The sequence below is a fragment of the Pholis gunnellus genome (assembly GCF_910591455.1).
Source record: "Pholis gunnellus genome assembly, chromosome: 23".
NCBI lineage: Eukaryota > Metazoa > Chordata > Actinopteri > Perciformes > Pholidae > Pholis > Pholis gunnellus.
Window position 1 is genome coordinate 14,489,945 of NC_136550.1, and position 108,090 is coordinate 14,598,034.

Below are 108,090 nucleotides of genomic sequence, written 5' to 3' on the forward strand. Positions count from 1 at the left end.
ATAGACATCTTACAGCTTCAGAAAACAGTCACTTTTTTGGCAGTTCAGAGATTATACCACGCAATTTCAATGCGATTTGTTATTGTATATGATAAAATGTTATGTTTTTACAACAACCTTTCCTTGCTAAAAAGGTATACAGGCAAATATGTTGGTGTTTCCCGTGTCTAATTTAGCGGTCATGAAACATGATTGATACATTGTTTGGAATGGAGGACAGTAGTATGTGGAGGACAGTATATAGGGAGGACAGTGGTATGTGGAGGACAGTAGTATGTGGAGGACAGTGGTATGTGGAGGACAGTGGTATGTGGAGGACAGTGGTATGTGGAGGACAGTGGTATGTGGAGGACAGTAGTATGTGGAGGACAGTAGTATGTGGAGGACAGTGGTATGTGGAGGACAGTGGTATGTGGAGGACAGTAGTATGTGGAGGACAGTGGTATGTGGAGGACAGTAGTATGTGGAGGACAGTAGTATGTGGAGGACAGTAGTATGTGGAGGACAGTAGTATGTGGAGGACAGTGGTATGTGGAGGTCAGTAGTATGTGGAGGACAGTGGTATGTGGAGGACAGTAGTATGTGGAGGACAGTAGTATGTGGAGGACAGTATATAGGGAGGACAGTGGTTGTTAGATTGACTGGGAGGGACTGTCATTTTACTGGTTCATTAAAGGTTGTGGCCACCAGGGGGCATCTATCAGAATGCACTCCAGACAAGATGTTCCTTTGAGAGGTTTATTGACAGTATTCAACCAAGTGAGTGTGTGGTTCTGAAACAGATATACATGAAATAATTAGTAAAACCTCTATATAGAGTAACAGGTTGTTATACCATACAAGTCTACAATGCAACTTTACATGTCAGCATAGATGTAGGCTATAGTAGATGCCTGATATGAATAAATACAAACCAGAAATAAGAGAGTAACTGAGGCATCATTTCTAAATCTTTGTACAAACATTGCTTTGTAAGTAACAAACTTGCAATGATAAGACATCTTGCTGAATAAGCTGTAAATGATAGACATTTCTAAGCAGAATCCCTCTTCCTTCCTTAGGGTGAATGAACTAGCAAACGCCCGTTTCTGTACTTTATTCATCCATAAATATTGGCAATCTTACACAGATTTAAACTTTGCTAACATTGTGCAGAGAACAAAGAAAAAGTGAACTCCGAACACCAACATTAACACTTTACTCTATACGGACACGGAAGTCCTTTCGCGCCGCCACTCTCTTCAAAGCCTTTTCACCAACTCAATACCGGTCGTCTTAGTCCGCGAACAGATGACTGCCGTCCTCTTCCGCAAGTAGAGGGGCGTAGTGCGGTTCCTGCTTGGCTGTAATTTGGAGTTTAAAATCCCTTCTACTTCAATTAGTACCGTCCTTAGGACCTCTTCCAGGACAGCTTGGGTCTGACACCGCAGCTTTCACGGATCTCACTTCTTTAACCCAGACACTTTACGAAGTGTGGTGCACCTGGGGGGGTTGAACTAAAAACTTCATCTGGTGAGCCTGGAGTGTGGGGTGCATGGTTTTGAACAGTGGCGGCTGTTGGAAAATGTTCTAGGTAGGGCTGTGCCACATCCAATCAATTTCAGCAAACATCCCAGAATATATATATAACAGAACATGTTTATTTATTGAGATGCCCCTATGGACCTTGTTATAGGAGGTAAAGATCAGGAGAAGTAAACATGAAGTGCAATTAGGAATAATGGTGTTAAATTAAGCTATGATGAGTTTTCACTGTTAATTTACCATCTCAATTAAATGTTGATGCCTCCATGACCAAGTTAAGCAAACCAGACTGAGGACAACTATGTACAAGAAAAGATGGAAAAAGCATATATTTTACACATATTACTGTGAATTCCATATTTCAAAAACACAAATATTGACAATTTGTATAATATTTTATGGCTCAAGGGGGGGGGGGGGCGCCCTAGCGCCCTCTATTGACCAGCCGCCTCCTCGAGTTCTCCCTCTCCTCCTTTGAAATTAGTTTTCTGATCAGCCTCTTCATGCAATAAAGCGGCGGAGAGCCATCAATAAGGAGTCACTGTCTAGGCTAGACAAAACATCTCAGCCTGGACTCGGAGAGGGCACAACTGGAGTGGCTCTCCACCTCTGGCAGTCCGGTCAGGAGTGCTGATGGTGTTTCACAGCCATGCAGAATCCAGTATTTGCGGCGCAGCTCTGCAAAGAGGCGCTCTGATCCTGAAGGATGGAGGCCCTTGTCTAAGTCCTGAATGATGATCTGGGTCACTTTATGCCGAGAGTCCAGTACCACTGGATGGATGGCATCTGGCTCTAGCTGGTCGCTGCGGCGGAGCCTTACACCAACCCGGATGAGACCCACAGCCTCATCATACTCCGGGGCTAGAGAGAGCAGCCTACTGGTGGCAGATACTGGCTTAGAGGAACTCCTCAGGGAAATCTTCAGCAGGAAGACTGTCTTGACCTCTTGATGTCTTCCCTCGCGTGAGGTCATCATGAGTTGTTGACAGAGTCCATGTACCTCCAGGCCCGGACGTTAGTTAGCTCCTGGATCTCAGCCACACTTGTTCCTATTAACACTTTGTATCAACATGAGTCTGATTGGAGCAAAGTGAGGACTGCTGTGGAATCTATCCAGAAGACGACTACGCGGATGTTCACCGTCAGCTCTTTTTTCAGTAGTGTGGCCAATCGGGCAGCTGGCAGTGCAGCACAGAGCTCTAGTCTCGGCACTGATTCCTGTTTCTTTGGAGCCACCCTAGAGCTGGCAGTTAGGAAAGACACTTCCACACGGCCATGTGAGTTCTCTGCACGCAGGTAGGCGACTGAGACGTAAGCCCTCTCTGAAGGATCAGCAAAGATGTTCAGGACTCGCTGGAGGTTTGAAGTGTCCATCTCAGGGCCCAACAAAGCAACGAAGCAGTGAAATCTGAGACAGATGCTGAAACACCTCCTTCCACATTAGCCATGACTTCAGCACATCATCAGGCAGTGACGGGTCGTCCCAATCTCTTTGCTTTCCCCATAAGTGCTGCACAAGGATCTTAGCCCGCATCGTCAAGGGGACAATAAAGCCCAGTAGGTCGTAAAGGCGTGCCAAGACTTAGTTTACATATTATGTTTCATCACATCTTTAACAGTTTTCTAGAAGAATATCTAACTTTCAATATGAGAAATATTAAAAAAGGAGCAGCAGCACATGCTTTCTGTTCATAAACGCATCTTCATATTGCACCTTGAAGTTCTCACACACTTCCTACATGAGGGAGAAACAAACAGTGACTCACCAGCATCACCAAGGTTTTGTCGAGTCGATCAGTCGAGTTGGTTTGATTTGTCGAGAGGTTGGTTTCGTTAGGAGATCAATATGTCTTCTTTGTCCACTCGTTAGCAATAAAATGAAAACAACTGACAAGCAGCAGCAGAACTTGTGTGACATCTAGAACGTCAGGATGATGCGATGCGTTCGGTCTGTGTGCCAATAAACATGGTTCTGAATATGCAAATGAGGTACTCAACATGGGAGAAAACTGTATTCAATGTAAACAAGTCCATTTTGATTTATTTTATATGTTTATCAACATTTTTACTGAGGGAATAAATCAAGTGAGAAGTAGTCATTTTCTCATAGACTCCTATACAATCAGACTTTTTGAAAGCAGAGGAGTGGCCCCCTGATGGATGAAAGTTTAATGTTCATATTGTGTTTTATTGTCTTGCTGCAGATTTCAGCCTGATAGTAGGGGCCGCCTACAGCTGTGGTTGGTCCAAGTGTGTAGAGAAGAGAGACAGATCCCACCTCTACAAACACTGTCTATTGTGTGTGTAATATTATGTGACACAGTGCTCTTTAAAGTCAACTTTAAAAAGCCCTCACTGAGGCTATTAGAGTAAAAAGCTGAAATGTAATGTCAAAATGATGGTTGAAAAACAATTCACACCGATGGATCCAGAGCATGACATTTCTCCTTTTGTTAAGTGTTGAACTCATTTGTAAAATAAATAAGCGTAGATAGCATGAAATGGTAAAATAAAATAAATTGGTTTATTAGCAACTACACAAGTTAGCATTGTAACTCTTTACTCAAAAATGTGTAATTGAGATCAAATGGAGGTCAGGTTCGAGGATGGGTGCGGTCTGAGCGAGGCACCGGAAGTAGGGGGGATAGGAAGTGGGGTTGGGCCATTGCTCCCCTCCCCCATACTTCATGCCCCTTGTTCAATTTTGCATCTCAGCTGATGATCTCTAGTGTTATTTCGCAGCCTTATGCTAAAATTGTGTAATTGTATTTCCTCAACAATCGCAATCCCTCAATACCCCATAATGACATCACATAAAAAAGGACTTGAGAAATGTTTGACAGTACAGGACTGTCTCAGAAAATTAGAATATTGTGATAAAGTTCTTTATTTTGTGTAATGCAATTAAAAAAACTAAAATGTCATGCATTCTGGATTCATTACAAATCAACTGAAATATTGCAAGCCTTTTATTCTTTTAATATTGCTGATTATGGCTTACAGCTTAAGAAAACTCAAATATCCTATCTCTAAATATTAGAATATCATGAAAAAGTATACTAGTAGGGTATTCAACTAATCACTTGAATCGTCTAATTAACTGGAAACACCTGCAAGGGTTTCCTGAGCCTTGAAAAACACTCAGCTTGGTTCAGTAAACTAAATCACACGTATGGGGATTATCACAATATTCTAATTTTCTGAGACAGTCCTGTATATTAAAAAGAAAAGTATTCATACCCATCACTTAGTTATTAGTTGAAGCACCATGGCAGCGGGGTATGATGCAAGGAGCTATGCATACCTGGAGTTTGGGCTTGTCTGCCTGTCTCTGCAGGTCCTCTCAAGCTCTGTCAGGTTGGGTGGAAGGGACGGCCATTTTAAGGTCTCTCCAGAGATGTTTGATCGGGTTCCAGTCCGGGCTGTGGCCTGGCCACTCAAGGACATTCAGACTTGCCCCTAAGCCACTCCTGTGTTGTCTTGGTTGTGAGCTTTGGGTCATTGTCCTGTTGGAAGATGAATCTTCGGCCCAATGTAAAGTCCTGAGTTTACTGGACCAGAGATGTCTGTGCTTCGCTCTATTCAGCTTTCCCTCAACCCTGATCAGGCCCTCAGTCCCTGCAGCTGAAAAACACCCCTCCATATTGTCCATTTAAGGATAGGTTTTGTCTGGCCACTCTGCCATGAAGCCCTGATCGATGGAGTGTCGTAGTGATGGCTGACCTTCTGGAGAACCACCACTCAGGATTTCATGCGCTCAGCCAGAGTGACCATCAGCACCAAACTTCTTCCATTTAAGAATCACGGTCACCACTGTGCTCTTGGGAACCTTAAACTGAGCAGAAATGTTGGAGCATTTCTCACATCGTGCCTCGACGCGATGCGGCCTCTGAGCTCTGCCAGCAGTTTCTTCCCCCTCACAGCTTGTTTTTTCTCTGATATGCATTGTCAGCCGTGAGGCCTTCTATAGACGGACAGCCGTGTTACATTTTGATCTGAGGTAAAATTACATAATCAATGTGTGAAAAAATATCGAAAAAATAAAAAATAAGCCCAAAGGTAGAAAAGGTTTATTACTGAAAAGGCATTGAAACATTCCCTTTGAACTGGTAAACAAGTCATCAAGTCAGAATTACATTCTCAGAAGGTAGCATAGCTTGGTGGCTTCCAGCTATTTACACCATGTTGCAGCTGTGCAGGCAGTCTTCTATACAGCTTTGTGCTCAAACAGAACAGAATTTTATCATTTTACTCTGAATGAAAATGGTACAAAAACATGGGAATGTATATCATAAGTGATACACAACTGTTCATCCTTTTACTAACTCATGCAGGAAAGCCTTGGACTCTCAATACTCACAAATGAGAAACTTCTCTAACATGGAGCTCTCTACAGATATGAATAATGCATCAACAATATTATCACTATAAAAGAGGAGATTCAATAAATAATGAATACCATTGCTCCAAATATTGTGAAACCGCCTGGTCTCATACATCTCACAACCACTTTAGTATTTTGTGTATTTACAGTGAAGAGGGTTGGTTAGATGTTGTATGTCACACGGTGAAGCTGATATGAACTGCAGGAGATTTGTACACATTTGAGAAAGTTGTAAAAAAGTTGTCTGGATACAAAAAGTTGTCATGGAGGAACATATGTAAGCTTCGGGGTTTGAAGAACAGTTCTGGACACCCACGCAACAATCCAACAACTAACGAGGGTCTAGAACAGCCTTGGACCTGAACGCAAGCCTGCCAGTATAGCAGAGGAAACCTTCATACAAAACTGAGAGCAACTGTTTAGCTCTTGTGCTGCGTGTGTCACACTGTTTCTTTTCTCACAGCTATAATCTAAATTGACTGTTTAATGAATTGTAACTATTTCATATTAATGTGTCAGTGTTGTTCAGCTCTGATGTGATGTCTTTTTTACCCATTGTATCTGTTAGTTGATGAGCTCCTTACCCTATCTCTAAGGCTGAGCCCGGCCACCCTACGGAGGAAACTCATTTCGGCTGCTTGTAATCGCGACCTTGTCCTTTCGGTCACGACCCAGAATTCGTGACCACTGGATTGAATTAAATATTTCCCAAACTGCACCGGCCACGGCTTCATCCTACAGTAAGTAGCGTAGTGAGGAAGAGGAGTTGAGCAAAGCGGCACAGTCAGGGGAAATATAGGATGTAATTATGAGTTCAGCAATGAGAAACATTTCAACTAGTGTGGGTAGATATTACATGTGGGGTCACGCACACTGAAACACTGACTGCTTGTAGTTGTCGAGGATTAAAATGGCTTAAAGGTAAAATTGATTTTAGAAAGTAGAGCAGTAATATAAAATTATTTCAATATAGGTTTTTCTCTGTGTTCATAGGTCCAGGATGATTTTAGCCTAGCTTAGTACAAAGACTATTTACCAGAATGTTGGAGTTCTTTAAATATCAAAAGAATCTTAGTCATCATAGCTTGGATATAAAAAATGTCCACACTGACTGTCATAAACCCACATTACAAACCTGGTAGGAAATGAGGTAAAGCTGCTCGTTGGGATGAATGTTCCCAATACAGCATTTTCTTTCAAGGTGACTCTCTATGAAGGTAAACACTTTGATACAATTATAATAAATAAATAAGACAAAGTGTGGGCGTTTTCTCCTGGTCTGTGGTCCTCAGGTGTCTCCTGCAGTCCTCTGCTCTGCTCTTCAGTTCCTGTGTGCTTCTGCAAAACAAGTCCAATAGGTTTGGCAAATGACAAAACAGCAGCATACTGGTGTTCTGCTCCACAGACTAAAGCCAAGTTCACCCGACTCAACTTGCTGTCCTGTAATCGGGAGTCTTGAAGTCGTTGTGGTTTGGCTGACTGGAGATAGGGGGTCACACACTACAACATCTGTCATTCGGAGGAATCTGTGACGAGTATGTCTGGTCTCCAAACTACGTATTATCCCAATCACACACCGCGATAAGTGACACGGGAAATTACGTAATACCATGCAGATTTTTGGGTTCCAAAAATAGAAACAAATGCTCCAAGTTGTTTGTGCTTCTCTTCTAGTCATGCTTGTTGATGTTGCGTTCTGGCTCAATTGCAATCTGGCCCCTTCACCCTAAATACAGCGGCAAGCTTGGAGACACGCGTCTTGTCTGCAGTCATACTGTACCTTCCAGGGCCCCGCTGTGCTGCTGGAGCTGGCTGGTGAAGAAGCGTTCCCTCTGGGACACCTGCTCGTCCCAGGCCTCCAGTATTTGCCGTTGCTCCCTGGGCTCCAGGGCTAGGGTGTCCGGGTGGGCCTCGTCGATGTGGGCCCTCACTCCCTCCAGGCTGTGGGAGTATTGCAGCTCCCCACACACCATGCACACCAGCAGCTGGTTGAGTGGATCGTAGTCCATGAGGTAGCGGTTCCTCCACACGGCGTCTGAGACGGGATCTTCCTCGCCGTTATTATTCTCATAGTCGGTGAACAGAAGCTCTGAATCATCTGAAGGGACAGTTGAAAGAGAAACGGTTTTGTGCCAATTTGTCCGTTTTGAACCATTTAGGCGATTCAAAGTGACATAGTTAATACTTCACCTTCGACTGGTGCTGTGTAACCTGAGAATGAAAACAATCCCGGGTCGGTGTCCTCTGAATTGCTGAAAAAGAGAGCAGTAGTTATATTCATTATTATCCCACATTGAGCCTGCAGCAAACTGGTTTGATGTCAGTAATACTAATTTCCCACCTCACTCGATGTTCGGAGTCCTCAGAGGAACTCACCCACTGACCAGAATCCTACAGTCAGAGAGAAAAGGGTTGTGGTTTGAGAAAACATAAAGATTGCGATAAACAAACTTCATGCTTGAATGAAAACGTACATGATTTGTGAACAGACATCTCATCCCGCAAACATACGATTATCTTCCACTTCAGCACAAATGTAACCTGAGTGGTGTTTTGTTTTGACTAATGTCTGTTCTTCATCATTTAATACGACCATAATAAATAGACAGTTTTTATATACAGTATACCTGTGTTTGTGGGTCCTGGGCAGGCAGAATGGGCTTCAAGTTGTTGGAGGTTCTCCTTGGGCTGACTCCCTTGTCCCGAATGGCCTTCCTGGCTCTCTGTTCCTTCTTTTTTATCCTCCAGTACTCCCTCTTCCTCCTCAGAAAGTCCTCCTCAGACTCCCCTGGGATGGGCTTTGGTGGAACCATGGAGGTTATAGATGCCAACTTGGTGGGAGTATGTATCATATGTGTGGGACTCTGCAGCGGAGAACAAGGGATCTTTATTGGACTGAGGGGGGAATTTGGAGTTAGAGGGGGTTCAATGGGTTGAAAGTTGATGCTGGACAGTGGGTTGTCTGGGGGCTTCAGAGTAGGGAGCGAGGGGGCCAAGTCCAGGTCTGTGCTTCTGGACATCCACTTTCGTGAACTTGGCATGGCTTGTTGCAAATTCTCATGAGCTCCTTGACAGTCGGACACGATCTGTGAAGGTCCAATGTTCACATGGCTCCGCTCACTTCTGGGTGAACAGGAGACACTGGTGACGGGCAATTTGAACTGGAGTGTGTCAGGTGACTGTTCAGCATTGCATGTCGTTGGGCTAACGAGCAGGACAGAGGGGATAGTGGTCACTGCAGTCAGAGAAGCTAGGGAGGGCTTGGGCTGGAGGGCTGGTTTCCCTGGAGGATTTACACCTTTAACAGTGTTCATAGTAACAACACCTGAAGCCTGAAACAACAATATGAACAGGAAAAAAATCATTTATCTCAGTTTTTCACAGGCAAGCACAATTAAATACAGCAACCAGACAATAATCTTTCTGAAATATGTGTGTTTGCCCCTAGCTAAACTAGGCCCCTCTCCGTCACACTCCTCTCTATTTTTGCTGTTCAAGTGTCAAATGCCAGACAGAGGTTTGTGGTGTAATGACTCAGGTTTCAGCTGGAGAGGGCACGGGCCATGTCGACAAACTTTGCACTCTTTGTGTTCACCAACAAGCCTCAAGGCAGGCACTGGTATCTTAAGCTGCAAATTCAGTAGAATCAGGGTTCATCATCTATTAAGGGTCGCCCCTGACAGTGCTGCCCAGCAAATAGCTTCTTGGTGCTCCTGAGCTATTTGCACAAATTTAAATTAGGTGATATGAAGACATTTGGCGTAAAATTGTGGATGTGCAAATTAGCCTAATTGCAAAAGCAAAGCTAATAGTCACATGCACTTTAGAGAGTTGGTGGTAACTGAAGCGCATTCATAAGGTGTGTCTCACACAGACTTTCCAGTGATCATGGATGAACTTAATGTTCTTGCTCGTAGCAATTTATAGAGAGCCAAAATTGCCGTTAGCCGCTGTTTCACAAATTTCTATAAATCAATAGTTGCTCATTGCTAAAACAAATCCACTGCCCGGGTAACAACTACTGTAGCGGTTCACAATTGAATACGTGGTATTTCAACAAAGGCTGATTAGCATACTGTTAGCTTTCATGAAAGGAGTAGACAACAAAAGTAATTATTAAGAGTTAAAAGTAACTTCCATGGGCTCAAACTGTTTTAAAAACACACTCCAATTCCAAGGTGCTCAGAGATCAGAGATTGTGGAAAAAGTCAACCTACAAAGTTCAGTGGGTCTGGTAGAGTGAAACAGTGTGAAAACTTCACATTGTGATTGTGTACCCAACATTATCGTGGTTATTAGTATGATCAGGATACTGCTAAAATGTGCTGAAAATGTTCAAAAAGTACAGTTATACATATACTGAAGTCACCCTTTGAGGCTTATCAAAATGTACAAAAAAAGTACAAACGCACATGCTATTGTAACAGAAGCTAGCTAGCAAAGGGAGCAGGACTTCAGCTCTGTAGTGATTGATTGTTGCTTCTTCTAAACTTTGCCCCCCCTGACTCCTTCACTTCATCTCAGTTCAATATTAGCTACTTGTTACAACATTGACACAATGTTTGAGCATCTACGTGTTGCGGAAGGTACAAAATGATCATTATTCCCATGTGTCACATCACCTGAATGTTTTTCTGGGAGAGACGACTGCTGCATTCTCCCTGTCTGTCCCGCTGCCTGGCCCTTAACCTGGCCCTTTGCTGCCTCTTCATCAGCTTCCAGTACTCCCTCTTCCTCTGCAGGCTGAACAAACCGCTGCGCTCGGTCACCACACTGAGATATCCTTGTTCTGGTCGCGAGTTGCTGTTTCGGCATTCTTCCTGTGCCTGACACTGTTGTTCACACTGTGGTTGCTGTGGTTGTGCTTGATCCATGGGTAGGTGATGTAGCTTTGGCGGCTCTGGGGAACAGCAGCTTTGATGGTCTGCTTTCTTGGTGCAAAGCCTCTGGGTTCTGCGTGGCAAAGAGGCTTCCACGTTGGGGTTTACTATAAAGTTTGAATGGGTTTGGGATGAGTGCTCGCAGGTGGGAGGCAGGACTACCTCGCTGGAGGTGGGAAGAGGTGGGAGTGTCTCGCTACTTTGGGATGAGTCCTTGAGATCAGGGCTTGGTGAACATGCCTGTACCAAGGCATCGGAATCCGGCGGCCAGCTTTTTATCTCCAAAGCCAAGTCAGCAGCAATAGGAGCCAACTCATTCTGAGGTAAATTTGGCTCCATCTCTTGCACTGAGGCCTCTTCCGCTGACTCCGTTTTAATGGCAGTCTGCTCACTGCTACACTCTGTCACTGTACTAAGCGATTCTTCCAGGAGTTTCTTCATAGAGGCTACGGCTAGCAGAGTGGTGGCTTGGCTGTCTGCATTTAGAGCTGGGTCAGGCTCCGCATGAGGCGCTGGAGGTGGTGGTGGTGGGGAGGTTGGGGCTTTGATATCTGGACAGATGGCTTGTTCTTGTTGAGAATTTAGGTCAACTTCTGGCATAGACTCACTCTCTTGTTTTATCTCATTTGCATGTGGCGTTACCGGCACACTGTTGTTGGGGAGAGCTTGTGCATTTCCTGTCTGGTTAGGTAGACTTCTGCCTGGTGGTGTGGTGGTTATTGCTACTTGCTTCTGGGCCCTCCTCCTCTGTAAGGTCGCACTGGCCCTGGCCTGTAAGACGCCCTGCTTCAATCGAGCAGCACGAGCTGCTCGCTGCTCTCGCTTCTTTATCCTCCAGTACTCCCTTTTCTTTGCCATCCTCTCCTCCTCTGTCAACTCTGGATCCAGAGAGAGCGCCAACAGTGATGTCGCATTACTTGAGATGGCCATCTTCATGACACAGCCCCCGATGTTGGACCCCGCTGTTGATCCTCCAGAAACAGCATTTTGACGGGTTTGAGGATGAGTGAGTGTGAGCTGACTAACAGTTTGGATTGCTAACTTGTGTGGATTAGGAACCGCTGTGCTTTCAAATTGAGTCCTTTGTCTGATTGGGAATAGTTTTGGAGGCTTGTTGACTGACTGCCCAGCAAGAGGAAAAGAGACTTTCACCTGAGCTGGGCAGAGGGGAGGAGGGGGCTGGTTTACACGAATGGGTGTTATAACTCTTCGTTTCGTATTAGGTTGGTGCTGAGGTTTTGTGACGGGGGTGTTATTAGGAACTACATGACACTCTGTGTTGTGATCTGAAGGAACCTGGGGAATGTTAATGGTCACTGTGCCGTCCTCCTTAATGAACCCTCCAATGGTCTCAGAGGCGTGGGTAAGGCCGCTTCCTGCTGACTGGGCCAGTGCTCTGGCCCTCCTCATCTCCTCCAGGATTGACTGGTAACGTTTCACTCTTCGCATCAGAGAGTCCCTCTCCTTCAACCGAGACTTCACTTCCATCGACAGCTTAGCTCGCTGTTCGCGCTTTTTAAGCCGCCAGTACTCTCGCCGTTTGGCTATTATCTGCTCAGGCGTGTCGTTGGGGTCGATTTGGGGGAAATTTCTGGAACCAAAGACTGAAGCAAGTAACGGGGATTTACATCTTATATTTCTTTGAATCATGAAATTCTTCTGGGCATCGATGAACCTCTGCCTAGGTGTTTTACATCGTGCTATCCCTCGAGCAACATTAGAAAGATGCATATAACCTGGAAACTTTCTCATTGACTCCCCTGGCTTTCTTAAAGAAATAGAGTCACATGTGATGGCTGTCTGTGTTGTCCTGTTCCCATGTGGATTTTTTACCTTAATCCGATCTGCTTGCAGGTTAACTGTAGCTAAACTTCCTACCCCACTTTGCAGTTCATCATTTTCTCTTTTGGCAGATGTAAATGAAGTTTTGACCTGAGTAGGACACTGTATCAGGGCAGCTCCTCTCAAAAACGACTGAGATGGAAGATGCTGAAGAATCTTGCCTCCCACAAGTCCTGTTTTTTGTCCCGTTTGCCTCCGAAATGTCACCTCTGCGCTCTGCGTCCTTTCTCTGGCTTTAGCTATCTGAGCTGCCAGCTTTGCCCTCTGCTCTCGCTTCTTGATCCGCCATTGCTCTCTGCGCCTGGCTGCTCTCTCCTCCTCTGGCTCTGGGGAAGAATGGGAGTTGCTAACACCTTTAACCCTCTGCAAGGTGACCAAGGCACTCTTTGTTCCACTTTGAGGTGTTGCGTTCGCTGTTCTGCCCTCTGTCTTAATAGAGTCTTGGACACATGGTGAAGACATAAGAATCATGCCTGTGGTCACATTGGTGGGTAAGAGTTTGGGCTGAATGCGCAACGCAACTTGTGCCTTATGTTGTGTTTTGGGGACTGATGCGTCCTGAATAGACACACATGACTGAGGCGTTGTTTCAGCGGAGCTGCCATTGGTAGTTCTGGTGACTATGAATGGAGGCACTGAGGAACGGGTGTTCAACTGGGTTCCACTGGGTGTGGGTGAGGTAACGGCTCCGCTCACAGCACGCCTCGCTGTGGCTGTGCCCCTAGCAGCTTTGGCTGAGATGGAACATGATGCTGGCAACCGAGGTGAGGCCCTGTCAAGTTTCATTGTATGGAGCCACTTCTCCTTTTGGTTTTGAGTGGCTTTAACTGAGCGGCCCCCGACTGTATTTCCACTCTGTGACGCAGAAGAGACGGCAACTGTTTTGCATGAGTCATTACTCTGCAAAGGAGAAGAGAAAGCAACAAAAGGGTTGGATAAAGTAGAATTGACCACTGCAGGGGCATGCAGGTGTAGGAGCTTTCCGCCTTGCATTCCCTTTCCTCTGCGCTCCGTAAGTCGGGCCCTCTGCTCTCGTTTCTTGGTTCTCCAGTATTGTCTCTTTTGGGTGAGGGTGGCATCATCGTATTCTGAGGCCGGCCGGTAGCGGTGGGACGTTAAACCACCCTTATCTTTTGCAGTTGGCATCGCCAGCTTGGACGGCCCATCAGTTCTCATCCAACAGTGCTGGTTGTCTCTTCCCTTGTCGCGCTGATTCAATTCATCCCGTCAGTCTAGAATCCTCGCTGGCATCAACTTACATGGTGTCCTTCTACATGATGTTTTGCTCTGCTGAGCAGCTGCCAAATCTCACGGACATCACATCGGTATGCGGGTGTCCTGACGAATAGAAAGAAAGTGTTACTTGCATGTTACTTTGTAATAAACTTGGTAACAGTGGAGCGACCTGAAGCAAGAATCTATCAAACAGGTTGTAGCGAAAACATTTCATGTCATGTGTCTTTAAAAAGGAGATCCCGGCCTTCTGAGGACAAAGTGGACACACTGATAAGATGTAATAATCCCAGTGGCCATTTTATTAGGTACACCTGTTCAATCAATTCAATCCAACAACTGAGCCCTAAATTCAATCCTAATATTATAATGCTTAGGATATTGTTTGCCATTTGAATATAATGCTGTCCAGCTACAACCTCAATAATAAACATGTAGTTGAATTAGCACTTCTCGGGACATTAATATCTTTGTAGAGAGAATATGGGGCAGAGCTGTGTTACTGGATCACATTAGATATCTCATTAAGTGAAGATCAAACCATTAATATGCAAAAAAAAGTTAACATTACTTTTTCACATGTAACATTTACATGTTAAAGGCACAAGTGACAACTATTTGATGTGAAAAATATACAAACATCAATCTAACATGTAATATCACATGTGAATATTTCAGATGTGATGAAGTCATACTTGAGCACATGGGGTTGTGAAGAATTCACATCATAATGGCTGACATGATGTCACAGTTGAAATGTAAGACACATATGAAAACACCAATTTGTGATTTTATGTCACATGCAAATCACATTTCAGATGTGACGAATTCACATTACAGCCCACTGTGGTTTTATCACGTGAAACATTGTAAATTCAATACGTTCACATTATGTGGTTAAAGCAATTTGTGATAACACTCAGTTTATTTTACTCTTAATTTTTCTTCTACTCTTTTACTAAAACAATATCACATTTGAGCTCATGCAAGTGTTCCTATTTCCAGAGATCCTTGTTCAAATGGATTACATGCTAATCAAAAGACAATGCTACTGAGACCAAGACACCCATCTCCTCTCTCACAACACGATTTCCACGTGAGGCAGAGTACAGCTTATAGTTGGATACATCTTATAATGCCGCATTTTAACATATGAATATTAAATACCCCGTCCAACGGCATCTTTGGTGATATAAACACGTCGCGTATATGTAGAAATGTGTAGCCTCACGTTGAGCTACAGGAACCAGGAAGGAAGCAGAGTGACACTGTCCCTTTAAACCTGTCCCTTTCTATCACAAATTATATCTGTCGAGAGCCATTTTTATTCTTTATTCTGCGACTATTTGATTTTAAACGCGGCGAAGCGACCGAGCTAAAGCGCAATTAGCACAACACACCGAAACGCTGTGGGAAAAATGCGACATTTAGGGCGTAAATCGTGCCTAAACCGCTGTCTCTCTCTCAACGGCACAATGGACAAGCTCTTCCCCCTGTTGTCCACACGGACGGGCGCCTGTCTGAGTCTGCTGCCTGCCTGAAAAGAAGCGAGAAGCCCCGCACATTGTTGTCGTAAAAGCACGACGGTCGGAAACGTGTGGAAGAAAAACATGCATACCCGATACCTTTTAGTTACACCTAACTTTCCGGGACAGTTTTTGTGAACGTTTTTTTTGGACAGATACGTTGCCAGGACACTGCAGCTACTTTCCGCCAGCCAGCCGTGCTCTCTGAGGCTGCCTTGACAACGCTGTAAAGTACCAGGATGTGGGACCTCGATGCCTGCTCTGCGCGCGCTGTGTGTGTGTGTGTGTGTGTGTGTGTGTGTGTGTGCGTTCACTCCGTGGCGTGGACACGCAGAGACAGTACAGCACAACGCCCCCCTCCGTTTCAAAACCATTAAGTGGCGTTTATGAGAAATAATTTCACTAAATTGTGGCTACGAGCTAATAGGCGACACGTCCACCTGGTCTGCTGCTAATTAGGCCTCACCTCACTTGTCCTTTCAAGATTTAGTGAAACCTTAATTTGGGACAGGACACACATTCAATAACCAACCAAGAGGACGTTCGGTGACAATGCACAGAGATTACATAAAGCTCGCAATAACATATAACCGTTTACCAATTTGGCGCAGCTGGACAAAGGTCGATTGATTTATTGGCTCTTTCTAGAGATGACCTCATTTCATGTGCAGAACCACCACAGATTGGCCCCGATGCGATTTGTGGGTTTGAATAATAAGCACAACGATCAAATGGGTATCATTAATTAATAGGCACGTTTGATGAAAGAAATGTGTTGTAGTGGCGGGAGTTGGCTTGTAATACAGGAAGTAACCTATAGTAGGCTGATGAAAGTCTCTTCAGAAATCTTTTTCAAATTATATTTCAAGAAGCGTGAGAGGGGCTCCAATGTCTCATAGAATTACATTTTTTAAATTTGAGTAAATAACATCAATTTATAATTAAAGCGGGCCCATTAATCTCTACCAACACAAGTACAGTCTGGACACATTTGTCTCCATAAATCATCTCTAGGGGAACACATCAACAAACTAATGATATTTTTGATTTCTACAACCATACCACAACAAAAAATAACACCTGATAAGATAATGTATGATTAGAGCGTAAGTGCTTAAACGTTGTTGTAAAAACAATTTATATGCAAAAGTGCCACAAATGTTTTCCTGTGGTAGCAAACTGAATATATGGGGGGGGGGGGGGGGGGGGGGGGTCCATTGTTCAGACAAAGCAAGCATTTTGAATATGTCAATTGGGCTCCTGACCAAAAGGTGGACTGTTTATTAAAGCAAATACTGGGGAAATCAATCAATAATGAAGTTCCCTATGTATAATAGCGCAGGTTGTTGTCTGAATATAGCGTGTTAAAAAGGACTACACATGATGTGTTTTTAGAATAAAGTAGCCTCCGACCCCCCTGGATCCCCAGCACAAAATATTATGAGCTCGAGCTCATGGGGCCCTGATTTCCAATGGACCCGCCTCGTTTTTTTAACCGATGCTTTGCCGAACCAACCCGCCTCTACCCTCGCATGATTTTGTGAGAACAACAGCATTAGTATTAGCGGCTTATCAGTATTAGCGCCCGCTGCTCTGTTTGCTCCCCCCCCGGGGTGGGTGTGCATTGTCGACGCTGCTACTGTCTCTTTAAATTTACCCAGGAGCCCCTTAAGGAGCCCCAGGGGCCCCTAGTCGGCTCCCCACCCTGAAGACAAGCAAGAGCCTTAAAATACATTACTGGAGGCCTGCGCCGAGGCGCTTCTGCTCAGCGCCGGACGGAGGAACGGGCTCTAATCGCCGGCGGAATACATGATAGTGTGATTATATGAAAAGTTAACTTGGCTCCCGTGCGGGGCGCGCGTGGGGGGGGGACATCGTAGAGGGCTCCTCAGCGATGGGCTCGCGATAGAGCGCCTGCCAGATGCGTGTCGAACGGCGCCCGAGCGGTGCGAAACATGTCACTGTTGTAACGTGTTGTCGTTAGTGTGACATGTCCCGCTTCAGCGCCGCGGTACGGTGAAGGAAGGAGGACCACTATCCACGAGTAGAGCAGCGGCCGGGCCAGTGATGGAAGAGAAAGAACCGGGGGGAAGCGAGCCCGTGGACCTCCGGTGTGCCGAGCAGGCTGAGCTGCTCTCATTAATAATAAGCGGAGAGGAGGAAGCAACGCAAGAGGAGAGTGACTTGGGAGGTAAAAAAAAAGAAGAAGAAGAAAAAAAAAAAAAGAGTGTTATTATTTATTGTGTTTCTCACCGCAAAGTGGGACTGCGTGGCTGTCAGAGCCACGGCCATTGTCAGACAGCCAGTTAATCCGTGTCGGGGACAATGCCGTGGAGCAGCATGGCCCCTCCGTCTCTGTGGCTCCTATAAACAAAGGCTCAACAGCACGCAGGCAGGCGGACCCGAGAGACACGCAGCTGCCATCTAGTGGACAGCGGCGGCACAGGCCAACGAATAAACAATAATAATGACTTATTGGAATAAATAACACGTATTAAATAACACGTAACGTGATATGAACGAAGAATGCTTGGAACAGTAGACCAGGTAAGTTTCATAAGGAGTAGGCCCTAATAGTGCTAAAAATCAAACAGGGGAATATGTGAGCCATCAAAGACAGCTTACAATATTACATTTTGAGAAAACATCATTCATCCAGAACATGTTACTTTCTGTGATTCTCATGATGCATTTTATATCAAGGGAGACCCACCTGTGTACAACCCGTGTGTGAAAGCATAGACAGTACATTTATGGAAACAACACGTAGTCAGCACACAGAGATTGTAGTCCGACCAATACTCATATCTGTGGCCAACACCAAAGTTATATATAAAATACAATATATACTAACAAGGACATTTTTACGGTGTAGTAAACAGGGTTGATCTGGTTCCTCTCTTGTTCCAGATGAGGACAGTCTTGCCAATGGCCACGGTGAGGAGGAATCAGAGGCCGGCATGGCCACACCGGTCACATCTCCAGGCACCAGCTACTGGAACATCACAGACGGACCAGACCAACCGTTCCTCCTCTCCCCGGCCCCAGGGCCCTCCGGACGTAAACCCAGGGTCCAGAGGGCCTCGCGTCCGGGCCTGAGCCGGATCCCGGGACGGGACCACCGCCGCTACTACCACGAGTACTGGCGCTGCGAGTACCTGATGGACTTCGACCCCCAGCGGCACGGGATGATCTGCATGGTGTGCGGCAGCTCGCTGGCCACACTGAAGCTGAGCACCATCAAGAGGCACATCCGGCAGAAGCACCCCGACTCCCTGCTGTGGAGCGCCGCCGACAAGGAGGTCATCCGCTCGGGGTGGGAGAGCCACCTGAGCCTGGGGGGAGTTCAAAGGTCGTACAGCTCTGCCGCCGCACCGTCGCCTCAGGAGAAAGAGGAGCAGCCGGACTCGGACCAACACACTGCCGGTGGGTAGGACCCTCGGCTTTAGTTCTCTAAAGCTCACACTTGGGGGCAGTATGGGTTTAGGTCTTGGTATGGTGGAGGAGAGGATGATGTAATGATTCAGTGATGTTGGAGCTGGAGAGGAAAGGACTGTGCCAGGACATAACTGAGCTCAGGTGGCTTATGTTTACATATTTCAGACAACAGAGAACACATTTAATATTTAAATGCTAGATTACCCTTCTTCACAATGCAAGGCAAATAAAGCAAACTCTATAGCTTCAATTACAAAAAACAACAAAATATGATGAAATAGTTATTGTTCATGTGCCTTTGGGGAAATCTGACATCTGAGATTTAAATTTAAATTCAACTAAAAACCCAGGATACAAATGCACAACAAAAGCAGACATGATGAAAAACATGGTCTGTAAAATGATCCCATTCAAACAATGACATACACATGTTCATCTGTTAGCTTTAGAGGTGTTGGTCGGCATTCAATTAACAAACCCAGGCTGGCGGATTACTGCTTCCAGTCTTTATGCTAAGCTAGGCTAACCACATGTACTCAACATATGGGTATGAGATTGAGAAAATGGATCAAATAAAGTGTATTTCTAAAATACTAAACTATGCATTTAACCTAAGTAGCATAGCATTAGCCTTCTGCCACATTTACTTTCCGTACAGTCGGCCTGGAAGTTAAAGGTATCCTGTGGATCGTTAGACCGCTAGTAGTGCTACGGACCAATGTACGCACAAAGGCAGTGAAGAAGAAGACAGCCAGCTAGCAAACATTAAAAATGGGCTCTTGTAAGACAGGAAATGCTCCGGCACATTTAGGCTCTAAGGATACTCACATTGTGGTTTGCTGAGTAATGCTGAATGTAAACATCACTTTGTTTACAAGACAATTCCACCTTAAATCTTGTTAACTTATCTGAGCTGTAAACAGAAGAGGTGCTTCAGGTATGACACATGGTTGATTTTTCAGTTTTATTGATATTAATATCATTCAGCATGCAGTGACAAAATGTCTGTTATATACACTGATATCTGTAAACGTTTGCTGATATTTGCTAACATTAGCCACGATAAACCGCTGGTCAAACCTGGGCCCCGTTCCTCGTACGTGGCTAACTGAGTTAGCCGGATAATTTTCAGGATGAGATTACATAAGTCAGGCTTTTCGGTTCCACGAAGCAAGTTTGGCAAAATCACGATAGCAACACATCCATAAACTTGAACCTGCTCCAGCGCAGGCTAACTTAAGTTTAGCTGCCACTCCCCATGAAAAAAGTGTCAGCTCCCTTCCTCAGAGATCCCATTGATGAAGGAGGATATTAGTTAGATTAGCGTTTTATAGGGAGAGAGTTCTTCGAGATCGCCAAGATCCGTTATCACATCATGACTTATTTACAAGACCTTCTCGAGCCAGACATTGAACACCACACGGCGCAGCCGAGCATCGACTGTCTCACAGACTGGATGCAGCCTCGCACTTTTTTGCGAGTGGTTCATGTTTGTACAGTGTCGGTGATGCAGAGAACATCGGGAAAGCCGCTGCATGCCGTGCTGTTCGTAAAGTTTATTTGGCGATTAAGAAACTTATGGATGTGTTCATTACATCACCATGGCACATGTTGTATTGATCACCATTCTGAATAATGTTTGTGTGCTTAGTGTTTACTTGCTCCCGTGTCCTCTTGATGGCTGGTTGAACTACATGATGGTTGAAAGCACTCATAATGATATGACAGTATTATTAGTACACCATAGATATCATTGTTGTAGAACATGATGAAGGTGGACTCATGATAAGAATAGAGAGAATCACACAATTTATTTTCACTGCTTATTATGAATAATACATACACACCACCCATACACAGATTCACACACACATATTCAAACTCCTAGTTCTATATGATAATCTACACATACATGTATATACACATATATATACAGGACTGTCTCAGAAAATTAGAATATTGTGATAATCCCCATACGTGTGATTTAGTTTACTGAACCAAGCTGAGTGTTTTTCAAGGCTCAGGAAACCCTTGCAGGTGTTTCGAGTTAATTAGACGATTCAAGTGATTAGTTGAATACCCTACTAGTATACTTTTTCATGATATTCTAATATTTAGAGATAGGATATTTGAGTTTTCTTAAGCTGTAAGCCATAATCAGCAATATTAAAAGAATAAAAGGCTTGCAATATTTCAGTTGATTTGTAATGAATCCAGAATGCATGACATTTTTTTTTTTTTAATTGCATTACACAAAATAAAGAACTTTATCACAATATTCTAATTTTCTGAGACAGTCCTGTATATATATATAGAACATGATACATAAGTGCATACAGTACATATATCCTCATAAGTATCTATTAATTCGTATCAGTTAGATACTCTTTGGGCTTGTTTTTATCTACTTATTCTGAAAGAGTTGAGATAATTATTTTCGCTATAGATCTCATTAGATGATGCATTCCATTAAGCCTACTGCCAGCAGGTACATTTAAAGAAATATCATCTGATTGATTGGGGTGATGAGGCACTTAAAATTAGCCGATACATTTTCCCAACACTTACGCATTTAACTTGTCTGCGATATGTTGCCATGCTTCTTGTTTAGCCCTCGCAGCGGTGGCGGTGTTAGATTTCGCCATGATTATGGTCTTGAATTCCTCATATGCGTTCATGATCATCTCCTGCTCATCAGTGGAGAAAAAAAGAGGCTCTTTCTTTGAGTTTATTTGCCGTTGTACTGTTAGAAAATCATGGTTTCGGTGATCGACGCTTCCCCCTTTTGAAGTAGGACGGGCACGCGCAATTATCCGGCTTACTGAAGTCTGGTTCGAATTAACGAGATTGTTTGAGCGCGGATCAGCCTTTGAGGAACCGAGATAGCCTGACTTCAATCATCGGGTTAATTTAAGCTGGATAATAGGACATTTGATCGACTTAGTTGAACCACGTACGAGGAACGGGGCCCAGACCAAGTAAGAGAGCAAAACAATAACGAGTTCAAGAGAACAAGTGTGCTCTCTCCTCTTTGGCGGGTCACATCGTTTCACCAACTACATGCAAATTCAGCCCCATCAAAGACCTACTCGTGATAACTTTGTGTATTAAAATGTGGCCATTCAAATTATGAGTTTGATAATAAAACTCAAAGAGTTATTATTGCATTCAAGTTGAGTTCTGATATCTTTAAACAGAAGCGCTGTTTTATTGGAGATACTTTCCTACACATCTGTCTCATCATAAAGTAAAGACTTCATGCATCATCACAAAGGACGTTATGGATCATTGTTTTATTTCCTCTGTGTTAAAACAGACGCTCGTACACTCGGGCCCATAGATAATCATTTAAAAAAGATAGTTTTAAAGCCGTTTGGCAGCAGTATCTGAAAACTTCCCCCTGCAGTGGAAGCATCAACAAATGACACAGTGGCCAACAGCCGTGATAAAAGCTCTATATTTTCTAAATACAGCTGAACCCCCGGAGCCGGTGACACCCCAGGAGCAGCCACAACAGCCCCCCAGTCTGCCCCCCGGCTCCGAGGAGGGTGAAGCCTCCCAGCCCCAGGAGGAGGAGGAGGAGCAGGACCTCGTGGGGCCGTCGGCCCGGACCCTGGAGCGCTACCTGAACGACTCGCTGCACGCCTGGTTCCGCCAGGAGTTCCTGATGGAGTACGAGGCTGAGGCCGGCCGGCTGCTGTGCATGGTGTGCGGGGGGGAGCTGCCCTCGCTTCACCTGGACCACATCAAGAGCCATGTGCTGGACACCCACCCCAACTCCTTGGTCTACAGCTCCGTGGAGAAGCACTGCATCCTGCAGGCCTGGGCTCAGGCTCACGGTAGGAATAGGAGATGCAGCAACAATACCATCAATACTGATGATTTGTTTTGTTTTTTTATCATTGAACAACCTGTAGCTGTTAAATGCCAAAGAAGTAAGCTCAGTTTATTGTTTAATCTTTCATATGTAATTTGTCGTGTGATTCTCTGACCCATAACAGATCAGTCAGAAAACTCAATCAAATCAGAGCCCGACACCAAAGAAGGCGGGTTGGACCTCTTTGCTCAGGAAGTGAAGGCCACGCAGATCAACTCAGACTTGTACCCAGAAGGCGGCGGCACTTTAACTCAGGATGCTTACTTCATCGCTGAGAATGGAGGCGTCGGAGCTCCACAGCGGGGACCCGGGCCCCTCCGGCAGCCCAGGAAGAGGCGGCTGCACGAGGGCGACCCGTGGCGGCTCCGCCTCGACTACCTGGTGGCCCACGGGCCTCAGGGCCGCGGCGCCTTCTGCATGGTGTGTTCTCAGGTCCTGCATGAGATCAAGGTCAGCAGCTTCCGCCGCCACATTCAGGAGTGTCACCCCGAGACGACGACCCTGAGCCGGCAAGAAAGGGAAGCCATGGCTGCTGCCTGGACCAAAGATTCTTCTAGTGAAGGGACGCAAGTTCAAGATGGTGAGAAGCATTTACTGCTACTGCTACGGTTACTGCTACTGCTACGGTTATTGCTATTGTTACTGCTACTGCTACGGTTAATGTTACTGCTACTGCTACTGTTACTGCTACTGCTACGGTTAATGTTACTGCTACTGCTACAGTTACTGCTACTGCTACTGCTACTACTACTGCTACTGCTACTGCTACAGTTACTGCTACTGCTACTGTTACTGCTACTGCTACAGTTACTGCTACTGCTACTGCTACTGCTACAGTTACTGCTACAGTTACTGCTACTGCTACTGTTACTGCTACTGCTACAGTTACTGCTACTGCTACTGCTACTGCTACTGCTACAGTTACTACTACTGCTACTGCTACTGCTACTGCTACAGTTACTGCTACTGCTACTGCTACTGCTACTGCTACAGTTACTGCTACTGCTACTGTTACTGCTACTGCTACTGTTACTGCTACTGCTACTGCTACTGCTACTGTTACTGTTACTGCTACAGTTACTGCTACTGCTACAGTTACTGCTACTGCTACAGTTACTGCTACTGCTACAGCTACTGCTACTGTTACTGCTACTGCTACAGTTACTGCTACTGCTACTGCTACTGCTACAGTTACTGCTACTGCTACAGCTACTGCTACTGTTACTGCTACTGCTACAGTTACTGCTACTGCTACTGCTACTGTTACTGCTACTGCTACAGTTACTGCTACTGCTACAGTTACTGCTACTGCTACTGCTACTGTTACTGCTACTGCTACTGTTACTGCTACTGCTACAGTTACTGCTACTGCTACGGTTACTGCTACTCTTACTGCTACTGTTACGGTCACTGCTACTGCTACTGCTACAGTTAATGTTACTGCGGTGTAGAAATAGGTTTGTTTATTGAGGTAAGCTGCAGATGACAGGGCTTTATTACTTATTCTCCATGATTAGAAGTATAGTTTATGCTGTTTTTATTCACCTATTGTTCTCAATAGATTCAACTTTGCCTTTTATTTTACCGATGTTAAGCCACTGTCAATACAACTCGCCACTTCCTGCACAAATGTTTCACATTAAAAGCTTTTGACTTACATTTCCACTTAAATTAATTTGGCAGACATTTTTGTCCCAAAAAGAAAGTACTGGTTTTTAAAGAATTTTATTGTGAAACAGTTGCAGTTAGCATTGCATTTGCAGTGAACACGTTATTGGAAATAATGAGTGAATAAAACTCAATTTTTTATTAAAAAACAAACTAATTTACAGCCTATAATAACTGAATTCCTTGAGAAAATGTAGTGAGTGTTTGATTTGACAAAACAGGATGAATCTCCTGATGGGGATATTATGTTCTTTCTTTTCGACTCATTTGGTGATTTAGTTTGATGAGACAGATTTTCTTACATCCCAATCTTGACACATTGCACTTTTAAGATTTAAATTATGACATAGCAGCTTGTGACGAGCGCAAGGCTTTTTTGTTTGTTAGCAGTCAAAGTAAAATGTTTCATTCAGTCTAACTACAGCAGCACCCTCCCTGCTGTGTTCAGCAGAAATCAACCTGGGCGAAGCCGATGTCCTAAATACCACGGCAGAGACGGACGAGGACGCCTCCCCCGATGTGATGGCGCACGGCAAAGCTGTGAAGAAGGAGGAGGGTGTGAGCGGCGGGAAGGGTAAAGCAAGGGACGACGGCTCCACGGCCTCCCGTCACGGCCATTACCCCGGGAAGGACCAGCGGAGGAACTACCAGGTGCGCTGGCGGATGGAGTACCTGATGGATTACGACTGTCGCCGACACGGACTCATCTGCATGGTGTGCGGCGCCACTCTGGCCACGCTGAAGGTCAGCACCATCAAGAGGCACGTCCAGCAGGTGCACCCCCACTCCCTGGACTACAGCCCGGAGGAGAAGCAGCAGGCACTGCTGAGCTACAACCAGGCCGCCCTGCACTTCATCCACTCCGACGACTGCTTCTCCTCCCAGGACCATGGACACACCGAGCTGGCTCCCGCTCCAGCACACTTTGGCACTTAGAAAGGGCTTCCGTCCCCCCCCCTTTCAGAAGCAGCCCTCCACCTTCTCTCTTAAAGGGAAATTCAAGTATTTGCCAAACAGGGTCTTATTCTCGCTCCTTTGCCCCCCTCTGACTTTGTTCCAAATTTCCCAAAGTCTCTACATTGCAGCTGCAGAGGAAAACGTTAACATGACGGACAAACATCTGAGAATTTTGTTGGCAAATACATTTCCTTCTTAAATCCGAATCTGAGAGTAAGCAGGTAGCAACTATCACAAAGGAAATGTCACAACCAGAAAAAATGTCATGCTAGAAAAAATGAAAGTCCAGCCCGCTCATTTGAAACTAAAGACAACAGTTGACCTCTGAACCGATTACAAATCATGAGGTCCTCAGATGAGGTTCGGATCAGACCAGCATTGTGGCTGGCTAACACTAGCATGTCCATGGGGGGGTCATCCCTATGTTCATAGGGTCCTCATTGTAGGAGATTGGTTAAAGGTCTGTTCAAATGGATAAATAATGAAGGGAGATGAGCATATCTAATGCCGTTTGAATGATAGAAATTCAGCCACTGTGGAGATATTGACATCTCAAGTCAAGAACTTTGATTCAAAGAGTCTAACATCAGTTCATCATTACACTATAAGCTGTAGCTGGCTAATTCCTACATATTGACCAGGGAAACATCCGCTGAACATTTGACCTCAGAAGAAAAGCTTCCTCTAATGGTCCATTGAGAGGATGTTGAGCAGGGGATCATGGGAACCCAGGGACATGGATGCACCTCCCGTCTCTGGCTAGCTAGCATGTTAGCAGTTAACGCCAACTAGCCCTGCGAGTAGTCACTACCCAACCAATCAACCCATCAATCAGTAGTCCCTGATACCGAAACAGGGCTTTAGATTTTTCTCTTGCATGAGTGTCTGGACTTTTATTTTTTTCAACTCCAAATTGGCATAATTGTATGCAATTTCATGACTCCAATTTCATATTATTTTGTATTTATTTCAGGCCCAGGAGGGGTCCAAGAAGGGGTCCAGGGCTTGTTTCTGGTCGGGGCCTGAATCTTCTGCTCTCAGGAAGTTAGAGTCTTCGTTGAGGCCGAGGTGAATTAGTTTTACGATAATGTGTCTGAAGACAACACAGCACTTTGTCCCCCAAAAAAGTACTAGACCCGAGCTTTCCTTCTGTACAGCCAATTGAATGAGACTGTGTTTGATGTAATTGCTGAAGACAATGAATGCCAGAGTGCAGTCCCCTTTCTCTCGTCTATTTAATTCCTTGTTTACAGTGGAGGAGAAGTTCACCCATTATAATGAGATATGTTATCTCTCTGTCAGTCTGCTTCCTTTCCATCATCTACATCCTAGCTAAAACTGCACAAAAAATAGAAAATGTAAATATATGAAAAAATAGAATTATTTTTCCTTTATACAAGCACTTTTATGCACCCGAGTTTCTACAAAGCGTGTTTGTATTTATGTCCAGTTTTTCTACTTCATTCAAGATTTCAATGACATTGTTCTTTAACGGCGGGACGAACGCTCGTTGGACTTTTGCTTTGAAGAGTTTGCTCCAGCTTCGTTTTTTTTTCATTCACTGTACAAAATGTGCGCAACAGGAGACGTTGAAGAAAAGCTTTCAGCTATCAGAGAAAGAAACATCTGCCATGAAATGTCACGTCTTCACCTGGAAAATGTAACTCAGGGATTCTGTTCTCATCCACAAACGTCTCATCAGTCGTCTTTAAGTCCCGTCTGAAGATACTGGATACTAGTGTCAGCATTGGTTGTATGAATACAACAGTGTGGAGGCGACCGCAAAACAAAAACAAATAAACTGAGATTCCAGTGTATTTTGAGAAAAAAATAATTTCAGAATAAAGTCAGAATTTAGAAAAAGAAAAAACGAATGTGAGAAAAAGTCATATTTTAAGAATCTAATATAAGAAAAAATATATTTGGAGCATAGAGTCGGAATAAAGTGGACATTTTGAGGTAAAAAAGGTATGATCAACAAAAAAAACACGTTTGAAGAAAATAGTCAGAGTGTAAGAATTACATTTTAAACATGTCTTATATTAATATTTTGAGGGAAAAGTCGGAACGTTTGGATAATAAAGTCGCAAAACAACCAAAAACAAGCCTGTAATAATTTAAGAATAAAGTCCTAATATTTCAAGTTGTAATTTTCCAAAATATGCATCGGACCGTCAGGTTCAAATCCCTACCAGTGCCCCTGTTACTCTGTTGTACATTGACAGAATTTACTCAGGTGAAGCTTTGATACAAAGTGTAAAAATGAAGGACTCCACTCTGACAGCAGAGAAACGCTCATATTCCCATTTCAGTGGCCCCCACGTCACCCTACAAGACTTCTGAGATAGACAGCACTTAATTATTCAAAATGAAGTAAGTTACAGTGAAATGAATGATGGAGCATGTGTGTGTGTGTGTGTTTATACTGTGTATGTGTATGCTGGTGTGGAGAGACCTCATTTTTCTTCAATCTCACCTCGTCTGCTCACCTTTCATTTGTACATGGCCGACGTGTGACACATGAATTCTCTCCTCCATGATGTTTGAATAAATACTCAACACTGCGAGGCTTCCTGCTGTGGACATTTACTTCTCGTTTTGTTTCCTCTGAATGCTACATGTGTGTATGTATGTATGTATATATATATATATATATATGAGAGCTGGAATGTTCTGGTGTCCATAAACTTTTATGCCATACAGTAAACCCCAAACATGAAGTGTTTTTTTAGATATAGATGACTTCTGTCGTCATGGGAACCAGCTGCAAAAAATATAATAATGATCACAATCTATTTTTACATTAAAGAGTCAAATCAATCAAGCAACAGAAATGAATTAAGCTCAAAGGTCCTGATTGTGATCTAATTATCAGATGCAGAAAACATGGTAGCTGTTTTTTAAAATGTATTTTATCACTGAAATGTATGAAATATTGCATCATATGTATGAACAAATTTGGGTTGCCAGGTTGTGGAAAAATGATTTTGGCTGGTGTTTATCCTCCAGAATGGCTTACTTCTCATTGGCTGGCTCTTTAATGGAGGCAAAGTCCCGCCCCTTCCGATGAACCACCACAGGACCTTTAGTAGAATTAATAAATATAGAAGTAATAATATGCAATCTATACCAGTGGTGGGCCAGCAAGGCCTCTCTGCTGGCCTAGACAGAATCACAAAGTTATAGCTATTTTATAATTGAATTATTTTTCATAAATACACTACAAGTATTCTAAATATTTTTTTCCCATTAGCTTATTATCTCATTGCACAGTTTCTGTCTTCCTCTGTTGCTCTGCTTCCAGCCTGCAGCGCTGCTTCCAGTGCAGCTTGTTTTAAGTAGAGCTTTGATCCAATCAGATTTCACCCCTATGCTGTCTCTCAGTAAAAAAATCTGCCCGGAGGTCTTTAGAATTACAAGTGAAACCCTTTGCAGTTTAAGTGAATGGGGACAATATTGTGGATTGTCATAGTCTCCAACCAATCAGATCTTTAGTTTCACATGTTGGACGTATTCTTTGACGTATCAGAGCTTCTAGCTGGCCTACAAGTACGTGATCATTAACGTGCGGCTTGATTGGTCAGTGGGCTAGTGTGACTGTTGTGAAACTAGCTAGCAGAACTTTGTAGTAGTAAGAGTTAAAGTTTAAAGATATGTTTGGCGGTGACAATACCAATATCTGCTGCCTCTGTCGAGCGGACATTTTCAGCCCTCAAACGCATTAAAATGTATTCAAGAAATACAACTGGGGAGACTCGACTGTCTTCACTGGCGTCCATGAATCGAGGAGGACCTCTGGCTGGAACTGAACCGCACCGATGTTCTGTACAACCGTGTCATTAAACTCTTCATTAACAAAGAAAGGAGGATGGACTTTGTCTTTAAGTCTACAGCAGCTTTGGTAAGTGAGCTGCTTTTGCTTTTACATCTGCAGTAGCGTTACTACTGTGTTAATTTGTCTATGGTGTCGTTTCTATGATATGGTTAATATTGTTCCCTCTGATGTGAATATTTGAATGGCGTGTGCGGCGGAATACGTGTTTTAGCACTGCAGTGTTGCTGGAATGTGCAGAGGCCTGTTGAATCATGTTATTTGGGTTTTATGTTATTCTACCTGCTTTATTGTCATATAAATGTGACTGGTTCTTGTGAGTTTGTTCTTGTCATTGTGTTAATTACATTGAGTTTGACTATATGCATTGTCCGTTAATGACGAAGCATCCCGTCATGCTGGCGTCATAATGAGGTTATTAGGAGGAGATTCAACTGTAGTAGGACAGCACTGAAGGCCCAGGTATAACACGGCCGCCACTGATCTTTACTAACCTAACGTTTTGAATTATGCCAGGAATTATACATCTCATGTGACAAGAAAGTCAGCTTGTCATGATTTTAGCTAAAACTGTCCATTTTCAGACAACTACACTTTTGCAAGGATTTGTCGCCTTGACAACAGCTCTAAGTAAATTTCAAGCCTAATTTTTCTAATCAGATCACCCAAACTCAAATCAGTTTTTATCCACTGCACCAGACTGCCATCCTGTTCATCTGTAACATTCATTCACTATTTAGGACTTTGTCTCTATTATGTAATACCACATAGGCTTTAAATGGGATGTTGAGTCTGCATGTGACTGTTAACATTAATGGTTTTAATATGCCGGTCTGGTCTAAAATTAGAAACTATAATCCTCTCTGCCCAAACACCATAACAGACAGCAGCTTCAAGTCAAAGCTTCTTATTTTAGATATTTCATCTGGGTGTTTTTTCCATATCGGCAGGCATGCTGGGAAAATATCTCTCGTTTCTTCATGTCAGAGCCTTTACCCAGTCAGAAGAAAACACATCCACCCAGCCTCAGTCCTTTGACGTGTTTTTATTAATTTCACTTTGACATCAGTACAGAGACCACACACTTTTTTATTTTTTGACAGTTTTTCTACTTTTTTTCCTGCAACATCTTTCCCAAAGCTTCAAAAATCAGAACCAAAGTCATAGCTAATACAAAACAGAGCTGATGTTAGTGAACAACGTCTAGACACCAGTAAAGAGTCCGAAGCTAAACAAGACTCTCCAGAGACAAAAGAAAAAGAAAAAAAGAAAAAAAAAGAAGTCAAACACACTCCTGCCACACACACACACACACGCTGCCATACCCGATGAAAACACAGGGACGAACAGGAAAAGGAGAAAAGCAACATGCTGTGAGGGAACAGGTTTAATTCATTTTATATATTACACTCTAAAGAAATAAGCTAGCTCTGAATCTGAGGAGTAGTGATCCGTTTAGCCGTGGCGCTGTAGCAAGCCAACGCGGCCTCTCCTGAACTACAGTTAAAGGAGGTGCTACATATGGGGAAGCTAGTTCACGTTCATAGCGCCACGCTGGTTCAGCCTGAGGGTAGCTGGGTGAACATTAAAGGGTCAGTTCAACCAAAAATATATGTGCAGATTAAATCAGCGTCTCAGATTCCCACCTCCACCACAACACAATGGAATGCTCATTGTGAACAGTTTTCCTTGGAACTATGTTTTAAAGAAGAAAGAGTCCCAGACTCATAATTCAATGCTGTGAGCACCACAAATGACACCCCATTAGAAATTAAAAAATAAAACTACAGTTCTAAATGTAACATTAGTTCTCCGAATTCTGGATGACGGGCAGAGACGTAGGCCTACGTTCTTTTGTAATTTGGTTGAACTGGCCCTTTAAATCAACTGAACAAACGTAAACCAAAACAAATGAGCTCCATTAGTGAAGTTTAGCTTTTAGATGACAACATAAAGCTATAATATCCAACTTCTCCACATTCAAATAAACAGGATGCATAAAACATTAGCAGTGTCAGTATTCAGGCCTAACCCCACCTTCCTCACACTTGAAGTCTGCTTCTTTAGCGCCTTTACAGATGCTGCTAACCTCAGGCTAGCCGACAGCTCATCAACACCTGCCCATTTGAGGTGGCGGCTAACAGCTAGCATCTCCCACAGAAACGTTGCATATTTTGGCTTTAACGCCAGAGTCTGAATGAGACCGCATGCTAGAAGGATCAACCGAGACACAAGTGAGGCGACCACACAGCGGAGGGCATGCATGGGGAGGAATGTTCCAGAGAAAACATCCAGTACACAGGCAGACGTAGTAGTAGTAGTAGTAGTAATGGGTAGTTACTGCATTTAGAGGCTGTTCAGTATTCAGGGGACTCCGTGCAAACTTAATTTGGGGCGCAGCGAGCTGGACAGCAACACGAACATACTCTTCCTTCTATTTTCATCCCTTAAAACAATATGGAGACGTAGCAGTGGCTAACATATGACTATGGTTTACCGAGTTCAAAAACACCATTGAAACAGTCACAAGTAATAATCATATTAAACAAAAGTCAGGGTAGAGAATATGATACAGCCTATATAAAGGGCGGGAATCTGTTTCCAGCTTACACTATGACATGCGCTTCATGGCAGTCAAAGAAAAGGAGCAGAGCTCTATAATAACCACTCCAAAACAAAACCGCTTCCATATCCCCGGCTACACTCTTTATTCAACATCTCACCCTCCTAATCTTATTTTACTTTCTCTCAGGTCACTGCTGAGGTTGGTATGGAGTCTAAAAAGAGCCAAAAGAATAGCTAGACTTCGAATTAAAAATACATTGTAAAAGCAATTACAAACTCTTAATCTTTTTAAATGTATCCATTTAATTTAGTTTAATTGATTATAAGTAAATTGGGAGTGAAAGTTCATTCTTCACCCAAAAACAAAAACAACAAAAAAGGACAAACACATTTGAACTTTATCATTATTATTTTCCAGAGCAGTCAGCCATATCTCTCTGTGCTCAAAGCTCCAGAGAACGTTAGAAAGTAGACTTTTTAATGAATCACGTTGAAAGTCGATATTTATTCTGGTTGCACATTCTATACTCCACAGCTTTGGAAATCAAAAACCGCTCACCAGTAGATTTTCCAACTCACCAATTGTGAGCTGGGAAGCAGTTTTGAGATTTAAGGGCGAGAGAAAACAGAGAGAATCTCTTTAACTTAACGAACAATCAGGAATTATTTCTGGAGAGGGCTCTGAAACACCTCCAGTTTAAAACGACGCTCATAAACACTTAACAGAACTCTTACAACGCCGTCGTCAAGCTACTAGGGAGTCAAAGCAGCGATCCTATAATTAATATCAATAATAGTAATAAGCAGTGAGAAGAAGAATAAAAATGTACACGTGAATGTGATACCTCAACACTGTGGTTTGAACAGGTGCGACAAAAGCAGTGCTGCTGTGAGGGAACTTTTCCTTTGATATAAAAAGCGAGGCTAACGTGTTCCGTACAGCAGAGAGAGCCTGTAGTCGTCTTCAGGTGGATATTTACATACAGAGAACTGTTCAAAAAAATGCATCTGATCAAGAGGGTGAACTAGACCAAATTATCACAGCTGGCTCAGTGTTCCAACGCTTCTATTTAAACCTGCTCGTGGGTTTGAAAAAATAAAAGTTCAGTGCATTGCAGAAACATACAGAAGTGCATGTGAGGCTAATAGAGGCTAACTCGCTAACAGGCCGATCAGTAACAGCAAACCCGTTACCAGCCTCTAAAATTAACTCATTAACAGCTGTAGAGCAAGAGAGCAGGATAAGACTAGCCACAATTACACCCAAAACATTTGTTTTATTACGCTTTTTTTATTTATTTTTGGACACTTTTCCTTTTCTTTACTTTTCCATCTCATAAGATCTGTTTGCCTTCAGGCAAATGTGTGGTTTTAAGTACAGACGTTTGCTTTTTTTGTGACGTAGACAGCCATCATCCACCCCCTGCTCGCTCTACACGACGAAACCAGGTCATAGATTCAGTCTAGTTCACTCGACCCTGCGCCCGCAGACAAGTCGGGGTCCGCCATGGCGCTACATCACTTCCTCGCTAGCGACACGCTTCCTGTCTGCTCAGGCACAGTTCTTTTTAATGCTTGCAATTTAAGCTGCGCAGTAGTTTTACATTGAATATCGAGTAGCTCAAGAGATTTTCTACCTAGCAAGGTTCAGTGTAGTAGGATGGTGATGGTTGATGGAGTAGGGGGAGGAGTTAGACTGGGGCAGGGGGTTATCTGGAGAGGGGTAGGGGAAGGTAAGGGGGCTCTAAGATGGAAATGGAGATGAGGATGATGGTGACGTGGAAGCTTCTAATTAGGGGAGGTTGATCATTCAGTTTTGCTGCGCTTCACAGCTCCAGGAAGTTTCTCTTGCAACCTGTGAGAGAAAAACAAAACGTGTGAAAAAAACGAATGGGTGGATGAAAGCTACGTCTAGAACATTCATTACTTGATTCACTTACTTGGCCATTGTGGTGTTGACTTGAGTGCGTATCACGTCGATGTACTGATCGATCTGGGTCTGGAAGGAGACGAGATGAGAGAGAAGGTAAGCATCAGTGTGGGAAAATAACTCATGACCGAAAGAAGGCAAAGGATCATTTTGAAATCCGATAACCATTTTTGATAACTAGTGAGAGCTACGGGCTTCTACTATGAGCCATTCCGTCAACGAAGAACAGAAACAAGTGGTAGCATTTTCTTTCGTACTGAGCACTGGAATTGGATGTTGGATAAGAGTGTCGCCAGTTCTATTTTCGTGAGACGAAGAGTGTCGATCAGAGAAGCGTCAGCAGTAATGTGGACATTTTGAATGGTGAAGAGAGAGCAGAGCTGTGGTCATGAGGTCTTGTGAAAGAATTCAGAACAGATGCCAATAGATGTAAACACTGGATCAGATGACATGTTGTAGGGCTGCACGATTATGGCCAAAATCATAATCACGATTATTTTGATCAAAATAGAGATCACGATTATTTATCACGATTATTCATTAATGAATTACCGTCCAGTTACAGAGAGCAGAGGAATTGTAAACGCGCGGCCATGAAGTGACAGACGTGACATGCCGGCGTGTAAATAAATTAAGCACAAGTACTCGTCCTTCAAGCTCCTGTTTCTCTACTCTTCTACTTCTACAGGGTGCGCGCATGATACCTCCCATCTCGTTCTCCCCTGGTGGTTGGCTGACTGTTAGTTGAGGAAGCGCTTGATTTGATCTGTAGCAGAGCATTTTAAACGTCAATATCGCTGACGATCATGCTCATTTAATTGTGGCAGCCAAAATCGTGATCGCGATTAAAATTCGATTAATTGTGTCCGTGTTGTTTCAAGCCCACTATAACCCACTCTTAACCCCAAAACCCACCGGCGGGATGGAAAGCATGTTTTTGTTTAATCTGTCATTATCGTCAGATTGTCATCCTTCCGACGGCCCTTGAACACACCCGAAGCTAAGCTTAAAATTGTAATATTTCATCAAAAACATGTTATTAAAACTGTTAGCTCTGTCAGAACTGTTGCCAGTGTTAGCACTGTTCACCATATTAGCATCATTAGCTACTAGCCGCCAGCTCAGATATCTCTGTGTTAACAGCCGTGTGCAGGCAGCCAATCCCGGCTGTATGGGTTGTATCTGTTGCGGTAGTTGGCCAATCACACGTCGCATTAAATTGAAGAATGCTTATGGTGATTGGCTGTGAGCAAAACCATACAGTTAAGTCATTTTTGTCTACTTCTCGGCACAGAAAGGATCGATTGCAGGCAACGCTTGCCTGGACAAGTTTCGATGCTACTTAGTATTGGTCTGATACTTAGCCCTCATCACAATGAGTATTAAAACATTCAAACAATCACCACGAGTACATGAGTACTCGTGGTGATTGCCACTCTGTGCCAAAATACAGTGAAAAGTAACTACGAGAAACGGTGACCAGCAAAAGACTGCATCAAACAGTTGATGAGTACATTCCCCTAAACACATAAAGTTCCCATTTGGCATGATGTGCATGGATGTGATGCTGACCCCCCCTTATTTGAGCCGGCAGTAAAATGACTTCACATTCTCAGCAGTTGGACACTGGACAGCAACAAGCCTTCAGTGTCTGATGAAGACTGCAGTCATCCAGTGAGCTCACTGCTGACGGGAATGTTCGCCAACAGCTGAAGTCATCCGATATATTCACGGTGACAGAGGACACAGGGTCGCACTCTCACCTTGTTCTTCTCGTAGACGGGAGGCACGGCGAAGAGCAGGATGTCAGCTGGAGAACAGAGAGAGAGAGGGAGAGAGAGAGAGAGAGAGAGAGCCGACACGTGAGGAACACGACAATATACTGAACACACATCGGTGGACGCAGCACGGTTTATCTCAGCCTGCACTCATTCTGTTGAGGGACAGTTCTTAGAGGACAAAAATAAGGCTTTTTCATCAATAAATCAATCATTAGATGATTTATTGAATTGGTAAATATGTAACGGCTGGTAATTAATCAAGAAATACAACATTACATGTGTTATTTGTACATTTATTTTCTGCATTTACATATTTGGAATGTGTGCCTTTCAATGTGTAAAAACAGTAACGTCTACTTTTTTTCTGAAATACGAAGAATGTGAATGAGCTTTTTGGTTCCCTCAGTGCTTACCCAGGATGAGAATGGTGATTCCATTGAAGACGGCTCCTACGTAGGTGAACAGCCACATGACCACAGCCAGCTGTCAGTGAACAAAAGTAAGTTAGAGAGAAGCATTCTAGGACACAATACCACACTTCAAATAGACCTCGTTCATCAGAGCTTCACTCCTCGATCATAGTGTCAATTCTTAAATCATGTCTTAACAGTGGCCAACAAAAACTAATAAAGGCTAGAACAACATTGATGGCAGGAATTCATTTTACAGTAATGGTTCTCAAGGTACCTTTAGCATATACATGTCCAGCATGAATCCCATCACTACAGCAGGGTCATGTCATAATCACAACTCTGTAGATATTCACTAAGTATTTGCATTTACTTCTACTTCAATCCCTGTTAGATTACAGACAATGACATCAAGCACTTCCTGCGTATGTTTCAAATTAAAAGCTGGAGGAGAAGTGGAGACTTCTGGAGATTTTCATCGTTCTAAGAGCCCGCATTTTTATTTTGTTTGCCTCCCAAGAACTTGGAACGATCATAGTTCTTAGAACACCGTTTTCAGGGACTTTTGTGCTCCTATTTCAGAGTAGCTACTCTCCCAGCGCAAGAGGAACCGCAAGTGTACGGTGATTGGTCGGACACGTTAGCCAATGCATTATCGCCTTTAGCACAAACAAAAGTGTTCTTCAGTTCGGTCCTGGGATAAAATCATTGTTACATAAACAAGACCTGCTCAATCATTTATAGAAGTGAAACACAAGCAGCTGTCAAACTCCCTGTGATCCACCCATACAGGTATTTCATGACGCCTGATGGGTGTGGACTGAGCCGTTTCTCCGGTCAGTTTTGTTGCAGCTTTCAGGGAGGGACAGCGGTTTTGTGTACCTTTCTTGTTTCTACATAGTTTGGTGACAGCCTGCACATCTCTGCTAACATCACCCTGAGCACAGTTTTCATCATTTACAATGGGCAGAAACACCTGAGGGAGAGTGTGAAGGACATGCTTTGACTTCATCAAGTTAACTTCCAGCTCAGGGCTTTTCAGAGCGATGTGAGGCTTTGGTCTGAGCTTCTTCTTTGTTGTTTCCAATGCGTTTTAGAAACCGGGATGTTTTGGTCATTAAAAAGGCCACGGGGGACCAATTGACAGATTTTTACAAGTTGTTTGGTAGGTCAGTGAAGTAAGCTGACAACAACAGGAGAGACTGAGTTTTTTATTAAAATGTATACCTTCATATGCCAGTGGTGAATCACTTTATAGTTTCAGTTTGCTCCCCCTGTTGTGATCTAGAAACAATTAAATATTGGAGTATTTCTTTCCCTCCGAACGTCATATTTTCATTAAATAATTCTTTGAGGTCCAAAGGGGTTACATTTCCAAATATTTTACAATAAGATTAGAGAAATGTCCAAAATATGAATTCTTTGGGTCCAGAATTTGTTTTGATTCTTTGTACCTGTTTAGGTTGTATTATCTAAATAATTATCATCCAACAATACAATGATAACTACTGTGGTATATCTTAACAGTACAGATCAGATCAGATCAGGACTATAATTAGAGAGGCGTTACTATGGTCTTTATGGAACAGAGTGGGTAAAGGTTTCCATAAGCAGATAAAATGACCAGAACTCAGGGTGACAGTGGACGGTGACTGAAGGTCGGAGCTGCTCACCTTCAGGGAGTCCACGAGGTCCTCGACCAGGAAGAGGCGGCTCATCTGCTTCAGGGCTCGGTTGATGTGGGTCAGACTGGAGTCCACGTGCTTGCGGAAAGTCTCTGGTGGGATGCTGACATCCTTATCTATCAGTGTTCTGCAGAGAGGGAGGAGGGGAGGGTGAGCACAAAATGAGGCTAAGTGTGTGGGCCCAGAGTGCTGCAGGAAAACCGACGGAACTCGCCTGTGAAAAGCAGCTTTAACGAGGAAACTAATGAGTTTCTTTGTGGCTTGAAAAGAGAATAAGGCTACATCCACACTACTACGTTTCCATTTTTAAACATATCTTTTGCTACGTTTACACTGAGTGTCCACACTACTCCGGAGTTTTAGAGCACTGAAAACGAATGAGTTTAGAGACGCTATCGAAGCTGGGTACGTTTGAAAACTCCGGGGTTACCTCATAGTGTGGACAGGCCGAACCGCAGAAGTTTGGAAATGATGACACAGACACCCGACTTCGCTATTTGATTGAGTCTTCGACGTGTCCTTCCCTGATTCGTCACGCCCCTATCAGGTGACAGCCAGGTCTACCAGTGATCATTACAACATGGATAACAGATTACAGAGGTTGCTGATCTTGTTGTCTTTACTAGTATCTGTTGTGCATTTTATAAATCTACTACTGCCGACATGCGGAGGAAGCAGCTGTTAGTTGAGCGAATAGCGGCGTTGTCAGCCCTACACAGCGGACGTCTGAAGTCACGGTTTGAGGCGGACAACGGACACAAAATGGAAGACTTTCCTTTTCTTATGAATGCTTATTTTGTTCTGCCCAACCATTGTGAAGTCCACACATAAACTGTAAAGAAACAAAAGCATAAATGCTCTCCAGTGCGACAGGGACTTCATACACCAGCAGAGCTACGAGTGAGAACAGACAACGAAACAGGAAACAAGTGAGAGACGTGTTGACCACATTTATGGGCCCATGATTAAAAAAAAGGGTTCATTTTAAAGTCAATTTGATGTGAGAGAGATCAAGACCTGAAGCATTGTGACCAAGTCTGAAAAATAAAACCTTCCAAGAAATGTGTGTTTGAGTTCATAGAGGAAGATTTTAGAGTTAGATCTTAAGTACCTTTCATTATTAAAGACTACTTTATTACTCGTTTGTTTTGTAACTAAGCAACCAATCTACCAAAGACTATTCTGTTTACACCTGAATAGTCATGTGATGCTCGTTTTCAGGCGTGCTAGTATGGATGTAAATTATTTTGCAAACAATGCGGTGTGTAAATTCACATTCGTGACCATTTCCACATCATCTTATATTAACTTGAATAGGTAAACCAGACATTTCAAAGAGATACAAGTTAAATTACAACTGTTTCATGCATGCGTTATTGAAAACGTAAACATTTAGGTGAAGTTAATAGATTCACGTTCTTTTTCCTCTAGTCAGCAAAACAAACATAATGTTCGCTATCATGTTAGATTCAATGTTATAATTAGTCTACGATACAAACATTCAGGCTCGTGTGGCTCAAAGTGAACTGCAGATATAAATGTTAAATTAAACACTTTGGAAGAAGTTCTGCAAATGTATTTGGTGACCCTAACAAAATCTCCTGTGACACACCTGTGGGTCCTGAACGTGTCTTTGGGAGCGATTTAGAATTACCCCCCCCCCCCCTTGTATAAGAATAGCTTTTAATAAATAAATAGTTTTCTGATCTGCTGTTTTATTAATCTGCTGTTGATAATGTTAGTACATACTTAAAACTAATTGCGGCCATGGCTGTCTACTTTCATACTCTTTTCGGTCGCTGTTAAGTTCCATCAATTGGATTAAATCCCAAGAGGCAGAAACAAGAAATGACTCAACTCGAATAAGACTTGTTTTTTACATAGAGTTGATAACTTGATCTATAGAAACACTCTATACTTTGCCAATTTGAGCATCAAACTAAAAACATGTTTTGGCCTTGTTTTAAAACCCAGGTCAATCAAATCTCCCAGACAACAAGAAGGAGAAGGTAAAGTAAAGTAGCATCGAAGTTCTAGAGGACTTACTTGAAGGGGTGTCCATCGCTGGACTTCTGCACTGCCTGGACGACACACTTGTAGATGCGGAAGGTGATGGTGACACAGAGCAGGGCCAGCAGGAGGTAGGAGGCCACGCTGATGAAGCTGAAGGCTGCCAGCGACAGCAGCAGCAGCAGGGACAGCCCGAACACCAAGCCAGACTTCTTGGGGTCCCGCCAGTGGATCAGATCCTTAACTGTAGAGAGGAAGTTAGGGGGGGCGTTAGACTGATATCAGAATAAAATGAAATGTCATACCAAGTTGTAAAATAATTATTTGTCTGAAGAAAAAACTGAAAACTTAGAATTTTTTCAATTAAAAAAACAACAGTGAATTTTCAGGATGAAACCTAAATTGTTTGTTTAAGGCAGCTCTCTATTTGAAACCGTTGAAAAAAAGCATGGTTCTCTTTGCAGCTGAGGTAAATAAAAGGCCCTATGGTTGATTTATATAGAAAATATTTGTATTGTCCTAGTGGTCATGCGAGCGTGGAGAAAAGCTCCAAATAAAACATGCAAACATTAATCTTCTTCGGCACCAGCAGCAGAGAATAACCGAGGAGGGCCCATTGCTGTGGATGCCCGCTTCGTGTTTGTATGCATGTCCTGTGGGGAGTCGCGCATGCAGAAGGGATGGCCTCTATACAAGGCAGTTATGTAAGGCTGGAATGGGCTGGCACTCTCAGACTGCCACGCCTTCCCTCTGCGTAGGGGAAACGGCTGCATTTAAAAAAGCCTTTTGTAAGTGGGGGAGAAAGCACGTGGGCCGATGCCTCAGGGACGGTTCAGGCTTCAGTGCTCCAGCTAGTTTAATGGGAACACACGTTATATGGGACACACACACACACACACACACACACACACACACACACACACACACACACACACACACACACACACCCCTAACTGTTCGCTTTTTCAAAGGCCAAAGACGCCAATTAATGTCAGAAATGTAGATAGAGCTCAGATTCATGCAGGTTCATACACGTACACTAATGTTCAAAGATGCATGTCACACACATTCCTTTCTTATCAGAAAAAGAGGGACAGTCTCCTCAGTCGGCCAAAACCAAAAAGACCAGCCTCAATTTGTTCCTCAGGGACATTCAACTACAACACTATGATGCATGCAAAGGTCTGCTGCTGACCAAGTGCAGTGTTAACAGAGCTGACCTTTGATGGAACAGATGACAAAAAGTTATCGTGTAGAATAAACGCTCCACAAAAGAGACGCGGTTTGCAGAGTCGATGGTACAAATATTTGTCTATGATAAACTGTGTTAACTCAATGCCTAGTTGGTGACAGAGCCAGCTATTGTGACTGGCTATGTGGCATGTTGTGAGCAGCTAGTCTAATGCTCAAATGCTCAATTATTATTACTGCAGTCAGTCATCTTTTGCCACAGTTAATATGGGTAATTATCAGACTTAGACATCCTTATAAAATAGGATATATAGCGACTGTGGCTGAGTGGAGAGCAGGGCTGTCTTTCAATCAGAGGGTTGGTGGTTCAAACCCTGGCTCTGGCACCACTGGTTGCATGTCGATGTGTCCTTAAGCAAGACACTTTACCCCAAAAATTGCTCCCGTAGCTGTTCCTACATAGCATATGAATCGTAAGTCGCTTTGAATAAAAGCGTGAGCTAAATGACTGTAATGTAATCTAATTTAACATGCATGTTTTGCAAACACTATAAAAGCTAAATATGTGGCTGAATGACGAGACTATTAGATGGACTATCATTCCTTACAAATCAGTCCTTTTTCTGTACCTTAATAGATATTGAACTGATGCTGTACAAAAAGTTGTCTTTGCATTAGGTTTAACACCACCACATGGCTCGTCTGACTCCTTTACAAAATAAGCTCAGCACGCCAAGAGCTGAACCTGTGTGTAAGAATGTGAGAGAAAAGCAGCAGCACTGCTGTGGGGCTCACACAAACAGAAAGAGCTCTATTGTTCCTCATTCCGTCAGAGCCTACAATGAGACTGCATGAAAACCTCACAACTCCAGTAAACAATGCAATTTTCATCTATGAAATCAGACGATTTTATATGTCGGGGACATGTGATATGACAGATTCAAACAGATATGAAAACATTTAACTGCATGATGGTCAAGCTGGAAACAAAGTTGACTTTTCTGGGATGTAATGTTTTCATCTGACAGTAACAATGAGTGGGGTTTCCTCACCCTGCACTGCAGGGGTGAGTGTGTGTGCTGCCAGCACTCAAAGGGAGGCAGCGAGAAACTATGGGGTCAGATCAGTCTCAATAATTGCAAATGCACACAGAAAGACTCACAAATGCAAACAGAAAGATTCACTGATATGAGGTATCGTAGAGCTCTGGGTGAACACAGACGGCTACAATATTTATTTCCTGATTCAACAAAGCTGCCAGTCTCGTGGGGAGGGGAGGGGGGAGCTGCGCTCATGTGATTGGTTGAAAATGAGGCTGACATCTGATTGGCTACAGACAGGTCTATGTTGAAAAAAACGCACTTGTGAATCCAGCGACGGCAGGACAGTCTCATAAATCCACAAATGAATGTGAAGCGATTTGCAAATAAATGCAGTGCGATCCACAAATAAATACATACAAATCCACAAACAAATACATACAAATGCAGAAATATATTTGTGATTTTTTTTTTACATTTATATAAATCATAATTTATTTATTTGTGCATTGGAATGTATTTGTGAATTGTTCTGTGTGCATTTGTAAATCGAATATATTTGTGAATTGTTCTGTGCGCATTTGTGAGTCTTTCTGTGTGCATTTGCAATTATTGAGACTGATCTGACCCCATAAGAAACATCCTCCCTCCAGACTCACCTTTTACCACACACACACACACACACACACACACACACACACGACTTTAAACAAACTCGGATGAAAATAATCGGTGTAAAATACAATATAAATAGACAATTTATAATCAGTGTTATTTTTTAAATACAGTGCTCTAAAATGACATTTTTAACGTTATGGCTACCATTTGTCGGGGACTTCGTTATACAAGACCTCAGCTAATTTGAGTTTTAACGTTAACATTTTGATAACCCTAAACAGTGGTTCAATTAATGTTATTAAGCTAACCTTCAATGAATAATGGCAGTGTGCAGTGTGTCTTTGGCCTACATTCAGTCAATCAATAAATGTATATATTGATTATTAAAAAGTCCCTCATTGAAAACAATATAGACACATTTTATTTAGTAAGAAGAAAGGTGTAGCATTATTTTGATACTGTCGGCAGCCAGCAGGGGCTCTGCAGGTCGATGATGTTGGAGGCAGCCGGAGCTTGACGGCCCTCGTTCGTCCCTCTCTCCATGTCTCTTGCCCTGACTCTAATCTGCTGAGGTCCCAGTGGCTGCTGAGGCGCAGTGGCCTGCTTTCACTGTGCTGCTCTTAAAGCTGCACACATACAACCACAGGCTGAAGCAGAAACAGGCTGGACCAGCACACACGAACTGGACCGCGGAACAATGTTCTGCACCTGTCTGCTGCCATTATAAGTGATAAATCAAGTATGTTAACTCTACTGGTTACTACTTTAAAAACCTGCATCAGAACTTTGCTCATGCAGGTAAACACACTGCACCAATTCAGACCATTGGCACACTTTACCTGCTTTCACCTACATGACATCATACATTCTACTTTAGTCGAGTTTCAGATGTTTTAGGTCTCTGTCATGAATTAATTCCACACACAATGCACAGCAAAAATAAACTATGTGACAGCAGGGGATTGTTGTCACTGAATAAATCCATAGGCATGCTGGTCAATGTCATCCGAGTCCAAGCCATCTGCTATTTTGTCTCAAAGTGGACGGACTAGCAGACAGACAACTGGGCACAATAATATTGTACATAATCATGCCTAATCCAAACAGTGAAGATTCAGGACAGATGTTCTTCTAAACTGGTAGTTGACCTACAGCACATGACCCTTTGTCACACTAAGAAAATATTCTGTCAGTTACTGTCAGGTGAATTAAGGACGATAAAAGCAGTGGCTAACATTACAAATCACGCTCCTTTTAGCTCTAGTTTGGTCTCCACCACTTTGTGAGAAATATGAAGCTAGCGTAAATTCATGCAGGACACGGAAGTTATACGCCCCAGCTGTAACCAGCTGACAGCCAGCCGATTGAATCATAGCTTCCGATCGGCCACGCACCAATCACAGCCCACTCTCACTTCACGGAGGTTTATTTAAATATGGCTTCCTTCTCACTGATTCATTCTACATCTACGCTGCTACAGACCACACTGCTGGCGAAGCTTCGCCTCCTCCACCCCAGCCTCCACCTCTTTGTTAGTTCATCTTCTGGCAAATGTTTGAAATGTATTTAAAAAATGTACCTCTGTCCTGTAAACCCAGGGGGATTATTGCTCGTGCTCCCGGTCTTAGCTCAGTAGCTGCTGGCTAATCCGGGGAGCATTCAAAGAGCGGAGCCATTATCGCCAAGTTTAACTGTATTCCATTTGTTGCAATAAATGGTTAAAATCTATAACGAGAGTGTTCCTGACTGAAATGGCTCTTCACTAGGGTCGGGTATCGGTACTGGATACCTTTAAAAAAAAGGTGCGATTTGACCCCAATACATATCCTGACTGAAGTTATTCCTTATGACTAAAAACAAGATGGTAGCCTGAACAAACATGACATTACAGGTCCATGTCAGACACCTTAGTGGAGAGTCAAATACCAAACACTGATACAGGTTCAGTTCAAGTATTCACATGTGCCTTTTCTCCACTTTACAAATCTTCACACAGAGGATTAACACAAATCTGAGCACTAATGGAATGTTGGATTTGAACTAATCTTTGACGGCCTGACAACAAGTCTGGAATTAAAACTAGCCCACAAATAAATTTAGAGGATCACGTTTGCCAACACTGTGTGGATTTCACTAACAGATGGCTGGGATGGAATTTCTGACAAGGGGGACCAAAAACTTGAAAGGAAATGCAGAAATTGTCTAGCATATCACACATGACAACAGGCACACCAACTGAAACCAACTCCCCCGCCTAATAAACAGAGTTGTGGAGCAGCACTGCAGAGGAGCACTAAAATAGCTCAAGCTCATGGCTGGAGGGGGAGGATTCAACAACACAGGCTCCTCTACAGAACACGACACAAAAACAGAGCTTCCCCTTCAATGTCAAGTCATTAATATCTCAATTAGGAAACAATTACATTATGTGCACAGCTAACAAGCTTGTTCAAGCACAGCGCAATGAACATGATGGCATGTACATGCTACGGCTAGTAGCTCCCATACATTTTGCCCCAATTGTGTTTTATTTTGGTGTTTGTTTCTCGTTTATAACTGGAGAACTTATGGCATATGACAGAATACATTCCTCATCAGAAAATGAAGCATGGGGATTGGATTAAGTGCAGTGGTCCTAGAGACGATCACCACCCACGGCCGACCAACCAGCCAGACCTGCTGGTCCAAATGCCACTGAAAGCAGAGTCAACTGCCCCAGGAGGAAGGAGAGCCAAAATGGAAGCTAAGCTAACTCAGCAAGGACCTAAGGCTACTCCACTGTCCGGTCGCAGAAAAAGTCTAACCCAGCAACAGGAGATTGGTGACTGTTGTGCACACATCTTTGTGGGGACACCGGTGGATCAAGGATCCTTGAATCCTTGAAAATAAAGCTAAACTTGTATGCCTCTTCTGCACACTTTCCCTTAGTTTCTGGTTGCTAGAGCACCAGTACTCTGTTCTCTGGTGTGCCAGCTCAGGCTAAAATATTCAACACATGTAGACGTAGCACTGACTGTGTCAGGATTACTGTCTGCATACCAGCTTCTGTGCATGGGTGTGTGGAATGGAGATCAGGTTTGCAGAGAAGGGGAGAGTACTGCAGAACTGGCTAATGTAACTCTTGAAAAGTAATACCCAACAGAACTTTTGCACTTGCCAACTTTAAATGGAGAGTAATAACTATCACTGTAGGCTGTGATGCTTGAAAATAGGCTGGTTTATATCAGCTCACATATTCTAAATAACTTTCAGATGAAGAGGAGGATTGGACAAGAGAGTACTGAAAGACCAGATAGCAAACCAATTTCCCAAGATGGCATCTTGCCTAAACTCAAGTGTGAATTTGCAATGAATACGCAAGTATCTTTGCATGATTTTGTTTTGTTGTACCATGCCTTGTCATGGTCTTCACTAAGTGGGCTGTGGAAACTTGCATCGCGACAGAAACCCGACACTGGGGATTGACTGTACCCCGTGACTTCCAAGGTTCTTGCAAGCCAACACTTGGGTGCCATATCTAAACCCCCACCCCCACCCCCACTATGTCAATGGACCACTGCCCAGCTGTAAAGGACAGAGGGCAGAAGAGGGTCAAAAGCTCAAATGAAGTGGAGATCACTGGACCATATGCAGCCGTAGTGTCTATATAGAACACTACACAGTGGATTGGCTCCTATAATCTCTGTGACAACTGCAGTCTGTACAGCTTTAGTATACTGCCGATGACTTTCAAGACAAAGATTTTTCTGTATTGTAGCTTTATATATGCTTATGTAACTAGCTACTTGACATCATAACTTTGAAATGCCAATGTTCATTACAAAGTGGTTTTCACTGGACATTTAGAGGTTTATCTGTAGTCCGTATTGAATCAGGCATTTAAACATACTGACATGAGAACACCTGCTTCAATTATCAGACTCCTTTTGGGATCATGCAATGAATTGCACATGCGAGTATGGGTTGTAGACTGGCTCATGATTGACAAAATATACAAAATAACAGAATTAAAACTAAAAGTAGTTTGGATTTTTTTAAAAGACAACAAGTGACATGTAAACAGTAAACTGTTGACCGTTAATCTTTAGTAGTTGTACAATTTGGTACACCGGTCCTGTGTATGGCTTAATATCAACCTGGTTTGACATTTTTTACACAAGCCCAACCCTAGCAACTACAGTTCTTTTTAGAGCCTGAAATATTTCCAGCAGATGTTTGCCAATAAATAGCAAGAGGAAGCACTTTTTTCATTCTCCACACAATAACTTCATCACTCTTCATGTGTTTAAACAAGTACAAGACCATGAATGCCTACGAAGGGATACTGTAGGAAAGTGTACAGTGTGGCCTTTAAGAACTGGTAAAGTAACCTTTGAAATTAGATGTTTCCGACTGTGTTCATTTGAAGCATACTAAGGCCTTTATGCTCTCCTAGTATAAGTGTATATTATACTATGAATCAATCTGCAATAACAAAATGGGTGTTTTTCTAGTTGCCATAAAGCCTGTTCTTACATGAATGCAACATGTAAAAATAGACACTTTTTGAAAAGGAGCAGGCCGTTACAAGGTGCAAGTGAGAAAATAGGTCTTATTGAGGGGACTGCATGAGGTCAGCAGGCCTACTGCCCATAAGAAACAAGTGTTACCTGATAAGTGGGTTAGTATTGCTGTCAAGACATGCTCAGCAAGATGATAGGCTTCAGCCACCCATTCGTCGATGGCTTCTACCTCTTTGGAATACGTGCTGTCAAACACAAGGTTGCTTTGGGAACATGAAGGATTGGGAACTGCGGCAAATGAAGACTGCTTTGTAGATGTCACACTGGGGTTAGCTTTGCTCTGGTCAGGAACCATCAACTGGAGAGGCTCAACCTCCTCTTCTTGACTGCTGCCTAACTCTTTGAGAGCGTTGATAGTAAGCCGTTCTTGTTCAAGATCCATCACCATGGTTGGAGGGGACTGGAAAGGAGGCATACTGGTTTTGCACAACTTGCTATTGGAAGAGACAGCTTGGTGCGTGTCGTCAGGTTCTTCATCCTGCCTTGATTTCAGGCACTCTCGCATGAACTCCACAAAGCTATCTGTAGGCTCAGACATTGAGCTGCCAGGGGCAATGCTGTCTGTGTTGCTTGTTGAGTTAGGTGTATAGTGACCTGGTTTAGTGTCCTGCTGGATCTTTGAGGCGGTTTTCTGTGCTGGTAAGGAGTTGCTATTTGCCATGTTATCTGTAACAACAACAGTGGTCATTTTCTGAATGAAATCTTGCTCAATGATGCCGCTTTGTGTCTCACTTTGGAAAGAGGAATATGGATCTTGGGGATATTCTCTTAGAGATGGCTGACCAACTGGCTTGGGGAAGGCTTCATCATCATTCACTGAAGTGAAATCGTCCAGATTTTGACTCCTTGCATTCAGTGGTTCAATGAGGATTTGAGAAGGATCAGAAAGAAACCGCTGCTTAGCATTGTCTAACCCTTTGTCATCAATGTCATCCAAGGGAGAGGATCCATCATAATCATAATCAAATGATTGTCTGTCATATATATCATCTTGCATGAAGCTAGTTTTAGAACGGGAAGTCGTCTCCATGTAAGCATCTTTTGCAGCTGTGTTGCTCTTTTCATCCACCTTGGATTGAGTATAAGGAGTTGTTTCCATGAACGCAATACCAGTTTTGCAAGGTTTGACCAGGATCTCTTGTGCTTCATTCGACCACTCGTCATCATTGTCTGGGAAATCCACTTCTTCATTTGTGAGTATGAAAGGGGAAACTTCATCCTTTACTTTACTGGAGGCAGTCTGTGATTTTTCAGATTTTGCTTGATTGGATTGGGCCTCAGGTTTTGATGTAGATTCCTGATGTACTGTTTCAGAAAGAGATTTGAGTATGTTGTGTTTAGGAGAGTATTCAGCATCAGAGTCCACAGGTGAGGATGGAGGAGAGTAGCCTTCCATGAATTCTGTTTCTAAGGGGCGTGTTTTGGGTGGTTCTTTTTTACCGTCATCTGGCTCTGGGGTTTTTGGAGCTTCTCTAGCAAGGTCTTTTACAGCCTCATAATCCTCATCTTCAAGCTCCATTTCCATCTCCTCTTCACTGTAATTTGGCTCGTCGGTCTCAATAACATTTATTGTAGGAACCTGCATTAGCTTCCTCTCAGACTTTGGTGGAGGAGGCCCATTTTCCTCAGTGGTAAGACTGGGATTTGCAGGAGCAGGGATAGGATCATTTGAAACTACTGGATCAGAAGATGCAGGAAGAACAGACACAGGAACAGTGACACCATCTTCAATGACAGTGTCGTCTGACTCTCCTGAGCTGTCAGCTTCGCTTGCCTCTGGGGGCTCCAGATCTCCGGTCCACATGGTCTTCTTGTCATCTGAAACATTGTGTTTAACATCCGTACCAACTGGTGGACTGACGGGAGGAGATGGGGAGTCAAAGCCGGAAGGAGGTGCAGGCGACGCTGGAAGCACCGAATTAAGATTTGATGTAGCCTGGGCACCTGATTTTTCCTGCTGATCCCACATGTAGGCTGTTGGCAAAAAGCTTAGGTCAAACTCAGACTCTTCCTCAACACTTGACTGCTTCTGTGCATCAATGAATTCATCCTTGAGTTTTGGAGCTTCAGCAGGAGAATCCATGAAAGCAGCAGGGACACCAGCAAAGGCAGCAGGAGCATCAGGTATAACTATGCAAGTCCCCTTCTCCTCCTTTGATGCAATATTCTCAGAAGTCAGCGTGCCTTTAATTAAATCTACAGCATCAAAGTCTGGCACAGGAGGTAAATGAGCCTTCATCCACTCTTCGGTTTCTTCAAATTCATTCACTTGCCTTAAATCTCCAAGTACTTCAAAGGGGGATTCTGGTGACTCCTCATCAGCTGAACCTTCTCTTTTCTGGACAGTTGGTGTCATTTTATCAGTGGAAGATTTGGGGGTCTCAGCGTGAGATTTGGGGATGTCGGCGAAATATTTGTGGGCGTCAGAGGGAGATTTGTGGGCGTCAGAGGGAGATTTGTGGGCGTCAGTGGGAGATTTGGGGGAGTCAGTGGGAGATTTGGGGGAGTCAGTGGGAGATTTGGGGGAGTCAGTGGGAGATTTGGGGGAGTCAGTGGGAGATTTGGGGGAGTCAGTGGGAGATTTGGGGGAGTCAGAGGGAGATTTGTGGGCGTCAGTGGGAGATTTGGGGGAGTCAGTGGGAGATTTGGGGGAGTCAGTGGGAGATTTGGGGGAGTCAGTGGGAGATTTGGGGGAGTCAGTGGGAGATTTGGGGGCGTCAGTGGGAGATTTGGGGGCGTCAGTGGGAAATTTGGGGGCGTCAGTGGGAGATTTTTCATGGTGGCGGTCTCTGAAGTGAGAGAACCCTCCATCACTTCTAAAATCAGGTTCCTTCTTTTTGGCAGCAAGAGCTTCCAGTGCCTTTATTCGCTCTGACACAGGAGATACTATCGGCGAATCCAGCTGTCCATCCGGCGGCCCCGCTTCACTCCCGAAATTATCAGGGGTGAATGAGCCAGGTTGAGAAGGAAAGCGGAGGGATGTCGCAACGCCTTCGCAGGGCTTGTCGGAGCCCAGGACGACTCTTTTGTCTGCATTGGCGTGTATGAAGAACGACAGCGAAGAGGAAAAAGGAGGGGAGGTCATATAAATCACAGTAGTACCCCAACACTAAACTCCCATGCACTTCTATTATTCAGCGAGGCCTTAATGTTGCAGCCCAAGCATTCATGCAATGCACCATGAAAATATGAGATTCATATAATGGCTCTTCACCTTTTGCATGCTGCTTTTAACTACTCCACAAAGTTGCCATCAGGCGGCACTCAGTATGGCAACTTAAATTATTTGAATGATCGGATAAAGCAGCAAAAGAAATAAAATCTCACTGATCTCACCACGTGCGACGATGATGACTGCATGTCAGTTGCAATTTGTATAGCAAATGTATCCTTGCTATACACTTGCAGGATTGAAAGCAATTTCTTTTTGATATGGTTTATCTTATTGCTTGTTTGTGAACAGTATACATTTCATTAATACATTTTGTCGGTCACTATTACAGTTTTTTGTTCTGTAAACTGCTCTCAGCTAAAATAAATATGGTGATAGTGTGTGATATTGTTTGATGTGTGATTTTTCCAAAACCCTGAATTGCAGAGTCAATACAATTTAAACATATAATTGGTATCAGGTAGTCTCCTTAGTTCCATGACATCTGAGCGGTTATTTAAGCCCCTAGTATTTTTTGGTTTTGTGTGTAAAATTGTATTTTTTCAATTTTCTAGGAAAACTCACCAAGGCTGCTACCCTCAATGTAAAAAGCCAAAGTCAATTTCACAGAAAGCATAATATAACGCCACAATACAACTGAAAAGGTTGTAACTGCTGACTGAATTGTATAAACATCAACTTCATGAGTTCTGCTAATGGTGACTGTGTTAAGATACTGAAGTAACAAACAGGTATGAGATATAAAAGGCTTCTCAAAAAACAAGCCAAAAGGTCAGAAAGACAAAAACTGCCTGTATCTATTTTATATTGCTGTGAAAATTACCTTCTGAGCCGCCGATTCAACACACTTGGTCTAGAGTTCTGCTACCAACCTGAAGGTTCCCAACAAAGTACTTATTGTTGCATAAAGCTTCGGGTTCGGATGACTTTGAGCTTCTTTATTTTCAAATTCGATTTTTTCAGACATTTATTTTTCTCTTCCTGACTGTGCCAATCTTTATGTGCACGTTGTAAGTAGATGCCCAGTAGGTAAAGGGAAGGAGACAGAGCCAAGACAATGCATTACATTAACCTGGTAAACAGTCACAAACACTCGGAAGAGTTGCATTCATTCGTTGTGGTTGGTTACTTGCTACATAATTAATATTTGTTAACTGCCTCAATATTATGTAATGTTCTGATACTAGAATGATGAAAAATATGCCAAAAAGTAAAATACTGCTATCCCAATGCAGTTAATCAGGTCATTTGAACACCACACAGCTGAGGAGGCGTTTATGGTCACCATAATGGCAGGGCCAACCTCACAAGCCGGCCCCCTTAGCTATCCTGGAGGCCACAGAGATCTAAAGATGTTCTAAGCAACTGTTCCAACAATCACATGATCCCCCATGTCACCCAACATCGAGGCATTACGACGGGGAATTGGCAGCTATATTAGGCCATGAACGTCAGCTGCCCAGCTCAACCTGAAGGGCAACCCCAACCTCTGACCAACTAGTTTGACCTTTACCCAGCACACAATCTGAAAAACGTATTTCCAGATCCACTAGTACTGCAAGGTCCAGGTTTTTCCTTCTTCAACTTTGCAATGTTTGCTGTGTTGTCAGCATGATCCCATGACCCCACCCCTCCCCTGCCCCTGCATAGACAGACTTTTCCTCTGATGGCCAACTGACTGGTCCACTTTGTCTTGGACTGCCACCTCCCCTGTCCCCACAATACAATGCCTTGTTCAAACTAGGCCACATGAACGGACTTTCCATCTCGCCAACAGCATTGTAGTCCTTTTGGCTCTGTACTGATAAACTAATTCCCAAACCGCTAGTGCTCCGAGAATAAATCCACAGATTTTACCTCGGATTCCAGAGGGACTATAAACTAGAATTCATGAGTGGCTTTATGACCATGGTTCAGAAAAAGCTGTCAACAACTTTGCTTTGTAATATGCCACTGTTCATGTGCCATCTGCCAAATTAAGCCTCAGAGGCCTTCCACGTCTGATTTATGTAATCTGCTCTCTACAGTAACTGGGGATGAGTGATCATGTATAATATTTTAACACTTGTCACTGAAATTAAATTAAATAGGATGAATAACTAAAGTTCACCAATATAGGCATTTACTCTGAAATCCTAGGCATTGATCTATTGATAAACTATAGTGATGCAAAAGCCAAGTCAGATATCGTTGCGGAGAAGCAGAAGAGTCAGTAAGAGTTCAAGTTCCATAGGGAGCAGTCACGTCCTGTCATTCCTCACTTACGAGTGACTAGGTTGGATGTTTTTGATATAAGTGTATAATGGTTACGTGTGACTAAGAATACTTTGTAGTTCCTGTTATCATCTACCCTACTCTACTTCCATCCTAATCGAGAACTATTAACTAATCACTTTTACTGGCTACCATTTGTTCACACAAGTATAAACCTCTAACACTGATGAGAATCAAAGCACAAAAATAAAATTTAATTTGGAAAATAAAGAAGCAAAACCGATCAAAGAAAACCTACTACTTAATGCTTAAGCGAGGATGTGAGGCATGCACAAAGCCTACAAAGCCAGAAGCAGATAGGGGGGTGGAGGGCGAGTGAGCAGCCACAGGCGATGGCGGACCCAGGCTGCTGGGCGGTGGATGATACCTCCAGTGCCACTCATCCTCTGGGGCCCGGCTGCTACTGGGGCTGAGCGGAGCTCGGGCTTGAATACTAGGGCAGCAGGAAGCTGGTGCCCCCCCAGAGACACCAACCTGATCCATTTTTAGGTTTCTGCTCTTGTGCGCACAATGTGAACTTGAACTTCTCTGCTTTCTTAAAATAAGGTGGCAATCTTGGGATTATCTTGAACCTACAGTGAGTGCTGCTGACCTAAATAATGCTCGCTAGCAGGCGGTAAAAAGTGAATTGGATCAGATTGCTAGCAGCTGCAGAGGGGTGGTTTTACTGGACTGATTCTTGGTGTGTGTGTGTGAAGATTCTGGAGATAGGCGAGTAGCAGTGAACGGACCAAGACTTGTTTTGATTGGTGCTAGTGACTACTGCTGATTTTTGCCAATTTTATCAATCACTACCAAGGCAACTGAGGCACGTTATCCAAAGTGTACCACATGTGCTAATGTCTGTATGACCATCAGCTGGTCAGACTATGGCTATGCCTGCAGCCCTTACAATAAACTAACAATGTAACCTGTCAGTAGGTCAAGATGGCTATTTACAGCATGATCTAGAAAGGTTTCATCTCAAGTTACAGCAGGGGATGGGGGAGGCGACGAGAATCACCAATACCATATGTCATTGAGGGCAGCAGGAGTTGTGCTGCCTGGCTAACTTACAATTAGTGCAGCAACTGACTGGTCAGCAGTGTTGGAATAGCATGACATGGTTTATAAGAGGATGAGTGGGTAAAGACCGGTCGAGCTGGGAGAGCAGCTGGGGTAAGAACCGGAGTTCACCACGTTGCTGGTTTCTTTGCAGGTTCGTGTTTTGACTGGACTCTGGCGAACAGGAGAGGGGCACTAGAAAGAGGGATGAAGTAGAGCGGTACAGCAGCAGGCTGGCGAGAGAGTACAGGACAGAGGGTGAGAGATGGCGAGCAGCGTAAGCGAACCATACACTTGCCTTGAGGAGACTGAATGAGAGATACAGGCGAAGAGGAAAGAAAGGAATCTGAAAAAGTAAAAAGGACAGAAGAATGATCATCCTAGAAGAGGAAGAAAAGAAGTCCTATCCACTGAACCCATTCAAAGGAAGAGAAGACAAGAGTTAACTTATCCAGCCTTAACAACTCTACAAAACAGCAACTTTAGATAAAGACCAGAAAATAACAGAGTAGCCCTATTTATATGCTATTTCTTTACTTCAGTAAACCTACAATGACTTTAACACATGCACTTATATTTGTTATACAGGAAAGACCAAGACAGTTTAATTAAGAAGCAGACAAAAGCACTTCCCACTTTGCTTTAGTGTTGCTATGAGCAAACAGAAAGGCTTCCCACAAATTAACTACAATCAAAAGACCATTTCTTTAGTACTTCTCCCAGGGCTTATGTTGCTACCATGGAAACCAAAGACAAAAATATTTCATGTGCACTAAATAGGGATGCTAATTTTCTTTTCCCCGGACAGATAGGCGACCCTCGTTAACCAATCATTAACTCAACTGACAAGATGAGTGCCTTGCTGTGGTTGAAGTGCAACAATAACCGATGAACAAACGGGTTGAATCCATCATTTATCACCAGCTTCAGTGTATGAGCCAAACAGGCAACCGAGTCCTCGGTTCATCCGTCAGGAAGAGTTAGCAACCGCGATGTTGCGTGTATCTTCGTGGACTCATGCAGCCACTTTCCCAGTAAGTCTCCACCACCTCAATTAGTTTAGCTGAGAGGTTGTCAGCTGTGTATCGTGTCAGTGGACTGCACGCCCGACGTAACGCATCGTCTGATTGAGCGAGAGAGGAACGTGTGTGATGCGGAGTATGCCAAGTGAAGTTGGCATTAACGTTAGAGCTGTGAACACAGCAGTGCAGTGTGTACGGTTTATTTGTCGATGAATAAATGCTACAACGCTTCAAGACTTAAGTGAAGTTCAAGTGTCTTATTTGCCTGCTGATAATTAAAGCGACAAGTTTGCCCCAGGCTCAATTAAGGTGGGTTAACCTTTAAGGTGGACTAGCCATTCACATTTCAGTGACGAGTCGCTGCTCCAAGTTTTGCACATCTTTTAAAAATATTTTTTACAGTTTAACAGATTTTTCAACACACTAACTTCTTAATTGTTATCACCATTCAACGGTTAACTATTAACATTCCTGTGCAAATGTGGGCGACTGTGGCTAAATGGAGAGCAGGGCCGTCTTTCAATCAGGGGGTCGGCGGTTCAATCCCCGGCTCCGCTAGTTGCATGTTGATGTGTCCTTGAGCAAGACACTCAACCCCAAAATTGCTTCCGTAGCTGTGCCTACGGTGTACGAATGTGATAGAATCTGAAATGTAAGTCGCTTTGGATAAAAGCGTCTGCTAAATGACAGTAATGTAAAAAGCATGACCCGGTCCTTTTGTCTGGGGTTTGGTCTAGGGCCTTCAGTTAAGGGAAATCTTACAGCTTCAAATCATACGTTGTTCTTCCATTTTTGGTATCAACAGTTTGTTTGTCCTTTTCCTGTCTCAAAATGATGATGTCCCCGTGCACAAAAGCCAGCTCCATAAAGAAATGGTCTTTTCCAGTTTATCGTGAAGAACTTGACTGGTCTGGTTTCGAGGAGATGAGGTCATAAGGGAGCTCACACCTCATTCCATGTTTGGTTAGGAATGCCAGGAGAGAAATATCTAGAGTCATGGGTACGGACTGAAGATGTGTGAGAGTTTCAGGTTTACTAAGGGAGGGGTGGTTCAGCTCAGTTGGAGTTTCTACATGCTGAGTAGGTTGGGGTTGGTGTGCCCTTGCAGTGCAGCATTCCTTCTCTCACATTCATGTGGCTGTTACCGTCTGAATGCACCACACCTTCACTTTTTAAGCGCAGTGCCAGCTCTAAATCTTACTTGTGGTTCCACATTTGTCAAATTATTGGATGTCGAATTAAAGAGGGCTGAGAAAAGATACGGGCCGCTAAAAAATATATAGACCTAAATATGAAAATAAATTCACAAGAATTAACAACCCTGTCCACATTAAAAATGTGCATAAATATCGTAATAAAAAATGAAATTTAAGAATCACAAAACACTGTCGCTGTAGACAAATCTGCACATGCATATCAAGTTAGGCGACTATAATAACAAAACACATATGGTACATTATTATGGAAGAAGGCATTTTCTATAAAATGCTGAAAAACACAGTAACATTTGCATGTGATGGTGTTTTGAACACAGCAGAGAGAAAAGAAAGCTGAATACATGAATGAGACTAAACATATTAGATGTTAGTATAGATGTCCAACTGGGTCAGTCCCACTGGCTAATTTAAGATGTCCATTGTTAATATACAAAATCTTGATTAATGCAGCTTTAAGCTATGTTGTAGAAATGTTTTGGTTTTTGTGACTGCCTTCAGTCACAGTGTAGATTCCTATTAGTACAGTTCTACTTTATTAAACCTGACGATTAAAAACTGTTGGAAGCTTTCCACTGAGGCCTTGGGCGTGTCCGGCTCATCTGCTTGTGGAAGTGATGGTGCAGGGCGGGTCTACTGCCATTCCTGCCCTTGCTGCTCTCGCTACCCTGTACTGTCTACCCCTGGGGACTATCTCATTGCCTCTGTGACCTCAGTGATGTGGTCCGCTCCAGCAGGGAGTGTGTGTGTCGGTGTGTGTGTGTGTGTGTGTGTGTGTGTGTGTGTGTGTGTGTGTGTGTGTGTGTGTGTGTGTGTGGGTGGGTGGGGGGGGGGGGGGGGGGGGGGGAGAACTCGGTGTTCCTTGAAGCTTCACTTCTGCGCTTCACTTTTAGGTGCTTTACACTGAACACCTTTCTTGATGGATGAGTCAAAAATAATGACTAATTTCACAATATTGATAAGAATAAATTAAATAGAAGTAAACCAGCAAGTGAACCTATATATCCAGTCAGATTGCAGGTTTAGGAAGGAAGGGTGTGTGTATTAGTAGAGCTGTGCATCGCTGCGTTTGGGACACTACTAACGACAGTAATTGGAGTTATGCTAACTCATCTAAATGGTAGATTGTGATTTCAACAATGCCAAAGCAGGGGAAAATAATCTGTTTTTCCTCAGTGAACGCTCACTGAAAGGTAATAGATCAAACTGAAAGGTGGGGTTTGATGCCTCCAGCAATACAAAAGGTTAGTCTGCTCATATCAGAACATTCCTATGAGGAAATATGAGCCCAGAGACAGCTGAACAGGCAACTACAGTTATCAAACTGTGAGCTAAGGATCACTGTTTAAGTCTGCAACAATCTATGACACGATAATGATCTTTGATCAGTACTTTTCATGAAAAAAAAACGTTCTGATTGTGAAATTACAACCAACGCAGCAATACATGGATTGATTCAATGGCAAACTTCCTCTGAAAATCTGATGCAATGTAGTTTGAGAAATGAGGTCTTCATTTTGAAGTGTGCCACTTCCTTTGTGACTAGTGTCACTCATCAGTGTGCGAGTCAAGTGAAACGGGCTCAGCTACAGACAGGGGAGGCAGGCCGGGCCATCTGGTAGCAGTGACGTCCACCGACTGAAAGATAAACTAGTGTAGTTTACTGCTGAAAATACTAGGCAGTACCAGGCCTGGGCCATGTGGACTGAATGTCGTCTTTGACAGAATACCTCGAGATCTGATATGCGGCAATATTTTAGGACAATTCAGTATTTAATAATAATAGTTCCAGAATCATGGAAATGAACAGAACCGTGCCGTACTCATCATTCTGCTGAAAACTCATTTAGAGAGAAATAATGTTTTTTATTGACTTATTATTTCCAATTGTTCCGACTTAGCTGTTTTTTTATTGTTAAACCAGAGGCAGTTAAGACAAGACAGTTTTACTTGTCTAACGTTAGTCAAACTGTGTCAAGATTTTAAGCTAACTTCAACGTACGTTTCGTGATGCTAACTATGGCGGTTAGCCGAGTAAATATCTAATGTCAGCAAAAAAAGGATAAATACATGAGGCCCCGCTTCCAAGACAGGAAAGATGATCTTTGATTAAGTTATCATCATTACAAATCCACACTTCCTGTAGATGTTTCACATTAAAAGCCAGTGGCAGGTTTAAATGTGAAACATATGTTCAAGAAGTGTTCAGATTTATTTATTGAGTGAAAGCACTGTAAAACTAGTGAATGAAAAACATTTCTGTCAGAGCACTTTAATTAATAAATGAAAACAGGTTCAGATCAGAGAAGAGGGAAGCTTCTTCTAAAATGTGATCAAATATACCTATAAATCAGGGAATTAGGCTAAACATGTCTCTGATTTGAGCCTGTATCCAAGTTCTCTATGCAGCTGAAGTAAATGTCCATAAATAAATGAATAAATAATGCTATATGAAAATACAAGGACTGTTCATATTTCACCGAGCTTGATTGATCTTCCTGTCCTTTTACAATAAAATCTTCATTTTTTTTTTGGTTTCATGTCAATACACTAAAATACTATACGTCTTAAAATACAAAAGTTGACAAAAGTGCCGTCCAGTGCCAACACATATGTTAAGGTTCAAAGTATGTCTGAGTGGGAAGATCCAAACACTGTGTTTCCATCTGACATGGAGGCAGAGTGGGGCCCAAAGCCCATATTTTGCGGTGACTCAGCAGTGCTGTAATGACTCAGATTTGCAGAGGGCAAGGTCTGTTATCCGTCATGGAATGTTTAGAAAAAAAAAACAGACATCCGTGATCATTCTGAGCTGCCAGAAAACTATTCATTTTTACAGACATGTTTCCTGGAGTGTACCTTTGAAATTGGCAGACAAAAACTAGCTGTCATGCCTGTGTAGTGTCTGCCACAGCGGTGTGCCCCACCTCTAATTATTTAACATACAGGGATGCAAGTTTAGTGAATTAATTCTGGGCTATAAAAAAAAAATATCCTGCACGAGATATCATCAAGCACCAAAATTTCCAAACTCGCTCGTGGCTGCTAATTTTGTGGGACTAATAAATTATTATTTGGTCAAGTTTTTACATGACTTGATTGAAAGCACGGGAAATAATGGTCTTGAATGCTTTCTGATGTGAATGTGTGCGCTTCCTCTTGTGTCCCAGTAGCTTTCTATTACTCTTTTATTTTATTTCTGCAGTCCTCTCCTTATTGATATCAATTTCCAAGACCAAATCGAAACTCAGTGAGGCATCACGAGCCACACCCAGTTGACACCCATGATCACACGTGCTATCATTCTTCAAGGCCTACAATCCCTTTGATTAACAGAACATTGCTTTTGAAGGATTTTCAAATGGCTCACATGAGGTGGCTGACTGGGCCATGGAGTTCAAATCAGAAAGCTTAACACACACAGCCACACTACACACACGCACACTGCGCACACACACACGCACACACACACAGTGAAGCTGCCACTCCCTCTAACACAATAAGCTGTCAATTAGCCCATGGGAAGCAAACGTGTTCCTTTGTTTTTAATTAGGCTCGTCTGGGCTGTGAAACCTGAAAATCTAAAAAAACACTGAAAACTGGAGGTGGTGGCAGGTAGTAGACATACAGGAATGATGGTAGTGCAGCTCTTCAGGCTGGATGGTTCGTTCTGGGCCTGTTTTCATGCTCAAGACACAAAAGGGCAGTGCGCCTTTAAGAGGTCCTCCCTTCACAGTCGCCCAGTAACAATGCATCTGCAGTGCACCGCATCGCAACATTTAGCAACGATAACGCTTTGTCATCCCACACGTTATTGTCAAAAGTGTCATGTAACGTGCATTTACTCATCAACAAACCTATCCACCAAGTAGAACATGACGCAAGGCAGTAGTAACAGTCATTGAGATATACGTTTCCATTCGGCTAACACCAAATGCCCTTAGAAGAAAGTGTTTTAATTCCTTTGTTTTATTTTCCCCCAAAATTAGCCCAGCTGCTAATCACGCAGTCTCCTCGTGGATGAATTAGTTTTCCTTTGGATAAATTGACGCCGCTCAGTAATGAGCAATGTTGCCCCATAATTCTGGATTTCGTTGCTTGACTGACCGAATATACGGTTTAGTTCAATGTCTTGCCGTATGCGCCACAAAATTGTCGGTAACATTCGACTGTGGCTCCGCTTATAACATTAAAAAAGCCGTTTAGCAAGACATTATCGAGGTAAAAAGACGTATACCGTACCCAGAGGCAGGCCAAAGCTGTAGGGCATGTTAGTAGCAGTGTGTCCGGATAAGTTCACTACCACAGGTGTTTCCAATTATAGCTTAAACAAGCTTAAATCAGCCACACACAGGACAACAACACACAAAATAAAAGAAGCGTTTCTACATTACAGCTTAAATATTCAAATTTGAATTATTGCGTTATGGTGTTGACGCAACTTAAACATGTGAAATCTTAATGTCTGCCATTAAAAATAAAACACATATGGTTTAATAGTAATTAATGGTAAAGCAATTGGTTAAAAGTGACATTTGGCTCGCTGATTTAACGTTAGTGCGTTTCTTACCGGATAGCTTTGATTCTTTAGCAGAATTCTGTCCATCGGCGAGCCCTTGCGACGAAGATATCTGGGTGGATTGAGTCATTGGATCCATTTTACTGTAGTTACACTGCACACAGGCGATAAAATGTCTGGCGTCTCAATTTAAATGGTCGGTTACTGTCCTTTGAAGACGTATATGTCGTCTGACTTTCCTCAAATCTCCCCAAGAGCGAGACTCGGATCCGCACCTTAACGCAACGTCCGAGCACTGACAGAGAAGCAGAGATGGCAGGAAACAAGGCGGACCAGGGAGGCGGAAACCAAACATGTCGGAGTGGGACACGTTCAATGTCTTCACTCAGGCTCCTACATCTGAGGACCAACTTTAATGAATACGACTTGTATCTGAGATCAAGTACGATAACATAAAATAATAATAAAAAATGACAACCAATTGTCATTTGTTTACTTATCTGCCATCCTCTCTGCCGTTTGAAAATATATTCCAGATACCTTTGTATTAGTAAAATTCAACTGTTGTTATTTGTCTCTTTGTGGTGAAGTTCATACGCGATGTAGAGAAATTCGACAGCATGTGAATGCAGCATAAGGAATATTCTTGAACACAGACACCATGTTATCGTCTATGTTCATACCTGCTCTCAACAACAGTGGGGTTTTGTGTTTCGGACATTAACTGTTACAGGCTGCCTTACACACATTTTGAGTAAATTATGTCAAAATATTTATACCAAACAATTATGAGATACATCTGGATAAATATTGGTTAAATGCATACACTGGTGTGTGTTTGAGTTGTGTAGCAAAGCCAGCCATGGCCATATTGATAAAACCGTTTTTTAACAATGATGACGATGCAGTGACTTCACGGCTACAGAACAATTTTGAAATGTCGAAACTGTGTGTTTTTAATGTAACTTGTTTTCCATTATGTAATGGTTACCTTTGTTCCATTTTGTAGCACGATATCATAGATCATCATCATACTGCCCTCTACTGGTGGAGTTTACAAATACGCTCATATCGACTACATTTCCCAGCATACATGAGAGACGGTCCCGTGTGCGCAGGGCTTCAGATCTGTAACCATGGGGATGGGCCTATCCCCGTTCAACAGACACGGACCTATCGATGTGAGATCTGCTCCGTTACGCAAACGTGGAGCCTGGAAGCACACTGCAGGTGACTATCGGGCATACTGAACTGCGCGGCAAAAGAAGGGAGACACAAACAAAAACATGTGGCTGAGGCTGTGAGAAAACGGGTAAGTTATCTCTTACACATTGGTCCCATTGTATGCTGATAAGAGTTCAGAGTTATTCAGCGGCATATTGTGGCGATATATTTTGCGGGAGTAGTAGGTTGATGAGCGTTATCGAAAAGTGAGTTTAGCTAACTAGCAGCTCGTTAGCTCGTTAGCTGCTTCTGACAAACAGCCGTCATTCAGCCGGCTACTCCCGAGCTGTTAGTCAGTGTGTGGCTCACTCTGGTTCAGGATATGTCTCTACTTTATCTCACTTATTAAACAGCGTAACGTTAATATTCATTCAACAAACTAACACCGTTAGCCAGCCTATATGGGTAGCTAACGGTAACTTAACTTAGTAAAGTTAGCTAGTTAGCCTACGTCAGCTAACCGGGCTTTCAAATAAATGAATCAAACAATATTTCGGTCTGTATTGAAAGACGGCAAGTATCTGTGATGTTGCAGAGACATATCGACGTATTAAACGACATCCCGAACCCAGATGTTTTCATCTTTTGAATTGAATGTGGCTAACGTTAACGCTACATCAGTAGCGGTAGGAGTGCCCCGCCCACCAAAGCGCCATATAGCCCATGTTAGCGGCATTGATGTAACCAGCATTATGCAACGAGTCAAGCTGCTCAGCTGCGGGTCAGTGTCTACTAGGTTTATGTTGTATGTGTTAAGCGTGTTCCAGTTATAGTACTATGGGCAACATTATTATCGTTGAGATTATTAACGGGACGTTGAATAATGACGACAAGTCTCCAGACTAGCTCGATAAAACCTATGACAAGAAATGTTGCTTTTCTTTCAATAAAGCGTGACACAAGTCTGGCTTCTCTGTAAACTTGTTCACCATCTCTCATGTGGAGACCCAAACCTACGATGAATGTATCTACAAGTATTAGAAGTATTGTGCGTGTGTCAAAGCCGGACCTATCTTCCTCCTCTGGGTCCTAGAGCTATAAGGTTCAATGAGCCTCACTGTTGCTTCATTACCATGAACACACGCACTGTAGCTCATTTTGACTCAATCCCACATACAACGACCTGCAGCCACACCAAATACACCTAATGTGTATTAATCCACCACTGAAAATAGTCCCTCAGAAATGCACCATATCCTCCCGTGAGAGTAACGTTTGCTATAAAACTACAGTGGCCAGCTCTGAGCTGTTTTTATAGATTTACGTCCTCAATGGCTTGGAGAAAGTAAATCAGTCTTCCTTATGATGAAGGACTCTTCAGAGCCTTTTTCTTTTCTTTTTTTAAAACTCTGCCTACTTTCTACAGTGTGTGATATTGATGTGGAGTTGAACTGACTGCTGTGTAACATTTAGTACTGCAGGTACTGAAGAGAGCATTGGAGTTGACCGTCCGTGGACGTCATGGGTTTGCAGTCTGTTCAGAAGAAGCACTTCCCCCTGCGGGGGATCGACGGCGTGGTTCAGCTGTTTGACGCCGAGCTCCGCAAGTCTGAGCCGGACCTGGCCCTCCTCTCCCTGGTCCTGGGTTTCGTCGAGCATTTCCTAGCCGTGAACCGGGTCATCCCTATAAACGTTCCGGGGGTCCGGTTTGAGCCTCTGGAGCCGGAATGTCCCAACTCCTGCTTCCCCACGGTGGAGCTGGGCATGATTTCTGCACTGTACGAGCGCTTCACGGCCCAGATCCGCGGCGCGGTGGACCTGTCCCAGTTCCGGAGGACAGCTGTAGGTTCCAGTAGGGAGCTGGTGAAGAAAGTGTCCGATGTGATCTGGAACAGCCTAAGCCGCTCTTACTTCAAGGACCGGGCCCACATCCAGTCCCTCTTCAGTCTCATCACTGGTACGACATCACGAGGATTACCGTGTTTGTTACCGTGATCAACTTAAACTGAGTGCTGTCCAATTGATGGAAATAATTCTTTATTAAATCTGAACCAGGTACCAAACTGGACAGCTCCGGCGTGGCATTCGCAGTGGTGGCAGCCTGCCAGGTTCTGGGTCTGAAGGACGTCCACCTGGGACTGTCTGAGGACCACGCCTGGGTGATTTTCAGCAAAAACGGAGAAGAGACGGCCGAGGTCACCTGGCACGGAAAGGGCAACGAGGACCGGAGAGGGCAAACAGTGGCAGCGGGAGTCAACGAGAAGGTGAGGCCCACCTCCACTCAATAAGGGGCGAGAAGAAACCCTCAAGCACTGTTCAAATTCAGAATACGAAATATAAATAAAAAGAGGGCATCAGTTATTTTTATGGTGGGTACAGACCAGTATGTTTTTACACATAACGTTATGAGTAAATGTCCCATTTGTGATATTTTGAGCTCCTTTATTTCCTCAACATCTCCAAATGAAGGAAACGATTAATAATGCCTTGTATTTGATATCCACATTCCTGCAAACCTCTCCGGTCTGTGTCTCTCTCAGAGCTGGCTGTACCTGAAGGGCTCCTACATGAAGTGTGACAGAAACATGGAGGTGGCCTTCATGGTCTGTGCCATCAACCCCTCGCTGGACCTGCACACCGACAGCTCCGAGCTCCTGCAGCTGCAACAGGTGAGCTCTGCAACTTGTAGCGAGCAGCGGGTCGTCGCATATCTGCTTTTGTTAATCTCCCGGAACACTCCACAGCTGTCAGTTTCACAGTAGAGGCTGGAGGAAGCGGTGACCTTAATGTCTCACAGACGGTCTAAAACGGAACCATTTGACTTTCTCTTTTGTCATGCACTTTAATTACTAACAATTCATTTTGCACAGTTGTGTTTCTTATTTACAGCTTACATTGTTAATGTTTATAATCTGAGATGCGTTTTCATGAGCTGCCTGTGTTACTCCTCCTGCTCTCTTTATCTAACAGAAACTCCTGTGGTTGCTGTATGATCGAGGCGACCTGGACAGGTGAGTTTGCGTTGATGAAGTTCATAAGAATTGAAACGTCTCTTAAAAGTGACTTGTAAGCCTGCTAAACTCCACAACCTCCTCCTCCTCTCCTGTACTGTGTTCCAGGTATCCTATGGCCATGGGCACTCTGGCAGACCTTGAAGATCAGGATCCAATCCCAGGCAAGGAGAACCCCATGAAAATCCACCTCAAGGTTAGTCTGTAGAGAGGAATCCACCAGGCCACACAGCAGTGAGACTGTTTCTTTAAGCTCCAGTATTGAACTATTCCAACCAGAACGGGTTGATGATTTAATCTGAATTCTTCATGTGTTTCTGTCTCTCAGGCTGTGAGCTCTGCTCAGAAGCACTACAACAACGAGCACATCTACCCCTACATGTACCTGGCTGGTTTCCATTACAGACACAGGGCTGTGCGGGAGGCTTTGAGGGCCTGGGCCGAGGCTGCTCAGGTCATGCAGGAGTGAGTTCACGCTGCTTTAACACACTGGTGTGACACAGGTTCAAGTTTAGAAGGAATGAGTTTCACGCTCAAATGGGAACTGTGGCGTTCAAAGGCAACGAGACAATACACGTAACTAACAGTAGAGAGTTGAGTCCACGATCAGTGTTAATAGGATTGGCTGGTTGCAGTTGCATGATGTAAGTGTGTTGGGTACCCTCCCAGCATGCACTGGGACAATGTTTCCTCACTGTCTGACGGTCAGATAGCAGCAGTCAATGTGTGATGGTGGCTGTGTGATTGGTGGAGGTTCCCCGTGCTGTGAAAATGAAACCGTACTTAAAATCTCTTAAACCCAGCTTTAACTGTGTGAACCGTTTTCAGCTAAGTTTGTTCTGTGGTTATTATTTAAGTATTATTGCTCAAATGACAAATACCTATTTTAATGTCTCATGTTCTGGGTCCATTGGTCTGTTAACAGTTCAGTGACGCTAATCTCTTTTTATCTCACAGTATTTTAAATTACATTTAGATTTTAGTTTTGTTACATATTCCATTATGTGTGATTTAGGACTTGCTGCCCTAAAAACAGTTCCAGGTGAATTTTAAGACCAGACCTTTCTGTCAGTACACTGCTGTTTTGATGCCATATTTTGTAAAAAACATGGAATTCTGGATAAATAATAAATAAATAACTTCTAAAGACCAGCAGGGCTAACAGAGAGAGAAGAGACGTAATGATGCTAAGATGCTTACTTTGTCATCAAGCAATATTTTTGACATAGTTGTTATTTATGAAATGAATAGAAGAAATCATTTGTTTTCAAAATGGCCTGTGTGTCGCATCAACCGGCGCCCTCAGTTGTTATTTCACCAGGCGACCACAAGATGGCAGTACATGCAAAGCTATCCTCCCTGACTTGTGTTGTGACCACACAAAAAAAAAGAAATGAACACAGAATGCATCTCTCAGCCTTCCAATCTAAAAGATAGGTATTAAAGTCAAGTGACCGCTGAGTTTGAATTGTGGTTGAGATTGTCCTCTGTGGTGACTTTCCAGTCCCAGTGAGTCTGAGAGGGTGTGGCTCCTGAGCCAGGAAGTGTCCAGCATCCTTGCGCTCTCTCCTCCCGTTAAACACACAGCTAAAAATACCAGCTCGGACCCACCAGGCCACATTCCCTCCCCATCCATCAGCTTCCTTTTCCTGCTTCCCCCATTGTTCTTCAACTTCAGCGCCGTCCATAAGAGGGAGTGTGTGTGTGTGTTCATAACAGTGGATTCTTTGTAGATTATGCAGCAGAGTTCACATGTCTGGACTGTTGCAATGACTTCATTAATCAACATGTTGCCTCCACCCTGGAGGACATCTAACAGCCCTTTCTTAATTGAAGAACTTGATGTAATGATGCAAATCCATTTGACTTGTAAAATGACATTCTCAGTCTGATCTTGCAGAACATATTCTGACTCCCTCCCCACTGTTATCAATAGTCCTTCTCCTCTCACCGGCTCTTGCAGGTATAACTATTTCCGTGAGGACGAGGAGATCTACAAGGAGTTCTTTGACATTGCGAACGACGTTATCCCCACTCTGCTGAAGGAGACGGCCGCTGCTGCCGAGAGCCCTGGGGAGGGGGGAGAGGGGGGAGAGGGGGGAGAAGGAGCTAACAAGGCAAGTATCCCCAACCAGAGAAGAGCTGCAACCAGCACAACACATCTTCAGATCTGGTCAGCTCATTTCATTTTACAGCGTTTGCTTTTTGGAGACTCCACCTGGTATTAAAGGGAGAGTTCAGTTGTTTTGAAGTGTGGTTGTATGAGGTACTTCTCCATAGTCACTGTATTACCTCCTGTAGACTTTGAAGAAACGGACAGGAGTATCAGCACGGGAGCAAAGCGATGCACTGCTGTAGACGGGGGCAGCAGCAAAATGTGTTTAAGGCACCTAAAATAATCAGTATCCGTTTAAATTGGTCGCTATTTTTACAATATTTGTATCCTTTATCTTGCTGTCAGACAGCCCTTACCAACAAGGAACTGAATCCGTTATCTACGCTCTATTCAAAGCCACAAGACTCCTTTCACAAAATCACTCATTTTACCTGACAGCACACGGGAGTTTCCGGTCTACCTCTGCTGGATCGGTTAGTTTGTTGGTGTGATCGTGTCTTTTTGGTGTTTTAAACGGTTGGTTCCGATTCACCAAAGTGACACAAAAATACAAACTAACTAGCCGCTGGAGACAGCTGACTAGACCCGCAAGTCCTGTGTTGGGCGAGAAATTACAATTTTTGTCAATGGAGGCTGGTGACTGTGAAAGAGCATCAGTCAGAGAGGGCTGTCTGACAGCAAGGTAGAGGGGTGAACATCTAATGAAGTGTTTGCTATTAAAACAGGTTGCACCACACAGAGCCGTTCTCATGTAGTTACATTGTTACTGCAGGGTAGAACTGCTGTTTAGCTGAACCAAACGAGAAGCCCTCTTTGCTAATGAATGACTTGCTCAGAGTAACATTCAGAGAGCTATACATTATTACACCCGCGTTAATACCATGTGAAACTAACTAACAGTCAGTACTCTGATTTCAGGAGCACCCCAAGCAGGCAGCAGCCCTCTCAGCACTCCAGGACCCAGAATGCTTTGCCCACCTGCTGTGTTTCTATGATGGCATCTGCAAATGGGAGGAGGGCAGTCCCACGCCGGTCCTTCATGTGGGCTGGGCCACCTACCTGGTCCAGTCTCTGAGCCGCTTTGATGCTCAGGTGAGAAACCCAGAATAGCTCCGCCTTTGAACATGAAAATGACCGCAGCCAATACAAACTGTCAGCGGGAGAGGGGCCCCCGATGAGGGGCCCTGATGTGGCCGACATGTGCGTCGATGCTTTGCAGCTAAAATTGGGTTTGTGGTCTGATTCCAAAGGTGCGCCAGAAGGTGTCAATCATCATCAAGGAGCCAGAGTCCCAGGATGATGACGACATGTCCAGCGACGACCCCCGGGAGGGCCGCAGACGAGGCCCCAGGAGAGAGTCCAAGCTGGATGAACAGGGCTCTCCTCCTCCTGGTGCTCCCTCCTCCCCCTCCACTCAGCCCCCAGCTGCTGCAGCAGCAGCCCAGCCCAAGAAGATAGGAGAGGGAGGGGGCCGTCGACGCTCCTCCCAGGGCCTGCGGGCCGGGGACACCGAAGGAAAACCCAAGTCCCCCAGCCCGGATTCTTCACCCTCATCCCAGCATCAGGCGTCCCCGTCCCCGTCTGGCCCCGTGGTCGCCTTCCAGAGCGAGAAGATGAAGGGGATGAAGGGGCTGCTGTGTGCAGCCAAGGTGAACTCCAGCGCCATCAAGCTGCAGCTCACCGCCCAGTCACAGGTCCAGATGAAGAGGCAGAAGAGCACGCCGGCCGGGGACTACTCCATGTCCTTCATGAAGCGGCAGCGCAAGTCCCTCTAGACGCGCTGCTTGTTGTAGGAGTTGGTGAGGAATGGGAGGAGATACTGTGAACAGCAACACGGAGACCCGATTAACCTCGCTTTTGTTCGTGAAACCTTTTTGTTTTGTTTTGTTTTGTTACCAGTGTTTTCATCCAGACGCCGCTTCAGTCAACATCCTCTTCATTCCAGCAATATATTTGACTTGCAACACTCGAGTTAAGCGTCACATATCAGGTTTAAAACGGAAGGAGTGGAACATTTCATTCTGTTTTTATTTACGACTTTCTGGTTTTCTAGAGATTGTAAACACTCATTCGTCATTAGTTTGTGTTTTAATTGGCAGCCAATTGCACACTGACTATTAACTTGTCATTGACTTACATGTGGATGTTTTGAAGCCAAAGTAACGAGGATGACCAGAATGCCGCGTACAGATGTGTAAATATCAACTTGTACCGTTAGGACCCTGTCCATGACTGAAGCCTTGGAAGTGATTCATTTAGGATAGTTACTGTGTAACATTGTCCACTTCTGCTCTATCGACAGCTTATTTCTTGCCAGCTCTATGTTGCCTTACTTTGCCTTTGTTCTTATCTAAAGTAGACGGCCTTTAGTTCGGAGAATAGCTACGCCGGGCCTATTTCTAATGATTAGAGAAGACCAGGAAGACCATGCACTGTTGAGACCGTGGAGCCACATTAGGTGGCCCCTGTTACATCCTATTTGCTTGATGACTTGTGGTTTTTGTTCTTGTTTTTTTTGTATCTGCAAGTAATAAAGACCTGATAAAAACTGAATGTGGGGATGTGTTAGCTATAGAAGTTATTATAAGGGCACTACTTCACAGGGGACTGAGCTGTAAGAGGCTGCACAGCAGGGGGAGAAGTATACTCTACATTCAGCAGGAACACAATGGTGCACATGCACCCTAGTTAGTAACAAGCTTTAGGAAAATAAGAGCATACATGAGTGGACTGTGTTGAGGCAGACAAATGAGGAGCAGGAAGGGAGATGCACTGAGAAACACTGAAAGTAAAAGTTTGGTACGTGTCATGTAGCTGTGATTTAGCAGAGGTGTCTGAGACACGACAATTGCAGACACGTGTGATCAACGGTGACAGCAGGCTCATACTAATCAGACTTCAATGGGACTGCAGCTGGCAGAGTTCCATTCTGTCATGAATCAATACGCACACAATACAAAACATGTAAACCACGACGTGGAACAGATTCCAGAGAACGTGGACGTGATACCATACAAGACAGTCAACGACTAATAGTATTGAGCCCTTTCCCACCACCAGAGAAACAAATATGAAATGTTTTTAAATGAGACACACGGTCCATATTTTTTAATGAATAATGACCAATTCAGACTTTTTTTAACATCAGAAATGTGAGATATTTGATCTATTTTGAATTATGTGTCAAATGTTTGACTTTAGTCAAAGATGTGAAATGACAGATCAGGATTCTGACAAAATGATGAGACGATGATTTTGACTTCAGCTCGTCAATTATTTAGTTAACAGATCAGAATGTCGACTTTGTAAATGAACATCATGTGATACGAAGTCAATATTATGAGAAAATAAGTCAAATTCTTGACTTTTATCTCACAATTATACTTTTTACCACCTTAGCTTAGCATGTTAACATTTGCTAATTAGCTTAGCATCCAACACAAAGTAACCTACAGCTGAGGCTGATGGGAAATTCCATTTTTTTAGTCAGGTATTCAGTTAACCAACGTATTGGACATTTCTTAGGTTGTAAGTTGAAATGATGACACACTGAGTCTATATCACACAATGAGATCCGTCCTCGACGAAAGAAATTCTCAGTCAACTAACACTCGTAACATTTTGTCAACTACTCGATTAGTTGATTTAATCGACAGATCTGTAAAACTGAGTTTCTCCACAAGGACACAAAAGCTCCATTTTGATGTTGTGTTTACCAGAGATGTGCTCATACGTTTAGACAGAAGACATTCTGCATGAAAAACGCTCAAAGAACCGATCGACTAAAGAGGTCTTCGTTGACTAGCGACAGCACAGGTTAGTGACTAATCGAGGAGGAGGAGCGGGCAGCCCCAGTCAAAACGGTGACATTTTTATAAATCCAAATAAGACACTTTTCTTTCTTTGTAAAAAGAAGTTTGGCTTTTTAAGTCAAATGAATAGACTTTGATATGTAATCGTTTTTTTGCATCACTCCTACATTTATGTCTTCTTAAAATGGAAGTTTGACAGACTCTTGAATTTAGCTTACTTCATTTCTAAAAATAAAAATATTTAATAGATGGTTTCTCAAAATAAGTTTGTCGTTATTTTGTCAATATTTATCATTATAATGACTAACGGTATTTATTTTATTATCACGTCCAAATGTTCAGCTATATTTGTCTTTTTATGACACAAACAGGCTTCCATAGCTCACAGAGGTAAACGACTTGTCTTGAATTCTTTTTTTTTTTTTACAGTGTGCAGTGACTTCGCTCATGCGTGATTGGACTTCAGCGCCACTCAGGACTATTTTCACACAGACGCCTCTAGTGTGTCAACCCGAGCGGAGTTGCGCGCGTCTGCCAGCCAGATCGATACACCAGCAATTAGTCAGCGCCAATTAGTTCATATTAACGAGTCAGTCAGCCAGTGAGCGCGCGTTCATCTGCTGCTGCTTTCTCCCCGGACAACTACAGCCTGGATGTGTGAGTAGAAAGCCCGCCAGGCTCACCCACCACAGAGGAGTCCCCGATCATGGACAGGATAGGGGTGTCATTCCTGGATCCTTTGGACGACTACGAGCTGGTCCACCGGATTGGGTGCGGTACCTACGGAGATGTGTTCAAGGTGAGTGTTTTCACCGCAGCGGACAGAAAAAAAACAACCTCCACCAGAGATTCTGTCTCTGCTCACACACATCGGGGTTATCTCACTTCCTCATCAAGGTGAGAGTGTTTTTGCAGAAGTCTGATATATTTTCAAATATAGTGCTGCATTTGGGAGGTTTTCATAGCCTGAGATATAATATCAATGTGTGTCGTATTGCCTCTGTAAGGGTTAAACTGCCTTTTCACCTGCAGATCACTCAATCAGATACATATCATATTTCATACATGTCAAAATAATGTTCACATCATAAGAAAAAGATACTGTAGAGCTCAACATTATTTAAGAGGATCTCTGGGAAATAGTCAGTGGAAAGGAGACACAAAACACTGTGCGTGTGCGTGTGTGTGTGTGTGTGTGTGTGCGCGCGCGCGCCTGTGCGCGTGTGCCATTATGTCATTACAATAAAGTAATTTAACCATTTGAACTCTTGATAAAATAATCGTATCCCTTTTAAACAGGCAGGCACATCATCCTGTTGCATCAGTTGTGCCACAGGTTCATATTGTTTTCATACAGGTGGGCACAATTGATAAAATCTCCTGATGTGATTTCATGTTGTGATATTGATATATATCGTAGTATTTCTAATTCTATGGATACTGTAAGTACCCAGACAGGATAGTCTGTTTTCTGCTGATTCCAGAATAAAAATACCAGACTAGAACAATTTTAATAGACGGATTAATCTAATGAATCACTTTGACAGCAGAATCGTTAAATATTCCTGTTTCTTAAGATGTCAAATTCATCATATCTAATAGAGGTCGCAGTGGGCTTTAAACAATTGTGGATTTGTGTGATAAACAAAATAATTGAAAAACAGTAATTTTCAGAATAACTATGGAAATAATCATACTTGCGGCCCTGTATCTGACTAATCAACGCACGTGAAGTTAAAATGTTAGATATTGCAAAATATAAACAGTCTGGCCTAATCTCTGAAGGTTGATGAATGTATTTATATGATCAGAGATTATATTGTAATATCATCTGACCTATGTATCCAGTAGAAAAACTGGCTCACGTCACGATTGGAGCGTCAGGATGCAAACATCCTGTGCAGTTAAACCGCCCCGGTGCCTTGTGCATCCTGCAGAAGCAACACAATAATTAGTATTGTTTCTATTTTGTACGACCCAGACCAGAAACATGGAGGGCCTTTATTATAAAGACAAATGTTTCATCTGCCTGTTTTACTGCCATTTTTGTTTCTTTCTCATGAGAACTTGTCTAGTGTGTCTCCAGTTTTTTCTTTTTGTTTTTTTGTGGTGTGTGCATGACGGGGGTGCCAAACTGTGCACGTTATGTTGTGGGCTGAGCATTCAATCAGTGCGACAGCGGCTCCGGAAACTGTGCTGCCTTCGTACAGCTGGATGACAAGTGAAGTAAAAAGCCCCGTAGAGTGTCAGTAAGGCCTCCAGCACAGCTCAGTGCTCCTCCTCCTCTGCTGGAGGGCTGAGCCACAGACAGAGCAGGAGCACAGCAGCAGCATGGCAGAGGCGCTTGTGTCATGTATGTTACATTCTCCACTCTGGTTTGTCCTGTTATTTGCCAGTGTCTGGAAGTGAAGCTGTTGGGTGAGATTATTGAGTTGTTTTTCAAAATAAACTTTAATTTGGCAAGTTTTATTTTTGTCTTCAGTCGTTCTCTCTTAAATCCAAATCCCAGATGATGTTTCTTCATAATGTACCCATGACTCTTACTTTGGTGAGTAAGTCTGCTTTGCAAAGGGAATTACCCACAATTCATTGCAATGTAGGGTTTCCATTGGAAGCATGGAGGCGTAAAAAAAATGTAAACAAAGAGGACGGCACAGGTGTGTTCAGCCTGAAATATTACATTTACTCAGAAACATTCGGGATTAAAGATGGAAGAATGGAAGCAGAGATTATATGACACAGATTTATTATTTCATTAAACATTTAATTTTGTCATTGAAGGTGTTTTGACAAAATCGAGTAAATAGATGATCTGAAATGACCTCATCGTGAGGAAAGAGCCTGGAAGACGTTCAAATTAAGGAGTAAAAAGTTCAAATAAATACCCACAATTGTACACTATTTGTTGACGTTGTCATGGTAACGTGATATGTTGCAGCAAAGTGCCGTCCCATTCGTATTTACAATCAGATGATGCCAGTTAAGTTCATCAAACAAGCGACCCCTTACACCTCACACATACTCGTTCATCTTTTGGTGCAGCTGTGAGTTACTTGCAGTACACACAAAGAACTTCAATCCAAACATTCTGACGCGAGCAACGTTCAGCTGACTTTACCACGGCCGTCTCTGCACTTGTGTAATGTGTGCACATATTCCAGCCTGTGCGTCTGCTGTGAACGGGACCAGCACTGCATACAGTGACACACAATAGCACATTATCACTCCCACTCGCTGCCGCTGGTGGGTTTGGTGGAACTGGAACTGCGGTAGTCGAGGGTGAAACCTCTGGACATGTGACTGCGTGGGCGTTCAATGGACTCTCATTCCACTGCTGTTATTCAGAGGAAAGTCAGCGTGATCTTGATCCATGTCGTCCTGTGGCTCCGACCTGATACAATCTATTCAATTCAAAGGAATTCAAAAGTTGTTGGATTTTTTTTCATACATGTTCTTCACAGATCCCAACATCCGCTTGTCTATCGGCTCTACTTGGAGAATGTGAATCCTCTCTCGCATACAGCTGAAGAGACTCGGGGGGCCACTTGCTGTCCATGTTTATATGATGAAAATTGGTTGCCGGTTTCTCATAATGGCAACCCTCAGTGTCGAGCCCTAAGCTGTCATTTTAGCATGAAAAGTAATTGGAAATACCAGGAATTCAACCCTCGATTGTCATGAACTTGGTTACATCCATGGGTTTTACTGTAAATGCAGATGGTGAGATCAGTGGCAGTATTCCGTCTAGTTTTTTTTCCCATGAAGAAAGCATATATGTTTCACATATTTAGATTCCTCCTGTGAGACATGGAGGCTGAGTGTATAAAGAGCAGCTCCTATCGCTTATTGTGGAGGTTAATTATAAAGCACTGTCACAATAGCTTGTTAGACTGTGTACTCATACTTCAAGTTCTGACACTGCAGCGGTGTTGCAGTTTTTGTGCTGAAGAAGTGAACTGTTCTCAGAGAGAAGCACCCCAGACATCGAAACATGATACCACTTTATCACAAATATGTAAGCTGTTGTGCACAATGACATTTACAGATGTACAAAACATAACCAACGAGCTGGAAGTGAAACCGAGTTCTATTATGTCTGAGGGTATTATCATGCTCGTGTCATGATCTCTTACCAAGGGCCCGCAGTGTCCGTCGGTATATGTGAAGGAATAGTTCAACATTTTGGGAAATACCTTACTGAAAGTTAGATGTTCAGATATAATTTTGGTTGCCACATTGTTCAACCCAAGATAGATAGGCCGTTGCATAGATGTGTGAATTGAAATGCACACGGTGCAGCTAAATAAAGTCAACCCAAATAAAAGCAGTGCCGACAGAGAAACGTCTCAATGCAAGAGTCTGTAGTCCTGCGGGGCTAAAAAACCCGGCTGTGTTTACAGTGTTATCCGTTTCCCCTGCAGTCGGTTTAACCCATGGTTAGCTTAACTTCACCACTGGTAATGTGGTGAGGCCTGAAGCATCAGTATCATTGTTGTCTCCTGTAACGGTGGTTAAACTGTTAGAGAACTGCTCAAACAAAACAATTTCAAACTGGACACTGCGCTCTGTTGACTCCTCAACAAGCCACACTACTCACAATGTCACAAACATCACGAGAAATTCTCTTTGGTTCAGAAAAACCCCCCAACAGAGGCAGAATATACCATTAGGTAAGGTACACAACTGCTTGGGGGCCCCAACTAAAAGAGAGCCAAACAGCTATAAATGTATGTATGTTTGGATATGAATAATATTGTCATTGTTCCCTTAAATAACTCACAAAAAGGCCCCTAAAGCACTTCAAAATAGGCAACTCATCTGTAGGGCTATACTACTCACTGTGTACTTCTACTTCACAGGAAAACATTGTCGTACTACATTTACCTGGTTATGTTGCCGATTCACATTTGGCTCTTAAAATATATCAATTCAAATATGATGCGTTATTATTCCTGAAGCTATCCAGCATCATCTTGGATTGGAAAGCTTCGCCTTGAACGCACATTAAGTAGATTTAAGTACATGGTGCTGATAGTGCTTCTCTTTCTTTCTTCACTTGAAGTAAACATTTGGATGCAGAACTTTTACTGTGCACTATTCATAGTTTTACTTCTGCCAATACCAACATTCCCACTTAGAGAAAGTATGAAAAGTACATCGATGACATACACTTAGTGGAGGTCATTTCCAAATATGCATATTAGTCGCTTGCTTTGACATAACCACAGAGTGCTGTGTGCTCACAGTGTAGTTGAATTCATACTACTTCTAATGATGGTATCAGAAAATAGTGCACACTGGAGGATTGACAATGTTGTCATAGATACCAGCATCTTGGCTGTAGTGTTAATGTGTACTGTTGTTGTCCTCCGATGCAAACACACAACAGAGATAAAGGTGCTGCTCATAGCTGCAAAGTGCACTTCCAATATTAGTACACAGTGTGTGCTTTATAGTTCCTGTACGTGGAACAGCATTGGGACGCAGTTTTTGTCTCAGACCATGAATGTGCATGCAATCTTCATGCTCTAATCAGTATTTTTAGCCATGCTAGCAGCGTGACTCTTTGGATGGCAGTGTTGGTCCACCATCTTGGTCCAGAGTGAAATATGTCCACAGCTTTTGGAACACACAAGACTAATGTTTAACATGGTAAACGTTACCTGCTAATATCAGCATGTTAGCATTGTTACTGTGAGCATGTTAATATGATGCATTTAGCTCAAAACGGCACATAGCTACTAGCTATGTGTATACTAACAGCTGCTAGCATGGCTGTAGACTTTGTCTTGTTATATTAACAGTGGATTAAATGACTGTGTGTAATAGCAATGGTGTCCCTCATAGTGACTTTCTCAAAAAATGATCGCCTGACTTTGTCAGGTCCTTTCAGCTCTCTGTGCTTATTAGCATCTTTGTAGCAAGCTCATTGTTCTTTACTATTCTGGTTCAGTCTCAGCAGACCGACTGTTAGCATTTAGCTGGTGAAGAACAAAGCCAAAAGCAGAGTACATATTGAGCTTGTTTTATCAGGTGGACACAAACACGACTCCAGATGTATTGTAACAGTAGCATAAGAAAGTTCATAAAGTCAGCAAACTGGAGCAATATATAGTTTGCTAACATTTAGCAGTTCATATTAGCCAGCATGAGCTACTTGGCCTATAAGACCAAGTAAGTCTTTAGAAACAACCTTGAGTAAGTGTGTTTTATTGCTTGTGAATTTAGCTTTTCTTTAAATAAGATGGATCATTTGTTATTTCTCATTTCAAAATTCACATATTCCTACTTTAGTGAGTGCAAAATGAAATGCACCAGACTACATGTGTCACCTGTTAAGTTTGAACTGGCTATGTTCAGATCAACATCGTGTTTGTTTCCGAGGCCATTCATGCCCCAGGCTTTCCCTCTGTATTCAACAGGAAACGAGGACATCTCATTATGAAGACTTTACAGTTTGGCCAAAGAAGAGTGCAGTGAAGCTTCCGTTCCAAATTCATACGTTACTGCTGTTATTTCAGGCTTGTCTGTGTAAAAATTATGTCAGAGACGCTGCTATCACTGCAGACGCAGGAAGCCCTGCGGTAGAACAGGAAAGAAAACAGGAAGTGACTGCAGCCGGGCCACAGGTTGCATTGAGGCGACCTGCTCATCCCATTGGTGACTGCCTCATTTTGTTGTGGATTCCCAGAGTCGAAAAGCAGTCCGTCTGACGTCGGTGCAGTCGCTGAATGGGGATGACTGATGTTCCCAGGAACAATTGAGGAAGTTGAAAACACAGCATAGCTGCTTAAAAACAGCATCCACCGTCACCTCTTGCATAGTACTGTGAAAAAGAATTTGGTCACCGATTTCACCTGACTGGGTGAAGTGGTTAGGGTTGCTTTGCTACTGGACTACTTTGACCTTCAGTTATGTTTTGACTTCAGTATTAACACCTTGACTTGACTAAGACTGGCCATTTAACACTTGTCCAGCGCTATACAACAAAATACATGTCAGATTGCCTGCTGTCTCTTCAGGGATCTGATGAATTCAAAGATATTTGGTGAATCCCTGACAATAAGCTAGTTTTATCACTAAGCAAAGCATAAGTCTGCAGTAAGTAGTACTGCTCTGTCTCATTCTTTGACTCACCTGGGCTTGTGTAGGACAGCCAGTAGGAAAGAAACGTCTCGCCAGTGCTATTTGTATTGATTCCTATTCTATGAAATCAATGGACGGTTAAAGCCAAGGCGGCAGACTGAACTAATGAAGAAACTATGTTCTTCATCATCAAGATGAAGATATGCCCAGGTTTTCTTATCTCGATGGATTAGGCAGAGCTTCAACCACGACATCACATTCTTTATTTGGAAAATGTTGCACGTGATAGATCAAACAACAACGGGCTTCATGCAAGGTATTTGTGTATCCTAAATCTCTTTTCTCTTACTCTTGTGTACCACATCTGATTTTCAAGTCCTCATAACTGCTCAGACTTGCTGCTTTCGACTTGAGGAATGCCGTCTGAAAATGTACATTGACGCGTAAGTGCGTGTTCATGTCACTTTCAGGTAAGTGTTTGTAAGAGTGTGTTTGCGAAAAAGAGCACATTCATGACTGACAGCTTTTGCTTTCGTACGAGTACTTTCATGACTCGGAGCGCTTTCGTAAGTAAAAGTACGTTCATATCTTGGGATCGGCTGTTCGATTCCTGGATCCACTAGTCTATGTCGATGTGTCTTGGACAAGACGCTCAACCACAAATTGCTCCAGTAGATGTGCTTACAGTGTCTGGGTGTGTATGAATGGTTAGTTAGAGTCCTGATGGGCAGGTGACCCCGTACATGGTAGCTCCTGTCATCAGAGTGTGAATGATGACATGTAGTGTTAAAGAGCTTTGAGTGGTCGGAAGACTAGAAAAAAGATGTACAAGTACAGTCCATTTAAGACTCTGTTTTTTGTCATTATTACAAAAATATCACTCCCAAGTAAAAAGAATAATTTAAGATCTCTACAAGTAGCTTCTAACTTCAAATCTGCAGAATATATGTACCATATCAAAAGAAATGTCAGACATTTTGGCATGAACGTGACAGTGTGTTGGACTGTTGAACTCAATAAATGTGCTCATAATTTCTGGCTGAAAGTCTTGTACTAATGATTGCTGCGTCGTGGTTTTGGTTCTTGCAGGGTGTTATCTGTTATGTCCTCTGAGGGTAACGGTATGTTAAGTAATGCAAAGCCAGTTTGCGTTACTGTGCAAAACTCAATATGCGTCTACTGGGGGCATAGAGCAGCTTGATACCAGCTGTGTGGAGGCACAACATCCAGGCTTTCTAAACCACAATAGTGCGCTCTACCACTGCAGGGGTACGCATGTGACGCACATTACCCTCTGATCTGCTCTGTGGGTCGACTGCAGTTACCGTGAGCCAAGGAGCAAAAGTGTTACCTCAACTGACTTGAGAAAGGAGGTGAATTTTAGAGAAATTACAAGTTATGCACGGAGTAAAATCATATTCGCAAAAGACAAGTACCTATAAGACATATACAGTAGGACCGTCTGTCTGGAGAAGGTGCTGAATGGCTGGGTCCCAATGCGGAGAGTCTATTCTCATGATGCTGCAGCCCGCCAATGAATTAGGTCCCATTTACACCTCGTGTTAACCTCTGAACCCAAGCGCTTTTGGGCCGTTTTTTGCTCCTGTCACATTTTACACTCTGTGGCCTTGATTTTCACTGCAGTATAAAAGTCCTGCTACTCTATGGAAACGGCACCATCAAGGCTCGCAGTAGAGCGAACTCAAACATGTCTTTTGTGCTGTATAACAGTTACTATGCCATATATCATAAAAAAGAAACCAATGTATGTTGAATTTCATTGATTTATTTTACAAAAATTTAAAAACATTGGAATCTATATATCCAATATGTTTCCAAGTGTCCACAAGTGTTAGATATCATGGGGGGGGGGGGGGGGGGGAGGCTATATAAATATATATATTGATCAATTTAGATTTTTACGAGCTCTCCTGTCCTCTCCCCAATGCACGGTGCTCAGCAGCCTGTGTGTGTGTACTTTCATCTAATTCTTGTGGACATGATATCTCAGGAACACGTGGAGGTAATTTCTTTAAATTATGGCACAGACGTCATCTTGGACTCATGGATGAACTGATTAGATTTTGGTCACTGACCTCACAAAACACATTTTTGGCCTTTACTCAATAATTCATATGCTAATTATGACAAATATCTAATAGGATAAAATGATGAAGTGGTAATATTTTGGACAGACATGCATGTAAACTGTACCTTTACAGGTTTGTGGAAGAATTCAACCATGAGGCGGTCATTCTAGTTTGAATATGGTTTTGGACCCAGTCCTCCTGTGTGTAATATGTGGTAAATATACATGTACAACACCCTGTTCTGCTGACAAATAAAGTATGTTCCTAGCTTGACCTTACACCCTGTGAGTAATAATAAAAAAGCAGGTAATAATGCATATGGTTATATTCATATATATTTTCTGTCCCTTTCAGGCTCGTAACATCAGGACGTCTGAACTGGCAGCTATCAAGATTGTCAAGCTGGACCCTGGTATGTCTCACATGACACATTCTCTCAAAGGCTTATTTGTAAAACACCAGATATAGGAAGATTTAGTTTCTAATTATTTGATTTAAATTGTGTATGAACAGTGACCTTTGGGGAATTATGCTTTTGTCAGTCAGCTAGAAGAGAAGATAATTATCAGCCTCATAAGACGGCTGAAGACGAGATAAGGTTAGATTTGATTCCATTTTAGATATCACCCTTATTATCATTTACTTGACCCATTTTGCACAGTGTGGCATACAATAAACTATAAGAGTGTTGATATTAGACAGTGCGTTGATTGTTATTTTTTTATTTTACTCCAGAAGTTTAAGACTTAACATTTAACAATAGGATTATATTTTTTCAGGTCCATCTTAAAACAATGTTGACACCCTCACATGTACTTACAAGAGTTACTGGTCACTGTAATCATTACTACTGTCCATACTCTGTTAAGAGATCCGCTCATCAAGTGATTCCAGTGTAAATCAGTTTGCCGAGTCTAATATGAGTTTTCAGCAAGTTGGTAAAGTCAAAGTTACAGACTTGGAGGTAAAACAATCCCGCTTCATGCTTTCAGTAACACAAGATACCTTTTTCATAAAAACGTTGGCTCTGTCCCATATGTGTCCCATAGATGAATATGGACCGGAGGTCTGTGTATTGTTTTCACACAGACTTCAAAAACCTATCCTTCAATAAGTTATTGATTTTTTGAAGTGAACAATTGGAACCAGCACACTGGAAGCATTGCTTAATGCTCAAAATCTGTAGTATCATACTGGTACAGGTTCTCAGTATCAGCAATGTGTCCTAACTGAATATCAAAGGCCCCATATCATGCTCATTTTCAGGCTCAGGCTTGCATTTTGGGTTTCTACTTCAACATGTTTACATGCTTTAATGTACCATAAAACCACATTGTTTCTCATACTGTGTGTCTGAATATACCTATATGCACCCTCTGTCTAAAAACGTTCTGTTTCAGCTCCTGTATCTTTAAGACCAGTCTGCTCTGATTGGCTTGCGGAGAACAATATGAGCAAAAGCACTGAAACGTCCCCTTTAAGTGAATAATATTTCAGCCTCGTAGACCAGGTCTAACCCTATGTTTACTGGTCTATAATTGTCCCTCTAGTAGGAGCTCAGTGCACCAGACTGTTGTGAGAGAAGACATTGACTAAACTGTCTGTCTGTCCAGGTGATGACATCACGTCCATCCAGCAGGAGATCACCATGATGAAGGAGTGCAAGCACAAAAACATCGTGGCCTACTTCGGCAGCTACCACAGGTGCTGTGTGTTTTCAGCCTGTCCGCTGCACATGTGTGGAATTCCTGGGGTTGTCGGTGGACTTAAATATGTGGAATTTGACTTTTAATTTCCCCACACTGTTGCTGCTGGATTCCTCTCCCACTCTTTCTAGTGCTCAGTTAGATTGTTGGCACAACAGCTCGTGAATGATACAGTATGTATTTGTGGGCGTTATTTTAGTTTCAGAATCTTAGGGAGTGTTTCTGAATGCTTCAATGTCTTCTTTCACAATCCCTGCTAAACTGAAGAATAAGCACAGCTCATGTCAAACAGAGATAAAGTGTGTGTGTGTGTGTGTGTGTGTGTGTGTGTGTGTGTGTGTGTGTGTCTCTTCCAGGAACACCAAGCTGTGGATCTGCATGGAGTACTGTGGTGGAGGGTCACTTCAGGATATTTACCACGGTATAGATACAAAAAATAATTAAGTTCTGAATGTAGGCCTCGTATTACGTCCAGTTTTAGTATTATCCGCACTACTTAAAAAGTGCAGCATTACCATTGAAAGAAAAAGTGGAAACGTTATTTCTGACCCAGAGTGTTCAATACAGAGATCATGTGGCATTCATGCCATGTGGCACAGTGGGAAGAATGGAAACTCTGACGCTCCAATCTAGTTTCAGTTTTGGACGTGTCAGGGACGTCATGACAGTCTCCACATTATACATTACATGTATAGTCTCTTTTCAAAATAAACTTTGTTTACGTAGTTTTTAGGTGGTTAGGTTTAGGCAACAAAAGTATTTGGTTAAATCGGTACATTTGTTGTGTAAAATACATTTATTACATAACTGTAATAAAGTCTTCTAGTAAAGAACGTAAGTAAGTAAACGTTGACTTGGTTTCCCACGGGACATGAACAACGGTGTCCTGGGTGAAAGTCCTGTGTTGTTTGAAAACAAAAACACATTACTAATTATTATGCAGAATGACGCAATATGTTTTTCCTTCTTGGGTGAAGGCATAAACCGCCCCACTCTGCCTCCGATTGGCCGAACACTACCCGATCTCACTCCTTAATGTCTAACCCCAACCAACGAAGGCACGAGTACTAGCCAACCAGAGGCAGAGTAGGGCGGGTCATGCCTTTGCTTTAGTGGCATTGACATTTGTGGCAACCCAGGGGACGTGGAGGCAAGATTCAGGAATAAAACAGGAGACTCAGACAGTAACCACGTAACAAAAAGTGTCCTTTAATAAACAGGTTAGGGTAAAGGGGAATGGGGTCAAACTTAACAAAAGATTCCTCCCGGTCGGGGACTTTGGCCTTCGGTCTACACCCGAAGGCCAAAGTCCTGTTTGGGCAGAACAGAGGAGAGAGGTGAGTCTGCTGAATTGCCTCCCGTCTGATGCAGTTCCTCTCAAGAGGTTCAGGAGATCTTCGTAGTCTTCTGCCCAGTCTGTCTGCCGCTGCTGCTTCCCAGCTCAGTGAACCTATGCTCACTCTAATCACCTGATGGGCTGCAGGTGTAACCAATGCCACGTGCCTAGTGGCTGCAGCACCTGCACTGGATAGTAGACTCCCTCTATCACCTCCCCCAACCTGAGTTTGGGGATCCGCCCCCTGTGGTCAGTCAACTTGGCTTTTCCCCCTGGTTTGCCACATATTATTCTGCAATATAATTTGCCGTGTGCTCACACAACTACACAACCCAACAACTACGCCCTGCTACAGAACCCGTCACACATGCACCCGCTGAAACCCGACACACAGCCCTTGGCTCGGCTTCTTCTAATTGCTGTCCTGGTATCGAAGAAGGTCCACAAAGAGACGTGAAGACAGGCAGTTTGTAAAAGAAAAACTTCTGAGCATTAGTAAGCTTTTAAAATACATTTGAGTGAGAATTGCAAATGGCAAATAATTGTCCTTTTGATTTCAAAGAACCCCCGAAATTTTGCAATTAAGGCTTTTAGGGGGTCTGAAGTCTCAATCAAAGTCCGAGACCCCCGTATTTCACACACTGGGCAACGGGCTTACACACACATAGGCTTTTGGTCCAATGGAACATTTTCAGAACTATTGTGGTTTCAGAATAAGGGGCCGCTGGAGTCCCCCTCAACACAGAAGGGAGATGTCTCCCCTAGCTTTGTCAAAAAGAAAATACTCCTTCAATGTGTTACTACATTTTTATTTGTAAACCTTCTAAGTAAATTAAGATATGTAAATGAGACAGCTTTGGAGTTGGTTCCACAAAGCTGTTAGCATTGCTTCCATTGATTCTAATCTTTATGCTATGTTTATCTCAACATGTACTGGACATATCTCTAGATGCATATTGATCCTCTCATCTAAATCTGGGTTTGACAGCAGTCGAGTTTCCCGAAACTGTCAGACTGTAATCACCAGGTTCATTACTGTAACACAGATGTGGAAGCACAAGGAGCTCTGGAAAGCCAGTTCTCTATTTTTAGAAATGTACCTGCAGGCTCGTTCCTTTTCTCCCTTCTCTATGAGCCATTAATCAAGCTGTCCTCCTCAGTGACCGGTCCATTAAAGGAGAAGCAGATAGCGTACGTGTGCAGAGAAACCCTCCAGGTAAGGCTCTTTTTGTGTGAGAGGCAGCCTGTTGCTGTCGCATTGTGAACTCTCTAAAGATACTCTGCTGACAGAGTGACTCATGTGTTCTTTCCCAACCACAGAAGAGCTAAATAGTATTTAACCTCGCCAGACCGCTTAAATACACTGTAGAGGTAAACAGAGGGCCAGACGGTCTGTAGTGTGTTAGTGAGTGACTTTCTGCTCACGGCACGCTTTTATTGGATAATCAGGTTTGTAGACGACAAAAAGATCTGCATTTTAAAAAGAACTGCTTAACAACTTGCAAAAATATTTTTCTGAAGCACTCTTAGTATATCCATCTTATCTGAATAATCTGATTCTGAGTGATGACAGAGCTACAGTGCCTCTGCAATCTAACTTGATATACAAGCATTCTTGTGTAACATTGACTTTCCTTTCTTGGAAACTGTGCCATCGCCCTGTTCCACTTTTCCTTTTCATTCAAGATGTTATTTTGATTTACAGTGTTCACCGCTATACATTATTATATTACATCATTCCAACTAAGATTAGTTTTTTTGGGTTACTCTTGGTTAAACTGAATCCATATAAAGTTGTGGTTTATTATTTAATTAGTAAAAGAAGACGCGCACCTGATTTTCATTCTTCGCTTTCCCCAGGGTTTATATCACCTGCACGAAACTGGCAAAATGCACAGAGACATAAAGGTACAGCAGCTTTTTTTCAAAAAGGAATCTTTGTCAAGTTGTTACAGTACAGTTGTGATCATATATTCTTATACTGGGGGGTCATCATGTGAACACGAGCTCAGATCAGTGTGTGTGTGTTCTCTCTGCAGGGAGCCAACATCCTTTTGACAGAGAGAGGAGATGTGAAACTGGGTCAGTGGTGATGGACACACACACACACACTCACATCCACGTGCACATCTGCGTTACCTCTTTAACTACTCTTGAAGTGTGCTTAACTAGGCCGGCCAAGATGGATGATAGCCGCTCAGCTCCAGTGTGACCCTGCCTGTGTCTTCTCTTCTAGCTGACTTTGGAGTGGCAGCAGAGATCAGTGCCTCCGTTGCCAAAAGGAAGTCTTTTATAGGAACTCCCTACTGGTAAGACGGGCGAAGCCACCTGCCCTCCCCTGTCTGCAACAACAAACTCATTACAAGAGTACTCAACCATTTAATAACGCACTTTCCTCTTTTTATTCTCTGGCAATAACAAAAACAAGATTTTCAAAAATGTACGCAATAGATGGAAACACTTTTATCATTACACTTGGTTCATTATAAAACCATGGTTACTACACTACCCACAATGCAAAATGTTTTGCTACGTTCACATAATGTGGTACGGAACATGGTGATGGTGGTTTTCAGACACCGTCCGTTTTATTTAGTGCTGTTTATTTCAGCTTTTTAGATGATTATGAGATTCCCTGCAGTAAGTGCCACTGTGATGTTGACCTGAACTGTATGTAGTCACGTCATTAAATAGACGTGAATGTGGTATTATGGGCTCCGTGGTTGAGAAAGATGTCGATTGATCATGTTCTTACCCAGTAAAAGTAGCGAGTACCACCAACATGTTCCTGGGCTTGTTGTGTGGCCCTCTCCCCATTCATCTGCTCCTTAGTTAAAGCTTAGTCTGAAGTATTGCAAAAATAAAAACCAAAGTGGCCTTTTCAGGCTGCCTTGAGGAATTCCACAATTCATATTATATTTCCATTCCCATTGTTGTTGAAAAACTAAGTTACTGAGGCTTTAAAAAATAATTTGAACTAATCTCAATTAATATGAGAAAGTTAACATGTAACCAAAATGTGTCATATCAGAGGTGGACAACAATGGTGAGTTCATTTTGAAGCATCAATTAAAATGTCAATGTCCTTTTCTTCTGTCCCCTTTGTGCAGGATGGCTCCGGAGGTGGCTGCAGTCGAGAAGAAGGGTGGCTACAACCACCTGTGTGACATCTGGGCCGTCGGCATCACCGCCATCGAGCTGGCGGAGCTCCAGCCGCCCATGTTTGACCTCCACCCAATGAGGTGATTCAGCTCAGACAGCAGGGACTTCAGCTCCAACAACTGGAAACAGACAGTTGTGCCATAGCTCTTGTGTTATGTAACAGCGTGGCTGCCTGCTGTGTATTGTGTTCCTGGACAGTCACTGCATGTAAATATTTAAGACATTTTTCCAGCCCGGTAACATTTCAAACAATGTTTCAGAGCGTTGATGTTGATGTCCAAGAGCAGCTTCCAGCCTCCGAGACTAAAGGATAAAACCAAATGGTGAGTTTAATTGTCCGTGTTCAGCATGTATTGGGACCAATCGTTTTCCAATCTCATCAATATCTTCTTGAGGTACAATTCGTTCACGCTCTGTTGCTCTCTGCAGGTCGGCAGGTTTCCAAAGCTTTGTGAAGATGTCTCTCATTAAAAGCCCTCGTAAACGGCCCTCAGCGGAGACGCTGCTGCAGGTTAGTTGTCTTTTCAGCTTGCCATTAACAAGTCACCTGTCTCCATACATGCACCATACATACATGGCGTTTTAACCCTGATGTATTCAGAGAAGATTGATTCTCTTTATGATGACACACGATAAAACTGGGTGATGTTGCACAGGTGTTAATTTTACCTCATGATCCCATATTTAAAGGAGCAATATATGACTTTCAGAGAATTAACATATCAGCAAAGAACTGTTTGCGTTGTAAAGACAGTGTGTTGCTCAGACGTCGCCATGTTGATAGGCAATTATAACGCTCCCAATCTTGTATTATGCATATTTTGCATGACTTTACAGACAAGAAAAATATGTTAAAAAAAGCTTTTAAAAATGTTTCCTTTGAAGACACTTCAAAGCAACTTGCTTTGTGTCTGGATTTCCTCCCATAATTACATTTATGTTCAATACATGTATGCAATATGGCCCAGCAAGATTCTTTGTCAATAGCTTTGTTATTTCTTCATTATAAACAGCCTTTATTTTTATCTGGGCCTTTCTCCAATACAACCTCAGTTTAGACTTTTTTTTTTCTAGAGATGGGATTCAAATACAGTTCATTCATTCAAACTAACGTTAAGTACAAACAGCAGATGACAATTTAACACAGGCAGTCAAATGTATTGAATTTAACAGTAACAGATAGAAGCTCTGTGTCTTATCCTTAAACTACAGTCTGTCTGATCAATGATCACGTCAGTGTTTTGTGAAGGCATACGGTTGCCTGGGGTTACAGCTGATGGCATTCTTGTTCATCTTTTCAGTAACTTGGTTTTACTACTGTTGGTTGCACAAAACAAGACGTCAGCTTGGACTCTGGGAAACTGTGATGGGCACTTTTCCCTTTTTCTCTGACGTTCGGTAGACAAAACAATGACTCAAGTAATCATAAAAGAGGTCTGGAACCAGCCTAACAATGTCCTTCCAAAGACTGAAATTCTGACGATTAGGAGGCCAGTCAGTGTGGATCTGACATCTTCGTGCATGATATTTTGTAACTGTTAAAGGTCATGATCTGTAACTTCTTCCTCCAGCATCCGTTCGTGACACAGCTCCTGACCCGCAACCTGGTCATTGAGCTGCTGGACATGGCCAACAACCCTGAGCTTCACACAGGCCACACGCTCAGCATGGACGACAACGAGCTGGAGGTCAGTACTGCGAGGAGGGGGAACGGACTATAAAGCAGTGTAACTATACCGTGACTCCTGAACTGAATGTCTGAACAACAAACAAGCTGCAGGATGGAGAAAGTCCCATTCAGCGTGTCATCTAATTGATCTGTTGACAGGTTGGGGAAGTGGCTCCTGACAAGATTCAGTCAGCAGGGAAACACCTGCCTGTAGAGAGGACCCTGTCTGAAGAACAATGTAAGGACACACACACACACACACACACTTTAAAGGAACACTCTGACATTTTGAGTTGTTTAGTTAGTGTAAATGAGACGAAAAAAAGTTCCACCAAGTGGTTCTACACTTAACCACACTATACTTTGTATTCAGAGCTGATATGTTAGCATGCTAACATACTAAACTATAATGGTACATTATACCTGCTGAACATCAAGCATGCTAGCCTTATCATGTTAGCTTGTTGGTGTTAGCATGTAACTCAAAGCATCGCTGTGCCAGCTACAACCTTACAGAGCCGCTAGCATGGCTTAAGACTCCCCCTGCTTCCAGTCTTTATGCTAAGCTAAGCTAATAACTTTGGGATTCCAACTGTGTAGTTAACACACAGTCATAAAGCTGGAAACCATCTTAGGAAAGAAACTGAATACGCATATTTCCCAAAGTGCTGAACTACTCATCTCAAACTACTTCATATGCATGTACAGCATAATGTTTTGTTTTTATGATTTTATTATAATTCTCTTAATGTCCACAACACCCACAAGAGAACACCAACACTATCCCTGTAAGCACCGTGACATCTAAATGACAAACATTATATATTATGGGCAGCCAGTCTTCACAGAGCTCCGCATCTTTGTTTGTGAATATATAATCCATATATATCTTAAATATTGCACAGTAATACTTTGTTTCTGACTCACTGTATGCACGCATGTCTAAATATACTGTGTCGGTTGTACTTGCTGAAGAGTGGCTTCATTGTCCACCATGACCCCCAGTATTCAGTGCTGTAATCTCCATAATATGAATGAGGACAAAAGCCTCTCAGTCAGCATGCTGACGGCTGCCCTGGTCCTGTAAACCAACCATACATGTGGGACGAAGGCTGCGTCAGAGGATGGCACTGAGAACATGCCTTTGGTGTGTGACAGACAGTGGTACTTCTATGCACTGGCTGCAGTGACTTCATACTGCTGCTGCTGCCCATAGTCTTCTTGTGGCGTAAGGGCTTCTGGTGCGACAGTCTGGCTTCACACTCTGCCCAGTACCAAATCATAGATCAACCTGACCTCAACTTCCCCTATACACAGTGTGCTATTCATAGATAATCAAGCCACAAGCACATTGAAACTGTGCACCTCAGTTTGACCAATATCACACTGCTAGTGATGTTACTACTGCTAATGCTAGCCTGGCTACCAGATAGGTGAACTGGCTGTTTGTGTTTAGACACTTAACCTTTGAGAGGTTTGGTTTACTTTGTTAAATGACAAAATGATTTTTTCGAGGAACATGTTTCCCAAAATAAGGTATTGAAACCATTGCCGCGGTAATGATGCGTCACTGGCTGTATTTGCATTAGTTTAAAGACTTAAGAGTCTACAGCCATGCTAGCGGCTGTGTGTGGTTGTACCTAACGCTGGCATGGTGTCATGATGACATGTTAGTTTTTAGCCTCAGCTGCACTTTGTGTGGGAATGTTTTTAGTTTAGCAGGTATTGGGTCATCAACCAAACTTTTGGGCAAATTAAAATGTTGGCGTCACCAAGGTTGTTAAAATTCAGCCTGAGGGGAACATGAATGGACCAAATGTCTTGGCAATCCATCCAACAGTTGATGAGACATTTCCCTCAAAACCACCAATGTCAACCTGCAGTTTGAGTGTGACGAGGGTGATCACCAAAGTCAGTAGGTTTCATCCTCTGGGAACCATAATTGTCTTCATACCAAATGTTGTGCCAATACATTGAGCAGATGTTAAGATATTTTCAAAGAGAACTTTGAATTGCTGGTGACGCTAGAGGAGAATTCAGAGGATCACCAAAGTCATTAAGCTTCATCCTCTGGGTAACATGAATATCTGTACCAAAGTACATAGAAATCCATCGAAAAGCTGTTGAGATATTTCTCTCTGGACCAAAGTGGTGGACCGACCAACAGACAAAGACACAGCCATGCTGCATAGGCAACAAGACACACAAAATAGCAGTGCAACAACAAGGCATCACCATGGTGCGAATAACATAAAGCACCAGTGAAGAGGTTGGGGAGGCTGCTGGCAGCTCGGCTGTGTTGCTGTGTCATACAGCACAGAGCTTTCGAATCAGCCCCCCCCCCCCACCCCCCCAACTACGTTACCAAGCAGCAACAATGGATCTTTGACCAAAAAAGGACACATTATGTTCACCGGGATGGAATTTGTTGATCTTCACACTGTAGTGACACCACTGATTGCTAGGAAGGTGGAAAAGAATTAAAAACATTCAAAATAAATAGTGTTTTTGTTTGTTCACGACAAACACTCTCCATTCCTTTAGTGGGTAGTGTATTTTTGACATACATGTTGAATAAATCAAGGCATTTTGCAATCGGTTCTAAACCGCAAAGAAAATAACTTGAAGAACTTCTGGTATCGAGTTCTAAACTTTAAAATGATGATAGAAGTTTCATCTATTAATGCAGGCATTCAGAAACATACACCATGGGAAATAACTGAGCCGAGACGAGACAGCTACTTCCTCTTTCTGGTTCACTAGTTCCCCCATCAGAATACATGTGCTAAATCAGACTGCCCATTAGAATGTCATATTTTGTGCATGCATTCTGGTGACATTTAATAAATGGTCAGGTGGTCTCTAACAATGATGGATTCCCAGTCTTGACTGCCCATGACAAATTAGATCGAAATCTGTTCAGTAGCTTCTGAAGATTGTGGAGATTGTGTAATCTGTTTAATCAAGAAGAAATCTGTACAAAACGACCACAAATACACAAAATTACTTCTAAGGGCCTTTTGCATGTCTTTGCCCCGGGGTCCATTGTCTCATAATCCACCCATGCAACCAAACCCTGATGAACTCACTGGAAAATATTTTATTGTATTTTTCAATTTCAATATTTTTAAGTTAGATGGCATATCAGGCAAGATGTGCTATTTATCTAGCTTTTAGTTAGTTTAAGTAGATACTGTATGTTATGAGCTGTTAAATGTGAATAGTACCATGGACATTAAAGAAAGTGGGGGAAAGTGAGGGGCAAAACCCCTCAGTGCACTGAATCCAATTTAAACTGTTGCATTCAAAATGTCACTGTCCCGCTCTGATGCTGTGCTTGGCTGTTGTATTGGGTCAGGGCTGTAGAAGCCAGTCTGCCTCAGTGCTAGCTCATTATTGACATGATAGGAGCATGTGTGGTTGCAGAGTGCATTCTGTGTGAAGCTCCAAACTTAAGGCTAATCGATGCACTTGAAAGTGAGTGCTCATCCAAAGTGCATGAAAAGGCCTGGATTGTGTGGGAACACATTGCCCTGCTCTTTATTGTCCTAAACTGATTTAAAAATGTTTCTGTGAATACTGCTCAACACTCGCTTCATTCTCATCACGTTTTCTTTGCAGTCGACCAAGTGAAGTTTGGGCCTCAGCTGAGGAAAGTCACTGAGCCTTATCCTGATTTGGTGAGGCTCTTTTCCTGCAAGGTATTTTTATGACAGAGATGTATACTGATGATATACATTAATATGACCATGGACTCTGTGTGTCCATCCCCCCCTTCAGCAGGGCTCCTATGATGATGACTGGAGTCTGTCTGGAGACGAAGACAACTCACCGTAAGCCTTCTCTGTTTTCTTCTTCACAACTCTACTTTCATTCTGTTCTGGAAATGTTTGCTTTTAAGCTGTCGAGATGTCACAGCTGTAAAGGATGCCTTCTTCGAAGCTATCAGTAATTCATCCCAGGACAACATTGGAAAAACTACCCAAATTCCCCTCCTTTGTCAACGATACACTCTGATCATGTTTTTCAAGTGGCCAGTAATTCCCCCGAATCCAAAGACTTCCTCCCAGCTTTAGAACTGTGTTCATTTTTAAATGACATCCCAACAGTGAACGGAGCATGGATGTTTTAAAGGGGAACGCCACTGATTTTACAACCTCGTGTTGGGAAATACTACTGCTTATATGAAAAAAGTAGTATAAGTGTCTCCAGAGGGAGCTGTGTGACGTATGATAAAAGTCCTCAAGTGATGTCACACGAGTCAGCGTCCGTTGGGTCTGAAGTAAACAAGTTTGAAAAGTAAATAAACGTGGAGGTGTGGAGTTAGAAAGAAGTGATCTTCTGTAGCTGCTCATCTCTGCTTTGTTCGCAAGCATAATACTTTAATACCTGACCAACCTGGCTTCAAGTTGCATTGTGGGTAATGTCGGAGCTAGTTTTTGACGGAAGGAGGAAGAACGAATGAGAGGAAAGGGGCAATATCGATTTCAAAAGAATAGTTTGCACAAAAACCCTATAACTGTATAAAGTGCTCACCTTCCGAGGATCTCTGTGGTCCCAGAAACCGGTTTCTATCGAAACGGCTTTACGGAGAGCAAAACAATAAAAACATATCAGTGCATACCGACTTTGACGCGAGTCCGAAGGAAAGAGCAAAAGAGGTTATACAACGTTCGAAAAACTTTCCATTCATTGAAAATCCAAACACAACTATTTTCGCTATTTGCTGCTATTGCTAAGTAAAGACTTTCCTGTAAAGGAGTTTGTTGTGCGCATAATCCGAAAAGTCTTTGTACTCTTTTAAGAGAACTGGATGTGTGTTTCATTAGGGACCCCATTCACTTCAGTTAAAATGTCACATTAGTTGCCTACGTCCAAAAAGTTCTTTAGGCTTCCGTGTTTTACCAGTAAAAGTCATCAATTCTCTTTAAGACTTTTTAAAACCTTGATCACAACCTGTGTGTGTGTGTGTGTGTGTGTGTGTGTGTGTGTGTGTGTGTGTGTGTGTGTGTGTGTGTGTGTGTGTGTGTGTGTGTGTGTGTGTGTGTGTGTGTGTGTGTGTGTGTGTGTGTGTGTGTGTGTGTGTGTGTGTGTGGGGTGTAAAATCTCTTCCTTGGACAAAGGGTGTCGTGTGGCCGCGACTTCAAAATTGCCAAATTGATTTTGGGGGATTTGGTAGCACTGACGTGCACTATAGCAAGATCAGAGTGTATCTTTCATGACAGAATATGGGATAGAATAGCGTAGTCTTATGGGCTGATGTAATACGTTTTGTTATTGAAAGCAGCAGGAGTAGCAATGGTAGAATTTATAATATTAGATATTTAGCAATACTATTATTGGTAATATTTGTAGTATTCTATCAGTTATATTAACATTGTACTCACCAAAGTAGTCTCTGAGATCTGGGAACGCTTGTTTGTTGTAAACAAAGCAACAATTTATCAATATAATCCAAACCACCGATGCCGTTCAGGGCTACGTTCTGTAGTGACCGAAAGTACGACACTTAAATCAACCATGTTTCCCCTCGTCACTGTTGTAGTGACATCCTGAATCACTAGGTTAGGGAAAATAGCTCAGCTAAATAAAAATATAGAAATGAAGATTTAATGAATGAGATATCTACATGTATTATTTGAGGTGGTCATGAAATGTGTGTAATGCAATTCCTTATTGTTTTTGGGGACTTTCCATCTTTGCTTCCATTGCACACATTTTTTGGAAAGATTTCCTTTAAAATATAACACCTTTAGTCATGTTCTAAGAAATGTGTCAGGGAATAGATCCATTAGTGGAACCCTTAACCCGCTGATAAGTCATTTTATAACCAGTAAATCACTTATGTTCAAAATGCTCCACCTAGGACTCCTAAACATAGTACTTCTAAAATGTTGTAAACTTAGCAATTGCCTAGGTGAGTACATTGCTATCATTACTGATGGAAATTATTGTGAAAACTAAGAAGAATAAAATCTGAGTTGTAATAAAGTGGAATTATCCTTTAGTTTGGCACAGAACATCAGCAGTCCTAACATCCTCGGACTAGTAGTGGACCCCCTTTGTTGTGGGCCATTCAGGCCCGTAGTCAGATAAACACCAGGTCTTCCTGTTGCAGGAGCCTGTTGGAATGTGTGGAGCAAGCTCTGCAGCTGAGGTAGGCAACGTCCATCAACTCCAGCCTCTCCTAACAGCAGTGCTCCACTCCCCCTATCCCACATGAATTCACCTCAAATCTACTTGTTGTTGTGATCGTTTTTTGTTTTTTTTAATAAAAGCTAATGACAAACCTCTTTGACATAATCGGTGGGTTTGTGTTCCCGCTCCACTAATCCCATCATCAAAAGTCCTGAACTGGATGTGGAAGTGATTCAACACAAACCCACTGCTCCTCTGCTTTTTGTCTGTTTTTTTGTTGTTGTGTTTTTTTGGCGTTTCGTCAAGATATGTGTCTGTGCTAATGTTACCCCACCCTCAGCATCTTCAACATCTGCATTTGTTGTCCAGTTTGTCGCCATGACGCTTGATTTGGAATTTTATTTTTTGGTGCCTGATCAGGACATTGCTCTTCCTTTGTCTTTCAGGAGTTTAACCATTAGAAGGGCGCCATCTACTGATGTGAGTGGTAACTACACAACCATAAACTGAAGCTGTGGTCCAATTGCATACTACATACTGGTTCTATCCATAGGTTTGTGTATGTTTACACCTTTAAAAAAACACAAATTATGAATTACTGCACCAGCGAGAAGACTTGACAGAACAGATAAAATGTATTTTAGCTATAAACAGAACACTTAACATATAGGAAACTCTTTGTGGCCTTTTAACTTTAAAATCTTTCTTCCCTGCTTCAAACGTTGAGTGAATTCAGTGAATTCTAATGACAGATTAAACATATGAATACTGCTACAAACGGTTCAGTCACAATCAATATAAAACCACTAGGGTCTGTATGACAAATTGTTTCTCATGCACAAGGATACGTGACCTGTAACAAAGGACGCTGAGAGAAGCCAAACAGATGTGTGGTATGTCAGGGTGCCCAAATCAAGTGTTAAAATTAGTTTAGCACTGAAAACAAAGCTGCATTTCAAACTTAAAGAAACAAGCTGACCATTTAGTTACTGGTTGGGTTCAATCTGGACAGACTATTTTCATTTTACACCGGTATAATCTTCTCCTAAAACACCAGAAAAACTACTTGGTGTGGCATTACATTGCTGTGTTGGTCATTTTGTTGGAACCCCATCAAGGCACTTCTAGGAGACCGGCTGTGGCTCTGTGGATTCCTCACATCTGGGTCATCTCAGCAGACTGTGGTAACCAGTTACAGACTGGGAACAACCACAGCACTCAACACTCATTGTGTTTCTGTTTCTTCACATTTTGGAAAAGTCTAAAACATCAGCTCATTGCTGCAAGTTGCACCAACGGCCAGTTTAGATGGCCAGTTTAGTGTGCTGAAGACATAGTTTAGTACCAAAGTGTTAACACTCTATTCATTAATTTACCAAATTACCACAGTTGCACCCTGTGCCCAACTTAGCTAGCTAGTTAGCTAGCTGACTAGCTAGCTGACTAGCTAGCTATGCACGGCTAGCTAAAAAGACCTCGCGAGGGATTTACTGTCTTGTTTCTCTCGTCCGTCACTGTCAACCCACCTACTTTGTGCATAATTCCCACTTCTACTAAAGCGAAAAAAACGTACTATTACTTCATGTCAGTGGCGGGCCGTCAGGGCCTGCAAAGCCTTCTCTGCTGGCCTAAACAGAATCACAAAGTTATAGCTATTTTATAATTTAATATTTTTTCTTAAATACATTTAATTTTTTCTTATATGTATTATAATTGATACAAATATTTTTCCCATGATCTTATTTTCTCATTGCACAGCTACTGTGCTCCTCAGTTGCTCTGCTTCCAGTGCAGCTTGTTTTAAGTAGAGCTTTTATCCAATCAGATTTCACCTCTGTGTCTCTAGGTAGAAGAGAGGCCCCAGGCCTGCAGACTCACCAGTGAATCCATGTGCAGGTTAAGTGAATGGGGACGATATTGTTGATTGACATAGTCTTCAACCAATCAGATCTTTGGTTTGAGATTCTTAGACAGGCCTACAGGGCCTGCAGGCCTACAGCTACGTCAGCATTACTGCAGCTCAGAGTCCAGGTGCAGCTCTGCCACAAGATGCATAGTGTGCTGTGATTGGTCAGTGGGCAAGCACGTGACTAAAGTGAAATTTATGCTTGCTAGCAGAACTTAGGCCAAATCCCAATGTCCCCCCTTACGGACTCACGGACTTTGAGGCGCGCTCCCGCGAAGTCCGTGAGGGTTTAGGGCTGTCCCGTTGTCAAATCATCGAGTGTTTGAGGGCTCTCTCGCAGACATTTTGAGCCCTTAATGAACCCTTTCCGCAAGTCAGCATGGTATGCTGACTTAGCCTAAGGGAATTACCCACAAATCATTGCAATGTGATGTTAAACACAGGGTAACCAGTGGATGCACGGAGACATAAACATTTTACACAGAAACATTAAGGGTTAAAGATGGAACAAAAAATAAAATCAGAGAATATTTATTTATTTATTCATCAAATATTAGACTGAGACGTTTGCTGGAAAGGTCATTTTGATTTGATAACTAACATGATTTAAAACGCTGACTGTGTTAAATTGGTTCACTTCAATGAATTATTTACAAGGACTTCATCTATTTGCTGGGGAAACGTACTAAATCATGAATTAGTACACAGGTCAGCTGAACATGAGTTTCCAATAATAAATTAATAATTAACTTCATAGTGTTGAGTGACAGACCAACTGATATATTGACGATGACATCACTACAGCTACGCCATTTTAATGAACAAAGAGCATATTGTTGACGCAGTAAGTTTCATTAAGAAACCTTTCCTAGGAGTGAGATAGGATCAATGTAAAAAGTTGAGTTGGATCTGCTACTACAGCCACACCTGTCAACATTACAACATGGTTTACACTTTTTAGGATTAGTTTGTAGTATGCAATTGGCTCACATGGTTAGACAACATCTTGACCCCATTAGCCCTTCAGAGTGATTCATGTCTTTGCTGGTGTCTTTCAGGGAGGTAGGAAGAGTGGTTTATTCAGTCCGTCCACAGCATCGCTGCCAGCCTTCAGCTCCTTAGCTCCCAACACAGAGGACAGTGACCTGACGCTGAGACCCAGCTGCACACTGGGCCCCGACGCTGCCGTCGCTGCTGACCCCACCTCCACAACAGGTACAACACGTCACTAGACACGCCATCAGAGCTCATGCTGGATCTCCTGCATGTTGGCTTTTCAGTTATTAAGACAAACTGCTCAGTGGTTAGCTGGAGGCTATCTATCTAAGGATGTGTGTGACCTGGAGCACCAAGACCCACATACAGGCGAGTGTGACGTCTTAACATCGAAGACTTTTATTTAAATAAATGAGGTAACGGTAAATAATGGTAATGAAGCCAATGGCCCACTGTCTGTGGCGACCATTCGGGTAAATATCACAAGCGTTGCACAGAAGGGAAGTGTGATCTAAAAACACACTGGCAATTACAGCTTATCGCCAAAAGAACAAAAGTCCTGGCTGATACCTTAAAAATATTGCTTACAGATACCCAGCTCTAAAACTTGGACTAACAAAAATCCCTTCCCCTCCTCTCTCCTGTGTTTGAAAAGTGTTGGCCAGGTGCTCGGCCACACAGGACATCAGACAGCGCTGCAGCAACCCATGCCTGCCGGGGGGGGACGCTGCAGCGGCAGAGAAGAGGAAGGTTGCCAACGTTTGCTCTCTGAAAAGAGAGACGCCACTTTCACCCGAATGGAGCACGCTGAGGAAAAAGACCGAGGATGCTGTGAGTTGAACATCTGTCTCTCATACCAGTGTTGTGTGATTTGCTAACATAATAACTTTCTAATGTCTGTCTAATGGTGGCGAATCATGCAACCACACTAGATGTTGATTTGGAATGCATCCGATGTACAGTTTTTATCATCCCCTATGTTTTGTTATGTGTAACCTTTGACATTTCTAGAGGGCTGATTGTCATGGACTTCCTCCTACCCCTCAAGTCCATGTAAGTGTGACATCTAACAGCATGTGACCTACGATAAAAGCTGACCAATGGCAACGCCCTGACGACTAACGAGATAAGCTTCCTCACATGGCATGATTCAAACTGCACTAGGAACTTGTTTTTATGTAAATCCAGCTGATGTTTTTATCGCTGCACTATTCCATCAAATATTTCCGGGTGTCTCTTGCTGACGCATTTCCACGTGTATTTGGTATCTTTGGAAGCCTCAGCGCTCAGTTGATGCTGCTGGTGTTTGGAGTCGCCAATGTGTAACGTAGCCGAGTGCAACTTTCAACACATTACATCATATTATTGTAATAATCATACGTGCCGCTTTTGTTAGAATGGATGTCATTTCAAAATGTAAGGGTCACTTTAACCACGTCAGACCAATGGTGATTCTGTTGCTGTGCTGGTTCTGTAGATGGGAGCCTGTTTCTCCAAGGTCTTCAACGGTTGTCCTCTTCAAATCCACTGTGCCGTCACATGGGTTTTACCCAAGACGAGAGGTAGGACAATAATGTTTCATAACAGCCATCGTCTCTCGTAATAATGAAGTCAGCTTTGCTAGATACGTCATCAACTGTGCAAGAAACAATATCAATGCTCCACATTTATATTGTGGGCTCTTTGTGTTGTGATGCAGGAAACAATATTTTCCCTTTTAACAAACACTTTCCCCTCTTAGATCAGTACCTGCTTCTTGGGGCAGAGGAGGGCATCTACACACTGAACCTTAATGAACTTCATGAAGACACACTAGAGAAGGTAACAAAAAGGGCGGATCCGTGTATTTACCATTCTTTCTGCTGGGGCGAGTTATCAGAATTCTCTTACACTGTACGTGCTGTGTGGACTTGTCATTGTGTCCCTCGGGGAGTCCTATTGGAGGGACTGTGGAAATATCGGGTCCTTTCTATCAGCCATCTAGTCCAGAGTGTAGATACCAGACCCAAACCGGACCCGTCTTGACCCGGTTTCACAGCAATATTTAGAAATGATGTTCAGGTCTGGGTCTGGTTCGGCCTACCTGACATGGTGCTTCACTTTCTTTTTAGTGAAATTATAGTGTGTTGGGCGACTTCTTGTTCAGTGCTGGGGTTGGTTATTTACATTATTGTTGATGTGGTTCTGTTGGCTTCCAGTGCACACTGGGTTGGTTTGCAGCCGAGTATGAGGTCAGAATGCCAACACAGTCTGAGGCTTCAGTTCTCTGTCAGAAAATGGTGGTTTGTTAGCGAGCTGATGCCTCAAGTTACATCATTTATCGTTGGATAATAAATCATATTGTGATAAAATCCTGAATCCAGATGTCGTGATACACAATTAAGTTGTCTAAATTGACAACTACAAGCACATACTAACTAACTCTGCACTTAAGTAAATTAAATTAAATGAGAAAATACACAATACTTTTCATTTGTCATGAATGTAATTCACACAAGAGTATAATAAACCATGTGTTTCATACACACTATTTAGTGACTGAATTACCAGAAACAACACTATCTCGCTATATATGTGGTTATGGAGATATGAAATGACCTATATTGTGATTGAAGGTATTCAAAGGGATTGCTCTGTGTTGTCTTGTCTTTCCTCCCACAGCTGCTCCCTCAGCGATGCACATGGCTGTATGTTATGAACAACGTGCTGATGTCCGTATCAGGTAACAAATCTCTAAAAATGACACATGGTTTTGTCTGAGAGAGAGCGGCGTGCTGTCTGTTATCTGCTGCTCACAGAAAGTATCCGTCCCACAGGGAAGTCCTCCCAGCTTTACTCCCACAGTCTGGCCGCTCTGTTTGAACAGAGAGGACACCTGCAGAAGAAACACGTCAGTCTGTCGCTCAGCACCAGCCGCTTCACTGAGAGGATCAGCTCCAGGTGGGACAGGGCATTAGTGGTACAGCTGTAGTTGTAACACTGTCATTCTTGATACTTCCACTAGGTGGCATCAAAGTAAGATGTTTTTACTCAACTGCATATTCTCTCTCAAGCCACAGAAAGTTTGCCATGTCTGTGAAGATCCCCGACACTAAAGGCTGCAGGAGAAGTAGTGTAGGTAGGTGAAGCAGACTTCACTCTGCATGCTCTGTGTGTTTATCCAGCGATGACAACAACAGACTCCCAACCTTTCTACTCTCTCTTTCAGCACGAAACCCGTACACAGACAGCACATTTCTCTGCGGGGCGGTTCCATCTGGCCTGGTTCTTCTTCTGTGGTATGAGCCTCTGCAGAAGTTCATGCACCTAAAGGTTTGTACAGGCACCTTAAGTGAAATATATTGCTTTATGTATTTCTGTTACAGGGCTGCAACCTGCACTGGTCTTATTGTAAATATCAGCTCGGCAATATTTCTGTGTTTTTAAAGGGGCAATCTGTAAGATGTGACCAAAATTTTAGTTTCAAACATTCAAGAAGTGAACATGATCAACAGGCTGTGAAGAGCTTACAGTGTTGACGTTATGTCAAAGACGTCTATGTATTGTGTTGCAGAGGTATCTACTGAAATGAGCACGCTAACCAGCTTGCCTCGACTCGTCCTGTCCAGGCAGCAACCTCCGGTTCTGTCGAGTGAAGCCAATGCAGAAGTGTCTTAAAACTTGAATTCTCTCTACTGACCAGCAGGGGGCGACTCCTTGATTGCAAAAAGAAGTCTGATTGTATAGAAGTCTATGAGAAAATGACTCTACTTCTCTCTTGATTTATTACCTCAGTAAACATTGTAAACATGAGTTTATGGTCTCAATCTCTAGTTTCAAGTCTTCTTCAATACAGCATGATGTTCATTTAGTAAATGATGGTCCATTTAGAAGTTTGTGCGAATTGCTTCAGACATAATTCCTGGTAAAGCATTGACAATGTGTCCCGTAGTGTCACACTTACCTGGTGTAATCAAAACCCGAAATCGATCCCATTCTTAGTACCATGTAAACTGACTCCTCCTCTTTGTGTTGCCATGTGTTTGCTCTGCAGCACATCCCGATGAGGCTGCCGGACTCTCTGCCCATATTTGAGCTGCTGGTGTTGGTGTCGGACGAGTTCCCTCAGCTGTGCGTCGGGGTGAGAGACTTTAGCAACGGGAAGCTGCCAATCAGCCAACAGCTCCAGTTTGATATTATAGAGCTGAACAGCACGCATATCTCAGCACCAGGTAGGATGGACTGTTTCTTCCTCTGGCCATTTCTAGAGCCCAGCTTTAAGCTTCGACTCAACTCTCTTGTTGGTCTGCAGATAGCGGCGCACTCGGGGCAGTGCAGGTGACCCAAATGGACAGAGACACTGTTCTCATCGCATTAGAACGTAAGTAATCTCAACACATGTTCCAAATACTCAAGCCATCTTTCATGCCGACTGCTAATATATCGCATCTCGATGGACAGAAACTGTGAAGATAGTGAACCTGCGAGGGCTTCCATCCAAAGAGCTGGCCGCTGAGATGGTCTTCAACTTCCAGATCGAAACTCTAGGTAGAAACAATCATGTGATAAACACAGTGAGTGATGCTTCCCGCTGACAGTTGAGTGACGTGACGTGTTCTTTCAGTCTGCTTGCAGGATAGCGTGCTGGCTTTCTGGAAGCACGGCCTCAAAGGGATGAGTTTTCATTCGAATGAGGTGATTAGCTTCAAGATTTGCGTCGTGCCGGGTCTGAGCTGACGTGTGTTTATCAAATGTTCAACGCTTCTATAAAAATGTCCTCTTTATCTGCAGGTGACACAAGAAATTACAGATGAGAGTCGAGCATTCCGAGTCTTGGGAACAAACAGGTACATTTTCTAACAAAACACTTTGGTTCTTCACTGATGAAACAATACTAGTAGTGCTGGTTCTAGATCAAAATAAGCTCAAATTTAAAGCTGGGGTAGGCAGGTCAGTTTTGGCATCATTGGGCAAAAGAATCCATAACAATGTCTAGTTATTCATGTGATCTGAAAGAAACCTTCTTCACCTCCTCTTGGCTCTGTTCACAGGTTTAGAAAATCTAGCTCGTTGGCCAATCACAGGTAATTTAAGAGAGAGGGCATTCTTATTGGCTGCTACAAATGCAGACGCGTTCACAATCTTGCTGCAAAATCTTTTCCAGAAAACTGCCTCCCCTGGGGTACCACTTGAATTACTATGCTGAAAGCTTATTATGGAACTTTTTGCCCAATGACGCCAAGGAGACAAAACTGCCTACCCCAGCTTTAATGAAGATATCAATGGGATTTGTTCAAAATCCTTCTATTTTCCTTCAGCTGAGAATGAACTTCTAGTTTATCAGATCTCCCCAGGTACCATCTGAAAAGACTTGGTTATTTTCATGGACATAGTAATGTTCATGTGGTAGTTTATTGACAAGAGTATTTAACAAACTGGAATGTCCTTGAAAACAACCAATAGATAAAAGAGGCTACCCTGTGATGGTAGCAGAATGAAAAGAAGTAGTAGTTTGGTACTTAGTAGTAGTATTATTGATAATAGTAGTAGTTGTAATGTTAGTAGTCTTGATAATAGTAGTACTGATGGTAATCGTATTAAAAGTGATGGCAGTGTTTGCAGAATTAATATTATTAATAGTAGTAGTGGTGGTTCTTGTGAACGCAAAGTCTCAGCAATGCCTCCAAACACAAATGTCTAACAGGATAAAGTCATGACATTTTGGACAGACAGGCATGTAAACTGCAACTTGACTGGCAGAAGTTTAAGGCCCCTTGGTGGTAATTCTTGTTCATTATTAAGAGAAGGAATGTGTTCTTTCCTCTTTTAAAAGTATCATTGTGAGATTTATTATTTACCTATGTATTTATAGTGCCCTCAAATCCCAGATTTAGGTACTGTGTGCTAGCATAAACTGAAGCTTTGGGCCAGCTCTGCGTTTCTTTGGTTGTTTGATCGTGCCCCCCTCCCCTTTTCATTCTTGACTTTGTACAGGGACATCATCCTCCAGAGCACACCGACAGACGAGCCCTCAGCACTCAGCAACCTGTACATCCTGACCGGACATGAAAGCAGTTACTGAGAGAGAAAAACACGGGTCAACTTCTTCAGCACTCACACTGAAGAGAAATGCAGATCAGTTCTATAACCCAGTGGTGGAAAACCAAGCCACAGCAGACAGCAGCACTGACTTCCCGTCCCGTCCAGACTCAAACTGTAAGCGGTCTGGCAACACGTGTACAAGAGAGAGTTTCTAACTCTTACGTCTGCTGATTAAAGCTGCAAAAGCCAAGACTTTCATGTCAAAACAAATGTTCTCTTCCCATCTTAAATCCCAGAGAGACTGCTGCAGGGAGCACAGTTCCATTCCTGATAATTGAGATCTACTGCTGTCAGACTGTAGAAAAACGTGGACGTGATATCTGTGACAGCACTCGTATGTTTCTGAACTGTTGTTTTGAAGCTTTTATTTGTTTACTGCTTGCTGCCGTCTTTGTCAGTGACTGGAACCAGGATATTTAGTCAAATGGGAGGAACCGAATGCGATAGGCTGAGACTGTCCATCAATCACATGAATCAACCTTAACATCCCCTTAAAGTAATAACATTTCTCAAAAAAGCCACAAAGATGCACTGTAAAGGAAGTGAAAGCATTTATTTTTTCCATTGGTTGAACTGCAGCTTCACCACTCTGCCAATTTTCTGGGTATAGATGCACACTGGTCTCTCCACACAGTAATGCTGCGCTCATGTCAAAGTTACTGTAATTCATGCTTTCGCTTCCAGTCAACATCCAAGTCACAACAATAACCGTGAAAGTCAGATTATTCAGAAAGCTCTGAATTTATCTAACTTGGCGCTCAGTGAAACAGAAGCCAAAGTTTGGGGCTAGTTGTCTAATGACGTGAATGCTCCAAAGTTGTAAACATGGAAATCTTTCACACTTCTACCATCCATCCCATATGACCTGACGCGGCATATATGTCAACGAGCTACGGAAGATGATTAGGGCCACATGAAAAAAGTTCATTTGAGTTTAAAGTGGGAATCCTGACCCTTCTATATAGTGAGTTTGCCATTTTGTACCGCTGTTCCCAGTGTATAGTGAGAATTACTATACCCCATACAGTGGACTAAATGTATCCCACAATGCATCATGAAACGTAGTGGTCACTAACCAGGCACTACAAACCATTATGCATTGTCTGCGATGAAGGAAAAATGTTGAGAGGAAAGAGCAGCACGACAGACAAACCCATTAGTTGTGACACAACACAAACATCCACAAAGTATTTATTAAATACACTTATTGCCCTCGTATTCATTAACATCTTCAGCGCACAACGCTTTACTCCTTCCATTCTTACCTTTCACAATAAAAGCCCTAGAAATATACGCAGCATCACTAGTTACCAGGGGGAACTTAAATTCACTCAGAGCATTTTGCTAAGAGGCAACTCAATAAAAAAGATAAGAATATTTTTTATTTCTCACAAAAATGTATTTATTACGGACGGCCGACGACCAGCCGACGTTTATCTGGCACGGTTCAATTGTGCGATAGCAGGGACATATTTTACAGCACAGAGAAAATGACCCAAGTACACAATATCTCAAGAATGGCTGTATGAACTCATTCGATTAGCGAGGTCAAAGGTCAAGGTAAATGTGACCTGCCGTCCCATTCTTGTGGTATCACTGGAACGCCTTGAGGGGGGATTTCTTCAAATTTGGCACTAACGTCCACTTGGACTCAAAGAGGAACTGATTATAATTGGAGGTCAGAAGTCACTGTGTCCTCTTAAAACACGTTTTCGGCCATAACTCAAGAATGCATGTGCTAATTATAAGAATTTCACACAAATGTCTAATAGGATAAAAATAATGAAGTGAAGACATTTTGTAAACTGACATGGCTGTAAACTGCAACTTGTTTGGTGGAGAGGGGGTCATTGTAGTGAATCAGTGGGTGATTTTGTAAACCGTTTGATCTCCGAAAAAAACGTTCTAAATAATTTTGACAAACTCTTTCAAGTCAGAACTCCATTACATTTTTCACATGTGGCTCTAATCCTCTTCCGTACCAAGCCAAAGCAGCACTAAGAGATTTTAGTTGAGGATTCTCCATCACTGCCTTGTTTGCTTTGTTTATTAAAGGAATACGTGAGGTTCAGGTTCATTGTGAATCGTCAGTACACTACCCATTAATCTAAAAGTATAAAATAAATTTAAAAAGAGGACTCCATACTGCGCCTAATGAAAGAACATGTCCGTGATATTTAGATTATCAGCGTGAATATTACAAAGTGTGTATAACCCCTCAAATGTATACTTACCCGAGACCACGTCATTCTGAAAATCACACTTAAATGTATTTTGATGATCGTGAATGTGCCGCCATGTTGAGAGACGCTGAGAAGTCCTGTTCTATTTGTGAACATGAAGGGTTCTTTCGTTGCCGTCAGTTACCCATTGGTGCCAAACAACTGTGTCCCTCCTCCATTTGCTTTATTAATTCAACTTAAACATAGGCTCAACGTACATTTGATTACATGAGGTGCCATAGAAGCTGAATGCAATTAAAGTGTACTTCTACTAGTTTGACTAAAATTTAAATTCCACTACATTAGTTTTGTGTGTAATGATATTTGTTATTTATGGAAAGGGAACTGTACAAGTAACACTCACCTTTCCCTGAGACATACTTGAAAGACATAATATGCATATGGCTATTTGTTTTTTTTAAGACGTTTTTATTGTTATTGTGTATACATTTTAAGTATATAACGATACATTATGCCTTTACGGTATAAAAGGGTTGTAATATGCACAATAAAGATTTTAATATCCTGTCAAGCTGAAGTATATGTTTCATTGTCGTTACAAAGATTCACTTGTAGCCTCAACAGAGGTTTAGTCAACTGTCAGAATACAGTCACGCTCAAAACTTTATTTTCCATTACCGAACAGGAAAAAAACAACTCTTGATGTTTTATTTTATCTGGGAGCTTTTGGAAATTGTAAGCCCGAAGGGGTTTTAATTACACGTCAGAATATCTTTATTACAAGCCTTTGTAAATGTAATATTTACTCTACGATATGTTTTGCTGTCAAGTACGTAAGAGATATCTCAAGTCAGGCCATAAACACAAGTAAAAAATCAATTGTACTTTCAGAAAATACTTTTGTTCTTTGCTGCAAGGACCTGTGAACTTTTCTAGGCCCAAAGCTATATTGAGAAAAGATTAAATGAACTTTACTTGAGGCTTGCTTTCATTGACCAAATGGTAAGCCACTGCCTCCACCTAAGGTTCAGGTTGCAGCCTTCAGCGAGAATCAGCAGCCGCCCCCACCTGCACATTCTGGTAGCAACTAGAACCTCCACCTGAAGCCTCTGCCAGCAACCTGCAGAGAATAAAGTTTGTTTTAATCGTGAATGGACTTGAAAAGATGATCTGATATCATCATGGAGGAACTGTCCTCTTGCCATGAGAAGACCTAAGTTGGAGGAGCAGAGGGACACACTGAGTCTGGTAAAGAGAAGCTTCTAGAGAACAAACAGATCAGTGTGCAACAGTCTGCTGGGCTGATGGATTAAAGCTGCCTTTATGTTTAAATGTTCTCCATCTTCTCACAGGTTTCATGTTGCATGAAGGAAGAGCACACCGCGATCAACATGAACCTCCATCATCTGGAAAACGAGACGCTGACGCTGAACTTCATCTACCAGAAAGAGCTCTTTCTCCTCCCACAATGCTTTGCAGTTAAGGTACCGTCATCAGTGTGATGCACATCTACTGTATCTGTGGTGTCTCAGTGTCTCTCCATGTATTTTCAGTTCTTCGGATGTTTGAATGCTTGTTAGAGATGATCAAGTCTGTAGAAGTCATGAAGTGAAAACAAGGACGTTTTATATGTTTGTGATCTTAGAATTTTCTCTGTGGTTTTCTCCAGTGAAGTGAAAGTGAGAAATAATTCTTGACACTACAGCTGAACTAAACAGTTGTAGGTTTAACTTCATATCACACGTTTTTCTACATTAATCTTCCAAGTCATGCACTGTTTATATATATATATACACCTTTAAAATATATATATACAAAATATAGAAAAAGTCTACAAAGTGAGACATTTTATTTTTGCTTTGGAACCTTTTGAGAACTTTGAACACTGAATTTATCAAACCCAAGTATGTTAGCACACTTCCCAGCATGCATTGCATTCGGTCTTGTTCTCACTAACTTGGGTAAAGTTATAATAGAGGGTTGTTATGTTTCTTTTTATAAAAGTTTCTCAGATGAGTCACAGAAATTTCACACAGACAATTTTCTAAAAGAAGGTTTCTTTTACTAACGGTAATGTATGATGGTAAAATGAGATTAAATGCATGACTCAATTTGTAAATGGTTTACAAAGAATATATGGAAAATGGAAATTGACCGAAAAAGAAAGCCAACTTAATCACAGATTATATCTAAAAAAAATCAAAAACCAACCAACCAAAATATTGTCTTGACTTTTTTGCATCTGGTGAACGGAAGTTACCATATTTGAAATATAGAGGAGTGACATAGAGATGCTGTGAGCGGCTCTGGTAGCGGCAGCGACCTGTCAATCACAGTAAGCTTACCGTTAAACATACGCTTTATACGCAAACCTCCACCTACAGCCCCTGCCAGAAACCTAAATCCTCCAGCCTCCAGCCCTCCACAGCAATCTACATCCCTGGCATCCACCTGTCGATCCTGGACACCTACAGCCTCGTCCTGCTCCAGCCCTGACACTTCACCAGACACCTTCAGCATCCGTCTACAACTTCAAATACTAGCAGACTGCCTCCACCTCCACCTATGGTCCCTGCCATTAACCTGCACCTCCACCTCCACTTGAAGATTCTAGTAGACATCTGCAACCCAAACCTTCACCTACGGCCTCTGCCAGGAACCTGCAGTCTTCATCTACACTTTCGGATACTAGCAGAGAAGTGTTTTTCTGGAAACCTGCACCACCACCTCCACCTGAAGATTTTGGCAAACTGCTACACCTCAAACCTTCACCTACAGCCTCTGCCATCAACCTCTACCCTCAGTGAATTCTGAGAGACAGCTTCAACTCACCAACAACCTGTTCCAGATCTTGCCTTCAGCCTTCGTCACCGACCTGCATCGCTGCCTCACCTGTAGATTCTGGCCTCCAAGCTGCAGCCTGCGTGTGACCCAAAGAGCACGTAACATCAAAAAGTAGCAGAGGTAAGACACACATTTTAACATTTGCAAGATTAACAGAAGTTCATTAAATGTATCCGTATTGATGACTTAAGTACAAATTCCCTCTTAATATTTACAAATAATTGTAGTTGCCTTCATTTTGAATGGACTTGAGAAGATGATCTGTATCCTGATGATGTTAAGGAGGAACTTTTCTATTGCCACATGAAGACCTAAGTGAAAGAGCAGAGGCCAGGGACACACTCTAAAAATGTAACATTTTAGATAACAGACAACTAGTTAACTGTGTCATAATAGTCTACCAAAGCTGAATAAAGCTGCCTTTGTGTTTAAATGCACACCACCTTCTTCTCCTCACAGGTATCATGTTGAGTGAAGGAAGAACACAAAGCCATCGACATGAAACTACATTATCTGGAGAACTGGACTGAGCTCTTCCTCCTCCCACAATGCTTTGCCCTCAAGGTATTGTTATCAGTGTAAAATTAACTGA

General features: G+C 42.8%; 5 protein-coding genes across 9 annotated transcripts; 3 read left to right on the forward strand and 2 right to left on the reverse strand.

Annotated features, from left to right (window-relative positions):
- Positions 1–5,588: 5,588 nt before the first annotated feature.
- Positions 5,589–17,851, reverse strand: LOC306714813 (uncharacterized protein). 2 transcript variants are annotated; one of them, XM_079184954.1, is made up of 7 exons: positions 17,643–17,851; positions 10,531–13,968; positions 8,536–9,240; positions 8,250–8,299; positions 8,099–8,160; positions 7,689–8,006; positions 5,589–7,246 (listed from the first exon to the last, which is right to left on the reverse strand). In XM_079184954.1, exons 2-7 carry the CDS (start codon positions 13,804–13,806, stop codon positions 7,230–7,232), a joined length of 4,428 nt encoding a protein of 1,475 aa, XP_079041080.1. In that variant the 5' UTR covers positions 13,807–13,968; positions 17,643–17,851; the 3' UTR covers positions 5,589–7,229. The 2 variants fall into 2 exon arrangements, with proteins under 2 accessions (XP_079041080.1, XP_079041079.1); XM_079184953.1 differs by lacking the exon at positions 17,643–17,851 and adding an exon at positions 15,489–15,596.
- Positions 17,113–25,308, forward strand: zfta (zinc finger translocation associated; the record flags this gene model as incomplete). Its single annotated transcript, XM_079184958.1, has 5 exons — positions 17,113–17,580; positions 18,300–18,815; positions 22,301–22,666; positions 22,829–23,284; positions 24,824–25,308. Exons 1-5 carry the CDS (start codon positions 17,457–17,459, stop codon positions 25,306–25,308), a joined length of 1,947 nt encoding a protein of 648 aa, XP_079041084.1. The 5' UTR covers positions 17,113–17,456.
- Positions 25,309–30,190: 4,882 nt separating this feature from the next.
- On the reverse strand, positions 30,191–60,487 carry rtn3 (reticulon 3). Of its 2 annotated transcripts, XM_079184385.1 has the most exons (8): positions 60,250–60,487; positions 53,742–53,789; positions 39,579–39,786; positions 37,521–37,659; positions 35,851–35,920; positions 35,420–35,466; positions 33,667–33,725; positions 30,191–33,581 (listed from the first exon to the last, which is right to left on the reverse strand). In XM_079184385.1, the coding sequence occupies exons 1-8, from the start codon at positions 60,335–60,337 to the stop codon at positions 33,533–33,535; spliced, it is 708 nt and encodes a 235-aa protein (XP_079040511.1). In that variant the 5' UTR covers positions 60,338–60,487; the 3' UTR covers positions 30,191–33,532. The 2 variants fall into 2 exon arrangements, with proteins under 2 accessions (XP_079040511.1, XP_079040512.1); XM_079184386.1 differs by lacking the exon at positions 53,742–53,789.
- A 927-nt stretch (positions 60,488–61,414) lies between these two features.
- On the forward strand, positions 61,415–69,035 carry men1 (multiple endocrine neoplasia I). Its single transcript, XM_079184966.1, has 10 exons — positions 61,415–61,510; positions 62,836–63,319; positions 63,418–63,626; positions 63,903–64,031; positions 64,333–64,373; positions 64,482–64,569; positions 64,702–64,838; positions 66,337–66,490; positions 67,408–67,581; positions 67,740–69,035. The coding sequence occupies exons 2-10, from the start codon at positions 62,884–62,886 to the stop codon at positions 68,262–68,264; spliced, it is 1,893 nt and encodes a 630-aa protein (XP_079041092.1). The 5' UTR covers positions 61,415–61,510; positions 62,836–62,883; the 3' UTR covers positions 68,265–69,035.
- A 1,855-nt stretch (positions 69,036–70,890) lies between these two features.
- On the forward strand, positions 70,891–105,221 carry map4k2 (mitogen-activated protein kinase kinase kinase kinase 2). 3 transcript variants are annotated; one of them, XM_079184939.1, is made up of 32 exons: positions 70,891–71,100; positions 79,832–79,889; positions 81,091–81,181; positions 81,540–81,604; positions 83,680–83,735; positions 84,380–84,427; positions 84,559–84,601; positions 84,756–84,828; positions 85,630–85,761; positions 85,942–86,004; positions 86,111–86,192; positions 87,253–87,369; positions 87,510–87,588; positions 90,972–91,030; positions 91,131–91,183; positions 93,469–93,507; positions 93,935–93,968; positions 96,453–96,609; positions 97,046–97,221; positions 97,402–97,443; positions 97,868–97,952; positions 98,132–98,211; positions 99,052–99,112; positions 99,207–99,330; positions 99,444–99,508; positions 99,599–99,702; positions 100,424–100,601; positions 100,682–100,750; positions 100,831–100,917; positions 100,994–101,064; positions 101,161–101,216; positions 102,364–105,221. In XM_079184939.1, the coding sequence occupies exons 1-32, from the start codon at positions 71,008–71,010 to the stop codon at positions 102,449–102,451; spliced, it is 2,628 nt and encodes an 875-aa protein (XP_079041065.1). In that variant the 5' UTR covers positions 70,891–71,007; the 3' UTR covers positions 102,452–105,221. The 3 variants fall into 3 exon arrangements, with proteins under 3 accessions (XP_079041065.1, XP_079041066.1, XP_079041067.1); XM_079184940.1 differs by having other exon boundaries at positions 91,134–91,183; XM_079184941.1 differs by lacking the exon at positions 97,402–97,443.
- The last annotated feature ends 2,869 nt before the right edge of the window (positions 105,222–108,090 follow it).

Excerpts from the sequence above, each read along its gene's own strand:
- LOC306714813 (XM_079184954.1), bottom strand. The coding sequence starts at position 13,806 with ATGAGAACTGATGGGCCGTCCAAGCTGGCGATGCCAACTGCAAAAGAT. Across the intron at positions 9,241-10,530 it reads TCTCCCAGAAAAACATTCAG|GCTTCAGGTGTTGTTACTAT; the intron begins GTGATGTGACAC and ends TTGTTGTTTCAG. Across the intron at positions 8,300-8,535 it reads CCCAGGACCCACAAACACAG|GATTCTGGTCAGTGGGTGAG; the intron begins GTATACTGTATA and ends CTCTGACTGTAG.
- map4k2 (XM_079184939.1), top strand. The coding sequence starts at position 71,008 with ATGGACAGGATAGGGGTGTCATTCCTGGATCCTTTGGACGACTACGAG. Across the intron at positions 97,444-97,867 it reads CTCCTACCCCTCAAGTCCAT|ATGGGAGCCTGTTTCTCCAA; the intron begins GTAAGTGTGACA and ends CTGGTTCTGTAG. Across the intron at positions 101,065-101,160 it reads TGAGTTTTCATTCGAATGAG|GTGACACAAGAAATTACAGA; the intron begins GTGATTAGCTTC and ends CTTTATCTGCAG.
- rtn3 (XM_079184385.1), bottom strand. The coding sequence starts at position 60,337 with ATGGATCCAATGACTCAATCCACCCAGATATCTTCGTCGCAAGGGCTC. Across the intron at positions 33,726-35,419 it reads CCGTCTACGAGAAGAACAAG|ACCCAGATCGATCAGTACAT; the intron begins GTGAGAGTGCGA and ends GTCTCCTTCCAG. Across the intron at positions 33,582-33,666 it reads GTCAACACCACAATGGCCAA|GTTGCAAGAGAAACTTCCTG; the intron begins GTAAGTGAATCA and ends TTTCTCTCACAG.
- men1 (XM_079184966.1), top strand. The coding sequence starts at position 62,884 with ATGGGTTTGCAGTCTGTTCAGAAGAAGCACTTCCCCCTGCGGGGGATC. Across the intron at positions 63,320-63,417 it reads CCTCTTCAGTCTCATCACTG|GTACCAAACTGGACAGCTCC; the intron begins GTACGACATCAC and ends AATCTGAACCAG. Across the intron at positions 64,374-64,481 it reads GATCGAGGCGACCTGGACAG|GTATCCTATGGCCATGGGCA; the intron begins GTGAGTTTGCGT and ends ACTGTGTTCCAG.